At 40.0% G+C, this 103,010-nt stretch overlaps 7 protein-coding genes across 8 annotated transcripts; 3 read left to right on the top strand and 4 right to left on the bottom strand.

Annotated features, from left to right (window-relative positions):
• Nucleotides 1-19,557: 19,557 nt before the first annotated feature.
• On the bottom strand, nucleotides 19,558-21,600 carry tcap (titin-cap (telethonin)). The gene is made up of 2 exons (XM_028598878.1): nucleotides 21,269-21,600; nucleotides 19,558-20,988 (listed from the first exon to the last, which is right to left on the bottom strand). Exons 1-2 carry the CDS (start codon nucleotides 21,418-21,420, stop codon nucleotides 20,598-20,600), a joined length of 543 nt encoding a protein of 180 aa, XP_028454679.1. The 5' UTR covers nucleotides 21,421-21,600; the 3' UTR covers nucleotides 19,558-20,597.
• A 2,395-nt stretch (nucleotides 21,601-23,995) lies between these two features.
• Nucleotides 23,996-27,204, bottom strand: LOC114569068 (melanoregulin). 2 transcript variants are annotated; one of them, XM_028598876.1, is made up of 6 exons: nucleotides 27,028-27,204; nucleotides 26,545-26,862; nucleotides 26,203-26,365; nucleotides 25,747-25,837; nucleotides 25,501-25,664; nucleotides 23,996-24,954 (listed from the first exon to the last, which is right to left on the bottom strand). In XM_028598876.1, exons 2-6 carry the CDS (start codon nucleotides 26,631-26,633, stop codon nucleotides 24,739-24,741), a joined length of 723 nt encoding a protein of 240 aa, XP_028454677.1. In that variant the 5' UTR covers nucleotides 26,634-26,862; nucleotides 27,028-27,204; the 3' UTR covers nucleotides 23,996-24,738. The 2 variants fall into 2 exon arrangements, with proteins under 2 accessions (XP_028454677.1, XP_028454676.1); XM_028598875.1 differs by having other exon boundaries at nucleotides 26,545-27,204.
• Nucleotides 27,205-27,857: 653 nt separating this feature from the next.
• On the bottom strand, nucleotides 27,858-39,936 carry stard3 (StAR related lipid transfer domain containing 3). The gene is given in 15 exon segments (XM_028598880.1): nucleotides 27,858-29,925; nucleotides 30,496-30,589; nucleotides 30,695-30,799; nucleotides 30,927-31,006; nucleotides 31,099-31,194; nucleotides 34,039-34,112; nucleotides 35,406-35,499; nucleotides 35,585-35,640; nucleotides 35,754-35,855; nucleotides 35,940-36,057; nucleotides 36,387-36,440; nucleotides 36,548-36,625; nucleotides 37,256-37,333; nucleotides 37,441-37,680; nucleotides 39,453-39,936. Coding segments are annotated over 15 exon segments (1,509 nt in total). The 5' UTR covers nucleotides 39,570-39,936; the 3' UTR covers nucleotides 27,858-29,802.
• An 866-nt stretch (nucleotides 39,937-40,802) lies between these two features.
• ppp1r1b (protein phosphatase 1, regulatory (inhibitor) subunit 1B) lies at nucleotides 40,803-61,567 on the bottom strand. Its single transcript, XM_028598877.1, is given in 6 exon segments — nucleotides 40,803-42,912; nucleotides 42,914-43,031; nucleotides 46,364-46,495; nucleotides 47,755-47,830; nucleotides 49,131-49,214; nucleotides 61,125-61,567. Coding segments are annotated over 6 exon segments (624 nt in total). The 5' UTR covers nucleotides 61,236-61,567; the 3' UTR covers nucleotides 40,803-42,809.
• A 14,600-nt stretch (nucleotides 61,568-76,167) lies between these two features.
• Nucleotides 76,168-77,247, top strand: LOC114569067 (neurogenic differentiation factor 2). The gene has a single exon (XM_028598874.1). The coding sequence runs from the start codon at nucleotides 76,168-76,170 to the stop codon at nucleotides 77,245-77,247; it is 1,080 nt and encodes a 359-aa protein (XP_028454675.1).
• A 4,311-nt stretch (nucleotides 77,248-81,558) lies between these two features.
• LOC114569461 (uncharacterized) lies at nucleotides 81,559-86,828 on the top strand. Its single transcript, XM_028599277.1, has 4 exons — nucleotides 81,559-81,623; nucleotides 82,484-82,555; nucleotides 82,976-83,978; nucleotides 86,545-86,828. The coding sequence occupies exons 3-4, from the start codon at nucleotides 82,979-82,981 to the stop codon at nucleotides 86,826-86,828; spliced, it is 1,284 nt and encodes a 427-aa protein (XP_028455078.1). The 5' UTR covers nucleotides 81,559-81,623; nucleotides 82,484-82,555; nucleotides 82,976-82,978.
• A 216-nt stretch (nucleotides 86,829-87,044) lies between these two features.
• LOC114569928 (uncharacterized) lies at nucleotides 87,045-90,745 on the top strand. The gene is made up of 4 exons (XM_028600086.1): nucleotides 87,045-87,225; nucleotides 87,712-87,849; nucleotides 88,619-88,714; nucleotides 90,144-90,745. Exons 1-4 carry the CDS (start codon nucleotides 87,124-87,126, stop codon nucleotides 90,462-90,464), a joined length of 657 nt encoding a protein of 218 aa, XP_028455887.1. The 5' UTR covers nucleotides 87,045-87,123; the 3' UTR covers nucleotides 90,465-90,745.
• The last annotated feature ends 12,265 nt before the right edge of the window (nucleotides 90,746-103,010 follow it).

Raw genomic sequence — 103,010 nt, 5'->3', positions numbered from 1 at the left:
ACTTTTGAAATCACTGATGCTGCATGAATTATTTTGTACCAAATAAAAACTTTGCAGCATGCAATTAAAATTGAAATTACCATATAAAGTGTTGCCATCTGTTCATGAAACATATCATGTCAACACTGAAATGAAATTATGTTTTTTTCCAATAGTGTGTCTTGTCTTTCAATTTAGAACTGAATCAGTACTATACCAATCTCTAAAGAAACATGTACTATTTTACGTTTTAATTTCAAACTCAAATCAAATCAGATTTGTGAAATGTTCTCTGATCCATCTCTCCCTTCACATCTAATCAGATGTGATATGTACTTATAGGCACAAGATGCAAGCATTAAGAGAATACATTAACTCACTAGTAGGTGCACTTTTAAATGTAATAGGATAATATGTATTAACATTAAAGGAGTTACAGAGAAAAGGATATTTTAACTAGTTCTAGCTGAAAATAAAGACAAAATTTGAAGCAGTAAGGTGAAGCGGCACATCACACTTAATACTTAATACTAAGTACAAGGAATGTGGTATTTATTGCAGCTTTATATAAAAAGGCAATTAGAGACCAGGCTGAGTTATCCATCTTGTAGACAACAGGCCAAGCTCATATTGGCTTCATGGCATTTAATCTGATCTCTCTGAAGAGTGACCAGCAATTAAGGAACATCCAGGCTCACATTGACCACTTAACTCCCCAGCAGCCCCTGATGCACCTTAAGAGTTTAAGTATGGAATCCAGAGCTAATGTTCTTCTTTTGTGCCATCAGAGAGTGTGCAAAAGAGAGCATAAATGTGAATTAATATAGCAGTGAGCGAACCTATATGCAGGTTACGCAGCGTTAGAAGGATTTCACACAAAGAGGACATATAGCGACATCCATGAGGTGTGATATCATTATTCTTTGTGCCGCTGAGTGTCTGCACATTGCACATACCTCTTTTCTTTCTCAAGAAAAAAACTTTGTACTATTTCTATTACACAAAAAGTGTCATTGTATGTGTCAGATGTAGGTTACTATTGTTTCCAGCTCAGCATTTTGGTTCAATTTTCACTTCTATTTCTTCTGTATTTCTATCTGCAACCTCTCATCCTTGTCTCTTGTGCCCTACTCAAAAGCAACCAAAGTTCTCATTATTATTTCAGTACTTGTTAGGAGAGCTGGGGTAGATGAATCCTTACAAACACACCCATGCATCCACACCATGCACACATCGGACACTGATGTGCAACAGACCAGTAAATTCCGAACTCAACAACAAGTTTCTCAATAAAAACCAACATGAATTAATAAAACTCATTATATAATTAGACTTTAACAGCTGAGAACTTAAACAATTTCAGACAAAACACATTATGCATGCGTATAAAAAATATTATGTATTTAAATATGTTGACATGGTTACTACTACAACCTGTGTGTTAAGTGCATTATTGTTGCTTTTACGTTTTCGGAGCACGGCAGAGAGCAATTAATATGAGAGCAAACATTCTTTTTTACACTTACAAAGATCAATGTAAGGACACTATAAGCATTTGTATAAACAGTAGGCCTGTGATTTCACTTACATATAAACAGATTGTTTATAGAGAGGAGGTTAGGGGTCAGGCTAAATTATCTACTGCAATAAATTAAATGATTTTGGTGAACAGAACTGCTATTAAGACAATTTATGATAGTTCTTTGTAAGCCTCACCTTGGCTTTTGTGAGCCTGTAAGGAAAAAGAAAACAAAAATTGGTTACCATAAATACTTGTTGGATACAAAGAAGCATGCAGTCCTTCATGCAGTTATTAACTTGTTACACGGAAACTCAAATTAAAAACATATTGCACAGTAAGTCAGGCATTGCCTTAACGCAACCCCCACAGGGTGAGTACGGGGTACAGTTGGGGGGAGCTGAATGATTCAGAGGGCCCACTGGGGTCCTGGAACATTGCACGGTTTATACATGTTTATTGTTTTGCTGTTGTCAGGTGGCTCAAAAGTTTATAGCAGCACCCCTACCTGAAGTTAGCCTAGTTCCAGACCTCTGAATTAGTGCACAAATCTTTTTTTTTCACCTATTCAAATAGCTCTGGTGTTGTGCTCATTGAGGCCTGTTTCCCAGGTTGGAAAAGCCACTGAGTCCATCAGAGCTTTCTAGGCAGGAACGTTGAAATATCAGAATGGGAACGTAATTTTTCTGTGCCAAAACCAGAAAAAGTTGGAAAATGCAGGAAAATGCTCAGAAAAAGCATGAGCGACATGGACACAGCTACCGTATAACATTTTGTAAGATGACTTACAGAAATAACAACTCTATTGTTGGCATATTTCTTCGATTAACATGACAAGTGTTAACTACTTGTAGCAGCCAAAATCCCACGGACCATGTATGTATTGACTGAAAATGACTGCAATAGGATACGTCACTCACTGACCATTCAGTAAGACTGCAAGCATAGAAACATCACCCCCATGCACCCAGCATACTCAGTGACTACAGTAATACAAAACTAATCTAGTTTTGATATCTAGTCTTTAACAAGCTGATATGTAAAACACACTCACTTAATACTGCACAAAACAAACACACAACTATTAGCACTGGCACTGAATGTTGCTATTCACAATTGATTCTTTGGTGTCTTGTCACTTTCTTACACAAAAGTCTTTTCTTGAATGTCAGTTAAAATGACTCACCATCTTGCCTGAGATCCACTTAAAAGTTCTCTCTCTCTCTCTCTCTCTCTCACTTTGGAGGCAATTTGAGTCGCCCACTAACACTGAGCATATGCAAAAGAGTTAGCATGTAGCACCATCCATGTCCACAATCTGTTGTGGACACATGGATGGTGCTCGCTATGGTGTTTCTCTTCACAAATGAAATTATCTGCAATAAACATGGTATATGTTATATACCGTTATGGGCCCACAAGTTGGACTGCTTGACAAGGTTGAGATGTAGTTAATTATAATAAGTGCATGAGGAGGATATTAATAGGATAATGTTCCAGTGGCAGTGCAGGAACAACACGTTAACATGTTAACCCTTCAACCAAATCAACTGTCCTCAGTTGTGCAGGTTTGGTGAGTTTCAAAGTACTTTTGCTTGTCACGAAGCGTCATCACTGACCTTTTACAACAGAGACCTCACAGAAAATAATGAAATGTGCACTGGCCATGAAATCATGACAGAAATAATGGTGATTAAACCAGCAATGGCATTCAGCACTCAACTGTAATAGAGATAGCTCTTCCAAGAAGCTTGTCTTTCAGTGACAATACCTTATATATCATTGTGAAGGTCTCTTGTTGTGCTTCACTTTTTTACCAGGAAAGTCAGTCAACCACACAGATTTGTCAACTAGGCAACACTGTGTGTGAAAGCCATTTTTAAATCCCTCAGTATTTTTGATTAGAGGGCAAGATACACAAAAGATCTGTTCTCCATGCCAACGCAGGTCCCATAAGGATGAAGTGGCCTTTCTCAGCTCCATTCAATGTAATGTAATGTGTTGTATTCAATAGGAGGAAGCAATAACAATACATGCAACGAAGTTGAGGAACGGAAACAGTATCTCATATCTTACACAGGTGAGTGGATGTAAACACTCTTTTCTCTCCCTCCCTTTGGTACACACACACATCTGCACGCACGCAGGCGCACACACACACACACACACACACACACACACACACACACACACACACACACACACACACACACACACACACAAAGTGGTATGACTTGGCAATCATTTCAAAGGAAGTCACAGATGGCATCTACACTCAAATTATAGCATGTATTTTTCTTTCATTTTCCTTGAACACACAATGTTCGCTAAAATGTGATTATTTTTTAAAAGCAATTCTATTCATTTTTATAGCTGCTGTGAGAACCCTCACTGGCTTGAGCCCCTTGAAACTGATTTCCAAAAAACACTAAAAGCACTGCAAATCCAGTCGTCCATGCACACACGCACACGCACACGCACACACACACACACACACACACACACACACACACACACACACACACACACAGACAAACAAACATACACAAGCACCTTTCCTCCACACCACCCCAGGCAAATTGTGCCACATCCAATTCAGCTGGGAACAAACAGTCCTTGCATTCAAACTCATGAAATTTTAAATAAATCTATTATGTGCAGGCAAATGAACAAACAACATCGCCTCATTCTTTCCATTACCCACATCACTATGAAGCTGGCAACAAACGTACACATACACACATAAACACTTTACTCAATTAACGCACTTCGAACCATCAACAAAATTATACACCTACATCATTTCACACTCACCAATGTGTTTCTACAGTATGCTGCTCTCAGTGTGAATGTGAGCATTATTTACCAATGTGACTGTTGTTGATTTCATAATAATATCGTGCTGTCAGCTGTAACCCCAAGGCATTGTTCAGTTTTTTAGGTAATGTGACTTGTCACTGTGTTTTTTTACCCGCCCGGTCCTGAACTTTGCCTGGCAGTATGTCAGTGTGATCTCACTCTAGCAGCTCTGTCTCTTTTACTCCTGATGCCTTTTATCTGTCTGTACTCTCAAGATTTTCTATGAACTATGAACCAGCAGTTGAATTCATACAAACATGTTGTTTGCCATATAATAATGGATGAAGTAAGAGATAATAAAGAAACACAAGATGGTGATAACTAGGGTATCATCCCCATCACCTTCTTGTTTTTTGTTGGGTTTAGAAATAAATTAAGTGGAATTGTGGCTCTGGTACATACAATTAATTTGCCAGTGAAAACAGACAACACCAAAAGCTCTATATTTAAAAGTAATTCATTTTCCTCCTTCTTATCAAATTCTTAACAGGTGTGGACACTTATTGTATCTGTGTGCTTTTTAAAAAGCACAATATTAATTGCAACCGTAATCTGAAGGAGGTAGCGGTTTTACACTAAAAAGGTGGTACTCCATTTTGTATGAGTCGTTACAAACAATATGCAAATGAATACTTTGTATTCACAGGTTTATGTCACAGGAACTCACATGTGCTATTTTGTGTAAAGAGCTTAATCCTATTCAAAAGGAACACGTCTGCGCTAAAATTAAAAAAACTAAGAAAAAGTCAGTGGTGGTGTGATCTTTTGCAGTACAGTCTGATTCTGCTCTGCAGCTTTTTTGCATTGAGAGAAAAAGAGGCAGAACAGTACATCAGTGTGTGACTCACTGTTACAGATAGTTTATGATTTAATTGAGGAAATCATACACTATTCTAAATTGAATTATCTAATGAGCCTCTGACACGAAGGAAAGTTTTAGATGGAGCATAATAGCACAAAGGCTCATAATCTGTGCAGGCCTTCGGCAGTAAGGTTAAATCTAATTCTCATGAGGAATGACGAGTCATACGTTGCACTAAACCATCTTTCATCCCTGTTTCTGTATTTAATTAGGGATCACGTCCAGGTCAATGCTGCATCTGGATACACACAGAGACCCAGTCAGAGTGAGGAGACAGCTTGGCACTGGGGATGTCAGATCAAAACAAAAAAAGGGAGCTTGGCACAGGTTGTGTGTGATTAAGTCAGCATTCAGAGAAGAGCACTGGAGAGAGGGAGTTGAGACACAATGACACCAGCTTGGCTGCCTTAGATGGACACGATCACCATGGGACTAATCAAGCACACAATAAACAAAAAGCAAACACGCAACAGAATGGGAGCTCATTCCGTCTAAGGCGAACAGCATTAATATGCTTTTCTCTAACGGCTGCATCCTCTCAAGGGGATGGTGGATGTCTCATCCCATTGATTTTGATCCCTTGCATTGACCATAAACTGGTGTACTGTTCAGCAGAATCATTACAAACCCTTCCCACTGCCTACGACACACCTCCCCCAACCACTTACATTTAAATGGCCCAATGCAAGATAATTGGTGTCTGTTTCTAACTAGTTTATTATGTATTAATAAACTCAGAGTGTGCATAGAGACGTGTTAATTGGCTCGAGTTTGTGATAGGCACTATACAAAGCTTGCCCACAGCCAGGGAAGGAGGAGGTGGTGGTGGGGAGTGTCTGTCAGTCAGCCTTCCTCCTTAGGGAGAAGAGAAAAAGAGTGTGAGAGGAGCTACATTCAAAGCCTTATCTCACAGTGCTTTTTTGGCTCTCTTTCTACCTCAATCCTACATCCCAGACAGTGGATTGCCAAAGACAGAATAACATCCACGCTCTATGCCCTGTCCTTCACTCTATTTCGGCTAATGTCACTCTTGTGCTGTCGTCGTCGCTAGATATCATCTCTTTTTTTTATCTCCTCCTTGTTGTCATTGTGTCATTGCTACCGAGATGGCTCCAAACTTCTGCTTTCCTAAAAGTGTCGGGGTGACATTGGATGGCCCCTGATGAGAAGGTATGGAGCCTTTCTGACTGTCCAGTTGTTCCAATTTAGAGATGTATTAATCACTTACCGCAGGGATCATTTAAAAAGAATTACGACACAACTGTTAACTTATTACAAACCCACAAACATTCACTGGACTGCAACATATCACCACTAGACAGCTGAAGACAGTTGAATGGTGTCTTTCTTGAGGCTGTGAGCAGTGAACGTTTATCAGAAACAGACGAGGTGAGAGGAAAAGGACGACATTAAACCTTTAAAATATTGATTGTACTCTTCGCTGACATTATCTAAACAAACCTCGCTCCATGCCCGTGCACACACACAAACAAGTGATTGTGAACACACATACACACACTGCTACCAACACATACTGTAAGGGCTGCAGGGTGGTGTTGCCATAGTAACGGGGAAAGGTAATGGCCATGTTCTTGAGCTGATGCCGCAGGGGGTGAGGGGCAAAGGGGGGTGAAAGTGAGTCAGGCTTATGGACTAATGATAACAGCTTTAAGTGCCATCTTACTGTCACCATCCCCCTCGACTGACGGCGGCAACAACTCCAACACCAGCGTTCTAATAGGAAAACATTGAAGAAGTTCTAAGCAACAGTGATGCCATGCCATTTGTTTTTAATGCCTTCAGCAGAACACCCGGCTAATATGGTTAATGCTGTTAGCTTTGATGCAGAGAGAACTGCTAGGCATCTTAATGCATGGCTTTCCATCTTCACCCCTTGGATATGATGAATAAATGATCTCTAATGCAATGAGCTAACCCTTTAACCAACACTGAGGATGACCACTTCCGTGTGTGTGTGTGTGTGTGTGTGTGTGTGTGTGTGTGTGTGTGTGTGAGTGAATGAGTAATTTAATCATACCTCTGCAGCCCAGTCCCTATTGCGGGCTGTTTAAGTGTCAGAAAGCTGCAGGGTCTCATTCATATTTGACATATGTCATATGCATATATGGTTCCTGATATATACTAATAATAACCTCAATATTCAGAGTGAGCTTATATCATGACTTTCCTTTACTTCATTTCAGGGCTGGTATGGTCTAAATCAATATATCAACTGCAGACCTAATTATTCAGGCTGACATTTAGTTAATGTAGTTCACTTTTACCTTTTTCTACTGACATTTTTACTACTTTTATATCTCTGCCTTATTTTATTGTCTTATTAACTTTTATTCTATTCTTATGAAATTATTCATCTTGTATAGGTTATCTTTTCTCTGTTGTTTTTTGTTTTTAATGCCATACTGTGAAGTACTTTGAGCTGCATTTAGGTATGAAATGTGCTATACAAATAAAGTTATTCTAATTATTCTAATTCTAATTATTAATATTATTATGTGTCGCAGTCGTATGGCAGTGGTAGCATGTAGCACATTACATTTACTCAAGTACTGTACTTAAGCACATTTTTAAGGTATGTGCTTTGCTTGAGTATTTTAATTTCATGCCATTTTATACTTCTACTTCTACTACATTTATTTGGTAGCTACAGTAAGTAAATTAACTTTCAGATTAGGATTTTACATAATAAATATCAATTTAATATAACATATTGAGTAAACTACTCAACAGTATATTACGTAGTTAAAATTACCGTCACGTCAACATCACATCAATTAAATACAACAATTTCCAGAATTCTACGAAATGACAGAATATGATCCCAGTGAAAGATGATCATTTCTGACATTGAAGTTTTGCCCAGCCTTACTTATTTTTTTGTCCACGGATGATTTTATTTGGAATGTTTTAACATTCACAAGATGTGGATTGCATTTCTGTGGTGGTATTTGTGAAGAACTTGTAAAAAAACATCTGTCGATGGGCGTGGGCTGCACTGGATAACATCAGATTAGAATTATCTTTAGGCCACTCTGCCAATAAAACATAGTTCATTAGTTTCCTCATCTCTCACAGAGTTGGTCATCACCTGCTGCTGCGGTTGTTCCTATCTCCCCCCTTCCTCCTTCTCCTCCTCCTCTTTCACCGCTTGATGCTTCCCATTGTGTCACTTTACCCACACAATGACAGGGGGGCTTTTAAAAATAGAGACGATCCCCCCAGATTACAGCGTTTTAATTACAGAGCTGTAGATGCGATGGGGGTGTAGAGGCCCCTTCCCCTGACAGCGAGTGGGGAGGGTTGAGGAGGGAAGGAGAGTTGGAAGGCAGATTGGTACAGTGAATGTAAACTGTGTGCTAATTAATGTCGTCTGCCATAGTGAATCTCTTAGGCTCTAACTTTTGGTTGCATTGTTGGTTGCATTCTAAGCACACCATAAACACACACCAGTGGCCACATCATTGTTATGTTTAAATATTAATACCAGAAAATCACCTGTGGGAAGACTGTGAGCAATTCAAAACAACTTTATCACACTCGACTACTACAATCGTTTCACACCTATAGTTCGTTTGCTTTGGTACGAATCAGTTGATGAGTTTGTAAACTTGGAGCGATGCCCTTGGTTAGGTTTCGTTTCACATCTGGCAACCACGCAAGAACGTTCACTCCACTTATTGGTCAGATATGTCTGGGGCGGGAGCAAGAAAGTAAATACAGGAAGAAGGTCCTGTGTTCTAGACTAGTGAATATTTATTGCATATTATTGCATATCTCCACTGTCAAACCAGCTCATTTCCTTTAAATGATCAACATTGTTTTGCGAGCGTTTGCTCTGGTCACCGAGACTTCATTCTGCTCTTACGATGTCTGTCTCCAACTCTGCAGTCTGTTTCTGTAAGAGAAACACTGCAAGCTGCTACAGTTTGCATGTTCTGCTGCATCGCAGATTGCAAAGCACACCTAACTACAGGAGCCATAGCTCAGACTTGCGGAGTAGTTGGTCCGCTTTTGGAGCGCACCCAATTGTGATTGCCGCATTTTACACCTGCCCAAATGAACCACACCAAAGTGTAAAGCGAACTCTAAGGCGATTCCACCAAACTAAATAAGGCAGGTGTGAAAGCCCCCTTAGAGTAAACCTTTATTTTAAGGCTGAGTCCTTTGCAGCGGCCTTGGTTCGGGTGTGGCCTGTGGCCCTTTGCTGTCATGCCTTTGCTCTCTCCCCCCTTTGTGGTCTGTCTACTATCACAATTTAATAAAATAAAACACAAGAAACGGCCAAATGTTTGTTTAAATTCAAGGTTTTTCCTGGCTCAGAATGGGTCTTTTGGGGAGGGACTACGCATGGCAGTAAGCATGATTGGTCCGCCTACAGTATTGACAGAAATGTATATGCATTTACCTGTTATTTCTGACAATTAAATAAACAAAAATGTATATTATGCCTGAGTAAATAAAGCCCATTTAACAAAACTGGTTAAAAAAATGATGTTAATATTTAAATAAATAACCGTGAGAGTCTGGTACAGCCTGACTCTCCTATTCAAGTTCATGCTGTGCTTGTTCAACTGTTGTTTGATAAATAACTCTTAAACACATTTAGAGAGGATTTGAATTGCTATTTCTATTCTCAGTTTTTACCAGTTTTCTTTTTGCTGGTGATTTTCCTTTGGGGCTGGGTTAAACTTCTTTGGGGGGCGCCAAAAATGTATCTATGCAGGAAAAACCCTGAAATTGTTTGTATGAGCATATAAAATGACAGACGTCCTCGTAATTGCTTATTACAGTTACAAAGTGATAGTGTGTAAAGTAAACATGTATTAATTGATTATATGCATGCACTAATCTTTGTAGATATATATATATAGAACTTAGTACATGTTTTTTGATGGTGGGGGAAACCAGAGCACCCGGAGGAAACCCACGCAAACATGGGGAGAACATGCAAACTCCACACAGAAAGGCCCGGAACGACCTGGATTCAAACCTGCTGTGAGGCCACAGTGCTAACCATTGGGCCACCATGCTATGCTGTGTCATCAAGCATTCATTAACTATACACTAGTAATGGGTGGTCAATAGGAGGAAAATAGTTCCAACAAATACAAACACACAAATATAGACCACAACATAAACTTATATCTCCTTCTTACAAACCTTACTACAAGTATGTGCTAGAAATCTAGTAGTATCTGTTGTTGTCCTGATAGTAAATTGTAAATGGTAAATAGGGGGTTAAAACTTAAGTGTTGCTCATTTAAGATGTACATGTTATTGTTCTAATCTAAACATATCTGTTTAATGTATAGGCTGTTGATTAAGGATGTAGTCTATGTTATCACCTGTTATTAATTAATATTGTAGCTATTATACGCAGCATTTAAATAAACTAAACCACATGCCATAATGTGCGCAGCACCCTCTCTGTCTGTGTTCACATATACTTAGATAGATGGATAGAAAATGTCTCCTTTATATAATTTCAAAGTTTAACCTAAATGAAAAGAAATATAAAGATGCCTCAGTGTCCCAGTTGCACACTACATTTTAGTGCATGGGAAATAAAAAGGCTATACTTAGAAATGCCAACATGCAGATTAAAAACCACTCACAGAAATCTCTAATTAGAAAAAACAACTTCTAATTAGCGTCATAATTATTGTTTGTTGATTACTAGATGACTCATACATTACCTCATTTCAGACTATTAGTATCTAGAACACCTACCTAAGTTTAAAATTAATTTAAATTGCAGATATTTTTCTCTCTCTCATTTGATTAGTGTATTAAAAAACGAATTTCATCCACTGTGATTCACGGTTGAAAAACAGTAAAACCTAAAAAAAAGTCCTGAGTGGGTGGATACTTTTATAGACAATAGTTTTGGATCTTTGAGTTACCAGCTGCTCTGCTTTAAGCTTCAGAAGTGAGATTAATTAAACAGCCTGTACTGCATACTGTAGGTCAATGTAGATCACAGACGGAGGTAGTGTGAGTGTGTGTGAGAGTGTGTGTGTGTGTTTGTGTGTGTGTGTATATGTAGACTGTCACTTGTGTTTTGGCCCCTTGGCAACCCGCTACTGAGGGCCTCTGCATCTCAGCAAACAGGTTAGAATTACATACTGAGCATAATATCAGCTGAAGCTCTCACATATGGCGTGGACAGAACATATTTATCCACACTTTGAGCCGTATGATCCTTTTCATACATTTCCTGTAAGTGTGCATTATTTGAACTCATTCTGTTTTATGAGGTTATTAGGCTGTCAGCTAAAGCTTGTTATCTTAGCAACGACTAACCTGCTGCTCTCGGATTAGCTCAAACACAATACCCATCACTGAGCTTTATGTCATAATACAATCATGTGAATCATCACAAGAAGTGATGTTTTTAATATTGTTTGTATATGGGAAGATAATCCTTTGTTCTTTTTCCTTACTGTGGAGTAGAGCTTCACCCCGAGTATAGAGGTTATATATAATATGGTTTATTCTCAGACTGTGTGCCTCCAGGCAGAGAACCTCATTACAGTCTCATCTCTCCTTCCCAGGCTCCTCAACAGCCCACCACTATCTTGCAGCAGCTCCTAGCGACCATGATGCCTCCTGGCTCTGCTCCTTCTATTAAACCTGGTGGTCATGTCAAGGAGGGTACAACTGTCATCACACACAAACTAAGTCTCAGGATTTCACACTCACTGCTGTTCTTGCCTATCTGTCACATTACCAGCTTGGTAGCAAGCACTCAGATATATTATTTATGGTCTACTCTTGAGCTTGGACAATTACATAAAATGTGTGTGCATGAGTTTGTATGTGAGAGTGCTGCAGCAGGTTTTAGTCAGCCCGGTTTACAACTTTTAAAGGGATAATTCAATTATTTAAAATAAAGTTTTGTAAGTCATCTGCATTTAGTTTAGAGATTCAAAGGTTGAAATATGGATTTGGGGTTATAACATGTATAATGGCTGCCTAAACCCATCTTCTGTTTCACTTTGAGTTGACTCTGGTTATAAAACAATCATGTGCTATAACATAAACTGAATTCATTTAAAGCCAAACTTGTGGTTCGGCACATAGCTGCAAGAAGCAACTTTGCATTTTGGTTAAATTTGTTAAAAGTTTGAAGAATGTCACCACACAAAAATCATGTATTTTGATGAGCTGTTACTAGATTTCATATCCGTCTTAAATCCTGAACATTCAGTGATTGGAAAAGTGGAATGGAGATGCTTTTATATGTTCAGTTTACACTTGTGCACACTAAAAATGGCCTTACCAATCACCAAATTTCTCTTGGGTGTGAAGTATTGAGCTGCAAGGTCTTAAGTATTAGAGATGGTACATTCTTCTTTATTACAAACACACTTGATGGCTGATATAATGGTTACTATTCTACCTTTAACATTAATTGACTGCCAATTAGCTGCCACCCTTCTGAATGTATTAATACTACTGCAGTGCTCATTTAAAACGTGCCTGTTTGGAACAGGGCCTCAAGTCTGGTATTGTTGCTTGCAGCTTTCTCCAGAACCATTGTACCCCGAAATAACTTACAGAGTATGTAACCCAATATAGTATACTAGTGACTTACTGTGTATATCTACTTCATAGGAAAACATTGTACTACTACATTTACCTGACAGAGAAATGTTATGTTGCAGATTTCGATTTTACTTACAAAATATCACAATTAAATTATGATGAAACTATCCAGCATCATATTAGAGTTGAATGCTCCACCTTGAACAGACATTAGGTAAATTGAAGTACATTGTGCTGATAATGCCTCTTTTTTAACTTGAAGTAAACATTTGAATGCAGGACTTGTACTGTGCAGTATGTCTACTTTATTAATACACACTAAAAACTCCTGTGTTAAAAAGGGACCAACTAATGTCTGGGTTATTTCAACCCAGAACATTGGGTTATTCTTTTTGACCCAACTTCTGGTTTAAATGCTTGACCCAAATGTTGAGTTAAAAGAACCTGTGTCAAAAGAACAGTTGGGTCAAAAATAACTTGGGTTACTATGCCAGTATGCCTTATTTTCAAAAAAAGTATGCCCTTTATTTAAGGGGCCACCGGAGGAGTTTTGGGCCCTTTAGTCAAAATAGACCTGACCCTCCCTTCACCAGCAATACATTTTGTATGACCCTCGAAAAAGAATGAGAGAAAAGGGATGACCCTCCCCAACAATGTATTGTACTGGTTTGCGTTTGCCAAAGACATACAGATGGACATTGTTTTGTTTTTTTACAGCCATGAAATATGCGACTAAACCTCTGCATTCTCATCTGACGCATTACACTCCTCTGTTATGGTGTGGTCTCTCAGAGGATATATATATATATATGGGTTACCCTTTGAAAAAGAACATGGGTTACCCTTTGAAAAATAACCCAGAAACCCAAACAACCCAGGAATTGGGTCAAAATATTAGCCCTATAACCCAGAAAATGGTTACTCTCTGAAAAAATAACCCATCATTTTAACCCAACACAAATAATAGTGAAACTGGGTTGAAGAAATAACCCACGAGTTTTTAGTGTGTAGTTAATAGTTTTACTTCAGAAAAATCATTTTGTGTATTTCTTCTGTGAAATATCACAATGTTTGTCGAGTTACTGAATGTTGCATCACTGAGCTAATAAACAACTGGTGCCCAGAGATAAAATTCATATTGCCTGGAAACCATTTAATAATTTATCAGGGTGACAAATATTTCTTAAAACTTACACATACACATATATAAAACAAGTTTTTAAGTGACAGTGGAATTATGATAACTTAAAGACTTTTCTGAATCTTGGTCAGAAAGTGTATTTGTATTTCTGGGAAACATTAAAATAATTTTGCGAGGTGAGTCATTGCCAAACAAATATTGAGTGACATGGTGAGAAGACTCACATTCACCACCTCGGTTTGACACAATGTGGATTAATGACCTGGTCACCCTGAGGGAAGAGGACAGGATGGCAGGCTGATACAACCGTCAGATAGTGCTGATTGTGCTGTGTGAGTGTGTGTGTGTGTGTGTGTGTGTGTGTAATATTTTCAATATGCAGACCTTGTAGAGCTGATGATGATCCAGAATGCCCAGATGCACCAGGTCATCATGAATAACATGACCATGTCGGCACTCAGCTCGTTTGGATACTCCAGCCCTCCGCCGGGCCCTGCGGTGGGTACCAGAAAAGGATCAGGGTAAAAAAACTTAAGGGTTTGACTTTTAAAATGGAATAAAAAATGGAACAGAGAATAACATTGGTCATAACTTGAAACCGAGTTTGAGTATATCACCTTTATCTTGATATAATAAAATGTAGGAACAAGTTCATTGAATTCTACTTAGCTTTAACACAAAATCTAATTCTTCCACTCACAGATGTAAAAACAATCTATGGTTTTATTACAGCGTCCCAAAGTTTCCTCCCAGTGCACCTTTTTTTTTTTAAAAGATTAATTTTTGGGGCTTTTCCCTGTAATTGACAGTGACAGTGGATAGACAGGAAAGGGGGAGAGAAAGAGGGGGGATGACACGCTGCAAAGGGCCACAGGTCAGATTCGAACCCGGGCCGCTGCAAAGGACTCAGCCTACATGGGGTGCACACTCTTATTGGATGAGCTAGAGGTCACACCCCTCCCAGTGTACCTTTGATGTCTTGAAACTCAAATGTGAAATCATGTTTTAAGACATCAACAGTAAGTTACACAAACGTTTTGGGCTGTCTGGGTGTAATAACAAAATGCATGAGTGTATAACTCATATTTGTTGAATGAAACTGGTAAACTACGGACATAATCCAGGTCTGAGTCTACATGTCGGGTAAAAAAGGGTACACTATTTTCATTTCAGCTGACATTTTTAAATTGGAATTTCCTGAGTCAAGAATCCACCTTGTTGTCATTCCTTAAGAATTTTTAAAATAAGTAACAAAGCTTGTTTTCTTTCTTTTAATTTATTACAGTAAAGACAGTGTCAGTGAACTAAAACTTAAGCAGTGACAACTTAGTAATGATAGTCTTTCACTGAAAAATAAAGATGGGCTGTTTTTCTCCTTCATGTTAGGCTCCCTGAGATCTGGTTATAATTCAAGAGAACGAGGCTGACCCAGAGATATACCACCACTATTACCAGTCTACGCCTTGCATGTCCTGGTCCTACCCTGCATGGTTCCTGCCTCAGGCCACACTGGTCTACCAAGACCCCATCAAGACCCCCTCTTCTCCTCCACACAGAGACAGGTGATCAGAACCACTGCATGTCCATTACATTTCATGTGGCAACTCAATACTGGTGGCCAGTGGCGTTTTAGGTGGGAAAAATGCTTGGGCAACAACTACTTTGGACAGATGCAAAACCAGAAAATTACACAATTTATACATTTGACATAAGATAAGAGGCTATTTCACATTTAGCCTAGGTGGGCACATACCTGTTCTCCTCAACGTTCTGTTATATGTGCCGTGCTGCTTTCTAGGTTGGTAATCCTCTCAGAAACAGGTTGAGATCCTGATCTTGATCCTGGTCTTGGCGAGGTACTATCCCCTCCGAACTACACACCAGGAATCAAAATGTATCTGACAAGCTAGCCTAACATTAGCAGTTAGCCATTTTTCCTGGAGAAGCAGGACAATTATTTTCACCAGCGATTTGGTTGATAACAATAACTTTACCCCGCAGCTGGTGGGCACCAAGGTATTTGATCTAATTTTCTTTTTCAAAAGGAAGACTTTAAAATGTGTTCTGTATAAAATAATCCACATTGTTACTAAATTACTAAAAGAAACGATTCCCAACCCAACTACTAGCCAATGACGACAACAGTGCTTGGCAAATAGCCAATCAAATTGCATGGGGCAACAGGCAATCAGCCGCACTTGGGCATGCACATTGTTGTTTTCCCACACTCAAGGCACTTGACATGAGCTGTTCCGCCTGTTGAGGCCATTGATGTAGCCAAGCACATTTAAAACATAATTTTAAAAACCATCAGCCACTGACCTTAATTTGTATAATAATGATTAATAACAGCAGCAACCGATGATGTTTATGTCATGCATTAATCCAGAATTATATTGATTTCTAAATTACTCAGAGTCAGTAGGCTACGACTACACTCACAGGTGGGGCTTTGCCACATGCACCAAATTACATTTCTCCTCTACTGGTGGTGCAGAGAATAACTGACAGAATAAATAAAAAGTAAAATGCACATTCATCATTCTGAAATAGAAAGGATAATCCTGAAAACTAATCAGATTTATTTCCTGTATCAAATCAAACTATTGATGTGTTTGTATCAAATCCATATACTGTATAATAATAGGGCAATCTTTTTGTTTTTTAGCAGGCACCAGAATGTAATGTTAACATACTGAGCAAGTCTATGAGGTTTTGATTAAAAAGGAAGTGACATTTTCTCTACAGAGGCTCCACTGTGTGAGGTAGATTCAACCTGTGTATTCTTCCATTAAATCATTCCTAAAATGGCTCAAACGTACATGTGTTGAAGACTCTGGGTGTTCATTACTGCAGGTGTGGAAGGATCTTACTTTAAGTGAATCGGTGTGTTATGTTGTAGATTTGATCATCTTACTAGCCTTAAGTGCAAAGATTAAACTAAACCTGATAGGCATACAGTATTTGAATGACATTTCTATGTAGCCTAGATTTTACATCAGATGAGCTTCCAGGATGATTTTTTTCAGGTAGAAGGTCCACTTTTAGAGGTAGTCTATTAGTCTTGCCATATCTTAAGTTGAGAGAAGAATTTAATTTTCTATTCTCTCTCTGCTTGTTCCCCTCCAGAATCTCCAGAATACATCTACCATCCATTTATCATATCTGTATATGAAAGGATAAACTATTACTTATTGTATATCATTGACCATTGGGCTTTGGACTTGTTATCATTGGCCATTATACTAGGTAAATAAAAACATTCAGGAAATGTAACACTGATTCATATTTTTGTGTTTTGTGTGATCAGGCCTGCTCCTCCTGGGACTGTAAGAGCTGACGTTACTCCTGCAGCAGCTATAACCAACCACACAGCAACACCCAGCCAATAGCCAATTAACACGGTCTGCTCCCGTGATTTCATAGGGCCCTTGAAGCAGGGTGACAAGAGAGGTGCCAACAGCAGGCTTCACAGTAATTGTGATGAGAAGGGTACTGATTTGGGATGCTGCTAGTGTTTATGGTGCTGTTGATTATGAATGGCTTGAAAGATGAGTTCATCAGATGCTTTAGATGTGTGTGATGTTTTATTTATTTTTTCATAGAGAACAATAGTGCTGGGGAGGCAGAAGCAGAGAAAAAGATAGGGTGATTACTATTCACTCACCAATTATGTTTTTTGTATGGGTTCTATGGGGAAAAAATATCTTGAATGTATTCGTCTTCACTCAAAGATCATGATTGATTTCACACTTCACATTTCACATTTTTTTGCTTATTACAATTACATGCATTTATGTTAATTTACAATGCAAATTTACAGGCAAATAAATATAATAATGTGCTATGTTAATGGCATGTTTATGCCTTTACTTTAGCAATACAGGGTGAAAAAGTAAAGGCATAAACGCCTTTACTTTTTCACCCTGCATTGCTCAAATTATCCAATAGGGAGCAGCAACAGCTGTTAAGTGGGTTGGCATATAGACCACAAGCAAGATTTATACCGTCCTGTATTGACAAGCGTTCACAGTGACTCTGCATGCAATATTGCCGAGGCCATTACATACAACTGGATGACATAGCAAGAGTGTGACAACCATAGACTGGTGACAACACATACAATCTATTGCTGTGAAACACTATGTGACCTTTTCTTTAAATACACTGTGATGAGTACTTAGGAGGAGGCACTACTCAATCCCTACAGCTGACGACAATAAAAGAAAGAAAATCAATAGAAGTACATAAAATTGTGTAATTCACAAATTAAATTAAATAATTTTGATATGTTTAAATAAGAAAAACAGCTATGTTTTCTGGTTCAAACTCAGGTAAAGTTGAGTTCATGCACAGTGTGAGTCAATTCTTAAGGGTTGCATTAACTTGCTTGCAGTAGCAGTTAGGTCAACTTTGCCAAATGGGATAATACAACCAGCACCATGTAGCTGAGACAGCTGAGGCATAGGAAAGAATTTTCAATGTCAATTTACGAGATTTGTCTGTGACAACACAAAGCATCTCATTTCGCACATTTCTTGGCATCCACTGAAAATAGTTTCAGGGTTCAGAGGTTCATTTGGAGTTTGAAAAGTGGATTGTATTGTGACAGTGCAGGGTGGGGAGCACAGGGTTTTATCAGCAGTGTGGGAGGGTAATATTTAAAGATAGGGGGTGAAGGCAGCACAACCAAATCTCTGATAAAAGACTAGGATTAAGAGCTCAAATGGGAAGGATGTGCCAATACGGCTGTCTCTACACTGTCTCCATGGTAATGCCAATGTTTACCCAGCTATTAATATCAAACCACCACACATTGCCTAACAGACACAAGGGAAAGTGATGTGATACAGAGAGAGAAGGACAGTAAGTCAGAAGGGGTGAAAGAGACAAATATTGAGGAATGGGATGAGATTATGGAAGGGCAGCAAATGACAGAAGTAATAATTAGATTGAGCAAATTATTGTAGATGCAATGCATCCAATAAAGCTCTGCACACCAATAGAGGAACAGTGCGCTCTGTGTTGGAAACAAACACAGGTGGTGGGACATGAAAGATGAATGAAGGATGTAAAGTGGTGAAGTGGGGATTGTTCAGAGGGTGGAGGACACTGTCACAGTATATATGTGTCCAAATTATAGGTGAGAGATACCCAGCTATTTATTTCAGCATGTCTGGCATCATGGTGCCTCCTGAAATGCATTTCCATATTGATCTGTTCCTTTCAATGTTTTTATAGTTTTTTGTATGTTTTACTGCTTATTCACAATATTTATTTTTTCATTCATGTTTGGATTTATTATCACATCATATCATTGTTTAGGTTATAACCCCTTTTTGCTGTAATTATATTTCCCCTTTTCTCCCAGATATCAATAAAGTCTAATCCAATCTATTACACTTTATACAGTGATGAAACTGCCTAAAGATGCAAGATAGTGTTATTAGAGTTATAACACTGACATTAAGCTGTGATTGCTTGTCACTCAGCTTTACATTATATTTTTACTTTTAAAGCATTGTTTGATTTACCAAACCCTTACCATGCTACAAAGCGTTTTCCATTCACCATTAAATGCAATGAGAATATGTTCATTTTCCATTTAAAATAAAACACAATGAGGAGTGAAGAGCAGCTCAGCTTTTATTAGTAAAAATATAAATATCTAGGAAAAATATTTCAACATGATTGCACACATTTCAAATTAATTCAGAACAATAGGCATTCTTAACTAATACAGTATTTGTCCACATATCAACTAACAAGACAGATCACTTAATACACAGTGTGTTATTAGTTTTCCTAAGTCCTCCTAATTAGAGGTGTCAACTGGCACACACACACACACACACAAACACACATATGTACAGCTGCAGTGGGTGCTCACACCAGAGCATTCTGTACTATTCACAGATATTGTCAACGGCCTGTAGAGGCCTGGAAGTTGCATACCCAGACCCCTCACCTTCCCCTCTGACTCTCCCTCTTTCCTTTTGCATATCATTTTCCATCTGTCACTTTCTGTGTCATTCCATTCAATTCAATTTTATTTATAGTATCAAATCATAACAAGAGTTATCTCAGACACTTTACAGATAGAGTAGGTCTAGACCACACTCTATAATTTACAAAAACCCAACAATTCCAGTAATTCTCCCAAGAGCAAGCAATCCCCTCACCATCTATTACAGGTATAATCCATTAATCTGATCTCCAAGAACACTTTTGATTTACCCTACGAGGATATTTGCACTTTTCAATGCAAAATAAAGGCAACAAAAAGTTGTATGCAGCATTGTTAAGAAATAGTTGGGTCGCAGTGATTCCACTGAGAGATCGGTGATATGCTGAGGCCAGTTGGCCAGCACAGGCAGGGATCAGCCCATGGCACAGCTGAGAACACACACCCTGCCTCTTCATCACAATGCCTTCACCTAACCATTTCTAGTACCACTGACCACCAAATGCCAACAATGATTGGTGCTTGTCAAGAAACACAGATAGTGCTAAAAATTTACAGTTTTGGATGAATGTCATGAATAAATGAGATAAATCTATATATATCTTGTCATGCTCTTTCCTGAAACACATAGTTCAATGCATATTCGTTCCCAATTGTCACCCATCTTGTCTCTCCCTAACATCCCCTCTTTCTCTTTTGTTTTTCACCCTCTCTGTGCCTCTTGAGACATGGAGCGACCCAGGTCTCTGGGTGCTTTGAAGAACTCCATGAGGGTTGGCTTGACTGGGGGGAGGTCTCTTGTGATCTCGTCCACGGTCCTCTTACTGGGACAGACTCCGTCTGGGGTGGGGAAGGTATGCAGGTCCTCCTCGGTGTGTGGGGCTCCACGTCCAAGCCTGACGCCCAACTCTGCGGGGGTGAAGATTGGCAAGGGGAGGGTTTTTCTCTTTGGCAGCAGCTGGTGCTCCCTCACCCCTCTTTCCACAGTGCCCACTCTGAAGACACCAGAGGGGCAGATCTGTTTCAGAGGACGGGCCTGCCACTGCCGGGAAAGAGTCTCCCTACGAGAGTCGTCATTCATGTTCATTGTCTGCCTGAGGGCATCAGAGAAAAGTTGAAGTTAGAAACTGTGGGAGCACTCACTGTGATTTATCTACTTAATTAGACTGTAACTGCCCTCCAATATGCGAACAGTTCTTCAAGAATTGTCTAGTAGCTCTCAATCCATATCTGATGATGGTAAGGGAGATATTAAATTACAGCCAGAATGTTATTAGTAGAAATAGAAACTTTTTCCCCTCTCATTCAGGGGTGACACATACCACATTAAGGGGACCAGCAGAATGTTTTTTTGGTTGGTCTGTGAGCTCTCACCTGTCCTGAGGTTGAGTCTTCAGACTGACACTATGCCAGTCAGCGCTGTAGCTCTCCCTGTGAGCCTTGTTTTCCTCCCATAGGCTGCAGGTCAGCTCAGCTCCCACCACCACACCGTTACTCTTCTCCAGGACGGTATTGACTGGCATCATCTCTGCTGTAGGAAGATCTGTCTTGGCTTTATCGCCTCCACTGGGTCTTGTTGATCAGTCTTAAGGTCTGGTGTTGTGTCTGTGATTAGGCTGTTTGTTCAAGGGGACAGTGATGCTTCAGCTGGCTGTATCTCCTGTATCTCTCTTTGTGCTGTCTCTGTCTGGGCTCTGGTCTGTCCACGACTTTTATAGATGTTCTGTTGCTATTCCTGATCCATGTTGTCACCCTACAATCAGTGTGCAATGACATTTGACACCAAGTGCTCCGTGTCCCAGTTCCTGAGAACTGGAAGTCCAAACTCTGAGGAGGGGTTAAGGGTAATTGGGCTGAAAACCCCCTGATTCTCAAATTGTATGCCCAGTCTTCTCTGTAATCACTCAGCACTTTCCACTTCAGCTGGGATTGTGGTGTCAGAGTGGAAAGTATCATGGATATACTCTGCATGGAGATTATATAAACACAGACAGACAGACAGACAGACAGACAGACACAGGTTTAGTCTTTGGAGAGGAATCTTAATAAGGTTTTGGTCTTGATGTACACGAAGCAGCAAGTGACACCGCATTGATGTGGAAAGACAGCAATGATGCAGCTGTTTTCCATACACAAAGGATATTTCAGGCAGTAGGTTAAATATGTATGCATCAGAACCACAACACATCTGTCATTTGAAGATAAAAGGTGAAAATCTATAGAACTTTATGTGACTTGCTGACTTTAAAATCATAATACAGTTGAGAAAGAGTTTATACAACAGCTGTGCCTTGTGACAACATCCAACCCCCTCATTAAATGCCATTACAGTGCGCTGCTTCAGTACAAGTGAGAGCTCCTCCATCCCCAGTGATTCATTACCCCGGTGACAGAGCGCCACACAAGCCATAATCAACTCAGGTTACAGACTAAGAAACACACACACACACACACTAACCTCTGACAGTTGTCTGTTGGTGTGATGTTACTACCGGTCCCTGACTCTGACTCATTCATCCACATCAGGTACTGATATCATCAGATAACAGAGATCAGATATCACACACACAACATAAATGATCCTATTGATGAGATCAATCACACTGTCTTTAAATGTGTTTTTCATTAGTATCATATGTAGTTATGAAAAAAATATGCAATCTGCTATATCTGTGCCAAATTATGACATTAAATCTATAGCTGTCTATGAGTGCCATTCCTTTCCACTGACTATCCATGCCCTGTATATCTAATGTTACAGTTACAGTAAATGCTATTTTCCCTGTCTGTCACGTACAGCAATATTTCAATTTCTTGTGACTTCTCAGCAGGGTGACATTGCTTATTGGTTAGCGTCAGAGGTAAAAGAAGAGCACCGTAGGCATCCTTGGGGTCATTCCTTCAGTCATGTTATGACAACGTAGCAACAATGAAATACCACTTTAGAAACCTAGTAAGTTACAATGCAAGGTCCTTCAGTGTTGAGATTATCTTTTTAGAGTCGACATGACACAGAGCAATAATAGACTGTAAAAAAGAGGAGACCGTACACAGAGTATTAGTAATAATTTGAGAATTCACCTGCTAAAACAGCAAAAGGGCATCAGATAGCTGTCACCTCCTTGCTGCTTTTGGGTGAGTCATGCTATGCTAATGAAGCCAGGGGTGTGAATGGTGTGTAAAGGTGAACAGTGATAAGGTGAGCCATGTCACAGTGATTGTCACTGTCACAGTCATCCCTTCACCAGCAGCAGGCCACACCTGGCCAAGACGAGCTCTGTGTTGCATAACAGCGCTGCCACAGCTGCTGGGAAGTGACATTTAAATGAGCTGTCACAGAGAAAGAGACAGGGAGTCGGAAGGAGGGAGGGGGAGGAGAAGGGCAATTGCAGGATAAAGCCCGGCCTGTCAGAAGGTGGTAGAAAAGGCAAAATGTTGCAAGTTTGAGTAACAGAAGAAGACTGAATCTGACCCGACACACAGTGCTTGGTTAGCAGCAAAAAAGTATCAGAGGGAAAGTGGACTTTTCATCGATTCCTGCATACCATCTTCAACTTGACTCGTGCTTCATACTGGCACCACAGAGTCAAGTGTTACCAGCTATTAAAGTGTGTGTATGTGTCAGCAGGCTGGTGCTGTGTTCAAACATGTGCCCTCAAAAGAGTGTCTTACATAACAGCAACAACAACAAGCAGCTGACCACCAACAGTCCTTTTTCACCATCCATCTGGCAACCCGGTCTGGCCTCAGGGATGGTCAGACGCCATACAGGCAGCACAAGGCCAGGATTTAAGGTAGGGCTGTGGATCAGAGTGTAAGCCAGCCATGGGTACACACAGCTGACATGCACCGTGAGGGCACAGTAACAGACTGAAGAAGACCCTTGTGTTCCATTTCAAAAGGAATGTTGCTCTCGTGCCACAGTTTCCATGGAATCACTGCTTAATACTCACTTGACACACAATCCTATTTCAGTTTTGGATTTGCCGATAGTCATGCAAACTCTTTTCTATTCTTCTTTGTGTACGTTTTTAGTAAATGGAAACTCATATCACTTCACATGAGGCAGCCCCAGAGAAGTTATCCTACCACGTGACACTGTACAGGCTTTAGGCTGGAACTTTATTTCATCATAAACTGGACACAAGAACACATACACAAACATCTATATTAGACTAGAAACCTTTCACATTTTAGGTATTGAATTGCTGAAGGGGAAAAAAACACCCTCATGCATTACCTAAAAGTCACCTCAGTGACATACACCACAAAACCAAATTAAATGGTTCAGCATACTGTCCTGTATTTCTATCTGTTATTTTCCCAAATGTTTGAAACCAAATGCAGACTATGAGTTAAAAGTATCAATTATGCAAACACACATTTTTGTGAAACTGTAAGAAAAATCTGATTACTGGGCTATTTATTCTGTGTTGTTACCAATCATGTGATGGAATGCGTGTTGATAATCATAGGACAAAACATAAAGAGGCTCTGCTCAAAGGAACATCGCTACCCTGAAGGTTCACAACAGCTGAACAATCAACAGGCTAAGAACTTGATAAAACTCTGTGGTAGACAGAAAAAAAAGATACAGACATTTAATACCACTGTAACATTTACCAGAACATTTGAAAAAGCCCTTTTAGATTTTGACTAGTGAAAATAAAATAAGACTCAAGCTGTGCAGTTGTGGGAGAGAAAAAAAAATCGTTCAGCCTAAAGCGTCCAAGAAGCAGCAACACACTTGAAGGTAAGAGTTATGCATTTCTATCACCCATGTCTCCAGGGTTGATGACTACTGCCCCCTGCCATGTATTTATTATTATTGCAGCCAGTAGATCTTAAGATCTGTCACTTAAGTTTCCATCATCTCCTCCGCTCTCGTCATCATCTTCTTCTTCATTGCCTTTTCCGTTCATGGCCTCTACCCTGGCCAGCAGCAACGGCAGGTTTATGGCAAGGCCCGACTCCTCCTCGTCAGAATCATCCTTTGGAGGATAGAAGCTCCTTGCCTTTTCCAGAAAATCTTCAGCTATATCTAGATACAGGAGACGATCCTATGAAGAGGTAAAGAAAGGGAAAAAGTGGTTGAAGCAGCGAAACTGAACGTGATTATTGTCAGAACATGGGTGCTAAAGGGGTTAGTGTCTTTTACTAGTTTATGTCAATTTATATCGTCCAGAGGCTGTGATCTGAACCTCCGGAAGAATCTTGATTCATTTATCTTTTGACCAATTCAAAATGATAAGACAAGCCTCTGTTGAATGATACCCAATACCTTCTCTGCAACTGTGAGAGATTTTTTCATCCTGAGTTCATGCCCCTAGCCTTAGAGACACAGGTAACAGGAGCTAAATGGATTTTTGGATACTGAAGTTGCAGTTAGACCAATTTAACAAGACAGCTGCAAGGGGTTGAGGAAAAGTACCCTTCGTTATGGCCTGGAGCACAGGGACGGAGTAAACACGCCCTCATTTTGGGTTAGGTCTTGATTAGGATGAGTGATAGGTCTCACACCACCCAAGGGTGCTTTTTTAACCTTAACTTCTAGGTCACAGGAATGGCATTTTCACTTGAGGGATCAGTATGAGTTCAAAGTTCACCAGGATTAGTAGATATCTCTCTGGTGGTGGCTCTCTGCTGCTGAAGATGGAAGTCTCACTGTGGAGCGTATTAAGCATGGCACGTGCTGCGGGGGCATTACGCATACGGTCATATGAGGCTCCAGCAGACACCGTCAGCAGCGAGTCGGCCTCCGCAGTGAAACCTAGAGAAGAAGGCAAACCATGTCCCGTTACTCTGTATGCAGAAGTGTAAATCTGTCCCACATCTCATCTGTTCAGCGTTACCTAAGTTCTCCATGACTGTCTTCCATTTGTCTCTGACCTCTCGACGGGTATCTCTCATGGCATCGATGCCAATACTTAGTCGGCGATAGCCCTGAACGAGAAAAGGACAAAGCTGTAAAAACAATTTCTTTCAGCCTGCTGAATTTCTTTCATAGGAGAGGCTCTTCCGGTCTACTCTCTTGTAATTAGATCATTTCACCATTGTCCTGCTGCACCATGGCTGGTTTGAATGACAGACCATAATACTTTTATACAGCTTAAGATGATTTGTCATTCATGTTTTCTGTCTGTTGCACTTTTTTGACTCTTTTGCATCTTCTGTAGTTACATTTCAGACCTTTTTTGTCAACTGGAGTTCTTTTTTCACTGATGTTTCTTTTTTCCAACTTCAGGTTACCATGATTGGATAAAGCCTCAAGACTCTAATCTGTGTCAAGAAAATCTTTCCTCACATACCGTGGATCCCATGCGGGTCTTGTTCCTGGCCTGCAGCAGGCCGTATAGGACCCGGTCATCATCTCTCTCCGAGTGGCTGGGGTCTCCTGGCTCACTCCACAGGTTGGTCTCCTCATCACGACGCTTCTGGACTTCACGGTTAAAATACTCCAATGGATCCTGACTGTTAGCCAACACACACAAGCATTAAATACACTTTCATACAGTGGATGTACATACATAATCAAAGGTGACACATGATAATTACAGTACATACTGACACTATAAAATACATTTTTGGTGCATTGTTCGGTTATGTGTAAATGATGATTTTTGTGTTAGAGTGGTTGGTGGTCTTCTTACGGTATTAAAGGCTGCTTTTCCTCATCTTCGTCATCGTCGTCACCACTATCACAGCAGCAGCAGCAGAGCTTCTTAAAGGCTGAACCCATCTAGAGTCAGTGGGTAGCAGGTGTTCACAATGGTTGATAATCCAGACGGAAATCGGACTTCAGTTCTTTGAAAGGTAGAACAACTTCCTTGGTTCTTCAAGCAATAGTAAAGCTGATTCCAGTGGTGAGTCTGGTCTGATATGTACGAACTCAGCTGGTTTGCTTTTAATTTCACAATGCTTCTGTGCTGTAGATGCTCTCTCCTTAGAGAGGAGACCTTATTCACAGCCTATGTATCAAAAAAGATTTGGCAAAGTAAGAAAAGGCACCTGTCATAACATGTGGTCCACTAGAATGAATCTTAATGATCTGGTTTCACTCTCAGAGGAAGAGCATCTGGTAAAAATAAAAGAAAATCAGGTTAAAAAACAAGTCACTGATCCTCAAACTCTACCTAATTTTCAGCTTCCCATTTATAGGGCCCAGTCAGGGCTCCACATCCAGATCATGAGCCAGAGCCTGTCCGGGTAGAGATGCTCAGGCAGATGGCAGCCCAAGGACTGGTGCTTCTCATCAGCCTTACGAAGGGGACAAAGAGCACAGTGAGGCGCTCCCTCTCTCATCGATTTAAAAAAAAAAACACACATTCACACACCCACAGCCTCAGAAGACAGTCACAACATAATCATGTGAGCTGCTCCAGCCCTTGTCCTTAGCATTTGGTTTTGCCCTGAGGACAACACATCTCCTTTTCAACAGTAGGTCTGATTACACACTCTATATCCAATTTACCACAGTTGTATTAAGGATTATTTAAGTTCATTGCATCACTAAGATCACTTAACCATGAATCTGTATACATGTGGATTACTTTGAATTTCTGAAGATTTCTGATATTACAAAAGTCTTTCAAAGAAAAAGCAGAAGTCTGGTTAAGCATTGTGAACGCTGCAACAGGCTGACACACATGTGACATAGGCTCATGTCACATGGTATTATTGTTCATGACATAACCCCCCCCAGGATCCAATATGAAAATATAGGGGTAGAAACTACCATGATATAAGAATCATTCAGTATCACATTAGGGGGAAGGTAAAATAATCAATATCATTATGTAGGTCATACAAGATATACATACATACATACATACATACATACATACATACATACATACATACGTACTGTATACAAAAACGATATACAGAGTATGAAATGGATAAAGCAAGAGGTTTATATTAAGAACTGGTTTTGACTGCAAGTTAAATGAGGCATGGGAGCTGGAACAGTTGAGTTTATATATTTTATTAGACATAAGACACTGGTTAAGACTCAAAAACGGTCGGTCAGTATAGAGTATGTGATGGCTTCAAATTAAGATGTTTGATGAATGGTCTATAGACACATTTAAAGTATTATAAAAAAGCTATCAAAGAAAACAAGTACTCTAAGCAAGCGTCATACGGATACAGTATAACTTTGCTGAACGTATTAGTCATTGATTCAACAGTATAAAATAAATGTAAAGCAAAAGAAAAGGTGGACATGTAATGTGACTATGTTAAAGGCACCAAAATGTTGATATCATTAATGGCGTTCTCTCAGTACAGTACTGAATGTAGCTAAAACCAATACCCTGAAATCTCTAGCCACTTGTTTGACTTTATAAAAAGGAATAACTTCAGACTGTGAACGCAGCATTCACAAATAACCTGGGCTTACAAAGTAAAAATGCCTCAAGGCTGTGTGGCCATGATGCGAGTGTGATATGGTGAATGACCACATTACACTCACATCATTTTACACTAATATGCCGTTTCAACGTATGAACATTTCAATAAAGTTGTTTCATGCCTTATATCTCAAGATTGAAAAGCACAAGGAAGAACAAGTCACTCTCTTTGGTTCAACTCCACAGTAGTTTGAACCAATGACCAGACCTCAGTCTTTTTAGTTTTCATTACATATGCATTGTTAAATCATGATTTATCTGGAGATACAGACTTTGAAACAAAACTAGAACTCAGCAAGCTATAAGTGACATTTCTAACTGATTAAAAACATCATGCTCGATGATGTAGGAAATTATAGAAAAACATCATTCAGTGCCACATCTCAGGCCCTGAGGGAAGCCAGGACCAAAGTCAATGGAAATCCGTACAGTAATAACTTTTGAAGACAAATAATGAGTCAGCTCTTTTACCATAAGGCCACTAGAGGTTATTGGCACCAAAATTAGCTTTAGTTAGTATACAGCAGCCCAATTTATGAACATTATCACCATCATCTTCATTTGTCTTAATGGGCTTGACAATACATTTGCAACACATCACCTCTTCTGACTGACTGGTCTGATTTTCTGGCTAATCCCGACGTGCAAAACAAAAGCAGTATTAAAAACCCTCAGTAACAGTTGATTAAATGTTAGCCAATTTTTGCACCCTGGGATAGAAAATGTTGTCAAACCACAGTAGGAGGCTTTCACTATGTGGATCAGTGGTGTCTCCCTCTAGTGGTGATTAGACTACAGGTGACATCTTTCCCCCATCTATTACAGTGTAGAAAAGGAGAATAAACTGTGTGGAAATAGCTTTTACCCATTTAAATTAAGTGTTTGTTGAAAATATGGCTGTGAAGTGTGTTTTTTTTTTAAGGGCAGGTGCACCAGAGAAACACATTTAAGATGGTACAGTGAAAATATACACACAAAATAATTAAAACAAAAGCAGCAAGTCGACGTGTGCAGTAAGATAAGGCTCAGAGGGACAGCTGCTTCATGCCATTGCACCAGTTCTTTTGTTACAAGTGAAACAGATGCCCAAACGGTGAGATTCACTGGGATCCTCATACAGGTTTACTTGTTTCAGTAATGTCCACCCTGCCACAAGACGACTTAGCAGATTCAGGAAGCACAGTACTCATTGCACGGCGATGGACACAGCAAAACAATTACAGGTCCACAATAAAAATATGTATGTGATCACGCTTAAAAAACAACGTTGAAGTTTAAAGGATGAGGAGGAACATTGTCTTTGAAATCTGAAAAACTCCTCTTCTCTTGTGACTGAAGTGTGGTTACGTCTCACATCTCCTATGCTTACAAGTGCAGTGTTCTCAGTCAGGGTAGCACATCCCTTCAGCTGAGGGTACTGCTAAAGCACATTTTTGGGGTCCACCAACAGAAAAGAATAGTGACATCTCTCAGCCAAAGTTAGATGTCTCTCCTGTTTTATGTGTGTTGGTGGGAGCGGAATGAGGGCCGCAGATCAGCGATACGTTGCCGTAAATGGGACATGAATTCAAACATGGTGGCGGCCAGACTCTGGTGGATGAGGTAGCGGGGCAGTCGGCCCTGATGAGACACAAACACTGACTGTTAATGCTGTGCTTCTTACACATAACTTTTCTGCACACCTGAAATATATTTATGCATTTCTTTCATCTTTTTCCATGCTAACGGCATGGATCTTCTGATGGCGGTCTGTTGGTCCACCACATAGAAATATCTCAACAACTATGTTGATATATTGCTATGACATTATGTACAGACATCCATGGTCCCCAGAGATGTTTCATCTAGCGCCATCGTCACGTCAAAATTTCAATTTGTTCTGTAACATTCCCATCAGCTGCTCAGCAGCTTAAAACTCTTTGTCTCAGTGTGTTCTGCAATTCAAATGTTCATCCTTGTTATTTATACGTTAATAGATTCTAGTATAATTACTGACTGAGTCATGTTTAAAAACCTCTTTTTGCTCAGTTCTCATTCTATTTTTCTGCATCCTGTCACTATTTGCTGCTGCAGCACCCCTTTTCTAATTACAGAAAATTTGACTTTTACCAAATCTTCAAGGCAATGATGATCCCATCTTGCCTCGAATGACATAAAATGGCAGATTAACTGAGGCGCGTATCTTCTCACCTTCAAGTCTGTGTTGAGGACCCAGATGAAGGTGCAGACGGACGGGTTGCTGCTGGATTTGAGCACCACAAATCCTCCGGGACCGTTCTCGCCCCTGAGGCCAACAATAAACAAGGTAGGAGAGAAGACAGAGAAGTTTAAGAAATTAAACTAACACAACTGCACTTTTGTCAAATCGACACAATGTTCATAATCTCACCTGACATAGCGACCGCTTGAAGGTTTGCCATCGTGGTCAGTTGCCATGCCAGCAGACAGGTAGCAGTCTCGTTTGCGTTCCACCCGCCGAACATTAACAAAGTCCCTAAAGGAAAAAAAAATCCATCGGTCTGTCAATTTACTTTATTTCGGAGCTGCAGTCTGCATGAAAATGAGATGACCGAAAATAAACCGCCCCATATTGAAGCTTGCTGTATGCTGTGCTGATGTACCTCGCAGACACAACTCCCCCCGCTGCTCCAGAGGCCACATCATATGATACTAGTGTGTTGTCGTCAACCCTCTGAAGGATCTGAGGAGAAGGCAGACAGCACTGTAAAGACTGTGGCACAACACAATGAAAAATATTCAGAAACATGAGTAAAAATACATCAAAGTTGTCACCTGGCAGGCGGAAACGGTTCTATTCCACTGTACCATCTTTTCTGGTTGCAGAATTACCTCCTGATACACAAGCTCAGCAGGACACTGCATAAAGGCCTGAACAAAAACAACAATAGACAAACATTACAAAATGCCTCTTTTAAAACTTGTCTTAGAATTGGATTCCCCCGTAACACTTTTATTTCATGTCACTTTTTATCACAGTACAGTCACAAGGCCTTAGCCTTTCAAAGTTAACTAGCTAATAAAGAGAAAGACTGTATTTATGCTCATCGTAGTTTCTATGAACATTTTTAGAATCAACACACTGCTGATGCCTGCTGTTCTAGAAAAGGAGAAAAAAAAACATGACAACACACAGGTCATTTAATTTAACACAGCATAAGTGTGTCTAAAAGTAAAATGAATCAGAGGCGGTTATGACCAGGCCTTGTTTATCATTTAGGGGATTATCATTAGCATTTCAAATAACCTTCAGTTATTTAGCATCCTGTAAATAGCAGGTTTCCTTTGACTATCTCTCTGGGAAATTACCCCTGCTGAAGGAACTCCTTTGCAACGTGACTTCAGTTGCTCTGAAGCTAGTAGAATAGCACCAGGAAGTCTCTTTAACATCTGATTTATAGTTTTTTACGATCGCTATGACAATTTTTTCAATACTTTTAACAACTTTCCTAAACTCTTAACGCACCAACACACCTACAACACACAATTGGCAAAACAGTTAATTTCATGCTCAAAATCACACATTGTAAACTAAACTCCAAAACTAATTTTCAAAATACAATAATACACTAACACAATGTACTATGTCTACCAAAACAATGCAAACATGTCTCAAAAAACACTAACACATGTTCTCTTCCAACAGGAACATTTAGTCAATCATAGCACAATATCATACAAAACACTAACATCCCATGGAATTACAGAAACTGCATTATTTTATATGTGTCAGTCAGGTCTGCCCTTATACAACAGACAATGGTGATTGTATTGATCATAGATTGTGTTTTGCACTGCAGTTTCTCTTGAAGCCTCTATACATTTTTGTTTTGTTGGGTTTGGTAAATGCATGCATATTTTGTTTTAATGATTTTTTTTTTTTTTTGGGCTTTTCCGCCTTTATTTGACAGGACAGTTAGGTGACAAAGGGGAGAGAGAGGGGGAAGACATGCAGGAAATTGTCACAAGTCGGATTTGAACTCTGGACCTCTGCGTTGAGGCAGAAACCTCCAAGTATATGTGCGCCTGCTCTACCACTGAACCAACCCAGCCACCATTTTGTTTCTTTTGCTGCAGAGATTCAATACAAAAAATGAATGACCCATCTCAGAGAAGCTTTATAGAATGTACGGTTTATGAAAAAAAAGGAGACAGAATTGTCCTGGTATTCCTCTTCCTCTCCCTTATGAAGGCATTTTTCTTATTTTCTGTGTTCATCTACAGTATATTGTTCAAATAGGTCCTCTTTTACTGTACTACCATATGATCATGCGATTGAAAGAACCTCAACACCTGATTGTGTTTCCTAGAAGGGAATCAGCTGTGATCGATCTATTTGCATAACTTCAATCAGCTGTTTCTCAGTAAATGCATGTATAAAATGCAAGGGATATATTTGTGTTTCAATTTACAATATAAACAGCTGTTCACTTTGACTTTAGCCTATAAGTTAGGTTTAGAGCATGTTATCTGTTCTGACATACAGTGTGAAAGCATTTGTAAGTTCGGCAATAAAAATCCATTGTTTTGGTCTTGGTGGAGCTTGTGTGTAAAAGAAGTTCAAGCATTTTAAATTTGTGTTAACTGTATGCATTTTGTGTCAAAGCAACAAGAAATGTGTTAATTGTATAGCCTACACAGACAGATGTTGTGCTAACTGTGTTAAGAGTTTAGGAAATTTGTTAAAAGTATTGAAAAAAAGTGTCATAGCGATCGTAAAAAACTGTAAAACCACATTAGTCTCGATTATTTCATAACAGTGACCTCTAGAGGTTGTTCAAATACATACATGCCCATCAGCTGCAAAGTGTACTTAATTCAGTTATGGCAGAGTGTTTAAAGGTACCATGGCATGAAAATTTAACTTTATAAGGTTTTTTAACATTAATATGAGTTCCCCCAGCCTGCCTATGGTCCCCCAGTGGCTTGAAATGGCAATAGGTGTAAACTGAGCCCTGGGTATGTTGCTCTGCCTTTGAGAAAATGAAAGCTCAGATGGGCCGATCTGGAATATTCCCTATATGATGTCATAAGGGGAAAGGTTACCTCCCCTTTCTCTGCTTTGCCCGCCCAAAGAATATGGCCTGCCCATGAGAAAGAGAGAGACATCATGGCTTGCAAATGAGCGAAGCATGGCAGTTGGTCAAGGCCACACCACCACCCTCCACCTTGCCCCCCCCCCTCCTCCTCAATAGCATTTAAAGCTACAGACAGAAATGGCACGTCCTGAGGAAAGCTCATTGTGGGACTAGCTCTAGTGGCTGTAATTCTGCACAAAGGCTGAATTTCGGGTAAGAGACTTCAGATACAGTATTAGGGGAATATAAAGCATCCAAAGAGCACCATGTCATAGGACCTTTAAAAGGATTGTGAAGGCTGCACTGATACAGCCTGACCTACTCTTTACAGTTACAATAATGTAGTACAGAATCAGTCCTAAACATAGAATGTCAATGAATAAATATGGCATTACACATAGATATGTTTTATATCTATGTGTAATGCCATATTCAGTCTCATTTTTATATCTATAGCATTAAACAGCTTGAAAAAACACTGTTGATAATAGTTTACAAATGTACAATGTAAAATGGCTAAAAAAAAAAAAAAAAAAAAAAAAAAAAGTATTATTGGTCTAAATATGCGTCATTCGGATCACTACATGTGTCTTGGTGAGACACTGTTTCACAATGAATCCACAGAGTGCTGCTGTACCTTCAGAATGAAAGTCTTTCCATGGAAGGGAATCTCCAGAGTGTAGACACAGTCTCCCATGTCCTGGAATGAAACTAAATACTGTTAGTAGGATGATTATTTCTCTTTCGTTTCAATGTATCTAAGGAAAACAAAAGTAAAAAACTATTTACCTTTCTGGTGGTAAAATATAGATGGCCTTTTTTTTATTGAAAATTTCAGATAAGAACTACAAATAAACTGAAACCATTCGTGCAGTGAATGTGGAACGAGTAGGGTTTTCGATTAGAGTTTGAAATTTGGATCTGGGTCCAAGTTGCTAAATGATGTTGTTTCACTGAGTTCAGAGTCTCACTGAATCTGCTTCTCTTATTAGCAAAGAACTGTGCACAAAATATTGAATTAACTACATAGCAAATATGTGACCCATCTAAGCAGTAAGTTATAGTTTTAGTACTCTGAATGCCCATCTTGGACTTTTATTTCTCTCTCTCAATCAAGCTACTTAACTGGATCGATATTGAACAAACAGTACAGCCCGACCAGTACTGGATTGTCAAAGCTGATGCCGATATTGAGAATTTTAAAAAATCTGATAAAAGATGTATCAGCCAATAGTAATTTTTTTTAACTTTAAACACATAACCCAAGGAAACTAGGGACTAACTCAGGACACCATTACTCCACCAATGAATAATAATCTGAATGTCGAGGACAGCCCCTTTAAAGAATTATGACCAAGATACATACTGAGCATTTTACAGTATAAAATCAACGTGTCAGTGCTCTGTGGTGGACAAACTATGCAATAGTGAAAGACCTCAAGACCTTTGGCATTTCCGTACAGCAATTTTTTGTTACTCATCGACCGACATACACATACACACCAATATCTGCAATATGCTAATATTGGCAGATATATTGGTCCAACTCTAATACACAAATTCAATACAAAATTCTGATTAATTAAATTGCAATCATGGCACCCGTATAGCTCTGTTGGTAGAGCGGGCGCCCATATTTAGAGGTTTACTGCTCGATGCAGCGGGCCCGGGTTTGACTCCGACCTGCGGCCTTTGCTACATGTCATTCCCCCTCTCTCACCCCTTTCATTTCTTCAGCTGTCCTGTCAATAAAAGGCCTAAAAATGCCCAAATAATAATCTTAGAAAAACGTTTTGGTGCTTGAACCCACTTTGGGAATCTGACAATTTGTCTACACTGGCCACATAGCCAAAGCAACACGTCACCAGGGCAGCTTCAGTCCTCTGTCAGTCCCTCAGATGCATTTTAGCACTCTAGTTATGCATGTGACCGCAACCAAAGGGGAAGAGAAGGCACTTCTTTATTGGATAGATCAAATATGTTTAAGGTAAATCATTCACTCACATTATTTTTTTTCATACTTCCAGTTTTCCTCCTGGGCTAAGATCTGCTCTACCACAGACATGGCCTCACGACCCTGTCTGACATACTCCTTCTCCTGGAACAAGAGTGAGGAGAGGAAAGAAAATCATCAGCCATGATCAGATGAGGAGTATAGAGACTCCTCAGACTGACGCAGGTACCTGTGTAGTGACAGCTTTGCGTCCAAGACCCTCCTCATCCAGATCCTCTTCAGATCCTGCAGACACGAGTTCAGAGCCAAAATTCAAATTGTGGCTCAAACACAGGACATAATAAACCCACTAAGGCTGATTAAACAAGGACCAATCACAACAGAGGAGCAGACATCACCTGCGACGGATTCAGGTGGAGAGTAAAACTGTCCGTCTGAAACAGCGCGGGGGTAGATCATGGGGGCTCGTTCACAGGCTGCGTTCACCGCTGCCAGGTAGGCTGATGTCAAAGAAGAAACATAGTTAGAAAAGGAGAAACAGATTTTGGTGGAGTCGTGTTCAAAGTCAGAAATCTCTCTCTCACCTCTCTCATCGTCGGCCTCCTGAGGGAGCACCTTGAAGTCAAGGAACCAGGTCTCCAGCCAGGCCACCACAAACGAAGTGATGGGTATCACATAGCCAAAGGCATTCTGGGAAAGGAGCTGTGTAGAGATAGAAACCATGTCATCCTGAAGTTGCGGGGTATCAAACAAAAATAGAAGTACTAGTATGAGAAGTGGTTGTATTTTATGGTGTTACTTCCATTGTTGAATATAAAAAAAAAAGGAAAGTGAGCTGTAAAAATGTTCCTCTGTGCTGCATAAAACAATCAAATCATAAAAACTCTTATCAGCTCATTGTCCGGTCAGGCAGCAGATTTACTGGCATAAATGCAGAAGTGAAAAGGTCTCTGTGGTTTTGACTGATATGCACCAAACACACATATACACAACTGTTAAAAATGTAGCAGAGGCAGGAGGGGGACACTCACACTAGATACGATGACCTTAACAACGAGGAAGACGCTGGTCACTAGAGTGGTAACCTGTGGAGGAAGTGGACGATGGTGTTTTAATTCACATCCAGATCTGCTAATAAGAGATTTTACATGATTTCATTAGTGTGTGCTTCACTGTGCCTTAGCTCACTTACTGCAATGACCCACCAATGCTTCAACCGAAAAGCAGCGTAACCCACTTGGAGACACAGGAAACGAAACACGGCAAGCAGCTGAGACAAGGAGGAAGGAAGGAAAAGAAAAAAAAAAAAAAAAATGACCTCAGCATTTCAAATTATGTGGTTCAGGCATGTTGACTTATGTTAACATTTCCTCCTCTTGTGTCAATAAAGGTCGTGATGAACCTTGACAGCACATTCACATACTACAATACAATATCCGCCTGGTCGACAAATTAAATAAATAAAATAACATACTTGAACATGAGGATCTATCTGCTCATTGAGAGGTCAAAGCTTTCCAAACATGATCAGGATTACACACTTACACACAATGCCATCTTTCTACATAGAAATTAAAGTGCTCATATTATGCTTTTTGGCTTTTTCCATTTCCTTTATTGTGTTATATATCTTTTTTTGTGCATGTTATAGGTTTACAAAGTGAAAAAGCCCAAAGTCCACCCCAAAGGGACTTACCATCTCCCAGAGAAAACACTGTTCACAAACTGCTCCAAAACAGCTCTATCAGCAGCAATGTGCAACAAAAATATGGTGTTTTTTGAAAATTAAACCATGTAAACCTATTCTCATATAATGTCTAAATACAATTATGAACCTGAAAATGAGCATAATATGAGCACTTTAAATGATATGTTCTCAGAGTTGGATTGACCCACTTACAAAGATGTCAAAGAAGGAAGATCTGTAGTCATAAAGGACGACCTCATTGTTTAAGCTGTCCCAGATTGAGCTGGAGATCTGCAGGAGAACAGAGCAGTGTCCAATCAGTCTTAACCCGTCACTGCTGTGGCAGACAGGACAAAACCCATGTCTCTAAAAACATCACGCCCAAAATAAACACTCACATTCAGCTCAATAATCCACAGGAGGGAGATGAAGAGCAGATCGAATGTCACGAAGAGACAGAAGGTGCGGCGGACGTCAGAGATGGCCCTGCGCTCTGCGGGTGGCAACAGGTACGGGGAAGGGAGGGACAGCGATGTAGAGTAGGAAGCGTTCAGGGAGGCAATGGCAGGGAGGCTGCCCCCGAGCTCCCCATAGTCTCCACCCGGCATTCCTGCTGTGAAACAGGAAACTCCCCCCCCCTGTAAAAAGGGAGATAAAGTCATTCTGTATTAACCAAAAAATTGAAAGAATGTGCATAAAAAGGGCTATAAATCACACACCGTTGCCCAATATGGTTGTGAAAAACCCTTTAAAGCTGTGCATAAAAAGCAGTTTATACTGAGTCCAATGTGTGCTACAGTAGCACCTAAACAATGAAACGTGTCACAATTTTCGTTAAGGACGGCTCATAATACTCAGAACATTTATATTCTAAAGATTAAGATCCTGTACATAAGTTTTCATCTGTCTTGTCTTCATCAGGGCAACATCTAAAATAAAATGTTTGGTGAATAAACTTAGAGATGAGTTATACCACGTTTTTATTTTTGATAGACTTGCTTTTACTAGTCTGCACCTTGTGTGTGTGTGTGTGTCTGTGTGTTTGCAAAAAAAGAAAGAAAACAGCAGAGAAAAAAATCCTTCTTCCTTCACTACTATCGCTGCTCTGTGTGCAGTCTCATGACTTTATTCAGCATTTTATCAGGTTTAAGATCCAACAATACACATGATCCATTTACTCTATTTTGATGCTGATTTATAACATATATTTTTTGACAATGTGAAACTAATTTTCTATGTTTGTTGCTACATTATCTATCCACAAACCATAATGTGGTTAAAGATAAACAGCTTAAGGTATCATTGTTAGCCTCTTTACATAAAGAACCACAGTCCAACAGTCCTCTACCAATGTTACATTAAAGAAAATATTTATCCATTGAAGATGTTGCCATAAAAACAATCAACTCCATGACACTGAGACTACAATCTGAATCTGGACTACACAGAATATTTTGTATCCTTTGTGTAGATACTATTTGTGCTGCTGTATGTTTAAATACAGGATTTGATCGTGGGGGAATTGTTGGGTCTCTGTAAACTATAGAGTGTGGTCTAGACTATACCTATTCCATCTGGAAAGTTTCCTGAGATCATTTCTGTTAGGATTTGACACTATAAATACAATTGAATTGAATTAAAACGCACATTTAACTGTCAGTGTGTTTTAGTGTTGGAGCATTTATTGAAGTTTGCCTGCACTTTGGCATCAGATTGTTGGCAGAATAATTGCTTGTAACAGGAAGACAGTCTGTTCTGTTTGACCATTAGAACAAATGGCCAAACATTTTGATAACCCAGTGAATCACTATCAGCCAATGCAGAGTGAGTTTCAATTGTCTCATGAACGAGCTATTTCTAGACAATAAACTTAATGTTGACAAGCATCATAAGACATCCCCGGTTTATCTACTTATCTAGAAAGACTACAGTCCTCCGCCTTTGGACATGACATCTTTAAATCGTCAGGTTAAGTTGTGTTTTTGCGTTTTCAGACCTCAGTAACTTACTACCCCCGCCCCTCACTTCTGCTAAAAAACAAACAACTTGTCTGGCTGTACTTCTGTATGTCAGGCAAGCTAACAAGCTAACGTTAACTTACCCCTGTCGACCACCGTTACCAGTAAAACAAGACAGACAAAAAATAATCACCAGTATCGTTGGTGCAATTTTATAGATAACTCTTGTAAACAAACGGAGTGATCAAGCGAAGAGAAGAGGCTATGTTGGCGACCACGGTTAGCTTCATGTTAACGTTACACCATGAAGAAACATGTCACAAACACATCACGTTTCAAGTGAACAGCTACAGAAAGTAAGGCTATGAAGCAAGGAAATAAAGTCAACATAACCCCGCATACAACTATTTCATAAAAACCCAAATTTAAAGCATTAAACTAACTAAACTTACTTGATTTACCGCATCATCATTGCCTGTCTTCCGGACCGGGGCTGACCTTTCAAAGATTAAATATAACCGCAAGATGGTTTTTCTTCTTCTTCTTTGAGGTTCCACCGCAGTTGGCATCCACAATGTTGCATTAATGCCACCTTCAGGTTTTACTCTCCCTCAGTGTCCATTCCTCTCAAAGCGTCTTTTCATTCCAGTCACTCTTTAAAAAAACTACGTACTGTCTGATTTTAGCGATTACTGTAATTGAATTGAAGGTTACAATGAATGCATTTATAATCACGAGCTGCCCTCTGGTGGACAGAGCGCATGACTAGCTACATAACGCCGACTGTCAGTTTTATTTTGAATGTTTAACCGGAGGTATCGTCATTTTAAAGCCGAACTGCCGTTGCAAGATGTATCAGTGTCTCAAATCAACACGGCAAAAATCACGGGACGCTACCGCCTCGGTTGTACCAGAGACGGTTTAGTTCTCTTATGTTAATAAATCCATGTTTAGAATAGAATCTTTGGTCATACCGGCAAGGAAAAAAAAAAAAAAAGACAAGAGAAAAAACTCAATTGTACTTCCTGTTTCGTTAGAATATAGAATATGCTATTAATAAAAGCTTTGAAACTATTTTTTAGCAATATGTATTACACCTACAGTGTATTACACACATAGTACATGTCACCTGTGCACTACAAAATGTTTAAATCCATAAAAAACAAAATTGTAAAAATTATCATTGGCCTGCTTAGAGTTATTTAACAGCTATTTTTGGAACTTTTTTAAACAGCACAAACATTAATAGGGGTTTATTAATTTAGCAGAATACAATAGTGACATTTATTAGACCTCATAGGCCTAACTAATAAGTATAACTAAATGTGAGTTTACCTTCCTCTGTAGCCCGACATCTATAAAAAAAAAAATACCATACATGTGGGTTATTAACTACTTTCTTGTGACAGTGCATATGAAAGGCCTTTTTCTCTTGGTTTGCATGATAATGAAATTAAAGAAAAGTGTGATAAATCCATACAACAAATCTAATCTTTTCTATATTTTATTTTATGGTGATCATTTTTTAGTATGTTAAATAAACAGTTTGGTTTTCGCAGTACTAATTAAGCCAGTATAGGCTACGTAAAAGGTTTGCAGCACACACACACACACACACACACACACACACACACACACACACACACACACACACACACACACACACACACACACACACACACACACACACAGTATACAGATCAGAGTTTAAAGGAGAAAAGGAAAGACTGTTTATTTTGATAGTTTTTATTGTTGCTCACATTAAAACAACCACATCACATTGAGAAACAAGAGAATGGAGAAATAAAATAAAAATAAAGACAGAATAAGCATAAGAGTTCATATGTCTTTCTATGGTTGTTTCTTTTGTCCTTGTTGGAGAGGGGAGGTGGACAGACAGGGTTGGCTGCAGAGCCTTCTCCAGTCATCCCACTATTTTAGCAGGTCAGAGGTCAAAGTTTTACACATTTGTATATACAGCCCAGATGATGCAAAGTTTTATTAATCCTGTGGCACAACTGAAAACTTCCTATACATTAAATCATGTATCTTTAGTTAAAGTGGAAATTAAGTTAGATGCTGACTAAAAACGTTTAGAAATTGTTGTTGACTCCAAGAAAGGAGAGACTAAGTGGTAAAAAGACTTCAGAAAGTTTTCTGAGTAACCGTTTTGCTCAAATGTCAGTAGTACAGTAACTGCAGTGCCTGGTTTTAGGCTTGCGAGGTGGAAACAGACAGTAGAAACAAGACAGAGCTGAGCTAACACAGTAATACACTGGATGTTAGATTAGAAAAATAGCTCTTACGACAGATCCATGACATACAATCAAAAAGATGACAATAGAAAAGTGTTAACATACAAAAAGGAATCTGTGAGCACTGAGAAATCCCAAAATGTGTCAACAGATTTAAATTTACATTTTTTGACTTCTTAACATGGTGTCAGTTCGCAGTGAATCCAGTCCAAATGTGTGATGCATGCAGGCAAGGGTTATTTCAAACAAATTAGAGGTAGCGTTGCCCTTTAATGATTCATTTTTTAGTATACTCAAATATGAAAAGTGTGGTATGAAATAACCACACACATTCACTCTCACTTGCTCATGGATTTAACACAATAAAAAAAAGCATGTTGGTGCTTTTTATTGAGTCTTACAAAAAGTGATACTCCACCACAAATATTTTCAATATCTATGTTTTTATTATAGATTTACTAACTCTAGATTGCGTGACTCAGATGGTGGGCACTGGACAGAATATAAGCAGGTTATGATACATAAATAGTCTGCGAAGTGGGTGTTTTTATACTTCTTTAGGCCTTGAAATCTTGTATTACAGTTATAGCTAACATTAATTAAAGTTGACCACATCTCTCTCTTTTTTAAGCCACCTTTCAAGCTGTCAAGAGGTTAAAGTTATAATCCATAAGACTTCAGTATGTGGTAATTTAACACAAATACAAAAATATGATATAAATGAGATACAATTACAAAACAGTAATCTGGGATTACATGCTGCATTGTTTTTCTGTGAATCCCCTAACTAATTTGAAACTCTCAATAGAATGGCAGACTCCGCCACAAACGCTGATAACTACTGTATATATAGCATTAAAACTGGATTTCACTCCATGAAAATAGATACAAGCTGGAGTATCACTTTAAACCTGTTATTTCTACCTACTACCACAAGATGGCAGTTCATGAACATTTAACCTCAGGGCTAAACATGAACTATTCTGCAAATCAGAACTATGATGTTTCAAAATAAAGTGGAACAAATACCACACACATTTAAAGACTTTCATGTACTTTTGAACGAGTTGTTTAAGAGAGTCTTTGTTTAAAAAAAGAGAGTTTATATGCATGTGAGTGTAAATATTTTGGTGATTAGTATCCTCTTAAAAGGAACATTTAGCTCTGTGCAGAAGCATTAAGTTAGAGGGAGGAATGGTCTTACAGGGTATTTGGTCATGTTGACCTTGTTGGCCCCTCCACTCTCATTACAAACAAAGGGACATTTGGGCCAAAGTTACCTGCTCTGTTAGTAGATCATTCCTCACCTGCTCATATGGGCTGACTCCTAATACACAAACTACCTCTCTGTCTCTTTATTTCACCTTTACCTTTCGTTCTTTAGAGGCTAAGTGAAGTAGTACAGAGATCATTGCTCACTCTCATGTTAGATTTCATGAAGGTGCACCCCCATTTCCTCATCTCTTCTTCAGATTCTAACCATTTTACAAAACACCTCTCTCTCTCTCTCTCTCTCTCTCTCTCTCTCTCTCTCTCTCTCTCTCTCTCTCTCTCTCAGTAATTCCCCCGACTTTTCTTCTCTGTTGTACCCTTGATTTTGTCCCCCTCTTCCTCCTCCACATCCTCTTTCTCCTCCTCCTCTTCCTCCTCCTCCTCCTCCCTCCTCCTCCTCCTCCTCCTCCTCCTCCTCCTCCTGTGCTGCCTGGATTTGCCTGGCCGTCTCTCTCACACTGGAAAACTTGCCTGACTGTTCAGTAGTCGCCGTCTCTTGGTGATCTGAGGAGACAAAGACTGATGTCAAAAGGAGCAGTAAAATCACAACACCAACTTTGCTTTTGGTAATTGTAACCATTTATATCAATTATACTGTATCATAAGTAGGCTATCCTATGAAGGGCCTCCTTTCTTTATGGATTGAAGTGCTTGTGGAGTAAATTCTGGTGAAAGAGATGACTGGTGGGCAGGAAGCACTAGGATTGACAGTAACGCTGAAACAATTAGTCAATTAATTGATTGGTTGCTCAACAAAAAAAATTAAAGGCCGAAAATATATTGGTAAAAAGTGCTGCCAGAGTGCTGTACAGTCATTCCGCGGATGCAATGATGGTGGATGTTGAGAGCGCAGGAAACGCTGAATCAGAGCAGATTGGGCTTTTTGGGAGGCGGCCTTTAAGAGACACGCACTTAAACAGAGCGTTTTAGACAGAGGGTGAATACAGGTATATTCAGACAGACTGATTTTTGAACATTACAGCATGAAAACATGTTCTAGTAGAAACCCAAAATACAAGTATGAACCTGAAAATGAGCATAATATGGGACCTTTAAAGCGTAACTCTTGCCAAAATGCAACCTAGGGTCTTTTTGTGAATATACCAGAGTCAAACTTTCGTTTAAAAGCATAATTAGGACGGAAACGACACTTTTAAGATCACCCGTATTCTTGTTTTCGGTCAAATGGCCTTTTGAATGGGAGAGCTTGGGGCACTACTATGATAGCATCAAAATCACTATTTTTAAAACACTAAGAAGGCTTGACACAACATAAAACTTTGCTTGAAGTATCACCAGGGGCTCTACACATGAACTCCAGCATTGAGAACATTGTTTGTGTACACAGAGTTTACTAAAAAGAAAGGTTTTAACAACTCATTGTAGCTGTTGGTTTTTCTGGTCGCCGTCCATCTTGCCAGTCAAAAAGAGTCCATCTCTGAATGCAACACAACAGGGAGGAGAGTAAAGATGGAAAGCTCCTAAAGCTTAGTTCCATAAATGCACGGATAATTTGTTGTTTTGTCGCTAGTGAAAAACAATATTGACCTTGTAGTTGAAAAAGGAACATCATATAAGAATGACATTTCCTCCTATGGAGTCCGTTCATTTGCATTGGGAGATCGACACTTTTTGACTGACAAAGATGGCGGATAGCGTAAACAACAACAGCTAAAGTGAGTCATTCAAAACCTTTATTTTTAGCAAACTCTGTGAACATCCGTGCATTTATGGAACTAAGCTTTAGGAGCTTTCCATCTTTACTCTCCTCCCTGTTGTGTTGCATTCAGAGATGGACTCTTTTTGACTGGACGGCGACTAGAAAAACCAACAGCTACAATGAGTTGTTAAAACCTTTCTTTTTAGTAAACTCTGTGTACACAAACAATATTTCCGATGCTGGAGTTCATGTGTAGAGCCCCTGGTGATACTTCGAGCAAAGTTTCATGTTGTGTCGAGCCCTCTTAGTGTTTTAAAAATAGTGATTTTGATTCTATCATAGTAGTGCCCCAAGCTCTCCCATTCAAAAGGCCATTTGAACAAAATCGAGAATATGGTAAATCTTAAAAGTGGCGTTTTCATCCTAATTATGCTTTTAAACAAAAGTTTGACTCGAGTATATTCACAAAAAGACCCTAGGTTGCATTTTGGCGATAGTTATGCTTTAAATCAGAAATGAAAGCAAATTTCCCCCAGGAACAGGCTGTACTATATACAAATGTAAAAAAGTAATATTTCTGGTGAGTTTACTTGAATTTTGTGTTTATGTCTTCCTTTTTAAGATTCAAAACCTAATTCATAAACTCACTGGATGAGACTGAGAATTAGACTGTCCTTATTTTTGAAATGTTTATACTTTTCATCAGATGTCAATTTTGTGACATCCATGATTAAATAACTTGTTTTCCTTGATTTGTTTTCTGTCCGTGATAACACAGGCCGAGCCCAAACTGAGAGCAGATGAACTCTAATCAAAGGACCCAACCAGGATCTTTCAACATCCTATTTGGGTACTTTGTGTTTCAAAGGAATTATTGAGATGGTCTGTCATCGTTGCCGACAAAGCAATAATTCTGAATAAAATTCCACTGTTCTCATGTGATATATTGGACAATTTGTGAGCGTATATGCAAAATAAAGTTCACTTCAACTTGAGATGTGTGTACTAATTTTTAGTAATGCTGGGTATCAAACTTCCACAGATATTTTGTTGCTTCACATAACTCAAACTCAGTCAAAAGGTTTTATATTCTAAATATAAAATAATAGAATGAAACGGAGTAGAATACAGAGCAGGATCAGCACAGACAGCCTGCTCTGTGTGCTTGTTAATCCTGTCTGATGTCTCTGACTGGTATAGGTGTTGTGTCCAGGCCTTTAGTCAGCTGCAGTTTGCCCTCTGACAGATTTGGGGCAAGAGACAGAAAGCCAATATGTCTCTGTGTCTCTCAATGCACAGAGCTTCATCTTTGCTGCTGGACGGCCCACAGAGGCGCTTATGTTACCCTGAAAACTACTTTAATACTAGTACTACTACTACTACTACTACTTTAAAAATAGGGTTTTCATGATTTCAGAGCAGGTTGAAAGTTGTAATATTTCTTGCTCTTTTACATCTGCCTACTTTACTTTTGTTTTACACTCAATCTTGCAGTCAACCTAAATACTACCTTGATCATGCAGAACTTTGAAACGTGTTGCTGTCTCACATACTGTAACAAAGAATCAGTGTTTGAGGAAGTTATCAACGATTAGAGACAAATTAGTCCTGAAATCTCAAAGTGTTTGCAGACACAATCAGGATAAATATAAAAGGAAAAGGGCAAACCATTCACACAAACCTGAAGGAAAAATACACCTTTAGATAATCTTACACTGCACTGATCACCAGCCTGTGATGCCCACTGCATGACTTCTGATAAACAATTGTCATTTCCATTTTCAGTATACCAATTTCTCTGATTTTCAAGATTTTGTGTTTGTTTTTACTACTCCAATAACTTTGGAATGAATAAATCGGTATAGCAAATCTGAGTTGAGTAGATGAAAATCTATTTAAAGTTTTCTTTTTCTCCTTGCAGCTGTGCTGGAAATGTTTCAATTGCACCATTTATCTGATCTGACATGTACTGTATATCTAAAATTACACACCACAAAACTAAACACCCAAACCAGGCCTATATAATCAAGGCACGATGTCAGCGGTTCTGTTTAAAGCAGTGTTCAAGTGTCACAGGGTATATTTATCAACAATATTGTCCTTGCTGCCTCTGTGTGCAGTGTTGCTGCTGTTGTGTTCCCAGCCAGTTGACATAGAGCCTCCCTCTCACCAGCACCTTTTGTGGGAGATGTGTCCTCTCCCTCTGTTCCCTGCCAGTGGTCCTCTTCCTCACCCCCTTCACAAGGGTCTTCTAAAGAGGGGTAGATACCTAGGTTCTGCATATGGGCTTCGGCCATCTTCTGCACAGCTACACACAGGTAAACACAGCGCACACACACACACACACACACACACACACACACACACACACACACACACACACACACACACACACACACACACACACACACACACACACACAACCACACAACCACACAGGGAGACGGCCACACACACACATGGACACAGGAATAGAGGGATATGTTGTTTTGGTTTTACCACGCTTCAACACTGTCAGTTTTTATCAAGCCTCACAGGGATTTTTGAATACATGCCAAGCAGGCAAGAAGCCAATTAAACACATGCACTGACAGACAGACAGGCAGGCAACTGCAAAACAGTATCCCACACTGATATTTTGAGCCTCTGCTGTTGTTTTCTATTTCTACTCTCACCCTGTTCTCCCATCTGTTTGTTTGTACCCTCTTCTTTCCTCGACTGCCTGCCCACCTCAGTGCTTCGCCTAGCAGTGCTGACTCAGACCCTTCTCTTACTTCTTTTGGGTCACCTTGACTTCTCTCTCTGTCTTTTTCACACCCTCAGATACACAGTGAGGCACTAAGGCAGGTCACTTATTCTATCTTATGGTAGGTTACGTTATTAAAAGTTATTCTGAGATGGCTCTCTCTTCCACTCTCTGCGTAGGAGCTGATGAAGGACATATTTCTGATGCAGTAATGAGGCTTCCTGGCTCATTATATCATCACTCGACATGCAATACACACACAGAAATTCCCATTAAATGAAGCTCTGCTGACAAGCTCTGTTAAGTAGATTTGTGCTGATTTAAGGACCACATGCAACAAGCAGGAAGCCACATGCGTGAATGCACAAAAGAAAATACATGTTTGTGTTCATGCATGTATTTCTATCCTGCCTACATGCGTGTGTTCATGTCTGTGTATGTGTGTCACAGCTGTATACACAACTGACTGTAATCCTGGATGATCCAGACTTTCCTAGACTCACACTCAGTGTCTCACAGCTGTCACACTCTAATCTCTCTCTTTCTCCCTTTCTCTCTATCTGTCACACACAAATATACAGATCCTGTTGTAGATTGTACAGTAAGAGCAGAAAAATGCCTATGCGCATCACATATACGTAGAAAGAAAAGAAATAAATGCTCTTAATGCATTTTTTCCCCTTTTTCTGCTAATTTGAAGCATGGAAAGCAAGAAGGAAATTGACTGCAGTGAAGCACGGTAAAACAAAAAAGGATTTAAACACAAGGATAAATCACACCACACAACCACCACCTGTAGTACCATTACTGCTCACACCTACCTCTGAGTGATGGAGGCTGATACACGTTTGGATTGACACGTTTTGGTTTCAGCACTCCGTTTTCTCCTACGACCCACTGCGAACAAAGAGAGAGAACCATTACCCCACATTTTCCACATAACTTTCTCTTTAAAAATCCCACCCAGACATGATTTAAGACATAAAAAATACTCCTGATACTGTTTTTTCTTTTTAGTCCACTCCAAAAATCCAGAATCTATGAATATGCAAATATTGTTAATTTCTGGACACAAGATATCTTCTATTTCATTATATGTACTGACTGGAGACTTCAAGTTTTCACGTCACACTTAATGTGTTGCATACTGGACCTTGATTGGCTCTGAACTAACTGTTATTTCACAAAATCCTGCCGTACAGTAGATACACATCAGATTGAAGGTGAGCACAGAGAAAAAAGAAAAAAATCCTTCTAGTGTCAAACTCTGCACATACAGTATCTACCGTACATCATTCTGCAAAGCGAAGGTCAATCATCCAAGTGAAGAAACAATGTGCAAAACAATAAACATTTTCTAGTACAGGGGGGCTTGAAGTTTTTTTCTAAGAATTCATATATATGTCTTTGTTCAAAAACTTCACAGAAGAAGGCAAGGTATGGCAAATTAATTATATAGCACATTTCATTCACAGTGGCACAGTTGATGATGCCGACAGACATCTTCAAACCCCAAATGCCATGTTTTTCATGGCTGCACCTTTACATCATATTAAAAAGTTCTTTCTTACACTACCTTTATTTCTATGGCACTACATGTGTTCGTCAGCCATGCAATGCAATATTTGCAGGACAGGTTTGGCTACTGAGAAGCGTCAGTATTTGCCAGGATACTTATTTCCTCCATCCGTCGGAGTTAACACTTCCCCAAAGTACTGCATGGCATATTTAATTCTTTGACACTTTCTTTACTAGAGTTTAAAATTCAAAAAAAAATTCTTATCACAGGATTCACTTACTTGTTTTTTGGAATCTTTCAGTCACATCTTGTGGTTTTCCTCAGGGGATAATTGTTTGTCAAACATATTTCTAAGGTCAAGATCGAACCTTCTTTTAAATAAATGATTTTTTGGGTTTGAAAATGGTTGACCACACACATGAGTTTGTGATGATGGACACATTGAAGGATAGCGGGGTTAAATAAGTTATAACATTACAAAGTAAATACTAGTTGGGAGCTGATATTTTTGAGGCAGACAGCAGATAATAGAAAAACAAAGCATTATGATGTTTAACAATGAAATGGCTAACTCCAAAGGGAGGGTGGTTGATGCTTTTAGTCCATGGGATTGAGTGAAGAGGACAGATGAGAATGCACAGATACTTATTATAGCAAAGGTTTTGAATTCACCTTTACCTGATGGGTGGACTGATCATCCTCAGGAGATGACTGGTCGGCTACTCTAAACAGTGTGGCAGGTGTTGGCCTCCTGCGCCGGATCTATAAACAAACACACAAACAAGCAACCATAAAGGGCAGACATAAATAAATGAATAATTAAACTGTCCGATACTGTATTATTAATAATGCTCAGCACGAAGCCTTATCAATCAAATGGAAGCTATTGGCAGTTGATGCTGGTAAAGGGCATGCTGGGGCCTTGCTGCCTTCATCAGTGCTGTTGCCCAATTGGCTGACTGGTCAACCAGTGGTCAGGTCAGAGCACATGCCATGGTCAGTAGAGCAGAGGAAGATTCATTATGTAACTTACTGATTTCATAGACTGATACAGTGAAAGGCATGTTGTGCAGAACAGAAGCTATAGTCATGTTGCTCAAGTTTAAAATGATCCAGCATTTATAGAGTGATAAAGCTTTTGATACAGGATTTAATTGAACTGAATGACCACTTCACACAACACACAAGCGTGTTTGATCACCTGAGTGCACCATGCATGGTCATACTGTATACACCCTCACAGACAGAGGGACCATGGAAAAGTGGAATTTAGACTAAATAAGCCTCAGCAGTCAGCCCAGACACTCCCCTACGCTGTCCAGTCTCCCTCTCTGACGGCAACACTCACTGTTTCCTGGAGGCTCAAGCCAGGTCGCTGTTGGTCTGAGAGCAGACAGCCAGACGGACTGCAGGTCTGCACTTCACCTCTCGTAGAGTTCACTGTATACAGTGAACTCTCTGTCCCTATGGGAACAAACGCCAGGCTATGCCCCTCCAGCTTGCTAATATGGTGCCCTGCCTGTGGGACTGCACTTTTACAGTTTGGCATTTCTTTTGACAACAACATGGTTGAAACTGATACTCAGTTTAGTCCTTTTAAAGGCAAACTACACCAAAAATCATTTGAGTATCAAACCTTAACCCCCTGTAGAGTTGAACAAGGTTTAAAAAGTGTAGAGCTCATTTAAACAGGGTTGTGTATGAGGACTAGGATAGAAGGCTTGTATTTAGCTGTATTTTGGCAAAAAATATTATATATTATATTATACTATTTTGATAATTGATTAATCCTTTACATTTTTTAATTCATTCACCTTTTCATTAATCAATGCCAAAATGCTGATTTTCTCTGATATATATATATATATATATATATATATATATATATATATACACTTGTGAATTGTATTCTTAATCTTTTGGTTTTGGCCCCTTGGAACTTGTTTTGGGAATTCTGATCTGGCATCTTATGATTATTTTATGACTAAATGATAAATCGAATAATCAGACAAATAGTGTACATATTAATCAGTGACGAAAAATAATTGTATGTTGCCATCCTTTACAGGTTTGCAGTAGAGACGGAGTGGTTTGAGAAGTTTCTCTGGATATTTTGCTATTTTTGTGTTAAAAGACAAATTCAAGTTTAAAACAGCCTCTGTTCTGCTTGAAGGATCAAACTGCAAACTTTTTACAAGCCACCTTTAGAGCAAACAGGAAGTAATTGTTTAATACTCAAAATTAATTAATAACAATAATGAAATAATAAAGAAAGATTTACATCTAGAGCTCAATACTTTGACTTTAGCTGACATCTATAAAACTAGCTTTTGGATAAAATACTGTGTGCCGAGAGTGAAAGCAGTGCAACTAAGTGAGCTAAGTGGACTTGGCAGGTCAGACAAACGAGGTATTGAAAAGTGTCCTTTGTGGAGCAAGCCAACCTTGGCCATGGCATGAACCCTCACTGTTTACGGCACCACATAACATCGCAGTAAGAGTTAAGTAGTCTGGCTCTATTTAGTGTTAAACTACTCTATACTGTGAGATGTGTTTGTGGTCGTTTCCCATACGTCTTGTTAAGCGAGGTGTGCATCATCACTGTGAGGCACACAATGCCAAAGCAGATGCTTGCTGGGCCGCGGGGTAAAAAGAGTAATCAAATGAGGATTTTACCCTTATTTATGACACCCGACATTAATCTCGTCAGGCAACTTCCAGCTGTCGTGTCTCCCCTGGATCTCTCACACTATCCGTCTTTCTCTTGTTCACTTCTCATTTCCATCTCACTTGATCCTCTGCTTCCTCTATCCTGTTTACTTCCATGTCCATCCTTCATTCCTTGACAGTGACATTTCCCCCACTCTCCCCCTCTGCTCTCTATCGCCAGAATGCATCATAACTGAAATTAAATTACTTTTGACTTGGCTGTCCTTTCGATCTCTCTCTTTCTCTCTTTACTGGCAGGGAATATCCACAGGGCTCCCACACATCTCCCCCTGGCAAGGTGTGGCGGCCTGGGGCTCCATGATGCTGTGAACCCTGCTGCCTCTGCCTGCCTGACACCTGCTACCAGCCTTGCAGGGCAGCCTGAGGTGTCTCACACAGAGACCCACAACAGAGAGCACACACCAGATGTTGCCGTGACCAAGCCTATGCCCGAGTCCTGTGGCATTAAAGATAATAAACTGGGAAAACCACTGGATTGGTCCTCTAATGTCCCCCCATGCAGACATTGTATTTGTACGGTTATGGCGAGGAAGGTTTAAGGGACAACCTAATGGTTCTGCTGGTTAAGGTATCCATGCCAACAGATTCCTACAGGTCTACAATAATTTAAATGGTGAATGTCATTTTCAAGCAAAAGGGCCCCAAAATTCCAAGTTATAGCTACTTAATTGTCAATATTCACTGCTTTTCCCTGTTCTATATTCTATATACTATTGTAAATTGAATATCTTTCAGTTTTGGAATGGTCAGAACAAACAAGACATCTGATGAGGTCATCTTTGACTATGAGAAACTGGGATGGACATTTTTTTTACTATTTTCAGACATATCAAATACTGTTTAATCGATTACTCTGGACAATAATCAGCAGATTAATCGATAATGAAATGATTGTTAGCTGTAGTCCTAATTAACTTTAGTTCATAAAGAATTTCACATCATAGCTAACAAAACATTTTACTTTACCACAAATTTCTAGTTCAGTCTAATAAGTACAAAATAGCTGTTACACCACTTCTTTAAGTCCTACTTCTGTTTCTTAAGGTATGGTTGTGTTACATTAATGGAAAATAAAGCCCTGGATATATCCACAGGGCTAATATGTACAGAATAACATGTATCAGCTCTACTTTACATGTTTCCAGATTGATGTATGTAATGTCCAAGGCCTTGGACCTTTATCTACCATTGTTTGCTGTCTCCGTAGTGAAAACTATGAAACAAAAGCAAAAATTCCCATTTTTCATACTGTCTGAAGTCCATTTCATCACCCCTGACAATGACATATAATAAGGTGTCATTGAAAGAGACAGTTGCAGAATGAAAGCAGGAAAAGATTCAAAACTACAGAGTCCAGTTAATTTACTCAGATGGAGATAAAAATAGAGACGGTGAGATAGATGGAAGGTAAAATGATTGTGTGGGATAATTGAGGTCACTGAGAAGCATAATCTGTAAATCTGATGATCTATTTACCTGTGAGCACACATGCAGTGTGTGTGTGTGTGTGTGTGTGTAGATGACTGTCCTCCTAGTGTCATCATGTAATCATCATGGTGGTCTTGTGAAATGCCAAGACCTGTCCTCGTAAACCAGGAAAAAGAGTCCCCTCCCAGGTAAATTATAAAACAGGTTGTAAAGTAAATGAAAAGACAATAAAACCAATCAACATACATAAATGCTTTTGTAGCAAGCAAACACAGATGTATCTTTCTTTTATGCACATTACACACACACAACATGATGGTGACAGTGTTGTTGGTGGTGGTGGCGACGTGCTACTGTATGACATTGGCAATGCCAGATGACATAAATACGCATAGTGACTTTAGTAATTTTCCAGCCTTAAAACCAACCCCATTCTCCCAGAGTTACATAATATGTGTGTTACTCACTCACACACACTGGGGCACAGTGTGTGAGATTACTCCCGCTACGCTTTATCCCTCATCCCTCCTCTACTTCCCTAAACCCCCTGCCTCCAATCTCCCAAACCCTCTCCTTTGCTGGCAGCCATTGCTTTTGTACCTACATCAGTTGAGATGCTGTGGACTTGCACGCAGGGGCTCTAAGCAGGCTGCTGCAGTGGCCTTTCAGCGGCTCCACAGGTGTACGTCTGTAGGCTCCTCTGAGAGGAAGCAGCACCTCTCTAGCTTTCACACAGAACTTTGGTCTCAATAAAAACATTGGCTAATGGATTGCAGCAAATGAGATGTTTCAGTTTATCTAAATCTGATGAGTGAATTTGAATAATGTGCTGACTCTGCATTGTGTGACAGATAGAGGAGGAAGAGAGAAGCCTAGATTCATTGTATCGCCGATTGTTAGGCTAAATTAACTTTGTTGAACAACATCATGTATGTTTTTTATGTAATCCCCTCATTAAGTTTTAATCAAACAATCATGGTTTTATATTCCTACTTTCATTGATTTGTTGACGATATCTTTAAACATCCTTAAAGCCATTTGGAGGTATGTTTTGAGACTCGTATTATGTTAGAGTTGTATTTTTATAAGTCTGTCAAGTGTAATTAGGGGCAAGGACGCTAAGTAGCCAAGAATGACTCTATTTTAGGACTACAATACCTTAGTCTGTGCTGTGTGGTGTAAATGAATCATTGGTAAATATTGTCTCTACACATGGTAGGTGTGTGTTGCCTCAGCACAGTCCTGCGTAGTAGCCTGGGTGCAGATCGGCTGATATAGGTCTGCTCTTCAGAGGCCGTCCTCTTAGCCGGTGCTCTCGTGGCTGGGCCTATAAAAAGCTGCAGCAGTAGGACAGCATAAACTAGATCGGAGGGGTCCCTGGGGCCCCCGCACCAGTGCTAACAGTTGAGCATCTCGTGGGGAGTCAGCTGTGCAGATCTGGTCTCAACGCAAAGACAACACAGAGAGAAAGACATCTCAGATCTCCTTCCCTGTCAGCTTAAATCTCTTGTGTCCAATAGCACTGCATTACACCAGGCCATCCTATTAAGCAGTGTGCGGGGGCATCACTCAGATTCATATGCATTTTTTCTAACTCTCTCCCTCTTGGCCCAGCTGTAACCCAGCTCTGGATGGATAGATATGGATTTGTACAAGATTGATTTTCTGTTATGGCATCTGCCCGCAGGCGCATGCCACTACATCATTCAGAAATAAGCACTTGTGTATGTGCATACAGTACACCAATGGCAACATACTCATATTGTTCAACCAGAAACTAATGGGAGGTATATGGAGTAAAGTTGTGCAAAGAAATGTAGGTCTTGTGTGTGAAGTCTGTTCCCCCTTTGAAAAGAGTTTCTGAGTGGAGTAGCTCTGCTGTTCTTCCCAGTGAAGGTGGATTAAATCTTTGGTTTGTGATTCTTCATTTCTTTTTATTTCTACTGTAGAAAAATAACTCCATGGGGGCAGCACATAAGTCATTCACCCTTACAATTTCGGTCACCTCCAGTTTTTCTGTCATTACCGTCTCTTCCTTACAACCTCAACTACGTCTATTGAATACAAAGTTCCCTCTCTCTCCTCTTGAGACCATCTCTGTCCATCTACTCTGCTGTAGTTTTTGAACTCTGAAGAGCAACTCAATTAAACAAAGCCATGGTGTTGCCATTTTCCCTGGGCCATGCCCGACCCCGACCCCCCCGACCCCCTCCCCCTCAGTGAGCCTTTTGAAATGAAGTGGCAGACCCCCATGTGGTGTAAGTGCAATCTCGCAATGAGTTCAATAACACAATAAAGTGAAAAATGATCCTTCTCAGTATGAGCTGAGTGTTTTTCTTCTTTTGTTACATTTCTAGTGCTGATACGTTTTTTGACAAATAAAACACACGTTTTATGGATATGTTGGTTGGAAATGTGGAACAAAATTGTATCAACCTTGCAAGTTTAACCATTCCAAACATGTAAAACATTAATACATTTTTGCAAATAGTGCAAGAGAACAATTGGTGTTGAAAAACAGGTTTAACAAAATAACATAAATACAAAGATAAAGGTGTTGTTGATTGTATCTTATCTGGTTAGTGTGATTAGCAGCGTGCTGTGTCTTTTTAGATTTTTTTGGAGGGAGACTAAAAGATAACACATGGAACTGTGAGCTCCAAGATGCAAAATATCAGCGTGGTTAATTTGACATCATCATTTCTGCCTGCAGTTTTGTTTGTGAGCATATCCACACTGACATTTCAGGAATTAGATTCTTTAGGTTTTGTATTTTGCTCAAATAATTGGACAGACTGTTGGCTATTGTCATGATTGAACCTAAATACCACCCCACTCTGCCTCTTCCTGATAAAGCTGGCAGACAAAATGTTTCCATAAGCATGACAAACACAAAACCAAAGGCCAGTGATCAGATATATCATGTGACAAACAGCTCTGTCAGACACATTCAGGCTATACTCAGTCATCACTAACAGACAGTGCTGCCAGGCAGCTTCAACAAGGCTTCAATAAGTACCACGCACTTGTTGAGTTTCCAAATGTTTTAAAGAGGGTCAAGGACGTGGCTACGCAAATTTCAACCCGAACTACAGCTCAGTGAGTTCCGAGGTCTGTCAGATATGCACATGTGCTCATTCCTATTCAAATGAACAGCATCATTGAATTCCCATAAGTCAGTGAGGCTGCTGCATGTTGCTTCTCAACATTCACATAACGCTCTTGCGGTGAACTTTGGCCCCACCACTGGCTAACTGAATAAACAGATGGGCTGGAGATAGCATCTGGAGGGGCTCTCCAATGACCCCAAAAATAGGAAATAGAATTACGCTGCACCCACTGGCAGAATTATATAACACTCAGACAACCACCCCCCTCTCTCTCCTTCTCTTCTGTCTCGCTGTACTCCCCCAACATGTGTGTAATTAGCTGCTGGTTTGGCCTGTTGTTCTGTTGTAAGAAAGGTTTACCATCTCAACACAGGAGAGTATGTGCCTATGTCTAATGAGTGACAGGAAGCCACCTGCCAGGTCACAGTGCACACTGGAGCAATACATAGGGTGAGGTGACAGGGGGGATGCCAATGAAAGCTTTCACAGAGACGATGGACCTCGAACAGCTTGCAAACACCATAAATCTGCTTTTTTTTGTTCATGCACTCAAATTTAGTGAGTCACATTGTGCAACTGACAAAGACCAGTTCCAGAGGTCAACAGGCAGGTACAAACAAGGGAAAGCTATAGTTACTCATTTGCAACGTCATATGTACCCACAGGTGATACATCACTTACGATTAAAATCAGGTTTTGTAAGCATTAAGTTGAAATTTATCATCTGATTGTGTAAAATCTAATTTCGTAAAAAGTTTTTTGTTTAAGTACGACAAACCATGTGTTACTGTAATATTGTGCATAACCTTGTTTCTGCTTTGGGACATTCCCCCTTAACAAACTGAAGGTGACCTGCTGTGCCTATGTAAGCCCATTAAGTTGTGGGCAGATAAACATGAAAAACAAATGTCTCAACCGCTGTGACGAAAATCAGAGATTACAACAGGCACAGCAGCAATAACATAATGCCATGTCTTCTCTGTGTTGATGAAACAGAGATCAAGACCAATCCCATTTGTTTTGAGTCACGGCTCAGTGCTCCCCATGCCTACATCAGTCTGACCATCCTGTGGCTCTTTGGTGAGAGAAAGGGACTCCAGCTCCTGACACTGAAAGTAAAATCAGGAGGGAGGAAGGCAGCTCAAAGGTGCAGTTCAGGGTCCAGATTCCAGTTAGGCTACTGATATCTGACACAACATTTGGTGACAAGTCAGCTCCTGATCCGGTAAGCCCCTATCCCCCACCACCATTCTCCCCCTGCTGTGCCACTTTTGCCTTTCTAATCCTCATCCAGATATGATCACTGCTGTTGTTGCTATATAGCCAGGGTTAAAAGTTGGTTCAGGTGCACTGTGACTTCTCTGCATCATCATAAATAGTACAAATTTAAATGTGCAGATAAATGAATGCACATTAGTGGGCTGTATGTCTTCATGTCTTGACTACAGCCTGACTTGGTTTGCTTAACGAGGATCCCTGAAGCAACAAATAAGTGACTGAGTGGAATAACGACACCAACGGACAACAGAGGATTTGTTGACCATGAGGTGAAAGGCTAAGAAGGCCTTGTTGCAGCATTGCAGGCCTCCATAAGGTTCTGGACAGTGCCCGCTGCCTGTGCAGCAGGCATTATAGCGCGGATTGTTCAGTTAATATAATCATTAGATCAAAATGATTTTTGAGAATAGAATATAAATAATTGAATGGAATAAACAGGCTTTTGTGCACATAAACTGCTAAAACAAAGTGGAATAGGAACATGAATGGACACTTAACTGTGCTTAACTGCTTTAGACAGATTCAGAACATGAAAATATTTATGTTCTATTTTCCAAGACATTAATTAATGACAAAATGCCCGGACTGTCAAAAACTGGGAGGAACTAGCACATACGCAGCCTACAGAAGACAGAGGTCCATTGATTGTGTCCAAACTGTAATTACAATCTGTGGTTTCCAGCAAGGCAATTCATCTTATTTAAATAATTTTTTTTCCCAATTAGTTTGCCACTACAAACATCAACTAACTGTTGAGTAGGCAACTTTTAAACCACTATAAGAATAATTTTCATGTATTTGGCATGTGATTGGGCAAACAGAGTCACACCACCACAGCGACATTACTGACAGTCCACATGCAAGGGGAAAATCACTGCACTGTCCTGCCCAGTCCCAGCATGCTTTGTGCTATTCAGCAGGATTTTATTTCTGGTAGTGCATGTTGACAGTCCCCCAGACTGCTAATGTTTACCTACAAAAACATGCTGCATCAAAGGTCACTGTTTGATGTTTAACCCAGAGACTGGACTGGGTAGGGTTAAAGAGAGGTGGGGAGAGGAACCTAAATCACACACCCCATAACCCCTTTAGGTTTAATATAGATTAATGTGGAAGTGTTTTCCATTGGAAGGGTTTGGACCGATGCCCTTTCCTACCCTTTGATATTCCCTTTGATTTTCTGAGTTTGCTGTCAATAAAAAAGGATCAACACGAGCTGATCAGATCAGGCTGGGTTGAGAGAGGAGAAACGTAGAGAGATGTCTGCTTGTTGAGTCCACCGGGAGGCAGACTTGGAGGGAATCAGGGATGCAGTGTCTGACCCTAATCTCTTTCCATGGCGCACATTACCCTACATCACTTGCAAAGCATGCAGGATTGGTGTGTGTGCGTGTGTGTGGAGTGGGGGTAGGGATGGTAAACACAGCCATGTGCTTTCTCCGTGTTGTTGCGGACAACCACAACTTTGCTCATGACCTCTCAAAGATTACTAAAAAGTGATAATCTTAAAAAATAATTTATTCTAGGAGGATTACAAGAAGATAGGAAAGCATAATATAACTTCAGATATGCCAGGGATGGCATTGGAAAACAAGAAAGGAAATATGATGACAAATGTGTTTATGAAAAATTCTGGTCAAGGCAAAATAGAAATGTGTTCACAGTGAGGTCAGTGGATCATCCTGAGTAACCTGGACATTGTAATTGAGAGAGTTTTTAATTTTTAAAAGGTCATTTTCAATGCTTTGAACACAACAAACACAATCCCATTCGCCTTTAATGTAGTGAAGAATGTGCAAGCAACACATGTCTCAAGGGTTTTTATGGTAGAACTTGTGGACAAAGTAGAATATATTCCTTATACATTCCTTACGGAGTAAACATTCACAAACAGGTATGTCTGGTAAGAATATCTTACACCTTTGAGACATATACAAATAACTGCTGTTTTCTCCCACAATGTGCAATGTTTCACTGAATGGGATGTATGAAAGTGCCTGTCATATTAACACAACGCATGAAAGAGCATTCACAAACATGTAACCACACTGATGTAAACAAACTATCAGACAGACAGAGCTGTCCATTAAAGTTGACCTTTTAGATTCCAACTGTGGGGGAGCTTTGGGCGACATAGTTGTGCAACCTGTCTCCATAGAAACAAGGCCCTGGTAGTTTAGACGATAGCGGTTTTGGGGTTTAAATGCCAACAGAAAGAACAGTAAGGAGTTACTGGTTGTGTAAGAAGTTTGGAAGAATGGTATAGTCATTGCAACTCATTAGCAAAGATGGACTTGTGGGTGACAGTAATTGCTGTGGGAGGGGAAGGGAGTGTCGTTAACTGTTACTCCTGCCCACCCACATGTCCCTGGGTAGATGCTATCTGCTTTTAAGCACACATAAACACATCCTCCCCTATACGCCCTTCGGTTTCCCATACTCCCCATTTTTTTCTTTGTTGTAACAATCAGCATTTATCCACCTGCACACACAATCAAAAACAAACAGCCTGAAGCTTTATATTTGTCATGCTCTTGAAACATCTATGTGACATAGGTGTTTGAATCAACTGGTGACCTGAACAGAAGCACCAAGCTGACATAGCCTGAAAGTAAGGCCAGGCTGCTGGATGAGAGCCAGCCAACAAGCCTAAATATAGCTGATCACTGTTTGGCCATAAGGTGTTTGAGCAATAAGGTCCTCCCCAAAACAGAAGGAAGTGAGAGATATTTTTTTTATATGAAGGAGCAGCTCACATATGGTAGATTGATATCCTGTGGTTTCCTGGAAGAGATGATAGGGATAAGAGTGTGATGACAGGACATGAAAGAGAAAATAAGAGGCGGACGTGGAGAGAGCAAGTGTTTACGTGTACATGTGGAAGTCTAGTGAAGTGTTGGGAAACATTTCCATTTCAGCAAGTCATTCAATCTACAATTCAGTATTAGTGTGTAAAATCAAAACGTTAGATGAAACAACCCTTGTGCGACATTGTTATGTGAAAAGCTGGTAGTGTCAGGCAAGAAATTTACACTTGATTCAAGAAAAGCCTAAAAAGAAAAGTACCAAGAAAAGTGCAATTATCACACTTTCTCAGAAACAAACAAACTTCTTCTTATATGATAATCAGTCAGGGAAACAATGGTGCATTGTCGCAAGCCACTCTATTTCATCAAAAGCCTCTTTAATGGAAACTGTGAAACAAGGACAGTTAATAAGGGAGCTGACCCCAGGCAGGTGAACCCAGAGATTAGGTTGTGTCCTTTCCTTCATATTGCACATCACTCTATTGCTTTCCTGCTCCATCTCTCCTCGAGCTCTCAGGAGGAATCAGCCATTGGCCTCAATTTACCTCAGCACCAAACGGTTCCTACTTTGGCCCACTTTCCCCTGCTCTAAAATAAGAGCCACCAGCATTGGAGCCAAAAAAGAAAGATCAGAGTTGTCCCGCCAAAAAAGGAGCTTAAACATTTCATAGAATGATACAGGCCACGCTGAGTCAGTCATTAGACATCTCTGTGGGAAAGCAAGATTGAAGGATTGTACTAACAAAAACTCAGATTACAAAGATCAGTCACATGCAGAAAGTGACATGCAGCCAAAGACAAAAAAGTAATTATCAACAGTGGCAACAAAATGTCAAGAGCTATTTGTTGCTTTTTCATTACAAAAGAGCTTCATACGCAAGATAATGACTCTTCAAGTCAACGCTGCATTGTCAAACATGTCCAGATGAGACAGCAAGGCACTAATCTCATGAGGAAACAGCAAGAGGGAAATGTCATCATTATTTCTCAAATGTGTGGCAGACAGACCCAGCAAACCTGGCCCTGCATGAGCAACTTGTCAAAAATGAAATGAAGCAGAGAGAAAAGGTGATGCAGAGCAAAGATGTTCTAAAGGGGAGAAATTTGGCCAGTTATAGTACAGCACTTCATAGCTACACTAAACAATGCTACCCCTCTGCTGGAATGACCCATGGTCCATAACAAATTCAGCTGTGAAACACTTAAAATTTAAATCAAACACAAAAGCAAGTCAGAGCTAAAGATAAAACAAAATTTCAGAATCCCAAGAAATAGATTTTTCCCAGGGTCAAACATCAATCTGTCCACCGCCTGCTCACCATCTCCACTTGCCGAGGGTCCAGGTTGGTGGGCACAGAGGCCGGCACAGCAAAATGGATCTTCCTCTCCTTTGGCTCCCCCTCGTCCTCGGTCGACACATGTGGCTCCATGGCTCTGGATCCTGGGGGTCTGACTCCCAGGGGAGAGGAGGGGTCGCTGCAGAAGATCACTATAACCTCCCTGAATGGAACCTCTCACTGCTGGGTAGCCCCACTCTCTCTCCAGCCTCACTCCTTCACACCCTGAATCCCTTCTTCTCTTAGAAAAACAATAAAGTGAACACAATCTCTCTTTTTCACCTCCTGTCCTCTTTCCTCTCTCCAGCAGTTGCTAATAACTTCTCTACCTCTCCGGTTCTCACTCTCTCACTCTTTCTTCCCTTCCTTTACAACCTGTGCAGCTGGAGTGAATGAAGCACGTCCTTAGATGTGGCTGTGGAGGAGAGAAGTGGGTGGAGGAGAGGGGAGGGACCAAGATCCAAAAGAAGGTGGAGATATCAGGAGAGAGGGGAGGGGCCAGAGCAAATATGGGAGGAGAGGAAAGAGGATGTAACAGGGGGTGGAGGGGAAGCGGCTGTGTTTTTTCTAGCTATCTAAGCTGAGGTTGATTTGTAATCAGAAAAAAATAATCTCATCACATCAGCTGAGCCTCTTTTGGCCTCTATTTGTGAATGAGAGATTTATGCTGAGAGAGGGAGGGAGCAGGGACTGCAAGGAGGGATAAACAAGAAAAGAGATGTATGCTACTCACATCACTAGATTTAATAGGCAGGGGATGTGATGTTATGACCAATGATTTTCAACAAATGCCTCATCAGTTACAGCGAAATGTCCATTTGTCTTCCATCCTGTTGACATTCATTAATAACGGAGACAAATCCCATTAAAATGTTTTTAAAACTGCAAACTGCATGAATAAATCAAATGAGATACTTAATAATAAAACTACAACAAAGGAAATGGAATATCAAGATCTTTGAATGGAAAATACAGACAGACAATGGTGGAGGTAGAGAGGGAAATAGAGAGGAAGCCGATTGTTGATGGCAAAGTAAAGGGAATAGAGAGAAGGGCAGTTCCAGTGCTATTTTCACAGCCTTGCTGTTATTTCATTCATATAGCAGAAGCATTTGGACAGTGACAAGCAGTGGACTTGACCTCAGGGTAGAGTTGAGCATTGGCATGGGCCGGAATGAAGGAGATAGTTGGAGTGGTGGTGGTGGAGGAGGAGTGAGAGTGAGGTGGAGGAAGAGTGAGGTGGCTGCAGGGGCTTAGTGGGCAGAAAAGAGAGGAAGGTCGAGGTGTATGTGGCGCTCAGGAAGGGCAACTGGCGTTTACAGAGTCCAGAAACACATTGAACAGTCAACTGAGTTTATCCCCGCGGTCAGACCAAGCCGAACATGCCAGCATGTTATTTATTCACTGTTTGGTTTTCAAAGGGTTTGTCTGGGTGTTTTATTCTGCTACAAAGCCACTCCTGTCTGAAGCAAAGGACCACCTCCACATGCCTGCAAGTGGCAACTTATTATTGCATCTCTTAATGACGTCTGAAAGTTGTTTAGGTTTATGACAAGCTAGTCAAAACACAGACAGCCATTTGATTTTGTTGCCAGGTGGTTGCATAACTTCAGCAGGAATTGAGCAATATATTATGAGGAATGTGTAATAGGCTCTGTTTAAGAAAACAGCTCACTACAAGCTGAAGAATTCCAGCATTCAATAACACCATGATTGGGTAATTGTCAAATAATCTAATTAAATAACTATTAAACTGAGAAATGTTTTTTATTTAAAAGCCTGGCCAATCAGGGAGTGAGAAGCAAACATTTTATCTATGAGTCAGAGTCTTAAAGGCAGTGTTTGAGCAGGCTAGAACAGGTGCACCGCAGTGCCTTTGTTCTCCATCTCAACAAATAAGATTTAGATTCAGGACTGAATCTGATTTGTACAAATATGCTAAACCCTTGTTTGATTTGAGGGCACTACACGTAAAGAGCTGTGCTGTTAACATCATGGTTAACAGCTGATTAGCTGGTGTCAGGTCAGTACTGTGTGCCAGGAAGCAAGACAGAAGGCTGTATATTAGAACAGCACCCTCCTCTCTATTCTCCCTGCAGTCACTTAGAACCTGCAAGTGGAATAGTTTCACAGCTATGGCATTATAAAAACATCTAAGAACTGGCTAAAATTAAGCTCAAAACAAGAGAATATTGTCAGCAATTTCAAGGAAATCCAATACCTGGGCAGGCCACAAATGCAAATATATTAGGCTAAAACTAAACCAGCAGAGATGGCAAAAGTACTCACTTCCCGTACTCAAGTAGAAGTACAGATACTCTGGTAAAAGTAGAAGTACTGATTTACTCAAGTAAAAGTAACAAGTACATGCTTGGAAATTTACTTAGTAGTATAGTATACTTAGTAGAAGTATAAAAGTAAAAGTAGCCTTACGAATGAGAAAGCTATGAAAGCTACCTCGACCACACAAATGTTACTAGAGTGCCAGCTGAGAAACTTCAGTGGACATGGAATAAAAGGCTCTTCATATGCCATTGCTTAATAGGCCTAAACAAGTTGACTTTACTTAAAAAATTTATGGAAACTCACTGCCTTGAAAAAAGTAAGTTCAATGAACTTAGTAATAGTAAATTAGTGCAACTTTATTGTTCTGAGTAAACAATACTTAATAAACTTATATTTTCTAAGTGAACACAGCTTGTTTATTCTGAGTAAGTAACACTCAATAAGCTTAAACTTATTAAGTGAAGACAACTTGTTTATTTTAAGTAAATGACACTTAATTAGCTCATGGTTTTTAAGTTAATCAAGCTTGCTTTTTTTAAGTAAATACTTAATTAGCTCACATTTTTTAAGTGAGCACTACTTAATGTTACTGACTTGTTTTCTGGTTCAGTTTACACACTGTAAATCCGAACGTTCAAAGTACTTAAATAGATTAGTAGTGTATACTCAAAGTTTTAGAAAAATTTCTACTAACTTAATTTTTTCAAGTTGATGTAACATGTTCTTCATTAACTTAAAAACATAACTTAAGACAACTTAATATAATTGAGTAATAACATACTAATAATGATAAAGTCCTGCACTGTTAATTTTAACAAGTTGACTTTACTTAAAAAATTTATGGAAACTCATTGCCTTGAAAAAAGTAAGTTCAATGAACTTAGTAATAGTAAATTAGTGCAACTTTATTGTTCTGAGTAAACAATACTTAATAAACTTATATTTTCTAAGTGAACACAGCTTGTTTATTCTGAGTAAGTAACACTCAATAAGCTTAAACTTATTAAGTGAAGACAACTTGTTTATTTTAAGTAAATGACACTTAATTAGCTCATGGTTTTTAAGTTAATCAAGCTTGCTTTTTTAAGTAAATACTTAATTAGCTCACATTTTTTAAGTGAGCACTACTTAATGTTACTGACTTGTTTATAGCTTTTGATAACAATAAAAAGATGCATTTACCTCTATGTGTTTTTTTTTATTCAATGGTAAATTCTTGAAAGCCAGCAGTTTGTGGTGTTTCAGTTGGCACAATTTGCAGCACATATATATATATATATATATATATATATATATATATATATATATATATATATATATATATCAATGTATATTCCCATCCAATTAGATTGAACTCGGTATTGATGACGTGAAAAATAATAGCGGTAACTCCACTGAAATTATTTGAAACTAAAGTAATGAGCCAATTTTGTTAAATGTAAGGAGTAGAAAGTACCAATATTCGTGTTAAAAATGTAAGGACTTAAAGTAAAAAGTCGGCACAAAAATAAATAGTAAAGTAAGTAAGTACAATTTTTTTGGGGGGGGCTTTCCCCTTATTTATTAGATAGTGACAGTGGATAGACAGGAAAGTGGGGGGGGGGAGAGAGAGAGAGAGAGAGAGAGAGAGAGAGAGAGAGAGAGAGAGAGAGGGGGATGACACACAGCAAAGGGCCACAGGTTACATGGGGCACATGCTCTTACTGGGTGAGCCACCCCAGTGTTAAGTCACTCTTTGAAGTAATCCTTTGTGCCATCTGCCATTTTCTTGCATAATTCCTTTTCAAATGGAAAGTTTCAACTCTGTTCTATTCCACTTTGTTTGTATCACCGCCTCAATAGAGTTTGCTGTGCAACTCCATTGAGCAAACCTGGGAAGACAAGCCAAGCCAAGATAACAGTGGAAAGAACACGCAAATAACATGAAAATAGTCAAACACAGACTAAATAAACAAGCAAGTGCAAGGCTGGCACAGTAAACATAAATAGGATGATCAGCTGTGATCTGAGACTCCAATATAAAATGAGGCATTTCATCTCCAAAAATAATCACAATTCTCTGGCAAAATATTGTGTCTTTAATGTATCATAATGTATCTTTCAGCCTTGCTTTGCAGATTTAGTGAGGAAAGTAACTGCAAATAAATACAAAGATGTTTATTTGGGGGAAAAAAAGGATAAATTAAGTAAGAATATGAACACAAAAAAAGAGAATAAGAATAAAATCAGTGACCTAATTACAGTTGGTCAGAAAAGAGAGTGCTACCAGGTTAACTTGTAAACTATGGCTACACTGTTGTAAATACTTAAACTAAGTTTGATGCACATTAAATGATTTATAGAATAGGATATTAGCATGTGGAGACATCATGCTGCATATGGCTGGATTAGGGTGCCAGTAAATCTGATTCAAATGCACACACATATTTTGTTCTTGGGCAAATCCAACAATATTTAATCCTGGAGGCTCGCTCTGTCCTGTCAGTTTGTCATCTACAGCTCCACAAGAACAGTTTGGATTAGATTAGATTAGATTAACATGTGAAACTGTTTGGCTTTTGTTATATGGAGAAGGTAAATACTTGGTTAAACATCACTATGTCAAAGCAATATAAATATATAAATTGTTGCACCACAAACATGAGCAACCTCTCCCTCTGCTGCATTGATTACTGGAGAGACAAATTGTCAGGTAATCTGTCAAATATATGAACACATAAGTGTCAGAGCAGCCAGGCATTGTAAATTCCTTGGGTGTCTGTCAAATTACTCCACATTGCTGACACACTGGCAAGTAGAACAAGTAGCTCTAATTGGAAACCAAATGGATATTTTTCAGTACATGAACTCATTTGTGCATAAATGGATTAACAAATAAAATCACCTCAAATAAAAAACTCTCAACTTTTATGTTCTGTGTCCAAGTGTGATAATAACTCCAGCAGCAAGCAGGGACATGCTGTACACAATGTGTCACACACACACACACACACACACACACACACACACACACACACACACACACACACACACACACACACACACACACACACACACACATACACACACACTGGAGACACTTACAAACCAGCTCCAAAGACAGATTAGAAAGAAAGTGTGTAATTCTATCTACTCCTAAATGACGCATATTGTAATATTTGCCAGTCGGTGGAACAAGAGCTGACAAAAACCTCATTGTTACGAAAGTCATTCACAGGCCCATCGGACCTCCTACAGATGATACCTGACCTGACCTGCTATAAAGACCAAATCCATTCTGGGTATGTATTCTGAATGAATTATGGGTCAAAACAAAAAGGAACAATGACACAGATTAGGAAAAAAACAGAGGAAGAAAAAAATATAACAAACATTGTTCTTAGTGTCCACTCCCGAACCCATCTATTTCATGCTACCTAATTCTCTCTACCTGCAGGTGCTCAGCAATAATAAGCTGATATCTTCACAGGGGATTTTAGGGACAAACATCACTGTAAAAGGTGAAATATTCCATTAATCAGGATCACAGAGAGGCTTTGTACCATCATAGCAGGTGTCCTGGTAATTCAGTTGAGGGGCACAGTGAGGCAGTGCCTGTCATTCAACACCTCACTTGACTCCTCACTCATCCCTTCTATGCGGTTATATAACATACCATCACACAATAAACAGGTACTGCTTGCATGAACAGTCATAGTCACATACACCTGGGAAGGCTGCACTGCCCAGCAGCTTTAGTACCAGCTTTAGTTGGGTTGCACTGTGTTGGTGATGAAAGATGCTTGTGCACCATCTGCACCATCTGCTGTTCCGTTGGTGTAATTACGATTTACAATGGTCATTGTATTGATCATTTAGTTCTCTTTGACCCCATCCAGAGGTCAGAGGTCTGACACAGCTAAGGATATTTTGTGAGTTCTTAAAACTTGCATTTTCTGGATCTTCCTATTGTTATGATTTGTTTGTATTTAACAATTTTTCTTGTCTTTGGCACAACTTTGCAACCCAGTGATTAGTCTACATCGACGACAACGTTTAATTTACGGGATAGTTCAGGAGCTACCAGAATTACCGCTGGATGCCCTCATTTTCGTGCGGATGTCCGTCACTTTTCGCTTTCTTTGTGTTGGCATTCTAAACTCCGGTCAGTTTATGAGGACTATGGTTAACTTCTCCTCAGATCTCTGCAGGGTAAATCAAGACAGCTAGCTAGACTATCTGTCCAATTTGAGTTTTCTGTTGCACGACTAAAACAACTTTTGAACGTACACCTGTTCCACAAAAACAAGTTCCGTCCCGAGGCCATTTTGCAGAGGCACCGTCATAGCGCCCGGAGCCAAGACGATTGTGATTGTTTTAAAGAAATGCCAATGAACCAGAGCACGTTTTTCTCCTATCCAGGAATGTTCTGTGGACTAGCCAGTCCCTCCTCCTCCGCAGCCCTGTGGAGATAGGTCTGCCAACACGAGACTACCCAGTGATTAACTTACTATTTCAGCAGGGTGGATGTTTGACTTTAAGCCAGGATGTCTGATTGAAGGAAGGTTTCCTTTAACCACTAGGTCCCTTCTGCGGAAGACCAGGCCCAAAATGGTGCACTGGGCACTGCACATGAAAATATGACAGAAAAACAAAGGGATAGACAGGGGATTACAGCCTCCACTTGTTATCATTGCAATGTCAGACGCCAGGGAACCACTATCCATCTGGAACGTGTTGAAACAACACAGTGTGTGATGGGATAATCACTGAGAATTTAGAGAGAGAATCACAGGAATAAAAAGAGAAGAGCCCAAGTACGGGAGATAGGAAGACTATGGCATCCATGTGGAAGGTTAAACAGAAAGTAAAAGTGTTGTTCCCAAACTGGGAACCAGAAGACCTTGTTGGGATCCAATTGAGGTTCCCTGCAAAATGAAGGTTTCCCTCTATGCACAGTTGTCTGTAAACTCTCAGCAAAGATAGACAGCAACACACAGCACAGATGTGGGACTGTAACAAATTCCTATGACATAAAAGATTATTCTGTGGTCTATTTGGTGGTCTTTTGCAACAACAAAAAAGGATGCTGGAAAAACTTGTGTGTAACTCCTGCGTAATGTAAATCACGTCATAGGTCATTACCAGTATACTTTAGTACTCTAACAGTGACGGGAAAATGATATTTAAAAAATGAGTCTATCACCATACAATTTTTGATTTTCTTCCTTAGGGCACAAGTCAAAAATGTATGGATAGCTTTTCAATAATTATTTTACTTAAATGTCAATTCAATGTTAAACAAAGTGTAAGTAAAGGCAATACATTGAGCTTATACATTGTGACTGGTTGTATATAAATGATAAAAGGTGATCATTATAAATACATTCCAGTAGATGGCAGCCTTTAGTTACATTTGGCTGTTAAGGCTCATCCCTTGTTGACTGGAAGAAGCTTTCCTAATGGGGGTTGAAATTGAAACTGAGGTGCTCATTTAGGATAGAAGCAAATGTAATACATGTCACCACTGAGGCACATTGAATAGATGTACCAATCACTATCAACAGGATGTGGCAGCAGGCAAGATGTACTATGCAGACAGAGAGAAAATCTTTGGATACATGACTGAGACCTAAGAAGATGAAGTAAACACTTAATCGGTGTGAGATTCCTGGAAAGGTGAGAATGGTTTGATAAGTGGAAGATATTTTAAACTTTGATTTGGAGATGTAGGTGAAGTAGACCTGGGTAAAAAGTAAACAGCAGACAGAAAAACACCATGAAAAATGACAACAGAGGTATGAGTGTTTGTGTTGGTGACAATATTAGTGTGGGTGGGTGGGAGCAGCAAGTAGGGTGGGGTGTTGGAGTTGTAGCAGGTGGAAGACATGGTGGAGGCAGAGACAGAGGAGGACGTGGCAGTAGGGCAGTGATTTAATTAGCACCCTCTACCCCCTCCAGCCCTTCACTCATAGCATCAATAATGCATGGCCCCTTGTTTCCCCTGCCATAATTAATCCTCTCTTACTATAATTAAAAGCCAAAAATCCCACAAGATGGTTCAGCTTGGCCAGGCACGGGTTGGGTTGGCACGGGAACTGATGAAAAACTCCCAAGCTTCACACACACCCTGTGGACCGATAGATCGAAAGACAGACATGTTAACAGAGAGATCAATAGTAGACCCAACTCCAACACAAGCAGAGTGAAGTAGGGAAGCTGGAAATACATGGAGAATGTGAGATGCAGGCAAATTAGATGAATGAATCTGACAGACTGACGATGTAAACCGCTCCTTGAAAATGTGCTTTTGTGCGGAGTTTGTGAATGAGTGAGAAAGTGAGGTAAGAGTGAGCCAAGCACAAATCTACCAACTCTAGTTCGAAAGGAGGATGGATGTACACACACAGACACACACACACACACACAGACACACAGACACACACCCACACACACACACACACATACTCACACAGGCATGCTGCTCCCAGATGAGGTTTGTCTCCACAGCAGCCAAGCCAGACGAGAGGGAGAGGTGGAGCTTTCTGATGCTGCAATTAGGACCACAGTGTCTGGGCGAGCAAACAAGAATGAATATTTCAGTCCGGAGATCTCCATGGGTACCTATGGTGGGGGTCTGGCACACCTACAGGCACACACACGCACACACAGAAACAGAAACAGAAAGAAAGACACACAACTTACCATGGCTGCCAGAATTATTCACCTCCCAATCACAGATGCCACAATTATCACATCAGTATCACTGCGTAAATGATGCCAACTGTTATGCTCATTGAACTATTGTACAAGGTTTACAATATCAGCATAAATATGCTGGTTTCCCTTTTGTGAAAATAGGTGCAACGAGCATCCAAGCTTGGCCACATGCCAGGAACAACATAGTTCGTAGAGCAGAGGTCAAATCTCATATGCAACCTAAATTTATTCTCCTCTGTCTCGCTACCTTTCTCCCTTCCTTTTTTAGACAGAGAGTACTCACCTCGCTCAGTCACTTCTTTGGGCTCTTCAGCATTTTTAAACGGTACTTCACTTCAGAAGCTACAGTGTGCACACCCTCTTCACAGCACACTCCCAGTCACACACTTGTACAATAGGAGCTCTCCCTCTGGTGTGGGTTCATTGTCGTTGCTCCGTGCAGCCCTCCTCCTGCCCCACCGTCCTCGGCCCCATCCACTTGATTTATCGCTCTAAAATACCACTGCACTAATTAGTCAAGTAATTAATTAATAGGCATTTGCATTTGTGCATATGCAATTAGGGGGCTGGAGAGAGGAGAGTGCAGATGGGGTCCGGGAGTCTGGTGGGGGTGGGAGGGTCTGTGTGTGTGTGTGTGTGTGTGTGTGTGTGTGTGTGCGTGCGTGCGTGCGTGCGTGCGTGCGTGCGTGCGTGCGTGCGTGCGTGCGTGCGTGTGTGTGTACGCTGTATTTCATATTTGTGCCAAGAGAAGTTTGCTCTTCTTCCAGAAAGACAAGTGAAGTGCAGGTCATCACCTCACATGTCTGACAGGGAGAAAAGGAGGAAGGGAGGGGAAAGATGACAAAGGTATGGAGGTGTGGCTTGATGACTTTGAAAGGCTATTGGGTGTCATTTGACCATAGAGGAAAAAAAGTGATGGAGAATTTGATAGCTTAAAGGGAAAGAGCTTCAATTTTGCATTTTGATCACATGCATTTAGCCTATGAAAAAGCACAGCAGGTGGCACTTACTTAAGACTAATCCGCATACAAACAGGATGCAAAGTAATTCTAAAATATCATAATTCCAAACAAGCTCTCCTCCGGCATTTCAATATCAGATCAAAGCCTCCCTGATTGGGGTCGCCTCTAGCCCGGCGCTGGCTAAAGCCATGCTGTTGACATTTAGCATTTATTTTGGCAAGGTGACCTGAAGTTTGTTTGGGACTTGTTGAGAAGCATCCCCCTGCCCCCCTCCTCAGTGCAGCTGAGGTAGAATAGGGCACCGATTTGGCTGGCAGTGAAGCTCGATGCCCCTATACTCCCCCTCCACACACACACACACACACACACACACACACACACACACACACACACACACACTGACAAAATCACCCCTCCATGGTTTGGGGTAGTGCCAGGTTACCATCCCCTCATCCCATAAGGGATGAGACACATTAGTGGATGTGCGGCATCACGGCTCCCTAGTCACAGCTGCCACACTACTTGTGACCCCAGGGATGACCTCGTAACCCCCAAAACGCTCCTTCGGTTGTGGCTGTGGCGGAGATGTAGGGGCAATACAGGCCCAAGGACATGATGAGCTTCTATCAGCTATTTCTCAGCCTCCAGGTCCCTGTTCCCTCAGTCCGGTGGGTGTCTTTGTGCCAAGTTGGACTTGATGGTCATCGAGCTCATTTCTCCCACATTAACTCCACTAATGTCTGCTAAATAGAGAGATCTTGGAGCTGGGATGGACACAATGCAGTGAAGCAGACATACTGAAGGGACCAGGGTGCTGGTGGCGAGGAATTCTTGCATATAGTCTATGCCAATGATGTGCCAACATGCCTCTGCCAGCTCCTGCCAGCACCAATCCCTTATCATCAACAGCCCCCCTTCCCCCCCATCCCGCCCCTTTCCTCCTCATTTTTCATACATCCCTAGTGGGCCTGCACACCTGGGTCTCACTCTCTCTCTCACACTTCCTCTCACTGTGTCTCCTTCCCTCTCTCTCTGATGCTCACCCCTGCAGGCGCCCCACACTCAGCATTGTACGCTGGAAACACCAGCAGCATCTCTGCCAAACCTCACACATTCGGCCACAGCTACCAGTAAACATTTGATCTTCACACTTAACCTCAGAGCACCAATCCACACACACCATGAATGCAGCAGAAGCCTATGCAATATTATACCTTCTAATCCGACTCATTTGCAGCTTTGACAAGTGGGTCATCTGTGCCCAGATTTGTGCCTACAAGAGTCAGAACAAATCACATTTGGTTTTGGTTGTTCCTCTGAATACATTGAAGCATAATTTGATCCAATTAGGTAAATAAATAAACAATATGCCTTCTGTTCCAGGGCCTTAATGCACTTATAATGCATCCCATCCCCCTACCACCACTAAACCAGAGATATAAGGGTAAACCCTGCAACTAAACCCAGTTTACCCACCTTTCATTTGCTGAAGAGTTAATTTATGTAATTGTATAATAGGCTCCACAGTATTATTGTATTATTTTCTCAAACTTGTATATGAAAATAGAGCCTTTTAAAGTGGTTAATTGCTCGTGTAGATATGATTTTAAAGCTTAACTTATTTTGCTTGGGGCTTATTTACTGCATTTTCACTTAAGCATATATCACTGCAGTAGTATGGCTTAGACACTTCATGGGCGATGGTGAGTAATCACTATAACACTCCTGATGGAGGTCAACGTATTTTTATTGTAGCTATATTTACCTTCTATAATATCTCTATAATCGTCCGCATGGTTATTGCTGGGATACTGTATGTGCGCAGCTCTTCTCTAACTTAGATTAGACATTGACGAGGGAGTTTGGCAGGTGAATGAGGAAATTCACAGGATTCATTAAAAAAATATTCTGCATCCCTGGAAGCAGCAGCACAGGTCAACGATGAGTTTTGTTGTTCCACCATTTTATTTTCTCCCTTTCTCTTCTGTTTTTCCTCTTTTTTTCTGGCTGTGTGAGCTCTAGCGCGGTGACAGATGGCGGAGCCCTCCTCCTCCTCCTCCTCCTCCTCCTCCACCACCTCCTTCTTCTCTCTCTCTCTCTCTATGTCTCTCTTCCCCCGCGGGCAAATCTCTCTCTCCGAATGCGGGCGCATGTCAATCACCGGGCTCTCATGTGATGGCTCTTGCCGGTGACGTGCCAGCCATATGGGCGCTGGCATCACAGCCTTAACTGGTATGTAACCCCGTCCCCGGTAGCTCACGGTTGCCACACGCGCACCCACACGCACATGCACACACGCATACATAGCCTACATGCATACATGCTCACTTACTCACTCAGACATACAGTACACGCAGACACGCCAAGACGTTCGTTCACAGGCTCCAGTTACTCGAGTGCGCGCGCTGGGAGAGAAACCCTTCTGAACAACCCATCATCAGCACCTACACAGACAGGGAGCGTCGCTTCGCTCGCTCGTGCGGTCCCCGAAGATGGTCTAAAACTCAAGCGCGTGTTTTTTCTCCTCCCAATCCCTTGTGAAGAGCTCGAGTCGAGGTAAGTTGGAACATAAACAACAACATTACCAAAAAGAAAAGAAAAATCCTGGATGGTGAAGTGGCCGTCCAAAATGGAGGAGAATATGAATCTAATAAACAGACGAACAGATGTCTATTAATACAAGGTGTCATTTGTGTTATACAGTTCTAATGTGCTTTCAATCGCCTGTTTTGGTGAATTAAAGCACCGTTATCTTTTACAGTTTAAAGGTAAAAAGCTACTGCATGAATCCATATGGACATCTAATGTATAGTCACCTCCTATATCTGTGATTTTGCTCTATGCCTATTGATCCACGGTACCTATGTGTAGTCTGTTTAAATCTGGTGATGGCACACTTTGAAATCTATTCCAACAAAAAAAAAATGTCATAAATGGATATACAAAGCAATTTCTTGTTTATCGTTTTATTAGATTTCCGTATGAGCACGCTTGCAGAAATTCCTCCTCACTCCCCCGCTCTCCCCCTACGTGCCCTTCAACTTTTGACATCATATCTACCTGGATTATAAAAGCTAAGATCAAATACCACGCTCGAGTCAAAAGGCAAGAGTCTCCCGGTCCCGATTTCCCTCCTCCAGGATCATTTACATAGGACAGTCCTGAGGCTTGGAATAGCCCCTTACAGCATCGCGCAGGCTGCAAATAGATCATATCGGACCCTAATTTGATTTAGAGATTACTGCGTCTGAACTCTGAATCAGAGAAACAAAAGACAACGAGTATGCAAGATAAAAAAAAAAATCTGTGGAATATTTTGACATCAGCTCCGTTGCCTCGGCGAAGGACGTCCTCAAGCTTAATGGGAGATTTATTGATGATTTTGTCGATGATTTGCACGTTCAAGCTCGGAGCAAATGAAAGGGTGGGACAGCGCCATTGACTGTGACAGGCAGTGTGCAGCATGATTTATCTCTGTTTGTATAGTTTTATCTTCAACAATCTATCTCGACATAACATAGTGTAAACCACAGTTGTTGCTGTTACAGTGGAGTTGGATTTTTTTTTGCTAGATTGGTTAATTGTGTTTCTCGAGATGTGTTTTTATATTTAACGAGGGCTAAAAGGATACAAGCGATTTCCATCTGTAAAGGGTTATCGCTGACTTAAAAGTGCTTTGAAATCGTGCACTCGTGCATATTGAATTATGTGTGAAATCTATTTCGTGTAAGCTGCATGGTCGGTTAATTAAACGTTGTAGTGTTTTTTTTCTAATTGACCAAACCTCCTGAGCCTGAGATTTAAAAACTAGATTTTGCCCCTGGCACACCCCCCGAGATAATTAACCAACCATCACAGCCTACCTTACTGTGGGCTGCAAGTCTATCTGCTGCTGCACTATAATAATAGATGGAAAGTGAAACACATAGGAGGAAGCCAGTGGAGCCTTATTGAAGCGGTCAAAGATCATCTGTCTCTCAGTAGCCATTTTTACTGGGATGGGACTGCACTTACTTATAAAGTGGTAGGCTGATACATTTCTTTTTCATTTTAGATGTATTAATTAGCATGTTTGTTTGATAGTTGATTGTTAATAGTTAATTGGTTGATATTAGTTCAATTTTGGTTCGTTTTAACTGAGCCTACAATGATTTTGAGGTATTTTTCTATATCTTAGAAGCATTTTTCGCCTAGAAAAATGCATTATAATTATAATTATTATTATTATTATTATTATTATTATTATTATTATTATTAGGTTCTTATTATTAGGTTCTTATTATCATTATCATTATATATAACATAATTCAAAGGTTGATATTTGTCGAGGTGTAAACCACCTCTTGGTTCTTGCTTATAGGCCATAATATTAAAATTGCTCTCAAAGCATTTTTACAGCTTGAGTTAAGATATGTCTGTAAGCCTTAATTTAATAATCAGTGTGACTTTAAACGGAGAGCCTATCAATTAAATAAAATCTCTTTTGCCTCCTCTGAGGAGAGGTGTATCGTGTGGATGAATAGTGCTGGAATGCAGCCAGGAGTGTATATGGGCGTCAGGAGGAGTGAAAGTGGGGGGCCCCATGGGACCTGTAATGTGGCCCCTGCCGCTGGGACCCGCTGCGAGAGGACGCGACAGGGCACACGGATGACAGCAGGGAATTAAATGGGGATCCGCCTGGCTGTAACTCAGCGCAAGCTTTAAGAGCTGATTTATCTTTTTTTTTATTTCCTCCAAATTTACATAATCGATACCTTAGGCAAAAATAACGACTCGGGTAGATTTTATATCAAAAAGTAATTATGTTGATAACGAGTTTTAGTGACATTACACTTTGAAATCGACATATCCTATTTTTAGTAGAACTTCGATAATACTTCTAGCCTCAATATCCGGATGTTTATACATGCGCAATAGTGAGTTTAACCTCAAAGCCGACTGCGTTTTTTTATGTTATGGAGTAATTATGACAGAAATGTACCTTCGTTTTTTTTCTATTGTACATAGACTCTATGTGTATGTCCTGTGCTTGTGAGGCCTCATGTTCTATTTCCTTTTCTCTCCTCTCCAGAGCCACAATGTTGACGAGGCTTTTCAGTGACCCCTCGCTGCTTCCCGGTGTGCAGAAATACTCGGGCTGGGCGGAGGACAGCGATGACGAGGATTCCAAGCTCAAAGAAGAGGATCAGGACACCCAGGAGGACACGGAGGGATCTGAGCTGAGAGGAAGCAGCCGTACGCACTCCGAGCACGCCGGGGAAGACGACGAGGACGATGAGGTGGAGGAGGAGGACGACGACGGAGAGGATACAGGGGGGGACAGGCCCAAGAAAAGGGGTCCCAAGAAGCGCAAAATGACCCCGGCCCGTGTCGAGCGCTCCAAGATGCGGCGGGTAAAAGCCAATGCACGGGAGCGTACCCGCATGCACGACCTGAACTCTGCGCTCGACAATCTGCGTAAAGTTGTGCCCTGCTACTCCAAAACGCAAAAACTTTCCAAAATCGAGACACTGCGGTTGGCCAAAAACTATATCTGGGCCTTGTCGGAGATATTGCGCTCTGGAAAAAGGCCTGACCTTGTGGCTTACGTCCAGACGCTGTGCAAGGGACTCTCCCAGCCCACGACCAACCTGGTGGCGGGGTGCCTGCAGCTAAACTCCCGTAACTTCCTAACCGAACAGCAGTGTCAGGACGGGGGGAGGTACGGGTCCGGCTCCTTCTCCATGCATTCCTACCCATACCAGTGTGCGCGTCTCTCCAGCCCCCACTGCCAGCCGGGTTCGGGCTCAAACTCGCATCCGCTGAGGACGCACGGCTACTCGGCTTACGATTCTCTGTACGGTGGGAGCGGATCTCCAGAGTATAACAGCCCCGAGTATGAGGGGCCCCTCAGCCCGCCACTGTGCATCAATGGCAACTTTTCCCTGAAGCACCAAGGCTCTGCGTCCCCCGAAAACGAGAAGGGGTACCACTACTCTGCTATGCATTACTCCGGCCTGCCTGGCTCCAGAAACACCGGGCCCCACAACCTGGTGTTTGGCTCCTCGGGGGCCCGGAGCGGCATTCACTCTGAAAACGTCCTGCCTTACCACGACATGCACTTACACCACGAGAGGGCCCCAGTATATGATGAACTGAACGCATTTTTTCATAATTAAAATGAGAAGCCCATCGTGCGCCCCTTGCAATCAACAATCTACGGCACACTTTTTAACAAGAGTCCGCGCCGGGATTTAGACATTCTTGAGAGATGTTTTACTCGTTGTCATTAGTGTTTTCCTTTCATTTATTATGTCTTAATTTTTTTTTGCTATAGTCAGAGATGTAGTGGAGGGTAATCACCTAACCCACAATCGGATTTGTGCAACAGAAGTTATCCAGATTCTCAAGCTGAATTAAGTCTCTAAAAGAAAATTTGACAAACAAAGCATATCAAGACCATGATGATACGGGACTTTCAAAAATAATAATGTCTTTTAAAGTGTGATTTGTGTTTGTATCAGTGGTTGTTTGCATTTGGATGACTGGAAGTTCAAGTTTACCCACTTATTTATTTACCACTACATCACTGGCTACAGCTACACCTTGGCATTGGCGGTTATTTTCTAATATTATGAAATTAGAAATAAATCAATAAACAAGAATGCGAATCATATTTACTCGCATGTACGTGCGAGATTTGGGAGGCTGTGTTTTTGGGAAATAATGAAATATAAAAAAAATAAATGCAGAGGGAAATGCTGAACCGACAATAAAAAAAGTGCTAGTTGGGTTGTTTTAGCAGAGTCTGTTCTTCAATCAATCGTTTCGCATCTATGCAAAACCCAACGATATCACAGAGCGAGGCAACAAGGCCCAGAAAGACACTGTATGTTTCATCAGCACTGTTGCACGCGCGCGCGCGCACACACACACACACACACACACACACACACACATACACACACACACACACACACACACACACACACACACACACACACAAACACCCAACGAATCTGACAATGGCTGGGCTTGCCAAAATGGTTCAACTACCAAAAACAATAACGATATACAAAATACGGTGAAATCAGACATTTTTCTCATGTTTTTTAACTCTTATTTATTCATATTACCCTTGTTACCTTATTCTTCTAATTGGTCCATTGCACTGTATTTTGATTTAAAATAAAATGGTTGGTATAATATTTTTGTTTTGATTTGCAATATGTTAAATTGGTTATTATTATGATTATGATTATTATTATGCCTATTATTATTATTATTATTATGATTATTGCACGTATTTATTGTGTTGTTTTTTGTAATTAATGTTATTCATTGGAAATGAAGGGATCCCATGTGTTGCTGAGCATTTTTTCATAAAATTCAAGTCTTTCAACTTTGTATTCAACCAACTGTGTGGTAAAATAAAATGACAATAAATGAGACTGTGCAACGTTTTTTTTTGCCACCTATTGTACAGCCTTTCTATCCGATTAAACATACAGTATTAAATAACTTTCCAATATGTACTCTTCACACTCAATGGAAGGTTGAAAATTCATCTTTATATCGAATTTAAATGTATTTGAAGGATATTAGGATTTAGGAAAACATAAACGTGCAGCAGGCTTGTTACTGGATAATATGAGGATGACCCTACCTGGGGACACAACCTGCAGGAGTTCCTCACAGAGCCTCAGGGCCTTCATCTTATTAACTGGGACAGGAGGGAGAGGGCAGTGTTGTCACTCTTCCTGGTGCCAATGCGTCATTTTTGCTTGGCAGACAGCTCAAATTTACAAAGCAGTCTTTAAAATGTATGGGATGATTTAATGGTCAAGATAATATGAAGCAGACCTCCACTGTTATCCTGGTGACCTTGAAGGCAGTGCTTGGAATCCGTTAACCTGCACTGTTTGTATTGGTCAGCCAGGATTTCCAGACTCTAATCAGTCTGTAAACCAAATCCGTTTTTCGTCCTGTAATTTAAGACAAGACGTGAAGAAAAAATCTGTTTCAGCACCGCGGAGAGCTTCTGTAGCTGCCGTTTGATTCAGACGGTTTGAGCTTCAGATTTGGTAAAAATCCAAATAATCCAAATATGGGCAGCAAGAATATATTGCAGCAAAAAATGTACTTGTCGTTTACATCACAATGCTTTAGAAGCTGGTGAACTTTTTAGATTCGATCCCAACACTTCCAGAACACACTCTCTGCATCAGGTTTCGTCAATGCATAAGAAATGACTTATCGACTAAAAGAAAAAGGCAAACCAATGTCACATCAAGTCAATAAGATAATAAAAACACACCCTGGGTGTAAAAACACACCCTGGGTGTTTTTATTGCAGTTTTTCGATGCCTCATATATTCCTGACATCAGTATTAATTCAATGCTAGACCTACTTTTTGAAAAAAATCTTTTTTTCTTTATTTTTTTATTCTGTAGGCCTAAATACAATAATGCACTCTGCGGCGTTGACGTAACAGAAGGCAATATAGCTTTGACACCACTGACAAAATGTAAATATTCGTTATTTTAGCTTTGATTTCTTTCTCTTTATTCTTCTTATATTTCGATAATGCATTAAACATCAGATATGAATTATGAAGTCAACCCCCGTTTCATAACTTCACCACTTGTAACTTTAAACACACATCTCATATTTATGTCATACATATTCACCATATATCTGGATGACATTATAAATATATGATTTATTTTTCCGGGGCTGTTTAAATCAATTCAATCCGTCTATTGAATCTCTATAAACATAACACACAGGGTAGGCTAAATAATAACATTTCTTGGATAGCCTATATGAATATTAAATATTGCTTATTCTTTTTTTTAAATATAGTGACACATACAATACACACACACACACACACACACACACACACACACACACACACACACACACACACACACACACACACACACACACACACACACACACACACACACACACACACACACACACACACACACACAGTGTAAGGGCAGCCGTTGCCACCCCGGCTAAGTTTGGAGCGCTGCCCCGGGACCCATATGTTCCCCAAAATGTCCTGGTGCTCTCTGCTGTAAGGGCTCACACAGGCTTTGGGTGGCGAGTGATGGTGACCAATATAAATACGAATATATATCAATATCATATTACCTCCATTATCGTAAATCAGATGATTTCCCATGTTATTCAAAATAAAACTGCGTGGGCATCATCTGTGGGTTTCGGCCCTGCACTGAAAAAACTGATTCTGACCCCTTGTAAATGTTACATGTTTTAGTCTGGTTTATTTAATAGATTTTAATGTGTTATTAAATCCTACATATTTCTGTTAATTAATTTTCAAAAGCACTGCCCTTGTTTAAAACAAGTTAATTTCAGTCAATTAAAAGTAATTAGAAAAAAATATGTAAAATTTAATTTCCACATTCTATGTGGTCTGCGCATGTGCAGACACATGCCGCCACTTTGTTCTGAAGGCTGGATTGAACGTTATCCCCTCGTTAGTAGCTCCTTGAATGCTGTATCCATAGCTCTGCATTTTCGGTAAGTAAGCAATATATTATCATTGGTGTGTTATAATTTTATTTGAACAGGTTTCTGTTAACACTAGCCAATTCTATCAGTTTGTGTTTTGATAAATTAACATTTGCTAACGTTAGGCGACTAGCTTAGCTAGCTAGTTGTGTAGCTAGTAAGTTAACTTGAGTGTAACAGATGTATCTTAACATTTTAAGCTAACTTTATAGCTCTCAAGTTAAATGCATGGTGATTTCAGTGTTTGTCTTGTTAGACTTATTTGTTAGTTTGTGGACATTGAATAAACAGGTTTACTAATGTTAATTGACAGTTTAATTGTAGCTAGCTTCACATTCCCTGCTGTATGGGCTTGTAGACTAGCTAGACTACTTTATTCTAACTTGCTGTAAGCATGTTTTCTAATATTGTCAGTGTGTTAACATAAAGACAAAATACACCTGTGAAATCATGTTGGTAAAAGTTGCTTAATGTGCCCAAACAGCAATCATTTATGCTTCTACATAATGGCAGCCCTAGGTAGGTGCATGCCTGAAATACCGTTAGCCTAATTCAAAACACAACACGGAGTGGCAGACACAGCAACAGCCATTTCAGGCTAAGAGCAGATTTTATAAAACCGAAAATAATCAACACATTGTGCCTCATGAGGAAACAATCAATAAAAGTCGTGGGTTTGTGTAAGCAGACCTTGATATTGTGTGTGTTTAATATTAACATTTAATGTATACCCCGGTCCTTCCCTTTACCGTTTCTTTGAAGGTATCTATTTTTTTGACACCCGTATTCCGCGAAGACCCGCCCCTACTCTGCCTCTGATTGGCTCCGACTGTGACATCTAAACCTAACCAACCAAAACAACGAAGGCAACGAACACTAGCCAATCAGAGGCAGGTCTTCGCGGAATACGGGTAAGGGGAGAAAAAAAAAAGAAAAAAGAAGCTCCTCTTCACTGCGTGGTAGCAGCTAGTCTTGGACTGTTTCTGTCTCGCTTAAAACGTAAAGGTGAGGTTGAAAGTATATCCTTCAAAGTAGAGACATGCAAATGCTTCATAACTAACTACATACAGTTATACAGTATTTTTTTTTTTTTTTTTTTGGGAGGGGTAAATGGTAAAGGGTAAATGCTACTTAAATGGTGGTGGTGGTGGTGTCACCTTTTTCAGACCTTTTGAGTTTGCAGGTATGGAGCTAACTAGCAACAGATTTGCAGATGACACAAGAGGTCTAGCAGAGCACAACCACAGCCCATAGTCCAGTTAAGGTTCTGAAGTGTTAGGCAGAAGACAACAGGGATAAGAATGTTGGTTTAGCTAGCAGGTTAATTTTGTTTAACTTTGTTTCTGCTCTAAACACTAAGACTTATTAAGTTGCTTACACTAATAATTTTAGTATAGAAGTGGAACATGAAAAATACTGGAACCAAACCTGTTTTCTACTTAATTCACACAATTTCCATAAACTTCATTCTCCCCCTGTCTGTACATGACATGTCCTGTCTGTCTGCTTGTAGCATCTACTAAAGGATGTCATTTCTGAAATGCTCCAAAGTAATTTATAATAGCTCATCAGAGAAATAACACAATTGCAAGAAAATAACCCAGGAGTAAATAAATAAATACATTTATAAATAAAATGAAAATGAATTACATGTCTGTCTGTCCACTTAATCTGCAATTTGTTGCATATTGTTTTTTATAGTAATAATAAGGTACTATTAAAATGTGGACTTGGACACAAATTAGTTTGTAGTGATCTGACTTGAGTCATGGGCAAGTTTTTAATTATTGGACAATTACTTTTTTTTACTCAACCAACTTACGATTTATCTTTTTAATTCCTGTTCATTTTTATTTCTATTGCAGGTCTTTCTCATATCTGATCTTGGTGTGATGTGGAACAGAACCTAACTCTTTGGGGAGCTCATATTGTTTTTGGTAAGTGCATTTAACAAACAAACAAACTCTCAACAGCTATACTGATCACAGCAGTAATGTTGAGAATAAATGTTCTGTGTGGTATTAGTTTTTTCTTTATTGGGGGTGGGGAGGGTAATAAAAGGAATAATTCATAGAGAAGAGCTATTGCTGAAAAAAAGTACCAGTACACACTTAATCCTTTGAGTAAAATTTCTGTTGACTTAATGTGAGATTCATTGTCCCAAACTATGAGTTACTTAATGTAACTCATAGTTTGCACTGTAAATAAAATGCATGTGTTTAATACACATGCATTTAGTTTTCTTTACAGTGCATGGTTCTATGTAATCAAAGTTGATGCAGATCATCCTGGTGTGACTATAAAACATCACTAATGTTTGATTTTTGTCCTCTATTCTCTCTTTGTGGTTTGTCCAGTTTATGTGGCAGTGTAAAGACTGTGGTGTGGAAGTGTCTAGGCGATCAGAAATTCTTAAACATTACAGACTACAACATAGTCATTTTGGGCGTGGCCATCATATTAAGTGTATATACCCTGATTGTCCATGTGTTTTTAAGACTTGGAATTCACTTTTGACACATTTGTCAAGGAATCACAACAATACCTTAAAGCAATCTGACATATTTACTGCATTTTCATGTCATTTATGTGGCTGTAGTGAACTTGGAACAGAACATGATTATTTTGTGCACATAAGCCATCATCTGAAAAACAATGAGACAGTCACGTGTATGTTTAAAGGCTGTGAATACAAATCCAATGTATACAGCACCTTCAAGTCGCACAAAAGTCGGAAGCACGGCTTACATTCGTTGGTAGATTTTAAGGATGGTGTAGTCACAAGAACTGGAGAACCTGATGTTTCAAACAGTGAAGAATTCTGTGATGAAAGTCAGTCTGACATTGATTTAGATAAGTCAAAGGATCAGCCAGAGATAATAGAACAAAAAATTGCTGCAGTGTTATTAAAGCTGGAAAATATTTTTCATGTGCCAAGTGCTGCAATTGATGAATTGCTGGAAGAATTTCAATATTTGTTGAGCACAGCATCTTTGTGTAGTACAAGAAATGTGATACATGACACACTTAATAGTTACAAATTGCAAGTTGACCAGTCAGTCATTGAAGAACTTGCATCTGCTCTGTGTACGTCTAATCCTGTGTATAAGTCAATTGGTAAAGGTTGTCCTTTGGCAACATCGTTTAAGCGCAAAAAATACTACAAAGACAATTTTCAAGTTGTGGAACCCATAGAATATATCTTGGATGACAAAACTAAAAGAACACTGCAGTATGTTCCACTATTAAAGTTTTTAAAGCAGCTTTTTACTAATGATCAAATTCTTAACAAAGCATTAGACAGTCACCTCATATCAGAGTGCAGAGGAGAAGAAGTGATATACAAGTCTTTTCGAGATGGTTTGTTTTTCAAGGATAACCATTTTTTGTCAGGAGGTGAGTTGCGAGTGTTATTGAATTTATATGTTGATGATTTTGAAATTTGTAATCCGCTTGGCACATCTCGCAAAAAGCACAAGATCTGTGGTGTTTACTGGAATCTCAGCAATTTACCACCAGGTTGTCATTCTTCGTTGTCTTCAATTTATTTGGCCTTACTCTGCAGATCTGAAGATGTGAGGAAATATGGCTCTGAAAGGGTCCTAGAGCCCTTGTTGAGGATCTTGCCATTTTGGAAAATCAAGGTATTTTCATTGCACAGCTTGGAGATTTTGTTAAAGGCACAATACAGTGTGTCATAGCAGACAATTTGGGAGCACATGGAATTGCTGGATTTATTGAAAGTTTTGCAGGTGAATACATTTGCCGCTTTTGTGTGGCAAGAAAGTCTGAAATTCAGGAAAGGGAAGTGAGTTCAGGTACGTTTACTCTCCGAAGCAAAGAGATGCATGAAATGCACGTCAGGTCAACACAGGACAATGCACAACCTTGTTGCGGTGTTAAAAGGAAGTGTGTTTTCTCTGCATATCTTTCTCATTTCAATGTCTGCACTGGCTACCCTCCAGATGTTGCACATGACATCTTTGAAGGAATATTACCAGTTGAGTTGGCGCACTGCCTCAGCTTGTTAATTTCCAAAAAGTATTTCACACTTGACAAACTCAATGAGTCCATACAGAAATTTCCTTACAAGTGGACAGACAAAAGTAACCGTCCTCATGCAATTCCCAGGACATTCATGCTGAAGAAAAGTATTGGAGGAAATGCTCATGAAAATTGGAGTCTTTTTTGCGATTGCTTCCACTTTTGGTTGGACAGTTGGTGCCCCCAGATGAACCAGCCTGGCAGGTCATTTTGGACCTTAAAGATATCGTTGAGCTAGTTGTTGCACCAGTGCACACAACACAATCCATTGCTTTCCTTGAAGCCAGGATTTGTGACCATAGATGTAGGTTACAAGAGGTGTTTCCGGGTTTAAAGCTGTTGCGAAACATCATTTTGTGGAACATTATCCACAGATGATCAGATTTTTTGGTCCACTAGTTGGGTTGTGGACAATGAGGTTTGAGGCAAAACACAGTTTTTTTAAGCAGGTTGTCCGTCACACACGCTGCTTTAAAAACATACTCTTGTCCCTGGCAGTGAAGCATCAGTTCATGATGGCATATCACTTGGCGTCAACCACAACTGAAACATCTAGCTTGACTGTCTCAGCTGTTTCAACTGTCTCTGTTGACATTTTGCATCAGGATGTGCAGAAGGTTCTGCAGTTGAAATACCCTGATATTACTCACGTTCAGCTAACAAAAAATGCGTCTGTTAATGGAGTTAACTACAGAGAAGGTATGGTTGTTGTTCATGGCTCTGCTGGTGGCTTGCCAGAGTTTGCAGAGGTTATCCAGATGGTTGTAGTGGAGAGGAGCTTGAGCTTTATTGTTAAAGAGCTGGGTTCATGGTATAGGGAGCATTTTAGGGCATTTGAGTTATGTCGCACTTCACAAGTCTCCCTCATTCAACATGGTGCCTTGTTGGACCAGTACCCCATGGCAGATTACATGATTGGAGGTCGGCGAATGGTGACACTTAAAAGATTCATACAGATACAAGGTTGTATTATGGTAGTTTGTGTTGTGTTCATATGCTGCATGAGTTGATACACTAATACACTAAATATGGTAACAAGAGGGCTGCCTAATATTTCTTACAGGGGGACTAATTTAGTTTTTTGTAAAGTTAGAAGGAATTTTCTGAGGGAAATTATCCAGTCATCTGACATCTCCCTGTACTAAATTACCCTCATGTTGCCATTTATTATAGAAATGTGCATGTTAAGGAAAACATTTGTGACTAACATAATACAAATGAATGTTCAAGTCTGTCTGTTTAAATATATCCTGTTCAAAGGAAGAACTACCACACAATGACAAAAATATCTATGTTTTTCATTCCACACAAATAAAGTACCGTAATGGTAAAAATGAATAGTGTTTACAACTGCAGAATAACATTACAGATTAAAATTGTGTGGTAGTATGTTCCTGCTCTAATTCGGTTCATGATAAGTTATACTTAAGTAACAATAGTACCAGATGCTGATTTAACATTTTCTTTTGTCTTCTTTAACAATTAGATTGAAGAATGGCACAGCATCTCAAGTTGAGAGTCATTGTGGACGACGATGACTATAGAAGACTTGATCTCCATTCAGGAATGCCAAAAACTTTGACAGAGTTACACGATACAATTTGCCAAGAATTTGGAATTGAAACAGACTTTCGTATTCAGTTCATGGATCCTGACTTCAATAATGAATTCATGAACATTACATCAGTACAAGACATACAGGACAGAAGTACAATCAAGTTGGTGTACATGGCTACCCTAACACTAACCCCCATAAATGATGTGGGTTTGAGTCCATCTTCTTTAATGCAGAATGCTCCTAGCACTTCTGGATCATCTGGACCACCAGTGAGCAGCCAAACATCTCCCATTGTTTCCTCATCGGCCTCATTGTCCTCAACAGACTCGGATAACACAATCATTCTGCCACATTCAGACAATGAATTGAGAGCATGTGCATGGCCACGTGAATTCCCCATTCCTCGCTTTCCATACAATGTAGAGGTGCAGCTTCAACGTGGAAATGAGCGCTTCAGAGAAACTGGCACTCAACTGAAGATTACTCCGGGGTTGAAGTCTGACATCTTAGAGAAGCTAGCCGAGGAGATCTTCCAGTATACAGCATATCCACAAAATTACCAAATAGATGAGGTAGCAGGGGCACTCATCAAAAATTTCCCTGTTTGAAGGAACCATCTGCCACTGGTTACTATGGCTGGATGATTAGCCTAAAATATAAAATGGCTAATTACAGGACGAAGATGCGAAACATTGGCTGTCCAGAAGTGACTGTAAATGCTTTGAAAAACAAACGTAGTGATGAAAGCCTCCCAGCCAAAAATGTAAAGAAGCCTAAAAAGGCTGAAGTCAACTTTTTCCTTCACACCCTGCTGGCGAATCGGATGAAAGCTTAGAAAATGTCAGACTTGAACTGTTGAACGATGTCAAACAAAGAAACAGTGCACTGTGTATAAAACAGAAGATGTCAAAAACATTCTCCTACAGAAGAAAAGAGGTGGTGCAGGAAAATCCATCTGCCGGAGAGTTTAAAGCCAGGTGGCCTGCACTTTTTCATATTGATGAGGTAAGCTCATGCTTGCGTTTTTTCCCCCAGTGTGCCCCAGTATCTTGGTTTGTAACTGCTGAAACCTAAATAAATTCGGGGGTAAAATCCCCCCCAGTAATTGATAATTTACTAAAATAATTAATTTTGACCACTTTAGCTGTATCTGTCTGCTGCTTGCTGCTGAGAAAGTAGTGTACAGTGACTTCATCAGAGATTGTCTGATGAAAAAAGCTTCGTGCTGCTGGAATTGGAATTTTCACATTGCACTTAGACATTTGACCCATTGTAAATTTGAAAAAAAATATTAGCAAGGTTTAAATAAGTTTTGATTTCCATTACCCTTGATTAATAGCAATACAATCGACTAATTATTGTCTTGAATAACAAGGTCAAAAGTATCCTTTAATCATACAGTAGCTACAAAATATTACACCAGTGGCTGAACAGTGCTCTTTGTCTTCTGTTATTTTTTTCTTGTGTATAACAGATAAATGCTGAATTCAGCGCATAACAACAATCCCACTTGAAACAACCTTCATGGCGCAGTTGGACAGCCATTTACCCCAGCTGACATCGGTTTTCCAGAAGAAGGGAGGTGTTTCTGGCCAGAAACTAGCCCCACATCTGGCGATCTTGCAAGAGGTAAACATTTGTATATATTGTAGTAGAAAATATATACACTGTGGAGCAACTTCATGAAATGTATCGGTTTGGAGCCTTAGAAGACTTCATGAGCAGCCTTGATTATTTGTAAGGGGCAAGGTTCCTAAGTCCCGGCTCAAGAATAAAGGTGACCAGGCTGCTCTCTGTCTCGGGCTTTCCACGTAGGCACTAGATTTTGTTTGTCTTAATTCTGGTTCAACCATATAAAGCACTTTGTAACTGTGTTTTGAAAAGTGCTGTATAAATAAAATAATTAAATAGAGATACATTTCTAAGGACTGATGATACCTTAATGAGGCAATAGTGGCATACAGGTTAGAGAAGCAGGTTTGTGACTGCAAATGTGCCAATTCATTATCCAGGTGGGGAAAGTGAAAGTACCACCTGCCTTGAGCAAGACACTTAATCCTCAGTAGCCTGCAGATCCGACTGGTTGTAAAAGCAGCTTCTAGGTGTTAACTGTGAAGAAGAGAGCATTGCTCTCAGTGAAACTTCCCTGAATAAGTAGAAGTTACAATAGTGCTATTACCCTACACAATCAGACCTGACATTTTATCAAAATTAAGTCACAATTCTCTAACATTCATTAGCAAAATGGGGCAGTCCATTTACATTTTGTATAATAAAATAATTGTGTATATATTCTTTGAGGTTACCACATGTTGGAAATATTCTACAATTTCAAGATTTCTTTTTAAATAATTGATGTATTTAGGAATATTTTAATAATTGTTATCCTTTTAAACAGGCAACGAGTGATGTCAATCTTAAAAGGGCAGCAGTCCTAAAGGCACTTTGCATCTACCTTGGCGAGGATGTTGGACATCTCATTCAGGAGTATAAGGCAAGTCATTGTAATTGCATTTGTCAGTCACATGTACTGTCTTGTATTATAGAATTATAAAATGTTTTAAGATCCTAATGTCACTAACCCACTAGTTATTAGAAGAAAATGGCTTTCACAATGTGATTTAAAGGGACACTCACCAAAAACGAAAACAAACCTGATGCATAACAAAATAAGTGTGTTGACACCACAACAATGGCAACTGTAGTCCTGTCAATGTCTACACGCTTTCGTGTTTTGGGGTCTAGAGCTATGATAGTGGGGAAGCTTGCTGTTTATTTAAATCAACTACTGCAAAACTTGAAAAATGCTCTAGCCACTAAAATGTGTCACTACAGAGGATCATAAGGATCATACTGGTGTTTTTTATGTTTTAAGCCGTTGATGACAAAGGAATTAACATTACCGCTGACTATTTGCCCAAGTATCAATTTTAGAAAATTCATTTTTACCTTTTATAAGTAGCCATTTCACAGACAGCAGTGGCGTGTCTGTTTATATTTCAGCTCCCATGGTAACAGGTTAGAGCTTACACACTGCCGGCCTGAGACGCGTGCCTGCTAGAAATAGAACCGACGCCTATTTTTCATGCGAGATGCGAGCGTGTTGGAAGCGTTTCCAGGCAAAATAGAATAGGAAAATATGTTTATGTCATTTAGACACGAATGCATATTAATAAATGACATCTTGATGTTTGAAAGTCTAGGTTTTGACATCAATGTAGATATAAATGTAATTCAAAATTTCAGAGACAATATTTTCAAATGTTGCACTGGTCATACAGAACGAAATATTCTGTAACATATTTTGCAGTCAATACTGCCGATGTTGTCTTGCTTTAATCAAATCAGTAGGCTATATAAATAAAGGGTAGTAGGATAGGCTACGATAACAACGTGAGTGACGGTCCAACATCAGATACTGTAGGCTGTATAGGCTCTTTACAGCTACACAGACAGCCCACTTACCCATTTTTCAGAGTTTTAATCTGTCGGCGCTATGTCCCGAGATCAGCCCTCCCTGTACCTAGCAGCAGGAGAAGCGCCGCGTCAGACATGCTTCTGGTGTGTAGGACACAGAAAAATCCACGCAGCTGAGACGCAACAGAAACACCCGCTCATGAGAGACACGTGCAGTGTGTAACCGGCCTTAGTCCATCTCTCAAGCCGTTCTGACTTCTGGGTCTCAGTTCCAAGCCCATTGGTTCCTACTGAATATTAAATATTTTCCACAATACAATAAAAACTAAAATCTGTGATTTGGTCATTCTCATGAACCTTTATTTAACTGACAAAAGTACAAAAAGGTTTTTAATAGTTTTACTGAACAGCATAAATGTATTTTGTAAATATAAAGAAATCTAGAATTTTATGTAATCTATTACATAAATGTTTTTTTTTTTTCCCTATTTTCATCAAATATACAGGACATTGAAGGAGATGACATCCAGAGAGACCTGCAGAAATCCACCATGGGCATATATGTCATCAACAAGGAGGGTGGAGAAATTGGAGCTCATGATGACATTGGCATTTATGTTGAAGGAGTAATCATTCTGGACAACATTGGATCTGTAGCCCAAGCATGTGCAATGATGCTGGGAGTCATGTATGTACTGAACATGGCTTACCCCAAAGAGCTGAAATACTCCTATGAATTCATTCAGAAAGTGCTCTTGCAAATGGATGGTGAAAGGCTTTCCCCCAAAGTCCTTGGACTAAAGAACAAAATCATTGCTGGACTGTAGGATTTCTTCAGCCGCTCTTGTGAACACTGCTAAGGCGTTACGGTGTTTCAAACTGAAAAACAGAGTGAATGGTGGACTGTAATATTCACACAGCCACTGGTGTGAACATTTAAAACTGTACAATGGATTTTGTGGAATATTCACCTGAAATAAAAATTGCAATCCTGGAAATAAGAGCACAAAATTCATCCATCCACTACCGCCATATGAATATTAGAAGTTAAGCGCCTTGAGAGGAACAGTTGGTGGTGGCTGTGCCATTAAACCATTGCATAAGAAGAGGACACAACAAGATGTTAAAGAGTCTGGTCAAAGTTCAAACGATGGAGAACCATGTGGAAAACATGGTTCTCCATCGTTTGAACTTCTCCTTTGTTTTCATTTGCCACTATTTTTATTATTCTTGGAGGAACTTAAGCTTCACTGGAGGTTTACGTCACATGTTTCATGTACATCATGAAGTATTCAGTAAGTCTGTTTCCATATTGATACACCAACTTTTGCACCTCAGCTAATACAATCTATTTTGCGATATGGTCTTTTCTTCTATTACGGTATTCTTTGAATCTAAGTGTTTGCTGTTTTTTGTAATCTCAGCATCAGGTCCTCAGTGTGTGATGTGTTCCAGCTGTGGATGGTTCTGGTACTATAGTATTTTTTGTTATGTATAGTACTGGTGTATTTTGTCATTTGTAGATTTTGTGCTCTTGCAAATGGGTGGAAAAGGGTTTCCTCCAAGTCCTTTTGACTAAAGAACAAAATCAGTGCTGGACTGTAGGCTTTCTTCAGCTGCTCTTGTGAACCCTTTTAAGCTGCATTGGTATTGTGTGTTTAGGGGGTGATAAAGCACATTTCTTATAATGTGAAATGCAGCTCTAGAATATGTTGCAAAGTAAAGAACAAAGTGAGTGGTCAAATAGGTGCTTGTTTTGTGGAAAATTGGGTATTATATTGACTCAATGTACGTGTTTGCAGTTTATTGTAATCTCACATCGGGTCTTCCAGCTATTCTGGTACATTTGTTGTTGTTTTTTGTTATGAATGGTACATTGTTTTTTATGATAATGGTTGATGGTACATTTTGTTATAAGATAGCAATGTAAGAAATTGTTACCACTGAGTTACATTACTGGCACTCTTACTGGCACTTGTTTGGGAGAGAGTAAATCTGTTGGATCTCTTGGTCTTGGATCAAGAAAATAAAGTAAGAGTTGACAATATTTGGTTTGCTTTATTTGTCTGAATATTAATGAAAGTTAAGATAGTATAATAGATAAAATAAATTGATTAAACTTAATTTTAGTATGTAGAAATTAAACAAACGAACAAAAACAAATTGATCTGAATGCACATAATTATTTTTAGTATAATGAACCCCAAAAACATTTGTAATTTCTACTCAAAATAGTTTAGCTAAAATATATAAATATAATTAATCTAAAATTACTACAAGAAAATTAGTAAACTCACCTTAAAAAATATAAGTACACTCAACTTATAAAATATATCTGGATTTAGATAAATTTATTTCGTGCAACCACTTACCATAATAAAATTAAGTAAATTCAACATAACATTTTTTTCAGTGTGGAAGCGTCAATACTAATCGTGTAGTTTGAATCATCAATTACATAAAAATGTAGGGGAAAAGAATTCTGGAGCAACTGACCAAACAATTTGCTAAGAGTTTCCTCCCGATCATCAGTACTTTCACCAGCTTGCCCCCAGGAATTCAATCTCTTTGTATATGCAAGTTTTGAAGTTTGGATGGTATAACATTTAGCAAAAATTCACTTCTTGGTTATTAGACATACATTGAAAGAAAATAGTTAAGTGTGTTAATTAGTTTCGGTTAATAAATAACCCGGGCTATTTCAATTAACAAATAATCAGATTGTGGAAAGTTTTTGGAATATTTAATAACATAAAAAAATATGGTAGGCTATACGTGAAGCTTGTTCCTGCCGCCTGCTAATTCCCCTTAAAAATAACTTATAAACAATACATTTATTTTTCGAGGACATCTTCATTTTCAATTTAAAAACAAATTCATTTGTGGAGGTTGAGTTTACACTTAACACTTGTGGGTTTATGGTACTGCAAAGGTTGTTCTGTGCACTTTACAAAAAGGCAATATTAACAAAAATATACATCTCTAATCATAGCAGGACGTTTGATAGTGCGTGACCTATTTTATAATAATTCTTAATCATGGAATAAAGTCTGATTTACGTTTCGTTTTTGTTATGTTCTTTTCATTCATTCTCTGTTTTTTTAGGTTCAATATAAAACCACTACGTTAAATTACATACAGCATGTTCAATTTGGCAGGCGCTTCTACCTGTGAGTGCATTCATTTAGTAAGGGTCCCGGGTGGGAATCAAACATGCAGTTCTGCAGTTTAGGCTGTTTTCAAACCGACCAACCAAAAGCTTGTGTTACACTTTTTGTGTTCGTTTCAGGCCTCTATATTTTTTGGCCTAATCAGCAAAGAAAAAAAAGTTGCTTGCATTTCTGTATGAGATAGCCCAAAAGAGAGGCCAGTGAGCAGGGCATCTATCAAAAATACTCCGCGAACCCTCCACCTCTTCCTCCTCCTCCTCTTCCTCCACAGTTCGGAGAGAGTGAAAGAGAGAGAGAGAGAGAGAGAGAGAGAGAGAGAGAGAGAGAGAGAGAGAGAGAGTGAGGCTGGCAGGCTGGCGGAGGAGAGCCGTGCCAAGTCCCTTAATGTTCCCCAGCAGCAGCACCAGGAGCTCCGGAGAGGACAACCCAGTGTGTGCGCCAGTGTGCCAGTTCACCGGGCCAAAGTGGCACTGCTGGGAGGAGTCGATGTTTCTTTCCTAATTTTGCAGCATCTGTTCATTATCCAGGACGTTTAAAAACGAGAGCGAGTAACCCTTTGCCACACGCACGCACTCATTCTCTCACTCTCACTCGCTCTCTCTTTCTCTCTCTCTCACACACACACACACACACACACACACACACACACACAAAAACATTTTTGTGAAGAGTTGGCCTATGAATATGCATATTTCCCTCTAATGTTATGTTGTACATGAGCTCATGCATTGAAAGGTTGTGTTTCATCTTTAGAATTCAACTGTGGTTGTGAACAGTCCATGTGGTAACTTTGCAAGAAATCAGACTTATGGTATACACACACTGAAGCCAAATTTGAAAGAAGTTTCATTAAAATTGCAGAATGTTTTTCAGCTTTGAAGGAAAAAAGGTTTAGCTCAGCAAACTGTGTGTTTGTGTGTGTGTGTGTGTGTGTGCGCGCGCGTGTAAGGGAGAGGTTGTGACATGTATGGGGAAAACTCTAATTACAAAGATATGTCACACCTTTCTTCAATAAAGACTAAATGAGATAATATGTTGTATCCGAGATAATACCAAACATGAAGGAATTCACAGGTGTTTTGGTTTTAGATTCATGATTTCCACAAACTTTATAGAATTATTTCCCTTGTAAATGTAAAATAATATTGAAATACTTTATTTGCCACAATTATGCAGTCTGACTAGTATCTTGCATTTGCAGTCAGTCTTAGACAGTCTAAAGAAGAAAAAAACTTCCATTGACACTCTGTGCTCCACTCAGGATGAAAAGTGACTGAATGAATCTCGCTGTTTAAATTATCATGTTCATGCCCACTCTTTTTCTCACTCAACTTGGTAAGGAAAAAAAATCAAGAGTGTTTGTCCGACATAACAGTCAATAGTGCGATTATCAAAATGTCACAAGTATTATGGTGTGAATTCCAATTAACGTCTAGCTAAAATAATAACTGAGTGTTTTTGCAAAATGCAGCTATCAGATCATAATATGGATATCAAATATTTGGGGAATAAAGGCATTTAGGAGTCAATGCAGAGGGGGGAAAAGATAATCTGGTCAGGAGATTGTGAGCATTTGCAATCTGTCAGTGATTAAAAAACAAACCATCCGGCAATGCAGCTGAAATGGACACAGATCTGATTAAAAAAAATACACACCCATAACACATGCATTTGAATAATTTATGTCAGCAAAGATTGCACATTGTTAACTTCTCTGGCATTGCAAAATAATGCACTGAAAACTAAAATGTTACACGTGTACAGAGGAAACAATCATGCAGACTTCGGCCAACCTTTTTGACAGACTGTATGCCAGTGCCCCCACATTGCCAGACAAGGGAGTGGGCCTGTCACTGGCAGTCAAATTTAGAGGAAATTCCACAACATCTGTTTGTTATCACACAATGGTGCACGGTGCAGCACGGGCAGTGGGGCAGAAGACGAGGCAGAAGCTAAACTGAGAGCGTGCTACTGCTGGAGGTCCTGCCAAGGGAGTAACAAGGGCTGCAGGAGGAGGAGGAAGTGGGGTGGAGGGGGTAGGAGGTTGGGAGTAAAGGGTGCAGGGAAGAACCGGGTAGGGGTGGGGGGTGAAAAGACAGAGGTGGAGATCCGGGTGAGCGCCAGGTAGGTTTCAGGCCTTTGGCTGGTGGCCAGATAGGTTTTTCCCGGAGTTTGGGTGGTGCCAGATGTTGACATGTACGGGGGAAAGTGTTTGTTCAGAGAGTTTGACTTCAGAGTGTGAGAAAATCTTCTTGACCTGACCGACAGCTCTCCTTCATCCTCACAGAAGCCCAGTTCCAGTATGTTCAGGAGGGTCTGGCGGCTGGGTGTGGCTGGCCCCTGTTTAGGAGGTTAAGTAGGAGTGTGCACAGGGACACAACTGGATCAGAGGGGGGGTCGTTGCTGGTCTGCACAGATGGCATGTGTGCGTGCGTGTGTGCGTGCGTGTGTGTTATGATAGGGTTGGATGATGCCCTGGTCACATGGGCAGCAGTAATTGGCCTCCATATTGACCAGTTTGCAGCGCTGGGGGGCGGGCAGTCTCCCAGCTGGACCTGTCAGATGGCATCGCATCCACCTCACTGATCACCCCCCGGACGACCTCCGTACCTCTCCCCTTTTCCTTTCATCTCTCCCTTCTCCTTCATCTCTTTCGTCACCTTTAATCTTCCGTTGCCCACCTCTGCTGCCATCCCAGGGACGACCTGCTCTGTCCATCACCGCCGCTGTCAACTTTCCACAGCTACTGCAAACTTAAAACAAGTAGGACTCTGTACATTAGAGTTTTAGCCTCAACTGAACTTGTTTTCTTCCAAAACAAGACATATGTTTTCTATGTTTTGGTAATCAGCGTTGGTTGATTAGGATGGGAACAGTCTGTAATTTTCATTCAATTTTAATTCTTCAATAATCTTCCTGAAACAATTTCTTCTGATACACCTGCTGCCTGGAATTAATTGATTGACACTTATTGTTGGTCACATGTGAAAAATGCATGTGGATGTGCTAAACTTACATAGAAACTGAAAACAATTAAAAGAGTATTCTGACATATTTGGGTAAATTAAGTCTTTTTGGACTTGCTGGATTGATACGAAGCAGATCATCTTAAAAATCCCACGAAGCATCTAGAAAATAGGGCCGATCATTCCAGAAAAATCAACAAAATGTCATTTAATTCCAGGAACATTATAAAACAAGGATTTGATTTGAATTAGCTAACTCAATTGGTGCACTTATTTAAAGGAAAACAAACACTGACTTGCTAAGGAGAGATTTTTTTTGTATGTTAAACAGACCTTTGTGTATCTGACTGACTTTTAGCGTGGTATCACCCTCCCACAAGGAGCAGTAATGGTGTGTGTTTTGCTGTGAGATGCCCGACTGTGAGGAGTTAGTGCTATAGAAAGGATTTCATCCCAGACTTGGCAGGGGAGGGTCTCTGGGTACGTAGAGAACAATCGTCTCTCCTTCGGTCCCATCAGCCAGCAAACACAGAGAGCTGGCACACGCTCAGTGGGAAAAGATCGGGAGTGACAAGGGGGATGGACACACACAATAAAACACACGCACACTCACACACACACTTGTCCCCATCCTTTCCTCACAGTACCAAAATGGGTTCTGATGATGCCGCTGGGGATTGTGGGATGACTGGATGGTTCTGCAAAGTGGATGGGAGGACCTCATGAAAATAGTCTGTAAAATGACCACAGTGTTAGCCTGCTGTCAGACTAACAGACAGACAGAAAGGGAGGGAGAGCGGGAGAAGAAAGAGAAAAATAGAGGCAGTTAAAGAGAGGAAGAGACTGGCAGAGCAACACAATGCCTGCCATGCATGCTCCTCTGCCAGGGAAAGTTCACACGGGAATACATGCATAAGTGTTGCTGTGTATGTTCTATATACACTCATGTGGACAAGAGTCTTAATCCTGCACCTCCTTTTGCTATTTGTGTTTCTGAAAACATGTTGATGCACGAGTGTGTGAATGCATGTGCGTTTTTACGCGTGAGCAAGAATGAGGAGGAGGAGAGGTGGGAGAGGGAGGGGAGGGGGGGGGGTATGCACGTTTAAATTCTGCGACATCTGTTCATTACAAATAGAGTGTGTTTATTTTTATACAGCCAGCCACAAGCAGAGAGCTCGACTGGCACCGCTGGTTAATGTACCAGCCCGCTACGACGGCAAAGCAAATGAAATATTAACTGGCAGACACAAAGAATGAGGAGAGGAGCGAGGACAAAGGGAAAAGAGGAAAAATGATAAGATAATATGTGACAAATATGTGCACACACATTGTCTCAACTCACGCACACAGTCCCCATTCTGATCTAATTAAGGGAGAGACACAATCAACAGCTCACAGTGGAAAGGCCTAGAAAACAGCACTCAATGTGTACTACTACAATGTGTGTTGCTGTGAGATAGGAACAGGCGATGCTTTATGGAAACAGGTTGCCATACATGAAAATGTTTCTGTGCTGACCCTCTTCAAATCAAACTCAGATCATCTTACTGCAAATGTGCAACATCAAATTGAAAGCAATGGAATATCTGTTTAAGCTTCAGAGGACACTGCAAACAAACTGATATGACATAGAACAAGCTAGGAAATAACCAGAACGAGTTTAAACCCTACTTAAATATGAACGTCACTTCCTATTTGAGGTATTAAGCGGCCTAAAAAGTATTGAGTGGTTTGGGATGCCAAGACCATTTTAGAAGGTCCTTTGTGTCCACAGCTTTTGAATGTCGTGATATTTGACATCCTTGTTTGATCTTGTTTAATTTGTATTTTATTGGTCTTTTTTAATACCTCTGATAGGCCTTTTATTAGTGGATCAAATTGTACTGATATTGTTTTTGTCCTTTAACTCAACTTCTGGGATAATGTGTGTTAGTATTTTTAGCATTAATATGTCTTTCATATGTGGTTTGTTGTCACCAAATGTGTGAAGTTTTGTACATTGTTTTTTTTTTCCTGGGTGACAAACTAGTTTCCTTTTAGGGGATTTACCGTTATCTATTCATGCGTTGGAAGAGGAAGTGTCTGGAAGTGTAAATGAAATGCTCAATGTGACAACTGCTGAGGCTACAGTGTTTTAGTTCAGTCACTCCGTTCTGCTTCAAAGCCACAACTCTTGACTAAGAGACCAACGGTAGCAGACTAACCCGACCCTAACAACCCTCTAATCATCCTAAGCAGCCAGACCTTTGCATCAACAAGCCCCCTGCACCACCCAATCCCCCCCATACCCACCACTGCCCGGATCCACTCCCATGCTCCCCTGGGACGGCCTGCTCTGGAATGCCGCTCATGGGGAAGAATCTCGCTGCAGGCGCTCAATATGTCACATGTGTCTCGCAGAAAGAGAGAGAGGCAGAGAGAGAGAGGTGTGGCAGGTATGGTGTAGTACTTTTACAAGGCAATGACAGGCTGTCTCTGTCTATGTTTTTACATGTGTGTGGTTGTGTGATTGTGTGTGACAGATTCCCAGATTAAAGGGTTCAGATTAACAGGCTCAGGACACAGTGCCCCGCTCTGAGCAAAAGGGAATTAGGATGGCATTAACGTCTCTTCTGCACCAGCACATTAGCCATTCATTACTGTGTGTTTGCACAATCAGTAGCAAGCGGCCCCTCATTCCCCTCTGTGTTATTGCATTCATGACAATGTTAACATGTCAGGATGTTTTGTTATTCATAGACCATTAGCAGGACTATAATTCAACTATCACTTATCATCAGGCAATTTTCACTAGTGCTTTATAGACATGCATGCATGTCATTATTATCACTATGTTTTTTTTATTGTTATTTGCAATACCTGGATAGACAGCAATGCCAAACTTCATGAAAAAAATCTAAGATTTCTACTCTCTGCTACACAATAGTATGTCCTCCTTGATCATTATCATATCAAGTGTGATTGCTGAAAACAAACACAGTCAAAGCCAAAAAGCTTTGTGAGCCACAGCTGGTCTCCACACTGTATTGAACTTTGTGCATCATCATGTCAGAAATCTGCAGGATTGCTCTGTGGCGCAAACACATGTGCGGGTATCCTAACACAAGTTGGTCAGGGTAGGCTTGGATCTGGAGGTTGGAGAGCCACCCGTACTGGGCTTTTTTTCTGAGGTAGAAATTGCACAGAGACATAAATTAGAGCCAGCGGAACAAAATCTGTGTATGTAAGATGGTTTAAGACTTGTTTGGGCAAATATTTGTGATTATATACATGAACATTGGAATGGAACAAGTCACCATTGCCAATTAAAAATACAGTGAGCCAAAGAAAAACTGAGTGGAAAACAAAAGAGTGGATCTGTGAGAAATGTTTTTTGATTTTTAGTAGTGATATTTTAACATCACACAGATGTCTGTTTTCACTGAGCTCCAGATTTGTTCTTCCTTGTATAATGGATGACATGTTTGTGTTGTCCTTCTTGACCTTTCTCCAATTCTACTAAACTAAAAAGCATCTTTAAACATGAAACTGAAATCCATACCCCATAACAATGTGAAAACTGTGTGAGAATGTACAAGGGGTCTGTTTGCTAACAAGTTCAGCTTTAAAGGTTATTGTAGGTTTGAGAAGCAACATCCTGTTTGCCCCAGGAAGCAACAGGGTGTATTGTAAATGTGGTCTTAAATTTAAGAAATGCTATCAGTACCATGGTGTGAAATACTGGCTACAATTCTTTTCAACCATTGCCACATTTTATAATAAATATACTAAGGTATCACAGATTTGGCATTGTTAAATTGATGTTTAAAAATGCAACACCGTGTTAAAGAAGATGAGAAACCTCACACAGAATAACACGCCAAATTCATTAAAGGCACGGCATAACTCTCAACTGCAAACTTTTCCATGTTTGCTGTGTGCGTCACTGTGCCAAGAGAGATGTGAAGACATGGATTGACACACCATCTCTCCTCCAAAGCCAAACTCCTCAGCCTAGCCAGATTAAGGGATTACCAGGCAAGGCGAGCGTTAAAGCTGGCTAATTCTCACCCAAGCACAGAGCGCTAAGGCTACCCAGAGCCCTGCGGAGCCCCTCTCTCCTCAGAGCAGCTGTGTGGTGGAGGAAGGGACGGCACTGCTTCCCTCTGAGGAACCAGAGAAATAGATTAAGAAATCAAAGCATCATTAATAAAAAATTCTCCTGATGGCTCTGATGATTTTTTGTCAATAAGTACAGACCACTAGTGGTTCACAAACAACCAAACTGTGTATATAATAAACTGTCAAACTGTGAATTTCATATTTATTGTTTTAATTAATGCAGTATTGTTCTCTACTTCACAATCTCAGTGCCATTATGTCATTATTTTTGCACTAGTCCTGTCAATGCAGTTATTCGTGCCCTTTGTTGCATTGTTGAAATATGTTTCTGTTTATTTTCCCTTGTTTTCTCTCAATCATGTGCTTTTTTTCTTTAATGTATCCTACTATTACTTGCTGCTACAATGAACCAAATATCAAATAAGAATAAAAGTTTCACTGAGATTAATCTAATTTAATTAAATTGAACTGTTGCAGGCAAATAGAACCTAATACAGTACAATCTGTGCACTAAATTGAGATCCTAAGTGATAATGTGATTATCTCTTGCAGTTACAGTGATCAGGGTCTATCTAATGTCAGAGGCAGCTCACACTGATTTACAAAAGACAGCAATGTCACCTGTAAACACTAACATATAAAGGTGTTAACACTTTTTCTTTACCTACATTATTTTATAATGACATAAAACAAGAAATATATGCTTATTAGCTGTAGAAAATTGATGTTGAGTATGGTTGAATAATAAGAAAAACATATGTTTTTATCTTAAACATGACTGATCTTGTGTTTTTCACTAAATGTTCCTCTCACTGTTGCTCCAGCAATGCAAAGCCGCGTCTGTCATGCATTGATGAGCAGTGCCTGTCAAACCTTTCACTGTGTTTTTCCAGGATCTTTGCTGCTGTGAAAGGTATATAATATAATCATCAACAGGGAAGTGAACAAGAAAATGAAGTACCCAACCAACCAAACATTGGGGCACAGAATATATGTAATTTCTGGTTTTAATTTGACAGAGATCCAAGCTATCGACCATCTACCCCAGCGCTTTACAACAATATTTACTATTTCAGTTGGATGAGGGTTGGAAATTTGGGGGGACACAAAGGCAGACATTGAGACGAGAGCAAGATTTCCCAACAGTGTTGCATCACAAGCACATAACCTTTTATCTTAGGTTTCTGTGCACTTGGGAGACCGAACACATACAAACGACATCCATCTCAGTTCATGTACGGTAAACAACAGGAAAGGCAATGAAAGAGAGGGATAAAGACAGAGGAAGACAGGGGCCACGGCTTGGGCGCGTGCTCTCTAGCGGGCAGAGGACAATGCAGAGCTGGCAGAGTCGGTGCCTTGTGCCAGAGGGAATAAAGTGCCACATGGTGCCCCTTATGAGCAAGGCCAGCCTGGAGGGGGATGTGGGCCACAATGCATGTATGCGTGTGTGTTTGTGTCTGCTTTTTTTTGCATGCACATGTACGTACATGTGTATGCATGACCATCCATACATACCGTATTTAAAAGCGTAGAGACAAGAAAGATGTATCTTCAAGTTTTGGGTGTAATATTATGTAGATTCACGTGTGTGTTAGAGTGTAAAACTAGTTGGGGTGTGTGTGTGTGTGTGTGTGTGTGTGTGTGTGGGGTGGGGGGGTGGGGCAGAGGTGGGTGTTTGTGTGTGTGTGTTGTGTGTGTGTGTGTGTGTGTGTGTGTGTGTGTGTGTGTGTGTGGGGAGGGGGGGGGGGGGGAGTCCCAGTTCCCTTTTGCATCTTAAATTCCTCAACATCTGTTCAACCCTTCTCTGCAGTAGCAGCAGCAGCGGGTTGTGATGTCTGTGTGTGTGTTCATGTTTGTGTGTGTGAACGGGTGCATATGTGTGTGTTGAGTGTTTGTGTCTGTCTGCAAATGTGCATGCTCTGCTGAAGGTGCTGGTTGTTACCCGCACCTTAATTAGAAGGAGAAAGAGACTCATTTTCAACAATACTTGCAGGTAATGTGAAGCGCTCGCAGTGAATACAAAAAGAGACCCATTCACCTCCAAAAGCAGCAACGTCTCCTCTGCTCCCCGGACTGTGACCCACATTGCATGTCAAGTTCAAAGCCTTTGATCAAAACCCTAATAAGCGCTGCAGGTCTCACTGTCTCTCTAACTGAGATATGACAACACTGAAGTGTTCCCCTTATCAAACGCAGAGGAAAGAATAAGAACTGTGGCTGACGCAGGCCAACATGCAAACCAAGTAGGTCAACCTAAATGGCCCAGGAGTGTGTCCTAGCTAGCATTAGTACGCCTGAGTGGATTAAGCACAGATTTGAAGAAGTCAGCAAGTGATGTGGGTTAGCATTAGCATGCGATGTGCACATATGAATGTGGAATGATAAAGATTTTTGAAATGAAATATTTAAGTCCTGTGTGCCATCTCCTGAGCAAGAGCGACAGGAGTTTCAAAGCACAAACACATACAGATCTGGGCCTCATTAGTGATGAAAAGTATGGTTTCTAAAGTATGGTAGAAATTTGAGGTACTTCATTTTATGTTTCTTTCTTTTCTATTTGTACACTACTACTCCACTACATTTTAGGGAGAAAAACTGTACTTTTAACTTTCATTTAAACATTTCAACATTCATTTGATACTGAGGCTATGATTAATACATACTTTACATGTGAAGAATTTACATATAACACATAACATCATCTTAAAAATATGATGTATTGTTATAGAGTAGATGACCAAACATAAATCAAAAGTAAATAAATTAGATACAATTAGCTCCATGTAAACCATCTCTTTAAAACGTGGCTTACACATTTACAAATTAGTAATTTTCACAATCACAATTTTTCTGCTAATACTTGTAAACTTTTACTTAAGGAAAACTTTAAATGCAGGAGTGGTACTGTGGCTTTAACTTAAGTGAAGGATGTAAAGACATTGTCTCTCAGTATCAGAGGTAGATACATGAAGCACAGAAACTGCACACTGGGACCTCTTCGACAGACACTATCCATTCGGCACCCCTCACTAACCCGGTGCCAGTCTTGTGCCACCTTGATGCCAAGCCTGCCAAACTTATGTCACATCAGAGCAGACCCTGTGTCAACTCCTAACAGTACATATGCCAA

The sequence above is a fragment of the Perca flavescens genome, chromosome 15 (genome assembly GCF_004354835.1).
Source record: "Perca flavescens isolate YP-PL-M2 chromosome 15, PFLA_1.0, whole genome shotgun sequence".
NCBI classification, from domain to species: Eukaryota; Metazoa; Chordata; class Actinopteri; order Perciformes; family Percidae; genus Perca; species Perca flavescens.
Note: the sequence above shows the minus strand (reverse complement) of the source record. Positions and strands in the feature narration are given on the sequence as shown.

Coding starts and splice junctions, on each gene's coding strand:
- LOC114569928 (XM_028600086.1), top strand. CDS start 87,124: ATGTCAAAAACATTCTCCTACAGAAGAAAAGAGGTGGTGCAGGAAAAT. Junction 87,226..87,711: donor CACTTTTTCATATTGATGAG/GTAAGCTCATGC, acceptor TGCTGAATTCAG/CGCATAACAACAATCCCACT. Junction 87,850..88,618: donor ATCTGGCGATCTTGCAAGAG/GTAAACATTTGT, acceptor CCTTTTAAACAG/GCAACGAGTGATGTCAATCT.
- LOC114569068 (XM_028598875.1), bottom strand. CDS start 26,633: ATGGGTTCAGCCTTTAAGAAGCTCTGCTGCTGCTGCTGTGATAGTGGT. Junction 26,366..26,544: donor GAAAAGCAGCCTTTAATACC/GTAAGAAGACCA, acceptor GTTGGCTAACAG/TCAGGATCCATTGGAGTATT. Junction 25,838..26,202: donor AGACCCGCATGGGATCCACG/GTATGTGAGGAA, acceptor TTTCTCGTTCAG/GGCTATCGCCGACTAAGTAT.
- LOC114569067 (XM_028598874.1), top strand. CDS start 76,168: ATGTTGACGAGGCTTTTCAGTGACCCCTCGCTGCTTCCCGGTGTGCAG.
- tcap (XM_028598878.1), bottom strand. CDS start 21,420: ATGATGCCAGTCAATACCGTCCTGGAGAAGAGTAACGGTGTGGTGGTG. Junction 20,989..21,268: donor AAGACTCAACCTCAGGACAG/GTGAGAGCTCAC, acceptor TGATGCCCTCAG/GCAGACAATGAACATGAATG.
- LOC114569461 (XM_028599277.1), top strand. CDS start 82,979: ATGTGGCAGTGTAAAGACTGTGGTGTGGAAGTGTCTAGGCGATCAGAA. Junction 83,979..86,544: donor ATACAAGTCTTTTCGAGATG/GTTTGTTTTTCA, acceptor TGTCCTCAACAG/ACTCGGATAACACAATCATT.